The 105,993-nt window shown below is 40.0% G+C and overlaps 1 protein-coding gene across 13 annotated transcripts; it reads right to left on the reverse strand.

The window, feature by feature from the left end:
- Positions 1–4,080: 4,080 nt before the first annotated feature.
- FBXO34 (F-box protein 34) lies at positions 4,081–84,638 on the reverse strand. Of its 13 annotated transcripts, XR_010942827.1 has the most exons (5): positions 84,484–84,623; positions 69,674–69,778; positions 66,430–66,520; positions 19,884–20,054; positions 16,672–18,660 (listed from the first exon to the last, which is right to left on the reverse strand). XR_010942827.1 is itself a non-coding variant. In XM_067734945.1 (4 exons), the coding sequence occupies exon 4, from the start codon at positions 7,995–7,997 to the stop codon at positions 5,859–5,861; it is 2,139 nt and encodes a 712-aa protein (XP_067591046.1). In that variant the 5' UTR covers positions 7,998–8,007; positions 38,787–38,874; positions 69,674–69,778; positions 84,484–84,623; the 3' UTR covers positions 4,758–5,858. The 13 variants fall into 13 exon arrangements, 10 of the variants coding, with proteins under 10 accessions (XP_067591046.1, XP_067591025.1, XP_067591015.1 ...); XR_010942829.1 differs by lacking the exons at positions 16,672–18,660; positions 19,884–20,054 and adding an exon at positions 4,081–4,111; XM_067734945.1 differs by lacking the exons at positions 16,672–18,660; positions 19,884–20,054; positions 66,430–66,520 and adding exons at positions 4,758–8,007; positions 38,787–38,874.
- Between the last annotated feature and the right edge of the window lie 21,355 nt (positions 84,639–105,993).

Genomic DNA, 105,993 nt, shown 5'->3' on the forward strand with positions numbered 1-105,993 from the left:
TCTGCTTGCCATGTCTTAAAAAAAAAATAAAAGCATTGACCTATATCAGAGCTGTCCAATGTAATATTTAGCCCACACATCTGATTTTAAACTTTCTGGTAGTCTCATTAAAAAGGTAAAAAGAAATAGGTAAAATGTATTTTTATAATAGAATTTAACTCAAGATATACAAAAACATTATTTCATCTAATAAGCATGAAAAATATTAAGAGGGCAGAGGGGCTGCAGGAGGGTTCATTTGTATTCTTGCCCTGGGCCACAAAAATTGGGAAAGGCTTGCCCCTGTATCTACACACTTGTAATAAACCCTCGTTGAATTCACTCTTTTTGGGTGTGTCAGCAGTTTCCTGTTGAGAAGGTCCACAATAAAGAGCCTCTGCAGAGCACACACTGGAAGCCTGAAAGCGAGACTCCTGGCCTTGGAAAAGGATAAGATCATGCAGGAGGTCCCAGCTTAGATGCCAGGGCAGCCAAAGCACCATCTCTGCTTAGAAGAAGAATCAATCAGGGCTGGGGTGGAAGGAGGTTTGTGGCAGTCCACGCACCCTGTAGCAGAATCATGCTTGGCTGCCCATACAGGAGGCTTGGTGAGGTAGAGCAGAGAAGGCCAACAGCTCAGTCCCAGAATACGGAAGCCGGGGGTGCCCAGGCTTGGCTCCATCCCTATCCTCCCACTGGACTGCAAACAGTTATACAAACGGGCCATTTCCCCTTCTAATGGACAGGGGACCAACACAAATACAACTTTGCTCTACATTTTACTGATTGGCAACTAATTGATTTTGAATCTGTATCAACCTCTTCATACTACTTAATAGACATCTGAAAACAGTTGGTAAAGCAGCTGTTTGATTTTCTGATGGGGGGCAGAGGGTGGACATAAGGGAGGGAAATAATTTAAACAGCACAAGTGATTCTGCCCCAATTAACTAGATGATGCGATCTGCTATTCCCCGAGTCTTGGTGTCTGTACACTGCTCATCATTCAGCAAGAACAAGTCCTTTTTTTTTTTTTTGTGGTACGCGGGACTTTCACTGTTGTGGCCTCTCCCGTTGTGGAGCACAGGCTCAGGACGCGCAGGCTCAGCGGCCATGGCTCACGGGCCCAGCTGCTCGGCGGCATGTGGGATCCTCCCAGACCGGGGCACGAACCCGCGTCCCCTGCATCGGCAGGCGGACTCTCAACCGCTGCGCCACCAGGGAAGCCCCAAGAACAAGTCCTCTTACAGGACTTACGCATTTCCCACCACTGTACCTGGTGTATATCATTCTCTGCTGGGTGGGTGACGGACACACAGGACTTCCAAGAGTAATTTCAGCTTTGTGCCATTCTCCCCCTAAATGCTAACTTTAGAACCTAATCCCTGCTGGGTTTTATCATTCCAAAGAGAAAAACAAAACATTTAAGTAGAGCTTTCTAATTTTAAACTTTTATAGCCCCAAAAGAATCTTAATCCAAAAAGAATTTGAAACAACGGTTCCCAAAGTTAATTTGTTCTGAGGCCTGTTCTTTGCAAACTGAAGAGGGAGGGGATGGGGGCCTTTGAGAGGCGAAGGTTTCATTTTGCTTTTTAAACAGCGGAGCACCACGTCTCCCCAGAGGTGTGGTGTAAGAGATGGCCATCTCCCTGCTCCCAGTCCCCTCCCAGCTATCAACTTCAGTGGTCCTGCGCCTCTAACATAACACCCAGGTCAAACAAACCACCTAGAAGAGGGTTGCTACCTAACTGTGGGTTTTGCTTAAACCAGTTAGGTGTAAATACACTTGTAAGTCCCCAGAGCGTTCATAACCACAGTGATGTTTGCTGTTCCCGTGAGGTTATGCAAACACCAGCTATGGCCACACACTTAGGTGCATGTCAAGGTACTGCACATTTCCCACAAAGATACTCTCACCCGTCTTGGAGATTGCAACTCTAGCTTGTTTGAACCCAAAGGAAAACCCGGGATAGAAACTGTCAGATTCCCTGAGTGCCAGTCGCTGTGCACAGCAGAGAACGCCTTTACATAAATGCAGCGTGGTACCTGACAGTAAGAGCTAGATAACATCAGCTCCGGTTATTGGCGCAGTCTACAGTGTATGGCGGCGTTTTAGCGCAGACTGGCTTTGTGCTGTTTTTGAGGTAGGCTGTGGGATGCAGGAGAGGAGTAGCAGCCAGTCTGCTGAGTAAAGAAGGAATAGAGGCTATTGAAGCCACGGAAAAATGCCCAGGAAGACCCACATAATAGGAATAGTGTCTGAGGCCAGTCTGTAAAGGTTGGCAGGGAGGCTCTGACAAGTCCAAGTTAGAAGGGTGGTTGGACAGAGTCCAGGAAGGGGGCTCCTAGATCAAGCTTAACCATCAGTTCACAGCCTTCTGCAGTCAGAAAGCCCAAAGCAACTGCTGCCGGGGAAGCCATGACAAAGCCCAGATCATATCAAATGCACAACTGACAGTTACCCAGCAAAACTCCTAGGGCTGCTGTGGAAGTGACCCCAACCAAGAAAGCTCCCATGGGACCAGCTGTGGCCAGAGGAAAGGATCCTCCCAGATCCCCTCATCCCCCTTCAGGTTCCTCATACTAGAAGGAGTTACAGTAGAGCCCAGAGCAATCAGAACCTGCCAGCACCCCTCACATCAAGATGACGACTGGAAAGGAATATAAACATTTTATGGAGGGTGTGTACTGGGTGTGAGGCACTGAGGGGTGGCATTGACCAAGCTGCTCTGCATGAGCCCCAAGTGGAAGGGGCTCCATACACCAAAGAGGCGGTGGCGGTAGAGAGGTACCTAGAGGCACCGTGCAGCCAACCAAGGTGAACAGGACGGGGCAGGGGACGCAAAGGACACGCCTCCTGCACACAGGCTGTCAGTGTGTTCGTCAGGGCAGGGAACGTGGCCAGTTGTGAATGAGCCTTTCACATGACCATTTTAATTCCAGAGTCGTTTTGACAAGGCCTGAAGAAAAAGTTACAATCTTGGCCCTTTTTCCCTTTCCAGTTCATCCCTGCCTGGTATCTGGTCTCATTCACTGAGCAGGGAACAAAGCCAAACTGCCCCAGGGATTGGGGGCAGGGAGCTGCTGACTCTCCCACATTTTCTCTGGTTCTGCATTTTCTTTCAAATGGTAAAGTGAGGGGTGGGAGAGAATCTAGGCCAGGTGTATCAGACCCTCTGAGCAAAAGCTGAAGGGGTAAGAATCCTTTACTTGGGTCCCCATGGGCGTGGAGTTGGGCTGAGCCTAGGCTCTTCGAGCCCACATTCTTACTTCCTTTCTTGTGAGTCTGGGATTCTCCAGCCACGCAGGAAGGCAGGTAGCACTGCACTGTTGCAGAAGTAAAACGTGAGCTGGTTTCCCCAGCTTGGCACTAGGGGGCTCTGAAGCACAGCATCTTTCTCCTAAGGGGAACAGCTACACTTGCCTAGAAATGAAGACCAGGGTGCCCTTGGGCCCCACCTGCCAAAATCCTCTCGTTATTCACACAGACACCCCTGGGAAGTGGGTCTCGCATCACGGTTCAAAAGGGATCATCAGTGATTTCTGAGAACCCCGAGAACTGCATGCCAAGATGGGGTTAGGGCATAATTCTTCCTGTCCTCTGCTCTTGGTCAGTTCAGGCCGTCGCAGACTCACAGCTTGTGTCCCACGTGAAAACCACATCTAGAACGGCTGACTTGAGAAAACCACCTGGGCACATGTAGAAGAACCAAGAGCCAATAACAATGAAAGCTGACATTCCACACACCAAGCTGTGCACCAAGCTGTGCAAGTCCTGCATGTGCACGTCTCCTTTAATCCTAAATTAGGAGTCAAAACAAACCTATTAGGAAGGTACACACAGAGATTGCCAGTTTGGAGCAAACCACAGCGGAGGACGACAAGCACTGGAAACTTCAGCCCAGGGGATGGAAAGCATTCTCACGTACCTTGGCTGGGGTGAGTCATGAGGAAGGACACCGACACCCTGAAGGGGAAGTCAGCCTTCGCAGCCTCTCCTGTTCCTGTGTCACAGACAGGCTCCAGCCGAGCACGTAGGAGGTAGCATGGTGATGTGCCTGCAGGGCAGACTTGTTCAGCATCCAGACACTTTTCAGTTTGTCCCCCCTCTTCAGGCAGGAGCAGCTACTGCCTAAGGATAAGGTAAGAAAGAAGCTGCTCTGTGGCCACATACCACCTCAGCCACAGGTGAACCTGGCTCCCGGACTCCAGCCCTGCCCCACTCTGCTTGGCAGCCCTGGCCAAAGCCTACTCCACCTTTCCATCTTTCTCCTGTGGGACCACCAGAGCCTTCACTCATCACTTTCAAGACAGCCCCACCCCTGGCACACTTACCATTGCTTCTCCACAGCCCAGAGCTGATGCAGCTCCAAGGCTTTTTTGGTGGGTATCAATTTCAAGCCAACCTAGCTTCTAGGTCCTCCATTGCAGCTTTCTGGGGCCAGATAGCTTCCAGCCCTGCCAAGCGTTACATGACCATAGGTCTGAATATATTCTCGATGACTTCTAAACAATTAACTCATTACGCATAGATAATAATACCTCATCCAACAGGAAATACAGAGGGTGCTGGGCAGACAACAAATTCAAACTAAGTGTTAAAGGGTTGCAAAAATGGAAGCTCATGTTAAGTGAAGATGGTCTCTTTCCAGTGGTAGAAAAGAATTCTCTCTCCCCTTCTAACAACTCAATTTTTTTTTTTTAATTCTTAGGATTCAGTTCACAATATCCCTCATCAATATTACCTCAAAAAAGAAAACACATCTGCAAAACTCAGGTCCCATTTAAGATGCATGTTTTTATTGAAGTTAAAAAAAATTTGTAACCAGACAGAAAGAATAAAATAGACAAGAATGTTATAATCTGACTATATAATATTCTCTCATTCTTGGTGAATCACTAAAATATAACAAAGGATTGTTCTCTATGCTAATTTTTTAAGGTTGTCCAGTTAAACCATTATTTGGTATCCTTTCAACAGGTTAACCTCTTAACTATTTAGAGTTTCTTCTCAGAAACATTCATATATTATACAGAAAACATTCATAGTTTATTTGGGAAACATTCATATTTTATACAAATTTGAGACGAGACCAAAAAAACAAAAAACCAAAAAAAATCCACACAGTTGTAGCTGCAACACTATCCTAGCTGCATTGTGGTGATTATGTTCAGTCAGCTGTCCGCTATTTACACCTGGATTTTAATAGTGTTATTTACAGAGGGGCCAAAAGCACTCATCTAAAGTAAAGGCGCTCGGGTTTAATGTGCACTTTCATAGCCCTATGAAAACACAACCATTATATACACTGTAAACACCACAGGGCATGAAATCCATCTCCAACCACAAACATCAGTCTCACAGATCAAGCATACAAGGTCTAAGGTAAGGTGCCTAACTTTTCTTTGTAAGCATACTTTTCACCCAAGAGTACTGCTATTCTCTTCATAGGACACTATTCACTTATTTCAGATATGGTGCCAGTGCTCAAAACATGCCCAGAACCCCTTTTTGGGGATTGCCTGCATAGTCTGCGATGAACTCTGCTGAACATTCTTGATGGTGGCAAGTCTTCTTTGAACAATCCTTTGAAGAAGGATTCGATTTGGGAAAACAGGCATAGTTATTCACAGCCAAGTGGATCAAACTGTGGGATACAGCCCTGGATCAAGCATGAGGCACCACTAGAAAACGATGAGACCGATTTTCTTCTACAGCTCGTAAATTCAGAGATTTAAGATGCCTGAGCAATGGCAGTCCTGATGGAGTAGCAGAGGTTCTCCTGGAACGAAGACTGAGAGGCAACACTCACTGGAACGGCGTATCTAGGTGGTGGTTTGCAGTTTTAAAAATCAATCCGTTGCCTCGCACATAAACTTTAGTACTCCTCTTCAGTTTCAGTCCCTTTTGCTTTCTTATGGATTGCCCGATTAAAGCTATGGCAAGCAGGGACCCAGTGATTGTCATGAAGCCCCAGCTTACAGCCAGGGAAGCCCTTCTGAGACCGGTGGCAGCACATCCAGTATCCCGGGCCATAGGGCAATGCCTGGCAATAGGGCTTGGGGTGCCACCGGCACAGGGACACATCCCCTTTCACATATTTTTTCTTGCACTGCTTGCACGGATCCTCTCTATAGCGTGGATCCCGAACCCAGCGAGAATCTGCTGGCCTGATATTGTAATATTCAATGATAAACTTGAAATAGCAGCAGGTACATTTAAGAGCCACTAAACTCTTAGTGGGAAGTAACCTGAAGATTTTCACCATAATGTGGTGGGGCAGAAAAGCCATGTACTGCTGAGGCTCCAAAAGCTGCTGGATTTTAAACCTGGTCTCCAGAAAGTCATGCGACACCTGCTTCTTCCAACTGGATGCCTCAAGCACTGGTAATGTACTTTCCACAGAAGCCAGCGGGACAAATGAATCAGCCGAGACACTTTTTTCCTCAGATGCACTGTCACCCTCAGCAGCATCTTCAAGCTGACTGGCCTCGGAAGACTCTTCTGTTGTGCCTTCATTCAGCTGGGAACAGCCCGACTGGTGCTGACCAGATGGCAAAAAAAACAACATCCCTGGAAGTGGGTCTTCGCAGGACTTTGAACTGGAAGGCTGGTCTTTCTCTACCTTGGACACAGTGATACTAATGCACAAAGATTCTTTTCTTCTCTGATCAGGATTTTGGCTAGCAAGAGGCACAAGCTCTTCACTCATACCATCAATAGCATCTGGGGGCAATTCAATGGCTTGGGGACAGGTGCGAGGAGGAAAAGGTGACCCAACAAGTTCCTCTGTCATTTCCACATCATGTGTATTGCTGTTTTTCATGGCAGTCTGCTGATCTGGCTCTAATTCTGCACTGTCCGTGTGCAAACTCACGCCTGCTGGCAATGAGGGACAGCCCCGAGGAGCGCCGTCCCAGGCCTGGTCCCCCTTGGGAGAACAATGGTCAGCTCTTAAGGGGCCACAGTCCACAGATACAGACCCCACAGTTTTCACCTGAGTGTCAGGTACCTCCAAGGCGCCTTTGTTTGTTTTGCTTTCCTCAGCCTGGGTGCCATTCACAAGCAACACGCGGCCCACATTGCGACGGAAGCTGTTATTCCTCGAGAGGCTCCCAGGCTCACGCTGGCTCTGCCGCTTCAGGCACTCGGACTCCAGCCTGGCTACCATGTCAAGGACACGGACTGGCTCACTCTGTGGTTCACCAACCTCAGGATTTCTCCTTTCCATGGGTTCTTCACATGCTCCTGGGGCAGACAAGGGCTCGGGGGCTGGGGGCACACCTCTGGATTGCCCGGAAAACCGCACCACAGCAGGTGAGTTAGTGCAGTTTTTCGCACAACTGGCTAGCAGAGCACTGGCTCTTTGCTCGAGGAAGGCAACCATTTGTATGACCGACAGAGGCCTCCCGGCATAGACTCCGTCCCCGTTGTCACTCACGTAATGCACAGAACAATGCTCAATGCCACACGCAAAAGGCTCAGGTTGGTAGCATCTGCTGTTGACTTCCTTCATCCTTTCTAACTGTATCTTGGCTTTTTTAAGATCCCCTGATTTTTTCCTTCTTTTAGTAGCTCTCCCATCAATATCCCAGGAGCTTTTTATTTTCATAGATCCTATTCTATTACTACACTGGTGCGCTGCAAAGAATGCAATCTTTTCCTTGGTATTTCCCGGTTTCACGACAGCCCAGATATCAAGTGGCCCTTCCCCTTCCTCACCCTGGTGGATTGTTGCAGACGATGCATTCTTCTTGGTTTTAACATTCACGCTGCTCTCTTCAGGACTGTTCCCACTCATACTGCACAGGACATTTGGAGAAAGGATTCCAAAAGGCTTTCGAGATGATGCTTTACCAAGAGAGGCTGAAGGAAAGACACTTGGTTTCATACAGCTAGCTTTGCATTTTTCATCATTTATAGCTTGTTGGTGGCTCATAGGAGTTCTCAGAGTTTCCTTGCTGATTTCCAAAGGTCGCACTTTCTTCTGGAGTTTCCAGTATGGCTTTAGGTGCATAACAGAGGCTCTACAAGGAGGAAATACACATTTGATTAAGATACTGATTTCATTTTTAGAAAAGTTTTTTTTTTTTTAACTTACACTCAGATGGTTCTAGCAAGTAATAGAAACATTTTCTATCAGTTCACTAAATCTTTACCAACTCTCATTTCAGCTAGTTTTTAACGTACAAATCAAGAACAACAAAAGCAAAAATAGCTACTTTCCATGGTATACAGACCAGAAAATAAATGGGTGAATTTCAGACTGACTAGACTACGTGAATTTCAGACTGACATTAGTTAACATTCTATACATAAAATTAGTGCTTTAAATGTAAAGAAATTTGAACTTACTAAAAACACTCAAGGGTCAGTACAAGGCACAGTAAAGAAGAAACGAAAGTATAAAAGGAACCCATCCAGAATCTCTAGTATAGTAACACTATTTCTTTCTAAGTCATCACAACTAGCATTTTATTGATTGCAAAACAGTCTATCAAAATTGTTACATTGCTTTCTAAGCTATTCCCATACTGTTGAATATTTTAGATATCTGTATTTTCACTTGTTTGCTTATGTTGCTTTGCCCATCTATTAGTGTTGATTTTCTAAACAATGTACTTGTGTAAGCTCTTAACTGTTAAATTTTCTGCAAATTAAATACAAAGCCCACAATCTTTATTAATTCACTAGTTCAGAAAAACAGTGCCTGTTTTGTCCCCTGGCTAGGGGTGGAGATGGTAACCATTTTAGAAATTATAAAGATGACTGATTACATGCAGAGACATGTGTTCTAGTCCTTGTCATATCACTAATTAGCTAGACAGGGTGATTTTACCTTGGGTAAGTCACTTCCTCTCTGGGTCTGAGTTGAAATGTTAACTGAGGGGTTGGAATACTAGATTATTTAATGATTTTGTCAATTTGTATGTCAAAATATCCCACTGCTACACAGAACACCTGGATTGAGGAAAAAGTGTCTCGTAGGGATGCCTGGTCTCCTACAAAGTAAACCTACAGACCAAAATAAACATCTGCAGTCACAGTTGTGGAGCAACAGCAAGAGCTTTCACAGGTCTAAGCACATGGGCTCTCACCCACTCTCGCCCCTGGGGACAAAGTCTAAGACACACACATTGGGCAATCCAGCATATCACTTTCTCATTCGCTCCGTAACATTTACCCAGTGCCTGCAATGCGGCAGCCTCCATGGGAACTGCTTTCAGGTATCAGTTTTATTCATCAAGAACGAAAGTGATCAGCCAGAATAAATTTACCTTTCACTTCAAATTTAATTCCTAGAGTCCAGTCTCAGCTAAAAGAAGAAATATGGATATAAATATCTTCTAGCTAGGTAAACAGAAATCTTACTTTTAAGGCACACAAAGTACCTTTTAAAAGATACCCCTGAAATAGATCAGATTGATTTGTTTCTGATCTTTAGCAATTATATCCTACATCTGTTGAGATCTCTCCCCTTTGTGCACTACAGCATTTTTAATAGCTTTATATTTTATAGAATTACAGAAACATTATATTCTATATCTATAATTTAGTCTTATAAAAAGAGCCACCCAGAATTCTTCAAGAACAAGATAAAGATATATGAATAAAATAAATGAATAAAAGAGGCACATCTAGTGCCATCTCTCTGTCAACAATTTTCTGGTTTTTCATATCCCTTCAATCCCTGTCTAAGTGAAATCTAAGAAATGGAGGTTGTTGAAAAATCCAATTAATTCTCACATAATGATCTCATTACAGAATATCTGTGAATAAATTTAAACTTCAGCAATGTGTGTGCCATTCTGCATCACACAATATGTTCTCTTCGCATTCCTCCCCCACAAATTATTTTAGGTGCCATTATTGATAGACAGCAACATTTGGAAGAAACTAATGTGATTGCAGATGGCTTTTGTTTGCGTATATTAACCTGTAAAGTCAGCTCAACTGATACATTACTAATAGACAAGGTTTCAGCGGGATTAAAACAGGAGATGATCCCATGGAACAAAAGTGAAGACAGGTACAACAGCGAATGAAAAAAGCCAGTAAGGTCATTCGATGCAACCAGGGTGACTGCTGGAGGGTGAGTGGTGATTCTGTGGGACCCCCAAAGGAAGCAGAACCTTTAGGCACAGGCTCACGTCCTCCACTGGCTGAAGGATGGCTGGAGTATTAACCTCTCCCCGTTCCTGTGCTGGGCTTGAAGGCCCTGAGACAGAAAAGTGCTGGCAAGACTCAAAGAAATGGCAAAAATCTGAGTCTGGGTTGAAATCAGTGGTGGACCATGAGGATATGATGCAGAGCATCAAGGGCATCTACTGCAAAAATTCATAAAATAAAAACTTTACATCTCTAACAGATTACATCAGATGGTGGTGCTTTCCCCACCCCTCCAACTCACCCCCTCAAATACAGACAGGCACCGCAGAAAGCTCCAGCCAGGTTTCCATGGTTGCCAATCTCTTTGCACAGGAGTATTTTAAAAGTTCGCCACGATAAAGTCCTGCTTTAATGCAGGGTTATAGCACCTACCCACACCTGAGTGTTCATTAGACACTCAGAAATGTCCTTGTAAAAAGTTAAGATCCCTGGGCCCGTTGAATCAGAATTTCTGGGACTGGGCCAACAATCTGTTTTTTGTTTGTTTTTTTGAATATTTATTTATTTATTTTGGCTGCGCCAGGTCTTAGTTGCATGGCACGTGGGATCTTTAGCTGCGGCATGTGGGATCTAGTTCCTAAACCAGGGATCGAACCTGGGACCCCTGCATTGGGAGCCCGCTGTCTTACCCACTGGACCACCAGGGAAGTCCCTGTTTTTAACCTTAGATTTAATTCGGAAGGGAACTTAAAGGTCACGTGTTAGGGCTTCCCTGGTGGCGCAGTGGTTGAGAGTCCGCCTGCCGATGCAGGGGACACGGGTTCGTGCCCCGGTCCGGGAAGATCCCACATGCCGTGTGCCCCGGTCCGGGAAGATCCCACATGCTGCAGAGCGGCTGGGCCCGTGAGCCATGGCCGCTGAGCCTGCGCGTCCGGAGCCTGTGCTCCGCAATGGGAGAGGCCACAACAGTGAGAGGCCCGCGTACCGCAAAAAAAAGAGAAAAAAAAAGGTCATGTGTTAGATCTAAGCATGTCAGGGGGGTTCTGGATGTGGGCTGGGGGGCTGGGCTACTGACAGGGGTGAGGTGGAACTGCCCAACAAAAAGCCGGTGGGACAGTCCATACTGAAGCGTCTACTCTAAAAGATGCGTAAAGACAGACCCATCTTCTTACCTGTTATTCTCTTCAAAACACCAAAAAAGTCAATGGCCATGTTATTGCCAAATTTCCTCTCCAACTCCAACTCCTCAGTTTCTTTGACACTGCTTTCCCAGCTCTCTTCTTCTCCAGCCTTTAAGCACTGATGTATTCCTCAGAGTTCTTTCTTTTTCTAGACCATTATTACTCTTAAGCTATATATCTAAGTGACCTCATAGTTTTAATGACCACAGATTCATGACTCCCCAGTGGTATGCTCTCCCAAACGTCATATCCTATGACATGCCTAACAGACATACTCACCTGGATGTCAAAAAGAATCTCAAAAATCAAAATGACTATTTAATGACAGCACCAAGTACCTGGTCAACCAAGCCAGAAAGTTGAGTCACTTCGATTCCTCCTCCCATCCAATCACCAAGTCACCCTCCCTTCTTGTTCATCCCTAGCGCAACTGCCCTAGTTTTAGCTGTCATATCTTACCTTTGCTATACTGTCATTAGCTACAGGAAAGCCTAACCTCCTCATCCATGAAATGCAAGGTCATGGAGCCCACCCCAGCCAACCTATCACAGCTTCACTCCTGCCCTACCATAATTCACACTTTGGAAGCTTGTTCACAGACCATTACCACAGGACCAAGTAGATGAAGGCCAATCATATCACCTAATACACAAATTTTAAGGCAGGCAGAGCCATAAAACTAACAGAACAGCTTCCAACTTTTTTCATACTAACTGCCACCCATTTCTTTCTATCCATTCATTATCTGAAATTTACTAAACACTCTGGGTTGGATATTAGTGTTGCAATTATGAATAAGACATAGTTACTGCCCTTAAGGAGACAGAAAATCAAATAGGCAATTACGACAGCATGTGATATGTGTTATAAGGATAGTACAGGTGCCGGGAGTCCACGAGGGGAGGAAGGGGGAAGGAGAGGACAGAGAAGGAAGGAGTGTATGAAAGGAAGAGAGGAGACCACCAGCACCAAGCTTAGTCTTGAGGGTACAGAAACAGGTCAGAAAAGCCCTGAAGGAAGACAAACAAAGTCCTAAAAATTCAAAAGGTAGGTGAGGTAGGTGAGAAATAATCAAAGTCCCAGCTAAGGTGGACAGACAGAAGTAAATGGGTTAGAAAGGAAGAACAGGCAGGATTTTAGCTACTGATTATAAATGGAGGTTGAGGGAGTGGAGTCAAGGATGAGTCCTCAAGGCTACAGCAACTGGACGAAGAGTGCTACCTTTTAGTGAGATGGTGACAAAGGCAGCTGAGCAGATTTGGAGCAGGGGAAACGGTAAGTTCGGTTTTTAAAAAATGCTGCATGCAAGCTAGAGATACCTAGTAGGCAGACTGACACAAGTCTGGCCAAGAGAAATATGAGGAAAGGAACAAGACAGTTGTGACAGAAATTCAATGAGGAAAAAGTTTTCTGGACAGAGATTACGTATGTCTTTTTCCAAAATTTTCACAATGAACATATATTGCATATATTACCGTTATAATAAGAAAAAATGTACATAAAAATAAAGAGTAATCACACACCCTAGCAAGGTCATATAAAGAATCCTGTCTGGGGGAATCCCCTGGCAGTCCAGTGGTTAGGACTCCATACTGTCACTGCCGAGGGCCCAAGTTCAATCCCTGGTTGGGGAACTAAGATCCCACCAGTCACGCGGCGTGGCAAAAAAAAAGGGAAGAAAAAAAGAGTTCTGTCCAGTTAGTGATGGAGACCCCTGCTGACTCTGCTGTGAGGAACTGCAGTGGGTGAGTAGGGCAGAGCCAAAAACTCATGGTGAAGGAGTGAATGGAAGGTGAAACAGTGAACGTTAGCAACTTTTTCACAAAGTTTGGCTATAAAGGAGAAAGTCTTTGTACATACCTGTCACCTTAAATCCTTTCCAGGAATAAATTGAGATATAATAATGAATCAATTAAAACTTGAACAACTCTCCTCCAGTAAAGACCAAAATCTTGCTTTCAAATAATTCCAGTATTCTTTATTGACTCTTAATTTCTGATTTCAGCTCAAAAAAGCTGGAAAAACTCTAACCTAAACATATTGTACAATCCAAAAATTAAGCCATGGGAGAGAATTTAACTTTGCAAAAAGGCCTAGATAAATGCTAAAGTCTAAAGAATCACACTAACTCTAGTCTATAGAGGACTGAACTTGATCAATGAGGAATCAAATGGTAATATGCGATCAGAATAAGGGAAAGGACGAGATTTCTCTTAGTGCTAACAGACTTCGTGCTAATAGGAGCCTAACATCGAAGGCCTGTTTCCTAACTTGTCACTCCTAGTCCACAGCCTTGCCCATCTAAACAGGCTAGAAGATAAGGTGTTTCCTTTTTCTTTCTGCTTTATTAAAGCTTCAGGAATGCTAATTCCAAAGAGGAGTCATTTATTAGTATAACTGGAGCTACTCTTTATTTACAAAAGGTTAGAGGAATGAACATAGAATAGTCCCTGAAAGATCCCTCCCATGGTACCTTGAGAGGGGAAAAAAAGTGTACAGTAAATAAATCACTGTTTCTTTAAAAACATAAAAGCTTCCAGAGAACAGCTTATGACCGCCTTCTTCACTGGACCATTATAGAAACGATAAGCAACTTCAACGAAGTACTCCACGTATATAAACAAAATCCTTGTTTTTTGCAAATGAGGTGACAGAGCTAATATGACTTTTGAAGCCCCAAAGGTAGATAGTAGAAGAATTAAGATTAGAATCAGATAAGTCTCCCAGATCTATATTTTCCTTGCTTACAAAAATAAATAAATAAAAATTAAAATCCTAGGTTCAATCATGACACAAATAGAATTAAATAATTCTGACAGCATCTATTCAAAGAGCTTCTATCTTTCAAACTGGGGTCAGTTTTTCTTAAGTGCCACATAAAAGCTCTACACAGAACTGTGATGATGTAAAGCAGACATATCATATAACGTAAGAAGCCACACCAATTTAAAAGTATGTAGAAACTGCTCCTATGGCTATTAAAGCAGAAAAAATGCCAACACCGGGAGGGTGTGAATACAGGCGGAGACATAAGAAAAGATTCTCATTAACCTCTAAGCACTGACAGAATGCACCCAACTCTCAGAGTACCTTAACAATAAAACAGAACAAACTCTAAGCCAGAAAAGACGGTATTTCTCAAACTGAGTTCCAAAATATTGGGGACTGGCTTTTTTCCGAGAGGGAGTTCACTCCTTTTTTTAAAGTAATATTACCTAAAACCATTTCATGGGAATTTTGAACTTCGCCTCAGGAGGATTAGATGGTTAGTAGTGCACAATTTAATGGAAAAATCCTTTACTGTCTGTTAATAGATACTGAATACAGAAAATAGCCTTTGGAAACACACATGCATGGTTTTCAAGAACTCACCACTCACAGCTTTCATCAATCTGAGAATTCACCATGGTATTTAAATATAAGACACACCTGCTTCATAGTTATCTGTAACATAGATGCTATAGGATTTAAAACTTCCAGAAAATCAAGGTTTATGATGAACTTGATGGGACAACGAAGTATCTAAAACATCCTGAAAAGGTTACAAATTAAGAAGGGTAGCCACTACTTTGCTCTTCTACTATGACTGCAACAGAAGCAACACCTAACACATTTTAACTGTATTGCAAAATACTGATTTAGTGATATTATCCAAGTTTACATGGGACCCCTCCCCCCTTTTCTTAAAGTAAGGAAGAAAGGGAAGGGCCTGGAGGACAAAACACTCACTACAGCTGTTATCAATTATTAAATAATAATTGGGAATAGAGACAAATCGAAGTATTAGGTTTTGTTAAATTTACCACGTTGTGAACAGTAGTTCACAAAATTATTTCCTATTGCTCCTGTGACATAATGCCAAATACAAAACTCTGGCATATCACAATTTACTGCTATCTAAGCTGATGAGACATCTACTGCTAGAATGAACATCAAAATGAAACCTAATAAAAAGTTTAGCTCCCCCAAAATCATTAACGTATTTTGAAAAGTACACTGAGGATTACCAAGAAAATTTTGCTTCCACAAATTTTCAGATATTCAGCATTTCTGTTAAAACCCTACTGCTTATGTCAACTTAAAAAAAAATGCACCATGTAAAAGTTGTGAATTAAGTTTTATTAGGGGACCTCACTGAGAACTACAGCCCAGGAGACAGCCTCTCAGATAGCTCTGAGGAACTGCTCCAGAAAGGTAAGGGAGGAACCAAGATGCGTATATGTGGTTTATCAGCATGGGGGGGGGGGGGGGTGGAGGAGCCATGCAGTTAAGCAAAAGATTACTGCTAATCACAAAGAACAGACATCTCAAGGGAATGCTTTCAGTGCTTTTCTATGTATGGGAAGATATAAGAAGCTGGGTTCACTGAAATTATTCCTTAGCTACACATCTTAACTATCTAGGTCCATGTGTCCAAAGCACAAAATGCCTCCTGTTTTTCTCCAACCTGAATTCCCCTCAGGCTAATGGCTTGATCCTCGTAGAAGGGGAACTGGAGCAGCATTCTTTGTTTACACTTATTTTTCCTATTCTAATATTTCTTACAGAAAACAAAGGAAAAAAAACCTCTACTCTTTCACATAGAAAGCTGTTACTTCCTTGAGTGTGCTGATGCTTTTTTTAAACTTTGAAACCATCATTCTTCCATATATTTTTTAAAATATTTGGTTGCGCAGGGTCTTAGTTGCAGCACATGGGCTCCTTAGTTGCCGCAGATGGGCTCCTTAGTTGCGGCAGATGGGCTCCTTAGTTGTGGCATACAAACTCTTAGTTGCAGCATGAATGTGGGATCTAGTTCACTGACCAGGGACTGAACCCAGGTCCCCTGCACTGGGAGCATGGAGTCTTATCCATTGTGCCACCAGGGAATTCCCTCCATATATATTTTTATAGAATATATATATATATATATATATATATATATATTTTTTTTTTTTTTTTTTTTTTTTTGCGGTACACAGGCCTCTCACTGTTGTGGCCTCTCCCGCTGCGGAGCACAGGCTCCGGACGCGCAGGCTCAGCGGCCATGGCTCACGGGCCCAGCCGCTCCGCGGCATGTGGGATCCTCCCGGACCGGGGCACGAACCCGTGTCCCCTGCATCGGCAGGCGGACTCCCAACCACTGTGCCACCAGGGAAGCCCAGAATTTATATACTTTTAAGGCAACAATTTTTGATATCATTTGCACATGCAGTACTTTCAAAGAACTAATCAGAGCTTTAACATATGCCCTATTTGATCAAAATGTAACTCAGACATAAGGATGTCATCCCCTTTAGGGAATAAATGTTAAAGATTCTAAGGCCAACCGTGAATGCAGTTCAAAAATCCATTAAGGTGCCAAATAACATTTCATATGAAAAAATCAGAGAATAGCAACTAATTCTCGAGTATAAATAAATGCAGCACCACACTGTGCTTGACTGCCAATGTACTCACACCACTCAGTCTCGGGCCTCGATCTTGAGCCAAGCACCTACCATAGCCCACTGGGCACAAGCTGGCCCATTAACACTGTTACAGACAACTAAATTTTATTTTATTTTTAATTTTTATTGGAGTATAGTTGATTTACAATGTTACATTACTTTCTGCTGTACAGCAAAGTGTATTGGTTATACATATACATATACCCACTCTTTTTTAGATTCTTTTCCCATATAGGTCATTACAGAGTATTAAGAGTTCCCTGTACTATACAGTAGGTCCTTATTAGTTATCTATTTTATGTATTAGACATCTGAATTTTAAAATGGCTTATCCCCTCAGGAAGGGAAAAGGTAAAAAAAGTAAAACTTCAGGGTAACAAACGTTAAGGCATCAAGCAAAAGCGTTTGCTTGCATTATCAATGCAGACAAATGAGCTGGCAAGTTAAGATTTCTGCCAGCAATCCTGGGTGGCAGTGGAAGGGGTGGGGGATTACTTCAGAAATAGGACCCACAGTGTTCATCAAAGAAATAAGCCTAAATCACAGTCCTGACTGTGCCCAGCTCTTTAGTAATTACTCTTCCTTCTACCACATCCCTCTAGAATCTGTTGAACCAAGACTGTAGTAGCAGTCTGCTACTTGTTAATTCTTGTTAAGAATTACCACTTGTAGAGAAAAGAAGTTTATGGTCAATAGAAAACTGAAAAAGTTGTTGCTTTGAGGCTGTTATTAGAGCTTACTAAAGCCAGTTTAAGTACTGAAGTTAAAAATGAGTATTTTTCCAGGGGTAAAAGTGAGAAATCTACACTACAGAAAACCAACCAACCATTAGGCACCAAGGAGCCCAAACTGTCACGTTATTGGACAAAAACTACATATTGGGTTTTATGTACTTGTATAAGACATCTCATATAAAACAATTCCTTGAGTACACAGAGGGTCTGTTCATCTTTGCAACCCCACAGCCAATCCCATTCTGCAGAATGTAACTAAATCTGGAGCTCCCAAACCAAATAGGAAGAAAGGTAATGGTTTATAACAAGATATAAAGAACTCAATTTCAGGGTTAACTCTGGGCCTTTAGAACCAGCTTTATATAAATCCAGAATCTGAAAAGAAGTCAGGGGGTTAAAAGAGCCCTTATAAGCCCTATCCTCTGGAAATTCCTGGATGTATGTATTTATTTAACATGGTTGTAATCATATTGTACATACAATGTTTTACTTTTCACCACAAATATCTTCCATGTTATTACACGGTCTTCAGACCCATCAACTGTAAATGTGTAAGTGCCAGAATATATTAAACCGTTCCCTCCAGCCCTGGATATTATAACGTAACATCTTCATGGATACAATCTCTTAAGCATTTAAGGGTATGTCCTTAGAAGATTCTCAGAAGTAGAATTCATGAATCAGAGTGTCACTATTTTTATGACCGGATATATCTTGCCCAACCATTTCCAAACAGGTTAACGCTAATTTACATTGCTACCACCACGAAAACCATGCCAGTTTTTTTTTAAATAAATTTTATTTATTTGTTTGTTTTTATTTTGGGCTGTGTTAGGTCATCATTGCTATACACAGGCTTTCTCTAGTTGCAGTGGGCAGGGGCTACTCTTCATTGCAGTGTGCAGGCTTCTCATTGTCATGGCTTCTCTTGTTGCAGAGCACAGGCTCTAGGCACACAGGCTTCAGTAGTTGTGGCACATGGGCTCAGTAGTTGTGGCTTGCGGACTCTTGAGCACAAGCTCAGTAGTTGTGGCTCATGGGCTTAGCTACTCCGCTGCATGTGGGATCTTCCCAGACCAGGGATCGAACCCATGTCCCCTGCATTGGCAGACGGATTCTTAACCACTGCGCCACCAGGAAAGTCCCAACCATGCCAGTTTGATGACAAAGATTTGGTTATTTGAAGTGAATTGGTTTTGTGCCTAGAGAAAGAAATCAACGTAGAACTAGAGATAAAAGATACAAATATGTGAGAATAATCGATGTTTCTACTCTAGGATAATACTAGCTCTAACAGCTTTAAAATGTTTACTATGTGCCAGGCATTGTTCTAAACTCATAATTTCCAAAAAAACTTGGAAATTGTATACTCTTATTATCTCCAATTACTGATGAAGAACCCAAAGTAGAGGTGTGGAGGTTAAGAACTTGCCAAGATCACATAAGCACATCGAGGAGCATGGATGTGCACTGAGTCAGGAGCCAAAGGCCAGGCTCTTACCTACCACACTATGCAATGAGGAAGAGAGCAGGTGAGGAACACGCGGATGGAGTAGGTACTCCTTAACAAGCTTATTCTCAGTGTCATGAATAAAGACTGAGAAGTCTGTGAAACAGCAGAATCTGGGCTATGGGTTCAATTTTGGATACTTGGGTTTGATCCCTTACTTAAAATTAATCTACTCATTTATCAAATATTTAATTTTCCTTGAAACAAGGTGTTGTGCTAGACCATGGGGCTTCAGTCTAAACAAAACTGATAGAACTCCTGCCCTCATGGCAAATTTGAGAAACACATCGTTCCCTTAGCCTTTCATTCACTTCCAAATCTAAAAGTTTCCAAGGTATCGAATCAAGTTAGCAGTAGAAGCAGACATCATTAGAAATATTTAAATTTATTTCTGACAAAGAGAAACTTCAAAAATTGAATGTAAGTGTGGTGGCCTGGAACAGAGGCCTAAGGACAGGTGACATTACTGAATAAGGCTGGGCTGGAATGACTGTACACAACACACACAGAAGAATACAAAGATACTGTTCTGGTGTTGATTTAAAATAGACCTACTTATAAAAATTAGTTCCATAAAGTGAGAAATGCTAGAGAATAAAAGAGACTGACATTAAGATATAACCATGGGCAAACGGGAAACTGTAAAAGGATAAAACAAATCAATAAAGAATAAGACCAATAAGAATAGAAATTAATATGTTCTATTGAGATTTCATAGGTCGTACCATCTCTTTCAGGCACTAGATTATGTGAAGCTATACACAACACTTCATCATTTGTCCCAAAATGCACTGGGACAAAGAGAAATAGTTGCCTTGCTACACTTTTTATTGTCACTCAACTGCTACTTCATCATAAGTGTATTAGTCTGCTAGGGCTACCATACAGAATACCGCAGACGAGGTGGCTTAAACAACAGAACAGTTAGTTACTCCTCACAGTTCTGGAGGCTAGGAGTCCAAGATCAAGGTACGGGCAGGTTTGGCTTTGTTCTGAGGGCTTTCTTCTTGGCTTGCCAATGGCCGGCTTCTCACTGTAGCCTCACACGGACTTTCCTCTGTGCACACGGGTCCCTGGTGTCTCTCTTCTGTGTTCCAATTTCCTCTTCTTCTAAGGGCACCAGTTAGATTACATTAGGGACCACCCTATCTACCTCATTTTACCTTAATTACCTCTTTAAAAGGCCCCTCTCAATTCAGTCACATTATGAAGTACTGGAGGGGGGAGGGGTGTTAGGCTTCAAAATATGCAGGTGGGAGGAGTGCACAATTCAGCCCGTAACAATGGGGTAAGTGTAAGGACTCACAGGTTAAAGTGTGATGTTTTAAGAACACATAAAAGAAAAATAACAAGAAATAAAAATAACAAGAAAGCTATTTCAATTTGATCTCTGTATAACCTAAGATGGCGCTAAAGAACATTTCAAATGATTCAAGAGCTCATTGCTCCAACAGTAAACAGCTGGACAGTCTTCTAACTTTCTGCAAAATATGTCTGGAAGGGAAAAATGTCATCATTCCTATTAATTAAAATCTTTTTTATACAGAATACAGTGGTTATTAGCCATTTTGCAGTCCCCATAAGCACTTTGAAATTCTGATGAAAATAAAGAGGCCTCTCCTGAGTAAAGGGCACTTGTCTACAAAGTTTGGCATCATTGTTTCAGGAGATTTACAAACCACACCTCCCTGAAGTTCATCAGGGTCCATGGATTCAGGTTAAAGAGGACTGTCCTAAAGGACCCCTTACTGTCTAAATTAAAAACCAAATTTGTCCAAAAATGGAACAAAATAGTTGAAATTGAGATTATCTTGAAAAATACAGGATATGTGATAATCATTTACATTTAGCTACTTCCCAAAGGCCTGGAAGTAGCTAATGATCAACCAAATAATATCAGAATAAATTTTAATCTTACCAGCCAACACTAAAGGTGGGCAGAGGGGGAAAGAGAGAAGAAATATTATTTCAGAAAATCTAAACTAAGAAAACCTATTGCAATTCAGCTCTGCAACAAGCCACCGCAATGTAATGAAGAGTAGCCCCCGCTCGCCACAACTAGAGAAAGCCCATGCACAGCAACGAAGACCAATGCAGCCAAAAAATAAATAAATAATAAATAAATAAAAACAAAACAAACAAAAAAACACTCAAATGTAAAACGTGGCAGTTATGAAATAGGACTAAAAAACTCAACAAAATCAGATCATCTTCCAAGTCTCCCTTCTACAGTTTTACAAAAAAACTGCACAATTTTGAAACCAAGGTCTTCAGTAAGTAATACCAAAGTTAACTATACTAAGCAGACATATTTTAAGCACTCTAAGGTAATTTCCTAACTAGGTGAACTACATGGGTCTGAAGTCATTCTGAAGTTATCAGCTACCCAATATAACATATCGCACATCTCAACACCAAATCATGCACTATATTTTAACCACTGCTACAAAGTCAGAGAGAGAATACTAATTCAAATAAATATTTATTCAAAATAAAATACACTTAAAGCCATTAAATGCCTTAAATTTTATTTCCCGACAGATTTTGATTCAAAATAAATAGCAGGAATGATAGAAATAGACATCACCATTTTCCAAACTTTATTGAATTAATGGATCTAGGCAATGATCATCAGTAGCTGCTAACATCACAAAACTGAAACACAACCCAACATTACATGCTCCTGATGCGGAGGGGGGGGGGGCGGGAAAGACACTTAAAAAAAAAAATCTATTCTAATCTGGTTAACCCTTTAGAGCCAGTCTCAGAGGAAATGTAGAAGACAGCAATATGCTAAAAACTTGAGGAATACAAAATAGCAAAATCTAGATTGAGGGGAAACTATAGAACAAAATAAGACTGGTTTCTTCAAGCAAATTCCAAGATGGGAGGGGGGCTGGGGAGAGAAAGAAAGAAGAGGGGAGCCTATACATTAAGATATTTAACCAACCAATCAACCAAATATGTGGATCCTCAAACAGACATACCATAAAAATTAACATATATGTATGTATGTATGTATTTTTAAGTCCTCATCCCTTAGATATACATCCTAAAATCTTTTTAGCTTAAATGATATGATGTCTTCAAAACAAGATGGGGGAGAAGAGGAGATTCAGAGTAGAAATCAAGCAAGATTGCATGAGGTGATAAACTGTTGAAGCTGGGCAATGGCAAAGTGGGGTTTTATCATTCTAGCTCTGTATTTTTGTTACACAACTAAATTTTCTCATAATCAAGAGGAGAAATAAATAAATGGAAGCATTTGGAAACAATGGATGAATGAGCCCAGAAATGTTAATTATGCACACACAGTTGGAGCTGCATACCATCTGATCTGGAGTGAGAAACTGTGGAATTCACAGGTTCCCTGGGTAGGGCAGCTCTGCAGGGATCATTGTTAAGTCCATCCCCACTAAGCCCCAGGCTGTCTGATGCAGCACTCCTTCCTGGTTCAGACCCAGGGCACCAACCAACATAAGTTCTTCTTGCCCTACTCCACACCCTTTACTGAAAACTGAACAGGAAATAAACCAGAAGGCACAAAAAAGATAAGAAAAGGGAGACAAACACACAGGCAGTCAAATAAAAAAGAACTGAAAGACAACAGTGGTCAAGGCCAATCAACCCATTAATTAAACAAATATGGCTTTCAATCCCTCATGCTGTAACCTAAATGAGCAGCCTAATTAATACCTGACTCTGCCTTGTATAAGTGCACTTAACTTCCACAACTTTAAAGATAAACATAAATTAAATATTTAAATAAATACATAGGGAATTTTACTATTTAAAGACATCTTACTGCAAATTCTTTTACAACAATAGTCGCCCCACATTCACTCATGGGGCAGGGGAAATGATAGTATTAATATTAAAATGTTATTATTAATAATGTAGCCGTTGATATTTATTGAGTATTTAAGCTGTATACTATGCTAAAGAACTTGATTATGTATGTATATGTATTAGTTTCATCTTCAGGACAATTCTATGAGATACATAAAATTATCATTATTATTTATTATTCCCATTTCACAAATGTGGAAGCTGACCAACTAAGTGTAATGAATACTACGTGCTGGGTCTTTTGTGGCCATGACATGCAGCATGTGGGATCTTAGTTCCCCAACCAGGAATCGAACCCGTGCCCCCTGCAGTGGAAGCATGGAGCCCTAACCACTGGATGGCCAGGGAATTCCCACTAGGTCATTTTTAAAATGTGCTTCATAGTATTTTAAACGAGGCCATGTGTGTGTATACAAACACATACTATATAACAATTAATAGAAGAGTCAAATGATTTGTCCAGAAGTCACTAAATCAGCTGTACAGAGGTTCCTAATTATAAGTACAGTATATTTATAACTGTCACAGACCAAAGTCACTTCAAGTTCATGTTAATAGAAATGTTTCTCTTTGCCCAGGAAATGGTCAAAGACCTGAAGATAACTGAACACAGATCCAAGCTGAACAAAAAGCCAAAGGAAAAGCATTACAATACCATCAACTCCTTAAGGGCAATTCCCTGTCTGACATTTTATAAATACCCCATTGGATCAAGCACGGAACGCTTTACACACAGGAAGAGCTTCATGAAAAGTAAATGCCAGAACTATTCTACAGTAGCATCCTCGTCTCCCACATCTTCATCAATCTGAACTCCAAATAAAGGGGGAAATAATGTTAAGGAGCTCCTGAAAACACCTGCCCTTCAGGGTCATACAGGGTTATTAATGGACCCACCTAACTTGCTAGTTTGACAAGGCAACCTGCCCCCCTAGGGGGACCATTTCAAAAGCTCAGTTCCCCCAAATCCCACCCCACCTCCCACAAGGAAAACTGTTCCACATGACCTCCTTGTTTCTCTACAAAGCCTCAACATCCTCTCAGTCATCTAAGGTTGATAACTCAGCCCAGTGGTTCTCAATCTTCTTGGACCCTAGATCCTTTTCAGAATCTGAGAAAACGTCTGAGTTCTCTGGCCCAGAAAAATGCCAGAGTACGCACATGAACAATTTTGGACAGAATTTTGGGGAAAACTCAGTGCTTATGATTAATAGCTCCTGCCTCCTCCTACTTTTTCCTTCACCTTCACAGTAGCCATTTGACCTTTCTTCCCTACCTATCAACATCTTCCACCAGGGAAGCCTAAGAGTGACAAAGATGTTAACATCTTTGTCACTCTTTACCTACAGGAACTACTGAAACCCAACTGGGCCCTTCCCTGCCCAGGTCTCATCCACAGCCCCACCCACACCCATCAATGGTTACTATAAGCCTTGCTTGAATTTCCAGAACTACTCTCTTGGGACACTTACCATGGTCTATCTTGTCTTCATCTCCCCTACTATACTGTATGCTCCTGAAAGGTAAGAATACTCTTACTCCTTTCTGTATCTCTCATAGAGCATGCAGCAAAGTGCCTTGCACATGGCAAGGGTTTTCGTAAGCATGAATGTCAAACCTAAGGATTTAGAAGAAACCAGCCAATCAGCAAGAACCTCTTAAACGGAACATTATGAGTGTCTGACTAATCAATGCTTGGGCAGCCCAGGAAGTTGATGCGATTAAGCAACTCCACCCACCATTTCCTGATCTAGCACCCTGCTCTCTCAGAGACGGGAGGTTCATAAGGTGGAGACACAGAGACTCTCGGCGCCACTTTTCTGCAAAGCAAAAAGTAGTTTGGCTTGAGCAGCAGCTTTTCTCCAGCACTCTAGTTACCTAAAACATTCCTATGCAACATCAGATTTTAAAGAAAATCCTACTCTCAGCCATGCGCAAACACACAGAGCCACAGTACTTAATACTGTCACTTTAACTAGAATAAAAACAACTTTCATTTTTTTCACACCAGACTAATGGAAAGAAATTAAAAAAAAAAAAAATTTCATGTTACTAATAACCTCCAGGACAGAACAATCTAGATATGCAGGCATTCAGCTATGAGTTAGGCAACCTCCTTCTCATTTTCAAAGCCCCAAACCACATCCTTTAAATACTAAAATACATAGACACTAAGTCCCAACAAGAAACACTGCAAAGTCTCCCCATGACTCTTTACTATATTAAACACAGCTGTCTAAGGTCATGTTTACATATAGATTAAGAAAAAAAAAAGCCAAACCAACATCAGCATTAACAAAATGTATAATAAACAGCATTAACAAAATGTATAATGTATAATAAATGTATAATAAATTTCCAAACTAGAAAAGAAGAAGACACCAAGAAATTTTTAAAACTTCCATCTGTAAAGTATATAAAAACATAAATAATGTCCTATTATCATGTTTTGGTAATTTCTGTGTAAGTTTTTATATATATAAAGTTTACGTGTGTGTGTGTATTATGTATGTGTGTGTGTGTGTGTGTGTGTGTATATATATATATATATATATATATATATATATATATATATCACAATGCTTTAATTACTTCAATAGAAAACCCTAACTTCCCTGGTTCTAAATTAGTTATAAAGCATGCAGAGTTCACACCCAGAACCTTTAGGTACTTCAACTGTTAACAAACCAAACCACAAAGGAAAAACTGACACCCAAGATCAGATTTATAATAGATGCAAAACTACACACAGCAAGCAAAGCCAAACATGGTAAGAGTTAGAAATGATACAAAACTCCCTCCCCAAAAATTTCTAGTAATAAGCTTATTCCTCTTTCCTACTGCCCAATCTTATATAAAAGATTATTAGCACAAATAAAGTAATAGAAATCCTAATTCACGAACTGCTTGAATTTGTGACACATGGGTCCAACTCTTGCTTTCCATCCTCAAAGCAGGATCCTACTCCCTAGGCAAGATGGCCCTGTAGCTAACAAACATAGCCCACTGGAAAAAGAAAACAAACATCTTCCCTAAACATAACAGCACCTGAGCTGTAAGGAATGTTTTGTATCTACAAAGCACTTTTACAAACATCTCACTTGGTCCTCTTTCTGTTCCTCAGCGCATCTGCATCTTGGGGTCTTTGTACCAGCTGCTCCTTCTTTCTCCCCAATCCCTGCATGCCCACCTATCACCTTGTGGCCCTCACATCACCACAAACTTCATATTCCTCAGTGTTTTTGTAGTTCACAGCCTGCAACCACTGTGCTGAAAAAGGAGATAAAAGCCCAGAAACTGAAACTTGCTCAAGACCACAGTAGTGATGTAGTCATTACTTCAGAGGTCAACATTTTCTGACACACTAAAAATTTTAAACGCACATTTTAAGTTATAAAAGATTTAAATAAAGAGGTTCACCAAGTCCTCCTTATGAAAACATTCTACAATATGTTTTATTTCAGGAACTGACATTCAGTCTCATCTTGTATTAAACACTTCCCTCCCAGTTTTAAAAAGCATAGTAAAAGACAATCTGAGAAAGAGCTTTGTATCTGAAAAATCTTCTACAGTGATTAGCAAAGAACTAAAAATTACCCAGGGGCAAACCAGAAGCTAACCTGCATTACCTGGGAACTTATGGAGAGGTGATAGTGCTAGACCCAGATAAATAGACCCTTTAAATCAGTCTATTCAGTGTTGCACATAACAATGCCCTCATGGAGAGTAACACTCACTGTAATTCTTACTTCTACTGAGTGGAATGTTTAGGTGAGAAAAATATTAAACACCAAAGCATAATCATATAGGATATTCTTCAGTTCCTGAATTCGCTTAGAAAATAATTATTTAATACCTACAGATATGCTCCCATGTGCTTGAAACCCTAATTTAATGAGGGCAAAATGAAAGCCAAACAATGTGAACAAAGGTTTCAGCAGCAGTTCAAATGGAGAAAAAGTTGAGAGTGAGTTATCACAGTCACATATCTTTAAAACACGACAAACACATAAGAAACTGCAGATTGAATGTCAGCATTTATATTGCATGTATCAATTTAGTTTTTCAAACTTTACTCTAACTGACATCAAAATAATATTGAAGTATTGTATATATTATGTACCTATTTGCTCTTTATAGTTGCCTAAGATCTAGAAGCATACAAGGTTTACTAGTTTTGTTCATTATATATTTAACTACATTATAATGTAATGTAAAAAAAAATTATTTTTTTCTTTTTGGCTGCGCCATGCAGCTTGCGGGATCTTAGTTCCCTGACCAGGGATTGAACCCGGGCCCTCAGCAGTGGAAACGTGGAGTTCTAACCACTGGACCACCAGGGAATTCCCTACAAAACTTTCAATTCTACTCATACTGAAGGACCTCAACAAATTTCTTCCTTAGGATGGGATTCACATGTTCCTCAAATTTACAAAACACTGCTCCAAGACCAGAAGTTATTCAGTAAAAGAGAGGATGAGAGCCGCATAGGAAAAACTATTAATATATAAGTATATACTACAGTGATTTGATTAAAACTACAAAAAAGGTAGGCCCATCCTCATCCAGATCGGCAACACTGGTAGTTGCACTCAAACTGCTACCATCTGGAGGGACGTAAAGAGATCGGGCCCCTTACCTTTGGGAATTTTCACCAATCCTAAACCTTGGTGAATTTTCTCCCATTTCACATCACAAGTATAAAACAATTTCTAGTCTCTAATTTGAATGTTCAAGCAATTATTTCTCCTTTTATTCAAATCTCACAGTTTGACAGCTAAATTATTGAACAGATCTTTCATTCATTCACTTAGTATTATTGAGCATCTATAGTAGATAGTACCAGGAACTTTTCCAGAAATTGGGGATACAGCAGTGGGCAAGTACAAAAATTCCCATTCTCATCAAACCTGTGTTCTAAGTGGGAGACAGATGAATAAAGCATATGATACATAAAGTTATCTATGGAGGGAAAGGGAAGCAAGAAGTATATGCATCATGTGCTAATGATATGTATAGGCATAAGATTTCAGAAAGCTATGTTTAGTCACTGTATCATGAAACAAAAATGTAATAAATAAAACCCATTAGAAAGAATATGAGTGCCCATTTACATGACAAATCCAGAAATGAGATGAGACTATCAGGATAACACACAGAAGCAAAATGGCACAAAAAGCAAGGTCTTTTTGGACACTGACTCTGATCCTGGTATGTGCTCAACCCATTCCTGAAATACTCTAAATAGATGTGAAACAAATTTTAGAAGAATATTTATGGAGACACACACAAAAATTAAGGAGAGATTGAGATAATACAGGGAAAGGAAGAATACCCAGGAATTAAGTTAAAAATAGGTAGATTATTCTGTAGGTCACTCACTGTTAGCCTAAGTGCACAGTACTTCCTCTGATTTCAATACTAAAAACTAATTTGGATAGAAAGAGAAAAGTGACATCATGGCTATCTGACGCCACTCAGCTCTAAATTTCTTTAATGGTTACAGAAAACACACAAATCAAAACTATAGATAAATGCCTTCCACAGGCTCTTATTTGGGAAGATGGGGAAGGGAAGGGAGGGTCATCAGTAGTTAGAGGAACAAAGAATAGGCTAATCAAGAGAAAATCCCCTTAAAATAGGCAAATTTTATTAGAAAAATCAAATTATTGTGAAATTTTCTTTTTCAAATCCCAAATGCCTTTTAAAAAAAGTTACACAGGTATTTTAATTCTATCCCACCGTCACATGTCTACTCACATCCCACAAAGCCCAGAAACAAAGAAAATTCAGTGACTCTCCAAAACAATACTGAATAGAAAGAAACAGAGTGTTTCAAAAATTTCAAGAAACACAAAACTTGGTTAAATATCCTTTAAGATCATGCAATTCTTTTATTTCATGCTCAAAACAAAAAACTGTGTGATATTTATTTGGTTTCCTGAATAGTACCTCCTTAGTGCTAGAATTATAAATCCTGAGAATCACAAAGGAATCATGAGATGACCACCTAGCCATAACTTCACACACTGATGGAGGACCAGAAACCCACCTTTATCACTGTGCTCTGAGCTGACAAGGCTCCCAAGGCTAGCTCATACTATACATCAGTGTGTCAATTTATTAAGTCGTAATGGGGATCAAAATTCCAATTTCAGAAATTGGAATACCTGAGTCCTCCATTCATACTGTCCCCTCTTTCTGATATTAAACCAGGAGGTTTGGGTTATACATGAAAAAAATAAAGAAAGAAGAATCTAAGGAAGAATTCAACCAAGCTATAATCAGTTTCTATACACCACCCCGCCCCGGCAAAGAGCTCACTCAACACTGAAAGATTCAGCCTCTTCCCCCACCCCTCTCTCTCCTAAAGGCTGGACAAACATGGCTTAAATTTTTGTTTTTAAGCTCCTCCTTAAGGCCTAATCAACTTCCATTTATTACATACTTTCTTCAGCTGATTAACTAAATGGATTTTAGCTTCCTAGGTGTTCCTACCCTTCTGAGTTTGAACTAGTTCCTTGACGGTTCTAAATCTCTCTAACTGCTCATTTGCTAGATTATGTTCCTTCTAAAGATGTCTGATTGCATCCAATACTACTCAACTCTCCCTAATTTTATGAGAGTCATCTTATCTCAAAGTTGAATAGCATACTAACTTGAAAGAGAAGAACCTACTTAACCATTCATTCTTGCCACAAATGTTACTCCATGGCATTAATTTGAACCATTTTTAAGGTTTAAGAATGGGATAATACATTAGAGAAAGAATGCAAAATATGCAAGAATTTTTGAAATAAACTGCTTTTTAAAGACATTTTGCACAAATACCCATCAGTCCTTTCCTGGCCCTCCAGGCAGTGGTTCTCTACCTTTCAGGACAGATTCTCTATCCCACCCTCCAAGAACTTCTAAATAAGTAAAATCAGCTCTGCTATACAGGATTGACTGATATACTGGGGAACAATTTGAGTAAAATATGAATTTCGTGTTTGCTTACGTAGGATTTCTTCTGTCAGAAACACTAGGTGCACATACAAAACTGCACTCAGTTGATCCCAGCAGCACAGGACACACACATGCACACAACTCAAACATCTTTTTTAAAACTTTAAAAAAAACACACGTCAAGCACATGCACCATCTGTAATGTTTTCCTGGAAATCTGAAAATAACCTGCAGCAACCCAAGTTGGCTATGATGCCTCAGGGCGCCTCAAACAGTTTGGAAACTGGCACCTTAAGTGCCCCACCCCCAGTCTAACATTTCTAAAAATAACCTACACAGTGCACAAAGTGGCCAGCTCCCAACCTCTCTCCAGGGCTCCGGGTTTGTAAACTGACTTTTCTAAATCTCCACTTGGATATCTAATAAGCATCTGAAACTCAAAACGTCCAAGACAAAATCCTGATTCCCTGTGCACGTTCCACAAACCACCCTTCCAAAATCTTACCCATTTTAGTAAACATCAATCCTATTTGCAATTGCTAAAGCCAAAAATCCTTGAATCATCCTTGACCCCCTTTTTCCTCTCACAACCACATCAGCAAATCCCATTGGCTCTACCTTCAAAATATAATCAAAATGCAACTACCGTTCACCACCTCCACTGCTACTACCCTGCTAAACCACTAGCATTTTTCACCTGCATGAGTCTCCTATTGGTCTCTCTCAATTCTACTCTTACTCCCCATATGGTCTACTCTCAAACTCAGCAGCCAGAGTGATCCTATAAGGAAAAAGGGAAATTCAACAATATCATCTTCAATGCCAAACCGTTCAATGGTTTCCCCTACGATGATACCCAACCATCTCTCATTCCTTACTTGTCTCTCCCCACTTTGCTTACTCTGTTCCAATGCGACTGGCCTTCTTGCTCTTTGTCAAACACACAAAGCACAACCCCACCTCAGAGCCTTTACACTTGCTGTTGTTCCCTCTGCTTCTTCCCCCAGATATTTACCTGTGTCACTCTGACTTCTTCCACATTTTTGCTCAAATGTCATCTTCTCAAGAGACACTCCGTGACCATCCACATAAAGGAGTATTACTCCCCTGCATTCCCTATTCCCTTTACCCCTTCTTTACATTCTCTGCAGCACTTTCTCCTTCCCTCCTGACATGTCTATGCTGGTGCATCTTTCCTCTGATAGAACATCAGCTCTAGGAAAAGACTTAATTTTGTTCACTGTTATATCTACCAGGCCCCAAACCATATGTTACAGACACTCAATACTGTTGAATAAAAATTATACCAATTGCTTTAGGATGTTTTACTTAATATCAAAATACTCCCCAGAGTTTGTATTATTGGGAGTTTTTCTATCCTGCATCTCAAACTCTCCTGTTTTCCTGATAATAATTAAACTTAGGCTTTTTTTGGTCATCATTATCCATACAGAAAATTATTTGGCTAGTCCACAATGAATTATACTTTGATTTTCCTAAGCTCTTAAATTCTAATCATAAGCTAAAAGATTAGATAAAATCAGGGGAGATGTTTCGGGTGGCAAGGCACTTCAAAATCTAACCACAGGACTTCCCTGGTGGCGCAGTGGTTAAGATTCTGCCTGCCAACGTAGGAGACACTGGTTTAAGCACTGGTCCGGGAAGATCCCACATGCCGCAGAGCAACTAAGCCCATGTGCCACAATTACTGAGCCTGCAATCTAGAGCCAGTGAACCACAACTACTGAAGACCGTGCGCCTAGAGCCCGTGCTCTGCAACAACAGAAGCCACCACAATGAGAAGCCCGCCCACCTCAATGAAGAGTAGCCCCTGCTCACCGCAACTAGAGAAAAGCCTGTGTGCAGCAACTAAGACCCAACGCAGCCAAAAATAAAAATCTAACCACAACATGTTTAAACCAAAGATTACCTGTGGGCCCCACCTACACAATTTGGCCCAAAAATAAAAATCACTTTTTGGGGACTTCCCTGGTGGTCCAGTGGTTAAGACTCTGAGCTTCCACTGCAGGGGGTGTGGGTTCAATCACTGGTCAGGGAACTAAGATCCCGCATGCCACACGGTATGGCCAAAAACTAGATAAATATCACTTTTAACCTTTGCCTCATTTGATTCTCTAGTCCCAGACCTCTACCAGTTATTTTCAATGTGGATTGGGGGTGGAGTGGGGTGGTCATATTAATGAGCCTTAATAGGAAGCTACTTGATCATCACCAGGTAGAAAGTAAAGCCCATCAGGATTTGTCTGGAGTCTTCGTAATGTGATGGAACCTCAACTCAGGGGATTTTAGATTTGACTTCCTCTCCTCTACAAACTGTCTCAGTTGTATTTTGTGTATGCTGAGGGTATTTAGACACCCCCTTGAGCAGGCCTGCGGTCTCATCTATGAAAAGGTATTTGGATTGTCTTAGGTCCTTTTGAAAAGCAATGGAGTTGCCTCCTTGTTACTATGGTAATGAGGGCCCTAGGAACAGATGTAATTTCAAAGCATTCGGTAGCTTTGTTTTTTATCAGGAATAAGGTAGGAGGAGCAGCAGAAGCAATTATGGAGTGCATTTATAAACATGTAAAGAAGTGTGTTTCTTAACTCTGAATAACAAGATTTTAAATTGTTTAGTTTACAAGAAAAAAATGAAGGGAATAAGAGAACTGAAGAAAATAAACATGCTGCAGCGTATTCTAACACGTATAGCTCTACACCATCACTGAACCTGGCACTACAGATTTTCCAGAACAGAGGTTCTCAGATTGGTTTTCAGATTGGTCTGGATGGGAAGAAAAATCCATTGAAGTAACCAGGAAATCAACCAAAGCAAATAGTGGTACCAAGCCCAATGCTCCCAAAACATTAACAGTTTAAAGGAGAGATGCCACAACTCAATAAATTCTTAAAAGAAAATTCTTAAAAGAAAATAATATTCAGCATCTATTCCTGATTTTAAAAAGTTCTTAGCAAACTAGGGATAGAGTAAAACTTTACCTTAATGAAAGCACTCTCCCAGAAATTTATAGGAAATAGCATACACAACAGCAAAATATTAAAAATATTTCCTCTTAGAACCAAGAATAAAGATGCCAGCCATCATATTATAAAAAAAAGATTAAAACATTGAGGGAAAAGACAAAAATCTGTCATTATTTGCAAACTATATGTTATGGGGCTTTCAAGTTAAACAATCAAATTAAAAACTATTTGGTTTAATAGTACAAAAACTTATCAAAGATCAAAATTAAAAACAAAACAAATCTTAAAAAGAATTACCACATGACCCAGCAATTCTACTAAGTATGTACCTAAAACAGGTACTTAAACAAATACTTGTATGGAAAAGTTTATAGCAGAGCTACTTAGAATAGCCAAAGGGGAAAACAACCCAGATTTCCACCAGTGGATGAATAGATAAATTGTGGCATATACATACAATGGATTATTATCTAGCCATAAAAAGGAATGAAGTACTGATATGTACTACAACATGGATGAACCTTGAACATATTAATGCTAAGTGAAAGACTCATAGGTCAGATAACAAGGTCACACATTACATGGTTTCATCTGTAGGAAATGTCCAGAATAGGCAAACCTATAGAGACAGAAAGTAGATTAGTGGTTGCCTAGGGTTGGTTGGCAGTGGGAGGGGAGAGAGCACAGAGAGATAGGAAATGACTGCTAATGGGCATAGAATTTCTTTTTGGAGTGATAAAATATCCCAGAGGAGCTTCCCTGGCAATCCAGTGGTTAGGAGTCAGCACTTTCGCTGCTGTGGCCCCAGGTTCAATCCCTAGTCAGGTAACTAAGATCCCATAAGCCACACAGAGCAGCCAAAAAAAAAGAAAGAAAGAAAGAAAGAAAATGTCCTAGAATTAGAGGTGATGGTTGCACAAATCTGTAACTACACTAAACACCAGTGAACCATACAGCTTAAAAAGGTGACTTTCCCTGGTGTCCAGTGGTTAGACTCCATGCTTCCACTGCAGGGGGTGAGGGTTTGATCCTTGGTTGGGGAACTAAGATCCTGCATGCCATGTGTCGCAGCCAAAAAAAAAAAAAAAAAATTAAAAGACAAAAAAGGTGAATCTTACAGTATGTGATTTACATCTAAATTTAAAAAGTGAATGGAAGAGAACAGTCAATAAGATTTGAGGTGGGAAAAACATAAAAACTCCAAAACATATGCTAAAACTATAGTAACCAAAACAGTATGGCAGTAGAGCAGAAACAGGTAAGGAGTTCAAGATAACAGCATCCTCAATATTGGAGATGCATAGTTAGTGGGAAAAGCAGAATGTTTGAATAAATTGAGAAAACCAAATATCTGAATGAAAAGGTAGATGCCTACTATACCATAAAAACTTAAAAGTGCCATATTGAGTAAACTGTAAAATTCAATACTGTCAATTATGAGAATATGATTTTAAAATCTTAGTGGGAAGTAAATCCTTTCCTAAGCAAAAGACACAAAATATTGACATATCTGACTAAATACAAATTTTAAACATCTATTTGGGGAAAAGACACCATAAAGTTAAAAGACAAGCAAAAGACTGGGAGAATATTTGCAATATACACAAAGATTAATTTCCATGACATTAAACAGTTCACCCTAGCCAATGGGGAAGGAGCTGAGTGTCAATATTTTAGCATAATTCTACTGGTCTTTTCAAATATAATTCTTTTCAGTCTTTTCAAAACTGAAAAGACTATATACAGTTTGCCAAATACATAGAAAGATATATAATGCCCAGCAAACTGGATATTTTGGAAGGTGAGTTAGGGACATGTTTTTTTTTCACATCTATTTTCAAACACTCTTTGAATTTCTGACTTTACAATATCAAAAATAATTTTAGAAGGAAAAAAGACTGAGAAGCAAAACTTCAAGGAGATGAGGGCCACTGAAGGATTTTTCAAAGAGAAGTAGGCTGGTTGGATTAGTTTTCTTGACAGATCCCTGGAGCAGCTTTACAAAGAAGGGCTATGAAAAGCACCAGTTTGGAAACAGGTATTGATTCATTTCTGTAGTCAACAAATGCTGAACACCTACTGGGGCTCGGCACTGAGTTAAGCACTGGGACCAATTAGAAATGTTGCAAGTTGTCTCAGCAAAAGGTCAAGTATACTAGGTATACAATACTTTGGGGACTGGTACAAGGGACATAAGGCATCATTTTTAAGGCCTCTGTGGATAATATCCTTCTGATACTCCTTACCTTACAAGAGGACCAGATACTGCTAATAAGTATAATCCATTTTTTGACAACTTGAATAGAAAAAGCAAAAAGTCCATATCAGCCTGTTCCTGCAAGTCCTGTTTTCAAGATTCTTTGACTGTGTAAACCCCATGTCCTAAAAATCTTTGAACGAAGAAATTTCAAAGCCACCCTTGGTCATTTTCTCTGTATCCATTTTTTTTTTTCATTCCTTGGTTTTGACAAAAGATGACCAAAAACAGGACACAATATTAATAGTTAACCCAAAGGAAAAACATTTTAGTGAATCATATTATAGATATTTTTAATTGTGATTTAATCTGCACTGGTTTCTTTTTACAGTTGACATGTTCCCATTTTTATCACACCCATCTGCTATTTCAACAGCAACCCAGTTTTAGCAAAAGTTAAAGACCATGACTATACATAAAAATTTTTTAAACTTTCTCATCTTAAAACTCATTTTTTAAAAGTGTCCACTAAGTGAAGGGAGGCAGGAAAAATAAAAAAAAACCTGCTGGTAACTTTGGCAAACAATTCACCCTACCACTTAGCTTAGGGGCATTTCAAAGATGTGAGAAGTGTGGCAGCAGCTCCACGTTATACCACTACGTTAGGGCTAACTGCTTTATCATCTAGGGCTGAGAAAAGGAGCTCCTCTGACGCTGCTGGTTAAGCAGGCAATCACTATCACCTAGACAAAGTCCACCGCCTGAATGAGCTTTTATTAAAGTTACCATAATGCTACCACAATTCTCCCCAAACCATACCAACAAGGTCCCTCATTTTTAGATTTCCTATTTCAAATGCATGCTGTGGGCAATGCCAAGGAAAATGGAGGTCAGTTTCTGAGGAAGAGATTATGGCAAGCATGACAGTTAGGACCTGCACACCCCAAAACAGCCCCAATTTCATAGTATTTTATTGTTTTCACATAAGATGCCTTGTTAATTAAATATGTTATTCAAAATGATTTAACAGTCGTACTCATGAAATATTTTTTAATAAGAATAAAGTTCAGAGCTTCCCTGGTGGCGCAGTGGTTAAGAATCTGCCTGCCAATGCAGGGGACATGGGTTCGAGCCCTGGTCTGGGAAGATCCCACATGCCGTGGAGCAGCTAAGCCCGTGCACCAACTACTGAGCCTGTGCTCTAGAGCCTGTGAGCCACAACTACTGAAGCCCACGCGTCTAGAGCCCGTGCTCTGCGTCAAGAGAAGCCACCGCAATGAGAAGCCTGCGCACCGCAACTAAGAGTAAGTAGCTCCCGCTCGCCGCAACTAGAGAAAGCCCTAGCGCAGCAACAAAGACCCACCTCAGACAAAAAAACAGATAAATAAATGAATAAATAAATAAATTTATTTTTTAAAAAAAGAATAAAGTTCAAAGCCCAGAAAAAAAAGTCTTTTCAGACTCTCTGTAGAGAGCATATAATCATATGGAAAAAACCTGGCCTAATCCCCCTGAGCCATTTGAGAAAAAGAAGCATTTCTTCCCAGGCAGGAGATCACCAGAAATTACAACAGATTTAAAAAACAAAAACAAACAAATAACAACCAAAAAAAAACCGCCCCAGCCATTAGCACATACAAAGTGCCTGACCTGTATCTCATAAACAGAGGGGGAAAAACTCTCTAATTAAAACACAAAAGATGGTGAGGGAAGGAGAAAAAACTGAAGACTGAAAAAAGGGGCAATAAGCAGCAGTTACCAGAAGCCATTTTAGTAGCAATATTTAACAAGTGGATATGGCTATACCCTCGGTCTTTAGAAATTATTACCATCTTCACAGCTTTGAACAAGAAGGTTCACCTGGACATCTAATATAATTTCACATGCACAGTGTCAAATATTTATTCCTTTTATATCCTGTCAGATATTTGTTCCTTTTAGCCACAACTGTCCTGAGCCTTAAAAATATATGTAAATAGATGCATTTCTCGACAGAGGAATCCAGGAGAAGTACCTGAGAGTCCCACATCCCCCTCCTGAGAGATTACAAGCAATTTCTTCCACTTCAGTTGCCACACTGGTATCCTAACACTTTTCTATTCTAGACTTAACCAAAAGGTAACCATCAATAGATAGACAAAGGGGACTTCCCTGGTGGCGCAGTGGTTAAGAATCCACCTGCCAGTGCAGGGGGCACGAGTTCGATCCCTGGTCTGGGAAGATCCCACATGCCGCGGAGCAACTAAGCCCGTGCGCCACAACTACTGAGCCTGCACTCTAGAGCCCGCGAGCCACAACTACTGAAGCCCACGCACCTAGAGCCCGTGCTCCGCAACAAGAGTAGCCACCAAAATGAGAGAAAGCCCCTGGGTAGCAATGAAGACCTAAGGCAACCATCCATCCATCCATCCATCCATCAATCAATCGACAAAGGAGAACTTAATGGACTATGAGGTGGCCTGGTGTGAAATTAAGGGTAATGAGAGTCTAATCAACCCAAACACATCAAATCTAACGGGGAAAGCAGGACACTGAATTTGAGCAAAATAAGTTAAGAATGGAGACAAGTCACAAGATTGGAAGACTCACTAAATGAGTGAGCAATAAATGTCTGCTGCAGAGTGGATGAGGTGACCAGGTTGCCAGATCCAGCCACCTGGGCAACTGGAATGGCTACAGAATCTGAGACAACTAGGTACTGTGGTTCCCATTCTCTGTAATACCAAAGTATGTGACCTGAAACTGCTCTGTATTTCCTTATGTCCCCACACATCCATACCAAAAACTAACAGCAGGTCATCTGGTTCAACATCTACTTACAGATGGTAACTTCTTCCTTTATGAAAATGAAAAGTATTCTAGAATCAGTAGAATTTTTTCCTGACTGCATTTATATATGATTTGCAAACCAACAGGAGACTGGCTAAGCCTACTGAGAACTCCCTTAAATTGTTGAATCTATTTACCTATTTTTTTTCAAGAATTAGATCTGAGACTTCTGGGTAAGGATGGTGGACTAAACACATAGCTATTCACTGATCCTTCCCCAAACACCAAGGGATAATTTTTTTTTAAGATATAAACCCACAGAGATGAAGAGAACTGAAGATTACAGCCACAAATTTTTGAAAGCTGGAAAATAAATGATTAAAAGGTAAAGGACCCAAAGACCCAAGAAAACGAATCCTAAGGTAAGCTTCCGGGAATACTTCTCCAAAAGGCTCAGCAGGGATAAATGGGAAGAATTAACAGAAAATCTTTCTGAAATGCAATTCTCAGATTCCTTTTCACTCTCTCAGGCAGGCAGACAAATGCCCTTCCCTCACCCTTGCAAGACTGAAGGTAATCTAAGGAGGTTTATAAATAAACAGAGATTTATATGGACTAGGAATCACTAGGTAAAGCGAAGGCAGTTTAAGTTAACATATGTACTAGATTCCAGTCCATAGTGTGTTGGTAAATAAACGTTTAACAACTGGCTGGGGTTTGCGGGGGCGGGAGGACAAGTGTAGTTATTTGCAATGTTTGCTGTTTACTAGTATAGCTGCTTCAAGCTACCAAATGATGTCACTGAATGCAGAGTTCAGAAGCGATGTCTATTACTACATGGTATTCCCACCATACAGACAGACGTACGTACTCTCAAGAACATCCACAATAAAAGAAAAAGTAATACGATACATAGAAAGTGGTGGGGTTTTAGTACTTATTAATTTTTAATATAACATTTAATTATAAATCCGCATAACCTTTAATAATTGTAGTATGTAGCAACTCACTCGCAAAGTTCCTGAAAATTTAACAATTGTCTCTGATGTGCTAGTACTAGTCACTGACCCCAGCTCCCTCCCCTCTATCAATACCTTTCCCAAAAGGCTGACAGCCAGGCCTTCACTTCCAGGCAGTGGAGATTAGAAGAGATGTCTCTGGGGAATTTGACCAGTGATTAGTCTACAAGGAAAAATATAAAGATACTGAAAAGTTCCCAAACTAAATTTGACCAGACAGATCATCCTACCTCAAAGCACACAATTGATAAGTCCTACTTGCATGTTCAGAGCTCACAGTCAGCTTCTTAGGATCCCACTCTTAAATATTAGCAAACAGCCAAGAGTTGTTAGACATCTCTAGTATGAAAAATAGAAACGGAAACAGAAAAAGAAAGCTGAGAGAGAGACTAGGGTCAGCTTCACAGGCACGTGACCTGGGCAGTCACATAGCACCCTGTACTTGGAAGAGCTCCATGTTAGGTTTGACGCTATGCTCTTGCTGTCTTGGAATGCTTTAATACTGTTAAACAAGGAGTCCCACATTTTCACTCCGTACTCAGCCCTACAAATTACATAGCTAGTCCTGATAGAGATTATGTAGGCAGAAGAAAATTCTGGGGAGAAAAACACCATTAATATTTTCAGAAACATAAGATAAAATATTACAAACATGAAGCCAGAAGAGTATGCTAAAAAAAAAAATGACAAAAAAGAGAAAGTGATCACAAGCATGCTTTCTTGGTAATTAAAAATGTAACAGCTGAAATGAAAAACTCAACAGAATAGCATAGAATTCTGGAAGATTAGTCCAGGAGGTCCAATATCTGAAAAGTAAGAGTTCAAGAGGGGATAAAAAGGAAAAAAGGGAGAAAGTCATCAACAAAACAGTTCCCAGATTGAAAGGGTTCATCAAGTGCTCAGCACAATGGAGGGAACCAAACTCACACTAAGGTATATTATTGTGCAATTTTAAACACTCAGAAATGAAAGAACTGATCATATAAATAATCACAAACTTAATGGCTTTCAGCTTCAAAAGCAATGCAGTAAACATGGAAGAAATCAGAAAACAATGAAGTCATGCCTTGAAGATCTGCAAGCTAGAATTCTATAGCCAGCCAAACAAACAATTAAGAGTAAGGACCAAGTAAGACATATTCAGTCATTCAAGGTCTCAGAGGTGATTAAAAATCAAACTCCCGTTTATCTTTCTCAGGCAGCTACTGGAGAATACATTCTGACAAAGTAAGACACAGGAAGATATGAGATCTGGAAAACAAGAAATCCAACACACAGAGGCAAAGAGTAACCCCAAGATGCTGGTGAAGGGAAGTCCCAGGATAAGAAGTATGCATAAAAACAGTGGGCAACCAGTCCAGATGTGATCACACCTTCAGGAAGATGGGAAGTTAATGGAACACCTGAAGTGTCAGAATCCTGAAAGGAAAGTTGAGCAAGTTGCAATTTGAACTATAAAAGGAGTTAATATAAAAGTAGGCAACAAAGAAAAATATAAATTTCAGAGAAAAACAAACGTTGTACAGAAAAGTAAAAGTGTTCACAGATTACTACATGGCTTAACTGTGAATAGCACATTCACTCTTTTTTTTTTAAAGGTGTGTGTGTGTGTGTGTATATATATACTTTTTTTTTTTGGCTGTGTCAGGTCTTAGTTGTGGCACACGGGGTCTTCGTTGCCACATGCGGGATCTTTAGTTGCGACATGCAGGATCTAGTTCCCTGATCAGGGATCGAACCCGAGCCCCCTGTATTGGGAACGCAGTCTTAACCACTGGACCACCAAGTGCAGAGTCTTAACCACTGGACCACCAAGCACAGAGTCTTAACCACTGGACCACTGGACCACCTCCAGTATTCAGTGTAAACACTGAATACTGATCTAAGCAGTTATGAACATCTATACCAAGACAGGAAAACAAAAAAGGTACCTGGGGATGTGGAAAAAGAACTAAATCCTCATCTGCCATAATGGGAAATCAAGAGATAATACTTGAAGGTGAGAAATCAAGAAATCAGAATACAAGAATGCTATTAAGAATGACAAGGTTCAGAACTTGCTACCCCAAAATAACGGTGCCTTGGCATAGTGAATATTTTAAGCTGAAGAAATCTGAGAAAGGACAGGTGCAGGAAGGACTCTCTGACCTTCTCTTCTACCCTGAAGCAGATCCTAAGACCCTCATGTGAGAGATGTCCTCCCTATACCTGGAGGAAGGGAGGATCCTCATTTCTGAAGCTGGAAGGACAAGGAGAGAAATTCAAAGTAACTGGCCTTGTTTCCCCAGTTTACTAACTTTAGCTCATGTTATTTTGTCCTATCACGTTCTTCCAAGACTTTCTACTCTTTCAAACCCAATATAAAAATGCTCAAGCTAAACCACTTCTTCACGTCTGCATTTCCTCATGAAGACTCCCATGTTACATAAAACATATATTAAATAAATGTGTATGCTTTTCCTTTGTTAGTACGTCTCTTGTCAGTCCATTTACAGGGTGCTAGCTAGAGAACCTAGGGGTAGAGTAGGAAGAATTTTTACTGCCCTGCAAGAACAAAGAGGTAAGAATCAGCTATAAGAAATTAAAGTGTTTGCCTCTAGAGAGGGAGAAGTGAGGGATGAAGTGGGAGAACTGTTGCTTTTCAAAACAAGTCTTACAGAGCTACTGACTCTTTAAACTATGCATATTTAACACTTTGATAGAAAAAAATACAAAATAAAAACATGAGAAAAGCTAGCAGAAGTTCAGTTTGATTTAGTTCATGATTCCTTTTTCAGATTACAAGATTTCCCAACAAGAAATTTTTCTCCTTTCATTTGTGGTATTTCCAATTTTTCTACAACATTTACTACTTGCCCAGTAAAAAGTTAATAATCATCTTACAGATACTCCAACTATTATTTAGGGATATTCCTGTATCATATGATACCCAACCTGGTGCAGCTTGGGAAATGGTGGTAGCTTACCTCCCAGGAGTTACCACAGCAGTCCACACCAAATGATTCCCTATCTCACAATGGGTTTCCCTCTGCAAGCCTACATTCTTTCAAAACACTATAAAAAAGACTTTCCATTTAACCCTGTGAGAAATTCAAATAATAAACACAACAAACTCTAGAGTGTGCCTTTAAGGGCAACAAATTCAATTTCTTTCACATCTTTATTATTCCAGACACTAAATTAAAAGCTTTCAGTACATATAAATTTCAAGATACCTTATTTAAACACAACTGGATAGCATTTAGTATTTGTTTTTATTCTTTCCTTATATAGCTGTCAGGTTGACTCTTATCTAGCTAGTAAAGTTATTATAGTCAGTTTACAAAACACAGTTCAGATAAGTAAATGCTGTCACATCCTCTGTGCACCTCCAGATTGAACGATGATGGTGGTCATGGTCAGCATAGGATATTCAAGGAGGAATTTGCTTAGCACAGAGGACTAAGCCTATCTGTAGACAGATGTAGTCCAGCTCAAGCAGCTACACATGTTTTCACTTATTCCTTTAAAAGTGATTGGATTTGTTTGGATTTGCTATAGAATCATTTCTGGATTTAAGGAAAACTAAACAAGGTTTTACAGCTTGTTATGTTGGCAGGCAGGTAGCCATGAAGAAATCCTAATCTAAAAAAGATCCCTTTTGCACTTAAAATTGAGGTGGGTCAGACATACCTGAAGGCATGGTCTACATTTCTCATCTTCATTCTGCCTAATTATGGCAAAGACTGTTTTGTCTCCATTATTAATTAGTGAACCCCAGCCTAGGTCATGTGGCCTGTAGGATCATGAACACTCCTTACCTATGTACACCTAATGCCAATAAAATATGCCTCTGACATAAAAAAAAAAAAAAGCCTTAAATTTTTCTCAAACTTGCAACAAAAACAAGCTGCTACCAGAAGAATTTCTTTTTTTGTCAAAGTGAAATTAAACCCTGCCAATATACACAAAGAACATACTTCCAGATTAGTGGCTGTTAACCAGCTTAATCTCAGGACACTCAAAACTTCATGTTCACACTAGAGTGCTTTAGGTAAATAATATTCATCTCTTCCAGCTTCTAGATAGCTCTCGGCCTTCATCTGGTTTCTTGCCACCTCCATCCATCCCCATCTAACCCTCCCCCCAAAAGCAGCTTTTTTTGTCACATTTTGTTTTTTGAAACGATTGCTTTTTCCATTCTAAGTTTTCCCAAACTATTTCAGGGTTCTGACAATTCTGCCAGTGACTAAGTCTCCTCCTGGGAATAGCCTCATTATCACCATTGAAAACAATCTCTCCTAATACTGACTGATAAGAATCTGGAAACTCTTTGTAACTTCGGGAATGCAAATCCCACCCTACCCAATCTAAAGATAAACTTATTACAAATGGAATAATGGACTCACCACAGGACAGAACTCTAGCAGTCTTTGTGTTCCAATTAAGCTATTGAGTTTTGTGTGTAATCCTAATTCTTACTAATATGAAGAATTTACTATTTCCTTCCTCATAACCAATTAATACATAAATTACTAAGAGTCAAGCAAGCACAAAAGAAAAATGGAAAAAAAAAAAAATCACCACACACACTCAACACAAAAAGGTGAAACTCAGCAGCAAATGCCCGAATGTTTTTAAGGTGATACAGCCTTCCAACTGATCATCTGTTTCAGAAATATTTTGTGCAGTACATGTGTTGTGCGGGTAACTTGTTTTTGGCAAGCTAGTCCTCCTGGCTTGGACAATCAACAGCAGATAACCTAAAATAAAAGGTCTTTTCCTGTATCCCTCAAATGGAACAACTATTTAGAAACTTAATTCTTGCAAAAAAAGATATCCAAAACAGAGAAGATCATGTATTTCTATCATCACCATTTTGCGTCTATTTAGCTTGCTCAATATTCATGGAAAGTTACATAATCATAGTCCATTCATTCTGGAAACGTGAGAGAGCAATGCAGAGATGATTCCCCCGTTCACACACAGCCCCCTGAAGAAGCAATGTCCAAAAGTTATTTCACATCGACCAGAATCAACATGGGCCATTTTGTAGTCACAGCGGAGAACATGTAGCTCAGGGGTATATAACCTTTTTTGTGCTACAAACTTCTTTGGCAGTATGCAAACATTATAGACTCTGGAATTATTTTTTAAAGCAAAAATACATACACTGAGAAAACCGATTATACGGTTATCAAAATATTTAAAACTCATATAGTATTCAATACACTTCTTGTTTAATATATAAAATAGTGAGCTCTAATGACAAGTCTATTAACTACCATAATTTCCAAATTATGACCAACATAAATAATATTTTCAAGGTATCTATAACAACTACAATGTAATATAAAAATATCTAACTGTCAATTGATGACAAAGTCACAGGGACTGCTGACTTGCTGTGGTTTGAAGCAAATGGTACATTTCAGTTAGAGATTAGTGAAAACAAGAATCTAACATTTTTCTCATTCAAGCTCATGGATCGCTGAGGCTTTTAAAGTATGCTCATCCTGGAGCATTTAAAGAGGCATTTAGGGACTTCCCTGGCGGTTAAGACTCTGCCCTTCCAATGCAGGGAGTGCAGGTTGGATCCCTGGTCAGGGAACTAAGATCCCACGTGTCGTGCAAGAGGCATTTAGAGATCACTTGGTTCAACCTCTTCATTTAAAAGATAAGGGAACTAAGGAGGAATTGATGACACTGCTTGCCTGAAGTATCTTCGTTCCAAATCACCGAGTTCTATTTAAAGTAAACCACTGTTTTCTTCTGAAAACCTGAATCTCACATCTAGACATACTTAGCACTTACTTCAAACTTGCATCTCAGTTTCATCATCTGTAAAATAAAGATAATAATCCAACTTTGGAAGAATCTTAATGTGAAAACCAAATTTAAAAATCCATGTTAAAATACTATAGCAGTACCTTTAAAGGTAAGGCTAATAATTATCAATTAATTCCATGAGAAATCAAAGGCAAGTTATTCTTGTTCCTTAGTACACCTTAAATATCATCAAATTGTGATTTATTTACAACATTAAATATTTTATGCTATCAAGTGGATTTGCCAAAAGACAAACTGACCCTAGAAATAAGCCACTTTGAAACCGTGCACCTCAGATTGGGACTCAAACCCAGCCAAAACCCAGACTGGGACTTGAACCCATGCAGCCGGGACTCAAACCCAGCCAAAACCCCCAGTCTTCCAACTGAGATCACACACCTGGTTTCAGGGCTTGGTGAAGCTCAGGTTCTTGATGTCTCATCACAGAAATAATTCAGTGAGAGACAAAGTTATAGGTAAGAAGTGGATTTAGTTAGAGAGAAACACACTCCACAGACAGAGTGTGGGCCATCTCAGAAGGCAAGAGTGGCCTTGGGAGAAACACACTCCATCTCAGGTGAGAAAGGCACCAGGGTACGGGTTTGTAAGTTTTTATAGGGATAGGTAATTTCATAGGTTAATGAGTGGGAGGAGTATTCTAGCTATTTCGGGAAAGGGCGGGGATTTCCAGGAATTCAGCCACTGCCCACTTTTTGATCCTTAAGCTTGGCCTTGGAACTGTCTTGGCGCCTGTGGGTGTGTCATTTAGCTTGCTGACATGTTACAGTGAGCATATACTGAGGCTCAAGGTCTAGTGTAAGTCGACTTGTCCGCCATCTTGGACCCATTTGGTTCTAATCAGTTTATGTCATGTCCTCGGGCTATGTCATTCTTTCAAAGGCCCTGCTCCCTTCCCACCTGTTTCAACTTCAAGTAGAAAATATGTTTAGAACTAAAAGTATTGGCTTTGGAGTCAGACTCTTACAAGCTATGTGCCTGTAATTCTATGCAAACTGCTTGTTTTATCTGATCCTCCGTTTTTCAATCAGTAAAATAGGAGTAAATGCTAACAACCATATGAGACTGCCATAATTAAACGTCAATCCCTTTCTCTTAAAAGGGTCAGTGAGGAATATAGGATTCAGATAACCTCATAAAGCAGTAAGGAAGCTTTTCTGATTTACGCATTATGGATATTTACTTTTTCCCCCATATTGTTCCTAGTGAATTTGAGGTTCTTGCTTCATCGCAAAAGAATTTGGAAAAGAAATGATAGGTAAGAAGTGGAATTATTTAGAGAGAAACACAGTCTACAGACAGAGTGTGGGCCATCTTGAAAGTCAAGAGGCAAGAAGCTTTCACATATGGTGTGGTTAGTTTTTATGGGCTGGATAATTTCATAGGCTAATGAGTGGGAGGATTATTCCAATTATTTTGGCGATGGGGCAGAGATTTCCAGGAATTGGGCCACCGCCCACTTTTCGGCCTTTTATGGTTAGCCTCAGAACTGTCATGGTGCTGGTGGGTGTGTCATTTAGCATGCTAATGTATTACAATGAGTGTATAATGAGGCTCAAGGTCTACTGGAAGTCGAACCTTCTGCCATCTTGGACCTAGTCGGTTCTCACAAGTTTTTGCCAAGTACTACGGCTGTGTCATTCTTTTAAAGGTTGTGCCCTGCCCCCTTCCCTCCTGTTTCAATGTCACTTGATAAAATTATTTAAAATAGAATAAAGTATGACACAAATAATATCCTCAATTCATGGTCAGTGCAGAATCTCTCAGCAATCTAAAAGAAAGCCAATCAAATAGCCAGCAATTTTTTTCCATGTTTAAAAAGAAATTACACAGTAAAGATAGTGTTACTGTGCTTTGAAAAAGGAAGGGAATTAAAACCAAAGGCCATTCCCAAATTTCTAAACCAGACAAAAGCAAACAAACATTTGGAAGACAACAGTCACACAAAATAATTTAAGTACATATTTAAGTATGCAAGTGGGGGAATAAAATGCCAATAGAGGCAAGGCTACTCAACTTCTTCCCACACATTTTGTTTTGCTTGCCTCCACAAAAAGAATTCAAAGTGGTCGACTGTAGACATGTCAAAGTTATATGCAAACATTTTAGTTGACTAGGAACAATATACAGAAAATACAGTAGGTAGTCCTGGAAACACAAAAGGCTCACAGTCCAAAGCAGATTTGTTAAACACTAGGGGCGGAAAAAAGAACCATTATCTGTCATGCCCTCCTGTCACACCCTTTTATTTGTAGTCATAGCTGCAAGCTGTTTTAAAGACAATGGTAATGTTATTAAGGGTACCTTCATGCTGTGCCAAAGCACATATACAGAGCAATTCAGAACAATCAGTCTTACTTTCATAAGAGCAAAGGTTGCAGCCAAATGAAATGGGTGGATACCATATTGAACAATCTTGGAATTAGCTAATAGGATATGGGAAAAAATGATCATAATGCCGATGCTTAAGTTCCCTTCCTCCTTTACACAATAAAAATTTTTACTATTTGAAAAGCACTAGTCGAGAAAGGTTCCATTTACTAAGATGTAAATATGGCCTTTTTTTAAGCACAAAGATGCTTATTATTTCCTTGTATAATCTGTAAACTTAAAATATATGCACGGGATACTAGATTTGACATCATATAAAAAGGATACTATGTAGAAACAACTATAGTAGAAAGCTTTAAACATAGGCACTGCAACTAGAGAAAACCAGGTGTTTCACAAACATTTAATGAAAATGGAAACTGAATGAAGGCAACAAGTAACATAAAACCTAATGCTTGGTTTGTTGTGGTTATTCTACTGCTCTATTCCTCAGGAAACAAATTATTCTCCCACTGGTTTTCCTGACTCCGTTTTCCTAACCATAATGAAGTTCAAAACATTAAGCAATTGTTTTTGAAAATCTGGTAATCACATAACTTCATGGCTTACTTTCAAGCACAGTATAAGCTAATTGTTTTTTAAATGATTGGGAAGAGGACTATGTATTATATACATGCACATATATTTAAGTAGGCCTTTCAGCTAGAATGTAGAATTTATCTGATAAAACAGTGAGCTACTCTGTACGACTAGACTACACAGGTTTAAAATGCAGCACTTTATCTGTCATTGTGGCATGTCAATATTTTAAGCAATGTATTCAATCTAAATTAATTACAATAGTTGATGCTCTGTTAACTGGCTTCAAGGCAAAAATCAGAAAAGGGACAAAAAAGAGCTTAAACAATGACATGACCATAATTACATCAACATAGCCTTATATACAAACATAGTACTATTAGTAGTAAAATGGAAAAAATATGAGGGATAAAATTCAGTGAAAACTTTTATACAACAATTTTAATAGGTTGCTTTTAAGACCTATATTTATGAAATATTACGTTCAGGTTGCTTTTAAGACCCATATTTATGAAATATTACGTTCAGATACAATTCTAATGCATTAATTAGAACTTCTATTTTAGGTTAATAGCTAGTACGAGAGAGCTACTGCTCAAACTAAACTGAAAGGGGAGTATCTTCTCAGACACACTGTTATTTTTTTTGTTTGTTTTTTGTTTTTTTTGCAGTATGCGGGCCTCTCACTGTCGAGACCTCTCCCGTTGCAGAGCACAGGCTCCAGACGCGCAGGCTCAGAGTCCATGGCTCACGGGCCCAGCCACTCCGCGGCATGTGGGATCTTCCTGGACCGGGGCACGAACCCGTGTCCCCTGCATCAGCAGGCGGACTCTCAACCACTGCGCCACCAGGGAAGCCCAGACACTGTTTTTAAAAGACCCCCACAGAGTTTAAGCTCTCTCTTCTTGGGCAGCTCCTCAGTAGGTTCAATATCTACTGCCCTATTTTGCTCTAAGAATAGGAACCATTTATGAAAATCTCTGCCAAAAATCACAAGGTAGATAAAACCCATATTTTTAACAAATCTTTTTAAAATGTGTATTTTGAAAACCAGCCTCACACAGAGCTCCAAACCTAGAAAAAAGATTACAATAAAAATAGGTTGGGATGGTACTTCCCTGGTGGTCCAGTGGTTAAGACTCCACGCTCCCAACGCAGGGGGCCCAGGTTCGATCCCTGGTCACGGAACTAGATCCCGCATGCCGCAAGTAAATGATCCCACATGCCGCAACAAAGATCCCGTGTGCTTCAACTAAGACCTGGCACAGCTAAATAAATAAATACTTTTTAAAAAATAGGTTGGGGACTTCCCTGGTGGTCCAGTGGTTAAGACTCTGCTTCCACTGCAAGGGGCATGGGTTCGATCCCTAGTCGGGAAACTATATCCTGCATGCTGCCCGACACGGCCAAAAAAGAAAATAAATAAAAATTTTAGAAAAAGAAAAAAAAAGGTTGGCCACTGGGACTTCCATGGCAGTGCAGTGGATAAGACTCTGCACTCCCAATTCAGGGGGCCTGGGTTCAATCCTTGGTCAGGGAACTAGATCCCACATGCATGCCACAACTACGAGTTCACATGCCACAACTAAGGAGCTGGCGAGCCACAACTAAAGGAGCCCTGGAGCTGCAACTAAGGAGCCCACATGCTGCAGCTAAGGAGGCCACCTGCCGCAACTAAGGAGCCTGCCTGCCACAAATAAGACCTGGTGCAACCAAATAAATAAATAAAGGTTGGCTACCTAAATTATTTGTTATTTACAGTGACTTTAGGCACAATCATTTGTCGTTAAGACTGAGGCCATACTTTTAAACTTATCCTGTAAATTCGGTGAGAACGATGCAAGAAGTTTAGCACTTACCCAAAGCACTGCAAAAAGCAAAAGAGAGGTACATCTCATGTCTCCAAATGGCATTCCAAAAAACTGCCCAAAGCAAGTATAATGCTGTAAATCTTTTGAGAATTATTTATTATAAATAATAAATTATTTTTAAAACAAAATTAGAAAATATAAATGAATTTACTCTGTTTTATGTATTTGGAACCTACTTAAAGGTCAAAAGAAAAAACAGCTTAATTGAACAGAACATAGAAAACTAATCATTCATTTCAATCAAACCCTCAGCTCACCCTCACTACTTTGAAGTACAGGAACTCTGCTAATCGCTTGACATTTGTGGAAGCTTCAGTTTGGGGTATTTTGCTTTGTGCTTTTGTTTTCCAATAAAACTGACTGCTATGGATCAAAGAAAAATCATATGAAAACATAAAATTATTCAAGTTCACAGTAAAATAAAGTGGTGGGAGAGTATAAGGAAATTGAAATACAGGAGAATTCATTGAAAGATTCCAGCTCCACCTCCCAAAATGACTTGAAATTATGTCTAATTAATACCCAAACTTATATATTCTGAAAGATTTTTTCATGGATGAGAATGACAGTGATGGTATTAAGACAACTCAGGGCTGGTGTTTCAAGAATTAGAGATGATCTGCGATTCCCAATATAAAAAGTACAGCACTCAATTCTGGAAAGTCTTTTTAAATTTTTAACTGGTAGAACAGAGGTTACCATAGTAAAAACTAAAGTCACAAGCATAAACATAAACCTATAGCCAATTTTATTAGAATTGAGACATACTAACTCATTAAACAATTTCATCACTTTACCAGCAGACATGTCACTGTAACTAAGCAATAAATCCAAATACTATTCTTTCCTTTGTGCAACCTTAGAAGGTATCAAATAGCTTGATTTATTTTCTGATGTAAAATCCTAAATTTGTTTAATGCAGACAAACACATACACATTTTTTAAAAACACCCACTACCGAGACCTTCTTAAACCCACATTAAAAAAAAAAAAAAGGTAGATGAGACGGTATTTCCATCCATGATTTAGCTTAATCCTAAGAATATTCCTCCAGGATTCTGTCCAATGTCTAGCAATATACCTACATCTGGTTAATGCACCAGTTCAAGATACTTTTCATTTTAAAGTTACTTTATAACACCAATACACTAAAAAACAGAAACTAAAAACGGATTTTATAGTCTAAGGTATAAAATCACTCATTATCAAAGTGTCAGTTCTCCCTCCTCAAAAGATTAAGTATGCAGGGGCTTCCCTGGTGGTGCAGTGGTTAAGAATCCGCCTGCCGATGCAGGGGACACAGGTTCAAGCCCTGGTCCAGGAAGATGCTCCACATGCCACGGAGCAACTAAGCCCGTGCACCACAACTACTGAGCCTGTGCTCTAAGGCCAGTGTGCCACAACTACTGAGCCCGCGTGCCACAGCTACTCAAGCCCATGTGCCTAGAACCCGTGCTCCGCAACAAGAGAAGCTACCGGCAATGAGAAGCCCGCGCACCGCAACGAAGAGTAGCCCCTGCTCACCGCAACCAGAGAAAGCCTGTGCACAGCAACAAAGACCCAATGCAGCCAAAGTAAATAGATAAATTAAATATATATATAAAAAGATTAAGCATTCAGTTTTATAATGACAAAGTATACATTAACCTCGAAAGAAAGTCACAACAGTTGAATTTAATATATGCCGAAGCCCTCATTTCAGATGCTACCCTAACCCCATATCTAGTATGACAGGAGGGAGTAACAATCTGTGGTAGCAAACCCCTACAAAATTCTCTTTCCTAGTAGAAATAATCAGTAAAGAGAATCTGTCTTTCAACACCTACTGCGGGTGTTTATCAGACTCCTGAAAAGTGGCATGAAAGTTTTGTTTATCACAAGGAAACAGAGAAGTTTAGAAACGTGGGACTTGCTCATTGGTTTATTCTAGAATCACTGATGGAGACCAGAGTAATAAACAAAACTCTCCAAGGCTAAAAGCAAATGCAATTTGCCCAATTTTGTACAGATACAAAGCCCAATTTTGTAACCTAAAGAGAGACAAGTTCTGAGAACTAAGGAAGGCAATCATAATAAACACACTTATTTTAAGTCTCCTAAACCCTCGGCAGTATAAATACAACTCCTGGCAACACCAACAAAATACAATATTTCAGTTCCTAGCTTTCAAAGAAAAAATAGAAAAGTGTTTCAAGTTAGGGTGTTTAAATACATTTTGATAATAGCTCCTTAAAGTCTGCCTTTCCAAAACAACTAACAATCATTATTGAACACTTAGTATTTTCCAAGACTTAAACGAGCTCCAAACAACAAATAAATTAGATAAGCATCATCCAAGCCCTCCTGTGGTGCTGACATTCTAACAGGGAAGACAGAAAAAGAGTTATAAAACAAATAAGAGCTAAAACTATAAAACTTCTAAGTGTTCATGACCTTGGATTAGGCAATGGTTTCTTAGATATGACACCAAAAGTATAAGCAACAGAAGAAAAAATAGACTCTGCCAAAATTTAGAACTTTTAATTTTAACTATCAAGAAAGTAAAAAACAGAACCTCCCAGAATGGGAGAAAATACTTGCAGCAAATAATATGTCTGATAAAGGATTTGTATCTAGAATATAATGAATTCTTGTAACTCAATAAAATACAAAGAAATACAAATAATACAAAGAAATAATAATACAAAGAGATAACTCAATTTAAAATGAGGAAAGGACATTCTCCAAAGAAGATATACTAATGGCAATAAACATATGAAAAGATGCTCAATATCATTAGTCATCCGGGAAATGCAAATCGAAACCACTTCACATCCACTTAAGGATGGCTAGAATCAAAAAGAGATAATAATTGTTGGCAAGAATATGGAGAAGCTGGAACTGTCATACACTCGGGTTGGAAATGTAAAATATACAGCAGCCATGGAGAACAGTTTGGCAGTTCTTCAAAAGTCTAAACAGAGAGAGTTACCACATGATTCAGCAATTCCACCCTTAGTTATGTACTCTAGAGAAATGAAAACATGTTATCTACACAAAACTTGTACATGGATGTTCATAACAGCATTATCCATAATAGCCAAAAAGTAGAAACAACCTAAATGTCCATCAATTGATGAATAAATAGTGTATATTCATGTAGTGAAATACTATTCAGCCATAAAAAGGAATGAAGTACTGATATGTGCTACATGGATGAACCTTGAAAACATTACATTAAGTGAAAGAAGCCAGACACAAAAGACCACATAATGTATGATTCCATTTATACGAAATGTCCAGAATAAGCAAATCTAGAGAGACAGAAAGTAGATTTAGTGGTTGCTAGTAGCTGGAGGGATGGGGGAAATGCGTGTGACTGCTAATGAGTACAGGGATTCTTTTTGGTACCTTCATGATAGCAGGTAGTACTCTCATGACTTGAATCAAATGTTCTAAAATTGATTTTGGTAATGATTACACAACTCTGTGAATAGCACTGAACTGTACACTCTATATGGGTTAATTGTGTGGTATGTGAATTATGTTTCAATAAAGCTGTTACTTTTAAAAAACAGGGTATTAAGGAAACATATAAAAGGAATCCTAACCTAATCTGGAGAATCAGGAGAGTTTAGTGAAGACCTGGATGCATAAGCGTTTTAAAACATAAAAGTGCATGCATGGCACGTCTGAATGGCTGCTAGTAGCTAAGAGAATTTAAGAATGGCTGGAGTACAGTGAATAAGTGGAAGAGATAGTAATAATGTAGCTTGCATTTACTGAACCTTTACCTATGTGCCAGGCACTTCTTACTCCAAACCCTTATTTATTACATTTAATCCTAACAACTCTTTGAGGTATGGACAGTTACTACCCTCATTTTACAGATAAGGAAACTGCAGCATAGTGGAGGAAAGTAACTTGCCCAAGGCCACAGCAAGTGGTGCTATCATGACTTGAACCAAAGCATTCTGGCCCCAAAGCCCCCCACACTCTAACATTTCAAAACCCACCCTTTCCTGGAAATTGCCTATCAATTAATTACAACTGACCTAGTTTTATATATTCAATCCTATACAGTAAGCAGATATATTATAAATTTATACACAAGTTTCTTTGGTTGAGCACTAGGTGAAGTACTCAACTTGGGTTTAGAGACCAGGTTTTATAACACTTTTAACCTTTAAACTCTGGAATCACACTCAGCAAGACAGGTTGATCACTTATTAGCAGCTCTGAGAATTAGGACTTCCTGAAAGACGTGTTTCACACAACTTAGGAGGCATTTATTCATTATATTATTAATATTATCACTATTTCATTTATGTGTATAAACCAGTAAAGTAGAATGTCGTTAGAACTTGTTAGTATTTGTGTAAGAAAGTAGATCAAGCTTAGGTTTCTAGTGTGAACATCTGTGTGGACGATAGTCCCTATGACTATGAGATATCAAAGTCAAAATGAATTAACATGCAGCTGGATCTGTGGACCTGGTCCTCAGAAGAACTGGACCAAGGAGATAAATTTGGAAGTTTGGGCATACAGCATGGTAACTCAAGCCATGATAATAGATTAAATACCTAAGGAGAAAGCACAGACAGAGAAAAGGTCTTAAAACATTGGTTTTCAAGTTTCATAAGCATCACAATCACCTGGTGGACTTGTTAAAACACAGATGGCTGGATCCCATCCCCAGAGCTTCTGACTCAGTAGGTCTGGGTGGGACCTGAGAATTTTCATTTCTAACAAGTTGATGTTGATGTGGCAAGTCTGGGGAACCACAGTTGGGAGAATCAATGACCTACAGCAAAGCCCTACAAAACTCTGATAGTTAGGATAGGAAACTTACAAAAGAGACCAAGAAGAGGCCACAGTAAGGTAGGAGAAATACTACTCCAATTAAATTATTTTGACCAAGGTCACCAGCAGCCTCCTAACTGATAATCCAGTGGAAACTTATGACTCCGTAAAACTAATTCAATTCTACTTGCAACAAAAATGTATGGAGCACCTACCATGTGCTACGCAAGTCTGTCCCCTATAGCTTGATCCTATCTTCTCCCGTGGCTTCCAAAATATCACTCACTCCCTTGTTGCTACTTCTTTTTTGAACACTTGTTCTCTGGTTCCTCTCCTTCCGCCCACTCAAAACATCTCAAGGTTCCCCAGAATTCTGGGTCTTCTCTTCTACATGCAAGCTCTCCCAAGGCAGTTTCACCTAATCCCCTAACTTTGAGTACCATCTAGCTGCCAATAATTCTCCCACACCTCATCTTTAGAACTGACTTTGCCTCTGGGCTTCAGATCCTATTTCCAACTGCCAACCCAACCACATATTTACAAACTAAGCCTCTTTCTTTCCATATTATCTCTTCAAAAAGCACAACTATCCACCCAGAGGCCCAAGCCAGAAATCTGTGAATCTTCCTAGAGCAATCATTCTCACCTTAGCAGCATATTAGAACTTCCCAAAGAGCTTAAAAAAAAAACCTCACTCGTGGGTCTAGTAATAAGATGACAACAATAATCGTGTTCTATGTCCTTAACACACATGCATGTAAAGTGCCTAGCAAAAAATACTTGTGAGCACTCAGGAAAAGGGAGCTATCTTTGTAAACACTTTAAATTTCAGCTCTTCTGAAGTCTCTTCTTAAGTTTCTGATCAGAATCAACATTTGTTTAAGCTGTTTCATTAACAAAAAATCAAACAAATGAAAAAATTTGTTTATAAGCCCCTCTAAGGTAAACTTTAAAAACTTGGGTTCAAATTCATATTCCTACTTTTTTCAAATATCCTTTGGTATATAGATCCTTACGGTTGATTTATAAAGGGAAGAGTAAAAGTTGTTAATTATATCACTTGAATCATAGATTTCTAGTTAAAATTTGGCCCATGGATAAGAGGCAACACAAAACAGTGAGAGAAGTCTATTGTTCATAGAGCCATTCACACAGACACTTATTTTCCCCATAAACGGGGAAAAAAAGAGACACCAATATATTCAAACAAGCTAATAGGAGAAGCCCATTATATACAATACAAGGTTACTTAAAAGTGTTTGCAAATGAGACATTCAACTCCACAGTGATATCAAAGCTCCTCTTTGGTGTTACTTTGTATTTTGAGTATTTTCAAAAGAGAATGACGAAGATTTAACACAGCCGCTATCTTCCAAAGTATAATGTTTTGTTTGTGCCCCTTGTCCAATGATGTTAGCAAATCTACTTTTTCTTGAAAAGATGTGCAGGAATGGGCAAATGGTAAGTCAGTAAGTTCATTTAAGGCTGCAAAATTCTGCCACTTTCACCCAAGAGAGCCAGTTTCTTATAACTTTAGCAATAACAGGAGAGCTCACAAATAGCCTGGAATATGACAGAAAACCAAAGAATAAAAGCTACCAAAAATTTCGACTGGAATAAAGGATAAGGGCTGTTTTTCTTTGACTGTTGTTTGCTTTAGCTGAACAAATCAGTAGTACATCTGTGTTACAAATGAATTAGAATTAAGCTATATATTTTAAAAATAAAATGTGTATGCAAATACCACCGGAGTATATAAACACACTAAAAAACCATCCTTTTCAAAAACAATTCACTGCCTGGTAAGTGGAAAGGGACTTAAAGTTGTTAACTGAAATGGAATCAATGGAAATAAGCTTTATTTACATTTGGATGGTGGAAGCAGAGGAGGTTTGAACCCCCTTTTTTAATAAAAACTCTATATACGAAGTAACCATATTTCCAAATAGGAGGGAAACACAGGTATTGATTAGAATCATGAAAACCTAACATGGGTGAGGAATGAGAAAAGAAGAAATTTAAAGGCTTTTCCCCAGTTTTATTTTTCTAGATTTGGGAAAATCTTTAATTTTTCCTTTTTTTTTTGCGGTACGCAGGCCTCTCACTGTTGTGGCCTCTCTGTTGCGGAGCACAGGCTCCAGACGCGCAGGCTCGGGGGCCATGGCTCACAGGCCCAGCCGCTCCGCGGCATGTGGGATCCTCCCGGACCGGGGCACGAACCCGTGTCCCCTGCATCGGCAGGCAGACTCTCAACTACTGTGCCACCAGGGAAGCCCTAATTTTTACATTTTATAAATGAACAAAATGTGTATATAATCTAAAGGTTACCTATTTTCAATATGATATATATATACATATATATATGTATATATATATTTTTTTCTTTTTTTTTTTCCCCTTTGAGATTTTAATGTCAGCCTCATTCTTAAGAACTTTTGGGGGCTTCCCTGGTGGTGCAGTGAGAAAGCCCGCGCACAGCAACGAAGAGAAAGCCCACGCACAGCAACGAAGACCCAACACAGCCATAAATAAATAAACAAATAAATGATTTATTTAAAAAGAACTGTTGGGTTCAATCAGTGGGGAAAACATTAGTCCCTTTTATTATTTGTTTTAATTTACTTTTTGCACAGTCAGCTTTAATATTAGGATGTGATCATTTGGGGTGCCTTTTTAAAACACAGCCTTTCATACAGCTTTAGTGTTTTTTTTAATTGAGGTATAGTTGACGTACAATTATTATGTAAGTTTCAGCTGTACCAATATATTTTTATAACCCATCCCCTAAGAGATCACACAGCCTGAACCTCTCCAGTGGTAGGGAAGTCATTCCATGAGCAAAGATTGTTCAACTTCAGAGAGCTTTGCCAAAGGACTAACAGCATGCTTTTCAAACTTAAAGTTTGAAAAACCTAAATGCAAAATGAGGAAGTTTATTTATTTAATACCATCGTAGTATTAGACCCTGGTACATTCATAGTCCCAAGTTCATAGGGGTATATGAGATACATCTCAAATGTTTTTCAGCAGATCACCAATGCCAGGTGGAACACTTATGCCAGGTGACATAATCAAGTACTTTTCTCCAGAGTCCACCTGGGTGAGCTGTTTGCCCTGTGTCCTGGGCGGGAGACAGTGTGATACGGAGAGAGCAGAGGTGAGGGTCCAGCCACTGAGTTCTCTGTGTTCAATTTCTGAGATGTGCCTGCTCACATCCTCTTCCCAACACCCCGTTGTCCTCTGTTTACAAAAGAATTCATGATGCACCTCTTCCCTTCCCAAGCCCCATTTCACCCACCCACACCAAAAAGGAGCAAGACCTCCTGTTTGAAGACAAGACTGAGGATCCCCTCCCAGCCTCAAGGCTTGCTTTTTGTGTCCCAATGGAATCACTTATTCAATTAACAAAGTCTGTCGACTCAGCACCTACTACGTACTGCTATGGGTTCTCAGGACTGTTAGTTGTTCCGAATAGTGGGCATCACCCAGCAGCCTCCCAAAGGGAACAAGTTTTGTCTGAGGAAGCATCTGGAAGTGAGCTTCCAATTCCACTCTGCCACACCCAGTGTGGACCTGAGGAATTCCTCTCCCTCTCTAAAAATGTCCACCTGGATTCCCAGTAGGGAAAGGAACCATTAGAGTTGCAACAGCAACCAAGCAAAAACTTGTTGATTCAACTCACCTATAAATTGATTTACTATTATAAATGGATCTCAAAACAAACTGCTAAAATTTAAAGAACTGAGAATTGTTTCATTTTTGTTGTTCTCTTCTGTCTATTCTATTGTATCAGAACAACCCAGGCCACTGTGGGTACCTTCTACTCCAGTCAATGAATGTACAATGTGCTTGACTATTACTTAAGACTCCACACTCAGCTCCTATGTGCTCAACAGACCACTCACTATAGTTCAGAAAGAAAATACCTCTGATCCACTTGGACACAGAACAACGAGCGCCTTCCCTCAGTCTAGTGAGACAACTCCTCTTTACGTTAGCCCTATAGGATCCACATGAATGACAGTCTTCAAGAGGAACTGAAATTGTCTCCCTCTTTACTACCCTTGTACCCAGGCTTTCTCTTCTCTAAGGACACATTTCTTCTCAGGCAGTAACTTGGTCCTAGCAAACATGGCTTCCTGCCCTTCACACTTACAACACTTGTCTGAACCTGCTGGATTCACAATACCCTTAGCCCTCTTTCACAAATATGTTTATTTTTATTGGGGAGTGGGAGTGGAAAGATGAGGGAGAAGGAAATTAAGGGGATAAGGAAAAACAAAACATGTTCCCATGGCTCCAAAAGTTCCAGAAACTTTACAACTACAGAAATAGAAAGGGGATTCAAATTCTTCCCTTCCCAACAGCTCCCCACAGGCTAATGCCTATGAAACTAGAGACTCCCACCCTAGTTTATCTCCATGTTGGGGGGCACAGGGGGGTGTTGTTCCAGCTATCAAATTCTAATTTGTAAAACCTGGTAAAAGTTAGTAAATTATGATATCATAGCCTTAGATACAGTAAATTACTTAAAAATTTCACCTCACTTCTAGTAAAGCCTGGATTCTACTCTAAGAATAACCATTTCTTAGTTCTATGGCCTTGGCAAGGCACTACTTCCGATATTTCAGAGTTGTGGTGAGGATTAGATCACTCAGCACAATACTCAGTTGATACTATAATCATGCAGATAGGTGTTGTCTACTTTGTTCAAAGCAAACCAAAACAAGTGCTCACTCTAGTATAATTATTTTTCAACAGCTGGAGCAATTCCTGTAATGATGACAGCACATAAATTTTATCTAAAAGAATGAACAGCTTGTGCTTAAAAGAGGGGGAGGGTCTTAAAGAACTCTAGAAATTAATACGTATTAAAATATTTTTTATCTGTTTTAACTAGGTTGTTCTATTGTATGAGAGTAATGTAGGCCATGTGGGTACCTTCTACTCCAGTCAATGAATGCACAATGTCCTTGACTATTTCTTACACTCCACTCTGATCCAATATATTGTTTTCAGAGTTGTTCTAGAACAGGAACATAAAACTACCTGCTTAAATTAAGGAACACTAGGAGCAAACAGTGGTGGCAAGATTTACTTGCCTCAGAATCCCTCCACAAGCTGACAACTATTAGCCCCTTTACTATTCCATTATTCACCAGAAAAAGGAAACAGATTTAGTTCAAATCACAGGCAAGTCCCTTATACTTGGACATATTTGCCCAAAGACTATTAGATTGGATTTAGAAAGAACCTTGCCAAAGGAGGGAAAACAACTTCTTATCCTTTAATCAATTCTTCTCTAAACCCAGGAAACACCATACAATTTGTTTCCCATATCTAGTAAGTAACCACTTAGCCCTACTTTCTTTTTTAAAATATTTATTTATTTATTTTTGGCTGCGTTGGGTGTTCGTTGCTGCGCGCAGGCTTTCTCTCTAGTTGCGGCGAGCGGGGGCTACTCTTCATTGTGGTGCACGGGCTTCTCATTGCAGTGGCTTCTCTTGTTGCGGAGCACGGGCTCTAGAGCACAGGCTCAGTAGTTGTGGCACACGGGCTTAGTTGCTCTGCGGCATGTGGGATCTTCCTGAATCAGGGCTCAAACCCATGTCCCCTGCATTGGCAGGCGGATTCTTAACCACTGCGCCACCAGGGAAGTCCTAGCACTACTTTCTAATTATAAAGCCTACTATAGTCACAGAGTATTCAGACCCACGTCTAGCTATGAGAAAAATAACTAAAGGGAGTTTCCTTGAGAACACTCCGCTATCTCTATACTTTCTCCCAAACAAAATACTACAGAATCACTTGATGTGAGCAAAGGCATTTACATTTCTATCCTATTAACTAGCCTAACATCATACAAATTTCCTACATGATCAAGCAGAGGCAAATTAACAGATGGTCATTATCCCAGGCCCAAATGTCTGATCTAGCTGGTAAACAGAAATAAAATCCAAAAGTCATCTCCAGCTGATGTCCCACAATTCAAACCTAGAAGCTTAGTTGGAATACTCTTACCAGTAAATTGTTTTTAGGTTGGTCTCATGAAAGAAACTATCATTTAAGGAGCCAGAAAGTGTTCCCCTACTTTTGTTCTCATTAGACTTTCTGCATATAACTTTGTAACCAGCTTGCTCTTGTGCAGCTAGAGCTACAGCTACATCTTCTGGCCAGTCAGCTTGCTTGGTCCCTGGCTTCCCATGGTCCCCCCGGCTGCTTGCCTTCCCAGTAATCCAATCACTGTTCTTCCTGTATGCCTAAAACTGCTCTAATGCCTATCTTCTGAACTGTACTGTCTATCAGACAGCAAAAACACTGGGGAAGGGGCTGAGGTGGGGGGGAGAGACCACAAGAAATAGTAGTGGACTATGGGTACATGTGGCATAACTCACCTGTTCTAACCAGCAGTTCCACAACCTGTCCTGACCAAGTGACTCAGATTGTACACCCTGGCTCACTCTAGCAGACCTGTTCTTGACCCAACCTAATCCTTTAAACTGGGTATGGTTTCCCTGGCCACCCATCTCATACCCAAAATATTCTACTTAAGCAGAAGACTCTCATGGTTAATTATGGCCATGCTTATAGAAAAGGAAGCTAGCATTCAAGTATCTCTTCCACACTTGGTACTGTGCTAGGAGCTTTCTCACTCAAGACCCACCAAAGCCCATTGATATAAATATTGCCCTCATTTTACATGAAGAAACCACAGAACTCCACTATCTTCATATTTAAGAAAATAAAGCTAACTGTATCAGATATTGAATAATGTTAATAAAGATTCTTTTTAATGTTTCCCTTAACAGGGTTACTTTTCATGTTGTTCACTGTGTGAAGAGTAGTCCACTGCAGTGCCAAGGAATCTAGCTTAAACAATTTCTAATTAGCTACCACCTCACCTTAAAAATTCTGCTTCACCAAAAAGAAAATGCCACATGTTAAACGGCATCATATACTTATACACTATTTAAATTAAATTCTAATGGCCATACTACCCAAAGCAATCTTCAGATTTAATATGATCCCTATCAAATTACCCATGACATTTTTCAAATAACTAGAACAAATAATCCTAAAATTTATATGGAACTACAAAAGACCCAGAATTGCCAAAGCAATCCTGAAGAAAAAGAACAAAGCTGAAGGCATAAAGCTCCCAGACTTCAGACAATACCACAAAGCTACAGTAATCAAAACAGTGTGGTATTGGCATGAAAACAGACATATGGATCAATGGAACAGAATAGAGTCCAGAAATAAATCCACACACCTATAGTCAATTATTTTTGACAAAGGAGGCAAGACTATACAGTGGAGAAAAGACAGTCTCTTCAGCAAGTTGTGTTGGTAAAGCTAGACAGCTGCATGTAAATCAATGAAATTAGAACAATTCCTCACACCATATGCAAACTCACAATGGCTTAAAAACTTAAATATAAGATAGGACACCATAAAACTCCTAGAAGAGATCACAGGCAAAACATTCTCTGACACAAATCACAGCAATATTTTCTTAGCTCACTCTCCCAACACAACAGAAATAAAAGCAAAAATAAACAAATGGGACCTAATCAAACTTACAAGCTTTTGCACATCAAAGGAATCCATAAACAAAACAAAAAGACAACCCACAGATTGGGAGAAAATATTTGCAAGTGATGCGACTGACAAGGGCCTAATTTCCAAAATATACAAACAGCTCATAAAACTCGATAACAAAAAACAAACAACCCAATCAAAAAATTACATTTCTGGGACATCCCTGGCGGTGCAGTGGTTAAGAATCCGCCTGCCAATGCAGGAGACATGGGTTCGAGCCCTGGTCCAGGAAGATCCCACATGCTGCAGAGCAACTAAGCCCACGCATCACAACTACTAAGCCTGTGCTCTAGAGCCCGCGAACCACAACTACTGAGCCTGCAAGCCACAACTACTGAAGCCCACGTGCCTAGAGCCCGTGCTCCACAGCAAGAGAAGCCACTGCAACAAGGAGCACACACAGTGCAACAAAGAGGAGCCCACGCTCGCCGCAACTAGAGAAAGTCCACGCACAGCAACAAAGACCCAATACAGCCAAAAATAAATAAACAAATTTTTAAAAATAAAGTTTATCATGGATTCTTTAAAAAAAAAAAAAGACATTTCTCTGAAGAAGACTTACAGATGGCCAACAGGCACATGAAAAGATGCTCAACATCACTAATTATTAGAGAAATGCAAATCAAGGCATCACCTCACACCAGTCAGAATAGCCATCATTAAAAACTCCACAAACAATAAATGCTGGAGAGGGTGTGGTGAAAAGGGAACCCTCCTACACGGCTGGTGGGAATGTAAATTGGTGCAGCCACTATGGAGAACAGTATGGAGGTTCCTTAAAAAACTAGAGTTACCATATGATTCAGCAATCCTACTCCTGGGCATATATCCGGAGAAAATTATAATTCAAAAACATACATGCGCCTCAATATTCACAGCAGCACTATTAACGATAGCCAAGACATGGAAGCAACTTAAATGTCCATCAACAGATGGATAAAGAAGATGTGGTACACGCACACACACACCCCACACACACAATGGAATACTACTGAGCCATAAAAAAGAATGAAATAATGCCATCTGCAGCAATGTGGATAGACCCAGAGATTATTATACTAAGTGAAGTAAGTCAGACAGAGAAAGACAAATATCATATGATATCACTTATATGTGAGCTCTAAAATAGGATACAAATAAACTTATTTACAAAACAGAAACAGACTCACAGACATAGAAAACAAATTTATGGTTACCAAAGGGGAAAGGGGAGAGGGATAAATTAGGAGTTTGGGATTAGCAGATACAAACCACTATATATAAAATAGAGAAACAACAAGGTCCTACTGTATAGTACAGGAAACTATGTTCAATATCTTGCAATAACCTATAATGGAAAAGAATATAAAAAAGAATATATATGTATAACTGAATCACTTTGTTGTACACCAGAAACTAACACAACATTGTAAATCAACTATACTTCAATAAAATATAAAAAAATTTTAGGGACTTCCCTGGTGGTCCAGTGGTTAAGAATCTGCCTTCCAACGCAGGGGATGCGGGTTCAATCCCTGGTTGGGGAACTAAGATCCCACATGTCACAGGGCAACTAAGCCCGTGCACCGCAACTACTGAGCTCGCACGCTCTGGAGCCCATGCACCACAACAAAAGATCCCGCATGCCGCAACGAAGATCCCACGTGTCGCAACTAAGACCCAATGCAGCCAAATAAAACAAACAACAAGGTAAAAATTAAAAATAAATTTTAAAAGAATCAAATTCTAAAATGTACAAATTAGTAATCTTTATATCTTCAGAATTACTAGGATATCTAGTATGCTTACTGGTGATATAACAGCTTAATAAAAACATATCATTCACTCTACACACAATAATTGCTTCTGGGGAAGACACCTAAAGGTACACTGTGAGAAAATGACTGACTTCAATATATACCCTTTTGTACCATTTTAAACCTTTATCATTTGCATGTATTACATATTCTATAAGGAAGTATGCCTCCAGATTCAATCACCAATTTACAGGAGATACAGAGGACATAAGAACGTGTTAATTAAGCTAAGCCCCAGGGATAGAGTCATTAAAATCCAGACTCTGAGAAACTCTAAAGGACATAAAACCTTATTTCTTTAATAAATAGATTTCAAGGGAGAGAGAAAATGAGAGAGGCAGCAAGGGGACCCTCTAGATTAAAAGTCATTACCAACCAACTGCAGATTAGGGACTTTATATGGGTACTGATTCAAACTATGATATCTGAGACAACCAGACATTTGAACACTGGATAGCTGATGATATTAAGGAATTTAAGGGGGGTGAGATAGATAGATAGATAGATATTTTTTTTAAAGAGTCCTTATCTTTTAAAGATGCACTAGACTCCAAATGAAATGATACCTGGGATTTGCTTAAAAATAATCCAGGAGGAAGAAGAGGGGGAATAAATGAAACAAAATTAGGCATGATTTGATTACTGTCAAAGCTGGGTGATAAGTACATGGGGCTTTACTAATGCATTTCATCTACTTTTATGTGATTAAAATTTTCCATAACAAGTTAGAAAGTCAAATACTTGCAAGATGCAAATATTTTTATGTAAATGAAAACCAAGTCATTTAAAAATGATACCACATATAAGTTGAACATATCTGGGTTTTAGATGACATAAAGGAATCTTATGATACTAAGATGGAGAGTAAAATTCAGAAGCTAGGTGTCTCATTTGCAAATATTTTCTCCCATTCTGAGGGTTGTCTTTGGTCTTCTTTATGGTTTCCTTTGCTGCGCAAAAGCTTTTAAGTTTCATTAGGTCCCATTTGTTTACTTTTGTTTTTATTTCCATTTCTCTAGGAGGTGGGTCAAAAAGGACCTTGCTGTGATTTATGTCAGATCAATCTGTTAATTTTGTTAGGTAGGATAATGGTATTGTGGTTATGGGGGAAAATCATTTTTTAAAGACACATATTGATGTATTTAGGTCTAAAATGACATGATATCTAGAATTTGCTTTAAAAAATTTAATTGGGACAAGAATAAACAACTATGGCAAAATATTGAAACTAACTGGTACATATATAGGGGCTCAGTGACCCTACCTTTGTGTGTGTTCCCGTTTTAAAACGTAAATAATATGATTATAATAACAGTAACAATAATAGATTCTAAGAACTTCCTCCACTATGTGAGAGAAGCAAAAAAACAAGATAAATAACCCAAACTAAAACATCTTAGTTCAGATAAGGGTCAAGTTTGGGGGGAGGAGGGCAAGAACCACTACACAAGAGTTTTACTGGGACTTCCCTGGTAGCGCAGTGGTTAAGAATCCACCTGCGGGCTTCCTTGGTGGCACAGTGGTTAAGAATCTACCTGCCAATGCAATGGACACGGGTTCGGGAACCCGTGGGCCGGGAAGATCCCACATGCCATGGAGCAACTAAGCCCATGCGCCACAACTACTGAGCCTGAGCTCTAGAGCCCACGTGAGCCCACAACTGAGCCCACGTGCCACAACTACTGAAGCCTGCGCGCCTAGAGCCGGTGTTCCGAAACAAGAGAAGCCATCGCGATGAGAAGCCTGTGTACCACAACAAAGAGGAGCCCCCGCTCGCCGCAGCTAGAGAAAGCCCGCACACAGCAACGAAGACCCAACACAGCCAAAAAAAAAAAAAAAGTTTTATTCCTTCAACTCACCTGAATTTTACAAATAGCAGACAGTATGGTAAGGAAAATCTCACAGTGTTCCACCATAATTGGGGCAACACTCGAAGCAAAGAAAAAAAAATTTTTTTTTCAAGAATTATTTCCTCCTGCCAGTCTTGCCCTAGATATCCATTTATAAAGAAACTTTCAGTGTTTCTCAAGTTCAAGAAGTAGGATTGTCAGTGAGTGTTTTGTATGGAAACAAAGCTTCCTAACACCCTGAGCACATATGATTCTGATTGTACACAGAGATTCTGGGTGTGAAAATGGTATTTTTTCATTGCTAGTTTTCTGGCTGTGCTCCAAAACTACTTTTATCAAGTTATCTTGAGTGAGATCCTTTCTTGGAGAGAAGATGAGGACCTTTGAAAGACTTTTATGAAAACATTTGCCCATATACATCTCAGCACTTCAAGTAATGATACCACTTTGAGGTTCTAAAGAGAAAAACACAATCTAAAATTACCTAATCCCGCCAAAATTTCTGCTGTGGGCAATCACCACCATAATTGTTATTACAATTATGTAATAACATAAAGAAAAAGAAATTAACACTTTCTGAGATTTTACTAAATGCCACTATTTAATATGCATTTTTAACTAAGTCCTCTTAACAACCTAATAGGTAGGTACTATTATTGTCCAAAAATTACAAATGAGAAAAGTGGGGCACTGAAAGGTTAAGTAACTTGTTAAGTAGCTTCCTATAACTAAGTAGCAGAACCAGACTTGAACCCAAACAGTCTGGCTCCAATATCTGGGCTACTCTCTGCTATACTACTCTGTACCCTAACTTTTCACCCTGAAGCGCAGGAAAGATGACCACCTGAACATTTCTAGACCCTAGATCATTGACCCTCTTCACATTCCTGGTTACCTTTGAGATTTTACATTATTAAAAAAACAAAATAAACAAAGGAAATGAACAAAACCAAAAAATTCTGGCAGGTCCTTCTTTAATGAAATTAAACAGTCTGGAGAGAATTACTGGCAGCTATTACATTAGAACCACTGACCAAGGCTAATAGGGTCCCCTAACTGCCCACCCTAACGCAAAGCTCACCAGCTGACGAACCCTGTCTAGATACAGAGATCCCAATCAGTTTCATATTGCTTCATTCTTCCATTTGATTGGTTAAATCAGAATCAAACATCTGTAATATGAAAGAGACAAGGAAACAAAAAGTTAAAGAAATGTGACAAAGCAATAAACAATTCATAAAACAGAACAGAACTTGTGAAAAGCTCTCTAACTGAGATCCTCAGAAAGGCAAGATGTTGCATTCATAAAGCAAGACAGGAAGCTGTGAAAAGGGAAAAGAGTACAAGAAAAGACTCTTGAAAAAAAAAATTTAAAAAGGCAGTATAGGGCTTCCCTGGCGGCGCAGTGGTTGAGAATCTGCCTGCTAATGCAGGGGACACAGGTTCGAGCCCTGGTCTGGGAGGATCCCACGTGCCGCGGAGCAACTAGGCCCGTGAGCCACAACTACTGAGCCTGCACGTCTGGAGCCTGTGCTCCACAACGAGAGAGGCCGCGATAGTGAGAGGCCCGTGTACCACAATGAAGAGTGGCCCCCACTTGCCACAACTAGAGAAAGCCCTCGCACAGAAACGAAGACCCAACACAGCAAAAAAAATTAATTAATAAACTCCTACCCCCAATATCTTCTTTAAAAAAAAAAAGGCAGTATAAGGTTTTATATGGTGGAGACAAAACCTAGAAAGTAGAAATAGGAAACAGAGACAAGAAATTAACCAAACGACACACAGCATCAGTCCAGGAGGTCACTATTTAACTAACAAAAATTCCAGGATGAAAAGGAAAAAAAACTTGAAGAGAGTAAATTTTCAGAGAAATATAAATTTTCCACAACTAAAAGATTTAATAAACTAATAGATTTATAGAGTCTTCCAATTAATAGGGGGCACTCAGTGCTCAAATGAATAGAGACCCACACCAAGTTATATCACTGGGAAATTTCAGACAACAAAGACAAAAAAAAAAGCTCATCTGCAAAGGAACAAGAATCAAATTGGCCTTCTCCCATGGCAATAGAAATAAAACCAAAAATAAACAAATGGCACCTAATCAAACTTACAAGTTTTTATACAGCAAAGGAAACCATAAATAAAACAAAAAGACAACCTACGGACTGGAGAAAATACTTGTAAATGATGCAACTGACAAGGGCTTAGTTTCCAAAAATACAAAACAGCTCACACAACTCAATAACAACCAAACAACCCAATCGAAAAATGGGCAGAAGGGCTTCCCTGGTGGTGCAGTGGTTAAGAATCCACCTGCCAAAGCAGGGGACACAGGTTCAAGCCCTGGTCCGGGAAGATCCCACATGCCGCAGAGCAACTAAGCCCGTGTGCCACAACTACTGAGCCTGCTCTCTAGAGCCTATGAGCCACAACTACTGAGCCCGTGAGCCATAACTACTGAAGCCTGCACACCTACAGCCTGTTCTCTGCAACAAGAAGCCACCGCAATGAGAAGCCCGTGCACCACAACGAAGAGTAGCCCGCCCCCTCCGCCACAGCTAGAGAAAGCCCATGCACAGCATCAAAGACCCAACACAGCCAAAAATAAATAAAATAAAATAAAATTAATTAATTTTAAAAAAAAGAAAAATGGACAGAAGACCTAAAGAGACATTTCTCCAAAATGACTTACAGATGGCCAACAAGCACATGAAAAGATGCTCATGATCGCTAATTATTAGAGAAATGCAAATCAAAACTACAATGAGGTTCCACCTCACACCAGTTAGAAAGACCATCACTAAAATGTCTACAAATAACAAACGCTGGAGAGGGTGTGGAGAAAAGGGAACACCCCTTGCACTGTTGGTGAGAATGTAGATTGGTGCAGCCACTATGGAAAACAGTATGGAGGTTCCTCAAAAAACTAAAAATAGAGTTGCCATATGATCCAGCAATTCCACTCCTGGGCATATACCCAGAGAAAACTATAATTGGAAAAGATACATGCACCCCAACGTTAACAGCAGCACTATTTAGAATAGCCAAGACATGGAAACAACCTAAATGTCCATCAACAGAGGAATGGATAAAGAAGATGTAGGATGTGTGTGTGTCTAGACACACACACACACACACACACACTGAAATATTACTCAGCCATTAAAAAGAATGAAATATGAAATAATGCCATTTGCAGCAACGTGGATGGACCTAGGGACTTCCCTGGCAGTCCAGTGGTTAAGACTCTGCACTCCCACTTCTGGGGGCGTGGGTTTGATCCCTGGTCGGGGAACTAAGATCCCGCATGCTGCATGGTGTGGGCAAAAAAGAAGGATGGACCTAGAGATTATCATAATAAGTGAAGTAAGTCAGACAGAGAAAGACAAATACCATATGATATCAGTTTGAGGTGGAATCTAAAAAAAAATGATACAAATGAACTTATTTACATAACAGAAACAGACTCACAGACATAGAAAACAAACCTATGGTTACCAAAGGGGAAAGGTGGGGGGGGGATAAATTAGGAGTTTGGGATGAACATACACACACTACTATATATAAAATAATCAACAAGGACCTACTGTATAGCACAGGGAACTCTACTCAATATTCTGTGATAACCTAGATGGGAAAAGAATCTGAAAAAGAATGGATATATGTATATGTAAAACTGAATCACTTTGCTGTACACCTGAAACTAACACAGCATTGTAAATAAACTATACTCCAATATAAAATAAAAATTAAATTTAAAAAAAGAGAAAGACGAATACCATATATCACTTATATGTGGAATCTAAAATATGACACAAACAAGCTTATCTACAAAACAGAAACCAACTCGCAGACATAGAGAACAGACTTGTGGTTGCCAAGGATGGAGGAGAGGTTGGGAATTTGTGATTAGCAGATGCAAACTATTATATATAGAATGGATAGACAACAAGGTCCTACTGTATAGCACAGGGAACTATATTCAATACCCTTGGATAAACCATAATGGAAAATAATATGAAAAAGAATGTACAGATAGTTATAACTGAATCACTTTGCTGTAGAGCAAAAATTAACACAACACTGTAAATCAACTATATTTCAATAAAATAAATTTTTTAAAAAAGAATCAAACTGAAGTAAGACATCAATATTGAAGAATACTAGTGAATAATGAAGCAATGCCTTTGAAGTTCTGACAGAAAATTATGTTCAACCTAGAATTCTACTCCCAGCCACACTAACGTTCCATTTTAAGAATAAAATAAAAACATTTTCAGACAAGGAATTACTCAATATTTACCTCCCACACATCTTACCTTAGTATGTACCCCAGCAAAACAAGGCAATAAACCAAGGAAGACGACTCTATGCGAAATGAGCATAATGAAGGCAAGTCACAGGATGTTCACTGAGCAGCAGTTCTAAATAAAACAGATTAGAGCAGAAGATACAGGACATCAAGAGAGGGGTAACTAATGAAAAAGGGAGATACCAGAAATTTCATTCTATCTTATAGAAAACGAAAAACTTAAGGTCAGTTATAAAAGCTAACAATACCCCCCTCCAAAAAAATACAACAGAGAACTCTGATGTGGAGAAGTCGTGGCACCCTGTTTTATCTTTGTAGAACTACCTTCTCCCCACCCCAACACATGTGCTTCAAATGGGGCGGACTCCACACCCATCTCCATCTGGGCATGTGACCAGGCTCTGACTATTCTAATCTATTCTCTCCACCTTGCCATAGCAACTGGTTCAGAAATATGCACAGAGCCGAGAATCAGTACTGGTGGGGGAGAGAGGTGAAGTAGGATGTTACTGAAAATAAAGGCAAAGGAGGAAAGCACACAGATACAGTGAGAGACCAATTCTTCAAAGTAACATCTGAGCACATGGATCCAATCCTACTCTATCCCTCTGGACTCTCAGTTCTGGAAACCAATTTCCTTTCTCACTTAAGTTCTAACTGAACTGGTTTCCTAACACTTATAAGGATCCCTAACCACAACACTCCTCTTTCAAAGCCAGAAGTCAAAAGATACCACCTATTGTTAATGAAATAAAAATAAACATATAGTATTTACTAAGGTGACCAGAGCTAAAAATGATGATATATAACTATCTCAAAAAGAAGGTAGGGAATGGGGTAGTGGTGTTGGGATATAATTCTTCATGGGTCTCTACATCTTGCAAGCAAGGTGTTGTCTGCTCTTTGTTCTGGAATATAATCTCAAGGATGTTCACATATCAAACCACCTTAGAAGACAGAAACTCTTCCTCCAGAGCAAAGAGCCAGCATACTACTCTCTCCCTCTGGAGCAAAGAGCAGGCATGCTTACTGCCCATTATAAAATATTTGTAATCCCTAAACTCAAGAGTTTTCTCCAGTAACAAAACTCATTATGTGAACAGGTGTTATCTGGCCCTCCCCTCAGTGCCCTGTGGGAACTGTGGCTCAGGACACTGGCACAAAATGAATGTTGAAACCTTAGCTACTGCTATTGCTGTAAGTAATAAACTCTACTTCATCTCTGACTCTGCCTCCTACCAGAATAGGAGTCTTTACCTTCCACCAGCATCCATGAAACTGTGGCAGGCTAATTTGTTAGCTTCAAGTAGAGTAAACTCTCAGATCCTTTCTAATTCCTTTTTTTGTTTTGGCTGCGTTTGGTCTTTGTTGCTGCGTGCAGGCTTTCTCTAGTTGTGGCGAGTAGGGACTACTCTTCACTGCGGTGCACAGGCTTCGCAACACAGTGGCTTCTCTTTTTGCGAAGCACGGGCCCCAGGTGCAGGCTTCAGTAGTTGCAGCACACGGGCTCAGTAGCTGTGCCCTAGAGCACAGGCTCAGTAGTTGTGGCGCATGAGCTCAGTAGTTGTGGTGTAGGGCTTAGATGTTCTGCAGCATGTGGGATCTTCCTGGACCAGGAATCGAACCCATGGCCCCTGCACTGGCGGGCGGATTCTTTTTTTTAATTATTTTATTTTATTTATTTATTTAATTTTTTTGGTCTGTGCTGGGTCTTCGTTGCTGCACGCAAGCCTTTCCCTGGTTGCGGCAACTGGGGGCTACTCTTCGTTGTGGTGCACCAGGGAAGTTCCCTTTGTAATTCTTGACAGGTGGTAAATGGGAGCTAAATCTTGACTATCACTCCAGAAAGTCAATAGATAATGCTTAAAATTGACACATCAAGAAATGGAAGTAGGGCTTCCATGGTGGCGCAGTGGTTAAGAATCCGCCTGCCAATGCAGGGGACACGGGTTCGAGCCCTGGGCCAGGAAGATCCCACATGCCGCAGAGCAACTAAGCCCGTGTGCCACAACTACTGAAGCCCGCATGTCACAACTACTGAAGTCCACGCACCTAGAGCCCGTGCTCCACAACAAGAGAAGCCACCACAATAAGAAGCCTGCACGCCACAATGAAGAGTAGCCCCTGCTCACCACAACTAGAGAAAGCCCATGAACAGCAGCAAAGACCCAATGCAGCCAAAATTAATCAATTAATTAATTTTTAAAAAGAAATGGAAATAAAAGCACATTAATATGGGGGATTATCACTAAAAGAATCAAACAGAGAAACAATTGAAGTAGTTCCCTCAGGAAAGGAACTGGGGAGGCATAGGACAAGAGGATTACTGTTTTCACCATAAACTCTTCTGAACCATTACATTTCCCCCCCACCATCATGCATTTGAGAAAGAAGCCTTTCCCGGCTCCTTTAAAGGGGAGAAAAAGAAGTGTACAAGAAAAAAATCTTTTCAGTACTTTCATCCCACTAAAATTGAATAGTAGCATCAAGAAAAGTACCTAATTAAGTATGATGCTCTCATCACAGTTCTGGAAACCTAAAAGGGAAACTCTCTCACCAATGATCATCTCAAGCCAGAAAACAGTCTTAATGTATCACAAAAGAAGTATGTCACGTCTTGCTTTGGAGAAGTTTTGTTCAATAAAATGATTCTACTAGCTATGTACACAATAGTGTCCTACAACTTCTATGGAAAGCACATTACTGGCTTCAGCATATAAATATGTATCCTTAAGCATAATTTCCTGCAATTATAGATTCTAGGTTACCCCTAAATCACTAGTTTTAAAAGTGAAATTAAAATTAATTTATGGGAACAAAGAAGAAATATTCTTATGGCAAAGGGAATAAAATATGCCATCTTACAAGAAAAAAAAGATAGTTAATTAAGGTTCAAAAAGTAATTCACATTAAAGAATCAGAATTTTCTAATCAAAATTTGAAATTACAAATTATTTTGTATGGTAGGTAGGGGATGACTATTTCCATTTAGTATAATTTTATACAAATTACAGGGAAGTTTTTTCTTAAAAATCCAGAACATCAAAGCCTACCCACTGTCTACCCCTCTACTCCTCCACTAAATTATACTTCCTATACAGCCACATTGTAACTTTTGCCCTCCTGCTGAATCTAATTTTTAGGGAAAATAAAGGAAGAGCATACAAATTCTGCCCCAGAAATAAGCTAAAGTGTTCCTGAGCTAAACTATAAGTCTAAGTAAAATAGGATCTGGTTAGGAGCTAGCTCTGGTTTTACTTAAAATACACTTTATTTAAATCAGCATTAGTTAACTTTAACCTAACATTACTAATTCAATCACAGTGGTCTCAGTCAATCTACTTAACTCTTGAGAAGCTGGAGCAAATAAAAGATCTCTGTGAAGTTAGAGTTTCACTAAGGTGTTGCTAATTTCTTTTTCACTTCTAGGTGCTCTTCACTAAGAAGGCTTTTTGTGTAGTGAAGTTCCTCAATAGTCGGACTGCGTGGGTTTGAAATCCAGCTCCAACACACTGCCTAGGCAAGCTGCTTAACCTCTAAGACTCAGTTTTCTTTTTTTTTCTTTTGAATTTTATTTTATTTATTTTTTTATATAGCAGGTTAAGACTCAGTTTTCTGCAAGAAAAAAGGGACTAAATACTTTCCTCATACAGTTGTTATCAAGATTTTTTTAAAAAATACACATAAAATGTTTGGCATAAGACCTAGTCAAAAGAAATAAAGAGGGCTTCCCTGGTAGCACAGTGGTTAAGAATCCACCTGCCAATGCAGGGGACACAGGTTCGATCCCCGGTCCAGGAAGATCCCACATGCTGTGGAGCAACTAGGCCCGTGAGCCACAACTACTGAGCCTGCGCTCTAGAGCCCGCGAGCCACAACTACTGAAGCCCGGGCGCCTACAGCCCGTGCTCCACAAGAGAAGCCACCGCAATGAGAAGCCCATGCACCGCAACGAAGAGCAGCCCCTGCTCGCTGCAACTAGAGAAAGTCTGTGCGCAGCAACAAACACGCAACGCAGCCAAAAATAAGTAATAAATAAATAAATTTATGTAAAAAAAAAGTTACTGAAAATCTACTACTCTTAAATAGACCATTTAATTTTGTCAGTTGCCCAAGGCTTGGCCTATACATTCATGTATTTTTGTGTATGATTAGTATATATATTTTATATACCATTTTCACATACTTATTTCTATGTAATGATAATTAAGTTGAATGAAATAAAAAATATTCACTTTATAAATCCATAAAATTTGGGATTTTTATTTTTAAAAGGTAACTTAGTAAGGGGTTTCCCTGGTGGCGCAGTGGTTGAGAGTCCGCCTGCCAATGCAGGGGACACGGGTTCGTGCCCTGATCTGGGAAGATCCCACGTGCCGCGGAGCGGCTAGGCCCGTGAGTCATGGCCGCTGAATCTGCGTGTCCGGAGCCTGTGCTCCACAACGGGAGAGGCCACAACAGTGAGAGGCCCACGTACCACAAAAAAAAAAAAGGTAACTCAGTAAGAAAGCCCTATCTCTTGCTCTAATTCCAGAAGATGACTATTCAGATCCTAAGTCAGAGGCCACCAACCATTTACTGATGATCCCAACTACCAACAACCTCTTAAGTGACAAATACATACAAATAAACCCAGAAAAAGGAGGCATCATTTACATGCTCTTGCTGATAACAGTAAAAATATTAAATTGTTTCTAACAGGGTTGGATGGTCACAAACAAAATCTCTAACCCTTTAGAAATTCCTAGTAGCTACTATGGAAATTTCCTGGGGCCTCTGGCACGCAAGTAGGCATAGACAATATCATTAAGCCCTTCAAAGTAAATCCTTCTGAAGGCAAAGACTATATTTTCCAATACAGTACTGTGTATTATCCTATAAAGATTTCAGCAACAAAGACTAAATGAACATTCAAATGTAGAAGGCTCAAAGTAGGCATAGAATTAACATTTGGTGAACTGAACACTAACAGTTTAGAAACAAAGACAATGCACATGGAAATGAAATTAAGCTTTACTTCTCTGAATAAGATGTCTACACTACAAGCATACAAATGACAAATTTCTTAAAAACTGAGTAATTATACTGAGGTTCATTAATGAAGGCTTGACTTTTTCCAAAGGGCGAAAAAACAGATCTGCTGTCTGCCAAGAACACTAAATTGAAATCTTCAAAAGTGGTACTGCTATTACCTTAGTAAACCAGTAACACTAATATCCTTTGCAAGTAGAAAGGTGAGAAGTTATGCTCATTGTTTTTGAAAAAATTGGAAAGGGAAAAGGTAAAGATTAATTTCCTCCTAACTTCTCCTGAACTATCAATTTGGAGGAAAGAAAAATGGACCAATCATATTAATTTCATATAATATTCTCAAAGAATACGAAATAAACAGCATAAACACAAGGATAGGGGTTACTCAGATTCAATTCTGACAAATAATTACTTGATTCTATAGGAAACAAAGATCAGTAATTGTCAGACCAGTCCTTAAGGGACTTACTCAAAAAGCCAAAATCTTAAGAATTCTATTGGACTATAAACTGTGGTCAAGAGGTAACATGTATCTAAATCAGAACCATTTAACAAGAGAAGACTCAACAGGTGTTTGGTAAAAGAAATGCCTGGAAACACTGGGAACACATGAAAAGAACTTTAATAAAATGAAACCATAATATTTATGTAACCCAACAAATGAGTTGGCAAGCAAATTTTAATCTCCAAAATTACTCATATCTTTTAAAGAGGCATAGTCCCCTTCTTTCCATGTCCCCTAAAAAGGGAAAATCCATGACATTTTAATAAAGGAACAATTCTTTAAAAAGGCTTTACAACTCCTCATTCTCTACTAAAATAGAACAATTAAAATTCAAGCAGAATAGGGAATTCCCTGGCCGTCCAGTGATTAGAACTCCGCATTTCCACTGCAGGAGGCATGGGTTCCATCCCTGGTGGGGGAACTAAGATCCTTCAAGCTGCATGGCACAGCAAAAAAAAAAAAAAAAAAAAAAATTCAAGCAGTATAGACAAGATAGTCAAAGTTGGTTCACAAAATAAAACAAGGTAACAACTACAGTAAGAATCAAGTAACTTTTTGGTAATATACACAAAAATATTAGGTAACTGATAACATTTGTAGTACAGAGGCTAAGCCCCTAGATCAAATAAAGGAGAGGAAATAATTCATTTGTTAGATTCAGAAACAAAACAATAGCTAACATGGCTAAAGTTTTCACTTAAATTCCAAGGCCATGAAATTTTTAAACATCAGTAGTTCTAAAATGTGTTACACTGTCATTTTTAAGTGCAAAAATGTTATACTATATAGTCTTAAAATATATGCAACTAGAGTGTAAAATTATGTTTTAATATACAACCTCCTACTAATACAAACAAAAATGTGGATTTTCCAGAAAAGTTAGTATTTATCTGGATTTTAATAATCAATTCTATTAATGATACGGCAGGGGAACCCACAAGGTGTTAAGATAAACAATAAAAAGACAAAAGAATAAATTCTTAAATTTAAGACTGGTACTTGCCAAAGAATACACAGATCTGTAAATAGTGCTAAGAGAAAAAGTGACAAAAGTTAACTAATGCACTGAGCATAATGCCTGGAGTATAAAACATGCTACCCTTTTTTTCAGTAAATGAATAAATAAAAGGCCTTGAAATTCCACGAGTTAAAAATGGTGGTATATAACCATTTTATCAAGCTAACCACATAGCATGTTGAATAAAACATAGGCAAAGAAAATGTCAAATGAAAAATAGGATTCCTAAAGCATAAAGCTATAGACCTTCTACGGACTTCTCAGGATCCATTTTCATAGTCCTTGTAGTATCCCAAATAAGCTTGACTATTGTGATGATGGTATAGCTCTTCAACTAGAATACAGCCTGAACCAGAGAAACCTAACCCCAAGGGCTGAAGTGGTGTGTAGAAAGTACCTAGAACCTCCAGAGAACAATCCTGATGACTGAACTTGAAATCAAATCTCTTGCCCTACTTTGGAAAAGCTTGCCTCTCCTGGTTCCTGGACAATAGACCAAACGTGTCCTTTGAGACTTCCTTACCAAACTCAAATTTCATCTTCAGAAACTCCAGCTTAATCAATAATTCCCTACAGTAGTTCCAAGAGTGATTTCAGAGCTTTAGATAGACTATTTTTATATTATTATTACAATACATTATTTTTAAAATTTTTAATTTTCAAGAAGCAAATGAACACTTTAGTACACAAAGTCCTATAACTGAATCTGCTAGAAGGTGTCTCAGTTAAACAGAAAAATGGAAAAAAAAAATTTTTTTTAAAGGTACAAATTTAAATAGCCCAGGTATGTCCTTAAAGATAAGGGGAAAAAGCTAAGCCTTCAATTATGTGTCTACAATTTGGGGATATAAGATATGAAAGCTTAGAATTTAGTAGAGGAGAGAAGACTAATACACATGAAACAAAGAGTAATAAATAACGGTATAAAGTGCTAAGTGGCTAACTACTCAATTTGGGATGTTTATAAACTCAGATGATGGGGGAAATTATCTTTACTTTCAGTAACCTCCAACTGAAATTTAGCATTTCCTTCTATTGGGAAGTCAGTCAGACCACAATAATATTAACAATATCTGCCACTGTCAGTAGTAGAAATCATAGATATTTCCCTATCACACAATCGTAAGTTGCAGACACCTCCAAACAGTGACAATGTTCATCATTACTTGGAAATTATTAGACCCACACTAAATCTTATTATTTAACACAGAAGCACATGTTACTATCTCATAATTTAAAAAAATATTTTGATAACTGTATTTTGATGTAACTGGTTTTCTTTGTAATCCTATGTAATTTAAAAATACTACTCAGAAAACGGGTCCAATAGGCTTCAGACTGCCAAAGGTGCCTATGGAGCAAAAACTGCCAAGAGCCTTGCCCTACAGCTTCTATAGAAGCACTCTCCTTCCCCACCTCTGGATTTGATGACAGAAGGACGTAGAGCTTGAGGTGCTGACAAACACACTGTAACCGCAAAGGGACAACACCATGGAAGCAGAGCTTATTAAATAAAGGAAATAAGAAGAAGATGAGATTCTGACCACCTAAGTACAAGTGGATCAAGCTTCATCTTTGGTCTTTTTAGTACTACAAGCCAGTAAATTTGATTTGGTTTCCTGTTATACTCACTACACTCAACATCTAAATGGTACAGCTGATTGCAATAGTTTCTATCTCAGGAAACCAGAGCAATATCCATTTCTTGGCATAGCAACAGCAAAATTACAAAAGGATTCACTTTACCACCATTAGGGAATCTGGGGAAAATGAGTTTAGTTTTTCACAAATCAAGTGTGCTGAAGACTCACTCAATACGCACTCCAATCCACTCTCACGTGGACTTCCTATTTTACAGAGGCTGTAGAGCTAAAAACTACATTTTCCAGATGCCTTTGAAGCTAAGGTTTCACATAAGACCTAAGTGTGGCCAAGCAGCCCACTTAAGATATAGAGAGCAGAAAGTAACATGTAATGATGTTCCTGCCCAAGGAAGTTAAAATTTCTGCCACATGTGGTGGCCCGTAATGGCAGTAGCTCCCTTATCAGGCAAGTTCTACAGTGTTCTCTGTGGTGTTTATTCTAGAAGTTCAGTCTAATCTGTTCATTCAGCCTACTCAACATTTACCTATCTCTTTCTTAATAAATCCCATTTGCTACAACTACTTAGAGCAAATGCTCTTGCTACAGATTCTTGAAAAATAAATACAACGTAAACATGGATGTAAAAAAAAGCAGCATCTGTGTGATGAATCTGGAGATTGGGATTGACATATATACACTAATATGTATAAAATGGATAACTAATTAAGAACCTGCTGTATAATAAATAAATAAAATTGAAAAATTCAAAAGAAAAAAAAAACAACAGTATCCTATTGCCAGTTAGAAACCTAACAAGAGTTAACAGCTTATGGATACAGATATAGGCTTGACCTGGAAAGCATTATGACTGAGAAGCCTTAAGAGCTAAGGGCCAGATTACAAGGAGCACAACAAGAGTCAAGAACAGAGCTTTAGACAGACTCAAGATATAGAGAACAAACTAGTGGTTACCAATTGGGGGTGGGGGAGTAAGAGGTATAAACTATTAGGTATAAAATGAGCTACAAGGATATATTGCACAACATGGGGAATATAGCCAATATTTTATAATAACTATAAATGGACTATAACCTTTAAAAATTGTGAATTACTATATTGTACACCTGTTAACATATAATATTGTACAGCAACTATACTTCAATTAAAAAAAAAAAGAAGAGAACAGAGCTTTAGATAGTTTGGATCTGGAAGAGAAAGAATTGCCAGCCAAGCTGATAAATCAGAAGAAATCAGAGATAGGCAAAGAACCAAAAGGAGAGAATTCAAAAAATGAAGATGTCTTCTGTACAACTAAATACCAAAGATGACAAATGGGCTAGGAATTTAACTAAAGGATCCGTTTTTCACATTACTTCCTTTCTCAAAGATTGTCCTGAGTAAAAAATAATGCTCAAACTCCCTCCATAATTGGGTCCCTCGTCTGCTACTGCAGCTTCATACCATAACTTTTTCTTTTTGTTTTTTTAATACCATACTTTTACTCAGTCTTTTTAAAATAAATAAGTAAATAAACCCTCTTCTCCAGATCCCAAAATAAATGCCCAATCCAAGGCCCACACCTAGGAAGCTTTGTCTGGCAGTCCCAGTTGCCTCCTCTGAATTCATGTAACATTTATCAGACACCTAATTAAAATCCAAACTAAATTATAAGCTTAAAGAGAGCAGAGGCTATGTTCATTTCTTTATATTCTGAACACCCAGCATAATGCCACTCAAATGCACTGCTAACAGTTAGGCCCTTTCAACAGTTAGTTTCAGAAGAGTGGAAGTAAGACTGCAGGAAATTAAAAATTTAATTAAATTGACTTGGAAGGTGAACAAAGAAAGCTTCCGTAGAAATGGTAATGTTCTATATCTTGACAGGGTTATGGGTTAAATAGATGTATGAACTTGTCCAAACTAAGGGACAAGTTAAACTATTTGTTTACTTATTTAATAAGTAAACAAATAGTTCATGATAGGCATGCAGAAGTATTTACTGGTAAAGTATACTTACTTTGAAATACAACCAAAATATAAGATGGATTGATAAATACATAGAGGGTAGAATGGATGGATAAATAGATAAGCAAATACAGCAAAATAAGAATTACAGAATCTACATTGTGGATATTTAGATATTCATATTCAATGTATAAACACTTCTTGCAACTCTTCTGTGATTGGCATTTTCATGATAAAATGTTAGGGGAAAAAAGCAGAGTGGAAATAATGTGAGGCTTACATTATTTCAGAAGTTTGTCAATTAAAGGATTGACCTTAGAGAAGAAAAGGAAGGTATATATACATGCCTCTGAGAGAGGGATGTCTGGATTGTTCCTCTCCTCTCTACCTCAAGTCTTAGACTGCCTATACAGACTAGTTCTGGCCTTGAGTGCTTGCTCTTGCCTGAAAGAAAATGCTCTCACTAAGCTCCCTTCATTCTAGCACAATCCAAACCTGTGGAGCCTGACCCCTTTGTCTGTCTTGGGCTATGATAATCTGTTCCCTATTCTTTTTACCTGAGCTTCTAATACCTCCTTAACTGACCTTTAGACGAAACCTCTGGCCAATCTGCATAACATAAATGGTTCATCCTCTTGGTCCAATTCTTGCCCTTCAGACCCATGGCCCCCAAGGCAAGGGAATGTTAAAACAAAGGTCACACAGTCCCTGGCTGAGAACCTGGCAGAGAGGTACTCAAAACATGTTTGTTAGATGAATAAAACCCATGCCTGATAATAATATAATACACACATAAATAGAGCTTAGTTTCACATTTAAATCTACATTGTGCTGAGGGTTGAAAATGTGTGTGCTAAGCTTCTGGAGTTGAACATTTAAAAAGGGGAGATCTGGAGCCTCTTCTGTGAAGAGCAAACCAGAAGACAGAGCTGGAAACAGAAGGTTGACAAACTCTTTCAACTGACATTAAGAAACACCTACATTTAAATTATTAATGCTTTTCCCAGATAATACAGTACATTCATCAGCTTCAAAGTGCCATAAACATGAACTACAGGGGGAAAGATAAATTATGCAACAGTAAGAATTGATAGGAATTCAACTTCCAATGACCTAAATGCACTTGGGAGTTAATTTGCTTTTTGTTACTGTAGCTTCCAAAGGACTGCAGATTATGCACTTGCTGAATTTTGCCTTTGTCACACATGACCTAACAAGGAAGGCATTCATTCTACCATAGTAGCTTCTCTCAAGTATCTGGTTCTAAACAGCTGCAAATTTTGGAAGATAACACTGAATGATGTTTCTAACCATTAGTAGTTCTCTCCCCAACAAATATGAAAACAAGATTAAGGTTTACTAGAGTATCAAAACTGTGCAAATTAAACTGGCTGAGCATAAAGTTATTAGAAAATAAAGTAGAGGACACGGGTTCGTGCCCAGGTCCAGGAAGATCCCACATGCCACGGAGTGGCTGGGCCCGCGAGCCATGGCCACTGAGCCTGCGCGTCCGGAGCCTGTGCTCCGCAATGGGAGAGGCCACAACAGTGAGAGACCCGCGTACCTCAAAAAAAAAAAAAAAGAAAAGAAAGTAGAAAATTTGTACAAGAATTTAAATTCTAGATGTTATGTTAATAGAATTGATCCAATAAACATATCCTAAAGAATTTCTAAAATACAACACTTTCATTGTTCACATTTGCTTTTACCTGTCAGAAAGATGCTATATCACTAATGCCTGGCTGATATAGTCCCTTAAATGCTGTAACTGGATAAAGTGACAAAATATTTCAAAATAATACCGATCTCAAATAAATTTCCATTTATAAGAAGTGGAAGCTGCTTCCTAGACCCAAAACTGCTAGGCCTGGGTGAAAAATAACCTGCCAAAAGTAGAAACAAACTGTAAAAATGTTTCAGAGTGTTATGTGTTATGGCTGGTGAAACGGTTATACAACTATACAAAGAAGCTGGTTTTTTTACACCTGTCATTGTTCCTAGGTCATATCAGAATACATGAAGACATTTATTGTCCACCTATCAACTCATTTTTTAAAAATAAATTTATTTATTTTTTGGCTGTGTTGGGTCTTCATTGCTGCACACGGGCTTTCTCTAGTTGTGGCAAGCGGGAGCTACTCTTCGTTGCAGTGCAAGGGCTTCTCACTGTGGTGGCTTCTCTCTTCTCTCATTGTGGAGCACGGGTTCTAGGCGTGCGGGCTTCAGTAGTTGTGGCACACGGGCTCAAAGGTTGTGGTGCACGGGCTTAGTGGCTCCAGGGCATGTGGGATCTTCCCAGACCAGAGATCAAACCCGTGTCCCCCGCATTGGCAGGTGGATTCTCAACCACTGCGCCACTAGGGAAGCCCCTATCAACTCATTTTTCATAAAAAAATCATAACTGCTAAACACCATTGAGGAGGAAAAAACGTACTGCCAAGGAGAAGCTATTTTATTATCAGCACTTATATGTCTTTCAACTGACATGTAGTTTGACTTTCACCATATACCCTAGTACATTTAATTTACACAGATCCACGTAGTCTCCCCCAGAAAGGCTCCCTGGAAAAGACACATGCAAGTGTCCTTTCTGTACCTCCTTCAACTTCATTACATAATATCTTGTCATGATCTTTTCATTTTAAAGAGTAGGTTGATTAACACCCTCAAAATCAGCAATTTCATGTTAATTTGGTACTTATCAGTCTTGAAGATCCAAAAACCCAAATTTTGTCTTTAGAGCCTTAACACTGTCACCACACGATTCCTAATTTCTTAAAATAAATATAAATATAAAGTACTGCACAAAATGCTATAGAATTTCCAAATACAGTAAGCATTAAAATGAGATTTACAGGAACACCTTGTTTTGTAAACTTCCAGTCAAATCTAATGGTAATTAACAAGGGTAAATTTTTGCTTTCATTTTCTACAAAAACGTGGTAACAGAGCATGACCTCCACCATCATGTTGATGCAGAATCTAGACAGACAATACCTTATCAATCACTTTTAAAGAGCAAATAAGAGAAGGAAGTATTAACAACAAAAAAACCCTAACATTACAAGTCAAGGTCAGTGGGGACGGGCTGAGGACTCCTATCCAAGCTTCCTGCTGAAGACACTAAATTGTAATTATGCTTCAATTTTAAGCCATCTACCTCTCAAACTAGATCCTATTTAAATGATTTTATAGAGAGGAAGAAATGAGCAAAAGTACTGAGATGCTGCAATACCTGAAGAGAGTCATTAATGGCAGGTGACTAGCTTCTCTTCTGGCCTGATCTCTTTTGGAAGAAAAGCAATATTCATAGGCAGGGCATTTTTTTTTTAATTCTGTAGTTTCATATTTGAAAGCATTACAGATGTAATATTAGTTACTTGTCCAGGCAAGCAGTCCTGGTATATGTTATTATACTGTTACAGCCCAGTCTCAGTAAGAAAACAAGGAAAATCCTTGTTGTTGAGCTATAAGCATAGGAAACCCTCAACTATACATGGACAGGGACAACCTGGATAAATTAAATCCCCAGGTAATTATTATTTAAGAAGAATGTTGGATTAATTCAGAACTCCTCCTCCCTTCTTTACAAAACAAAAAGTTGACTTAAAATCTCCTCTCTCTCTTCCAGACCACTAACAAAGAAAGCAAATAGGTAGATAAATGATTTCAAAATTGTCTAGCAAAAAAGAGTAAGGCAAATAATTATCAGCACTCGAATTGGTTCTATTTTTTTCCAGCAATTCCGATCACAAGCCATCAAACTATGAGTTTAGCTTTCTCAAATGCATTTACATTAAACACCCACCCATCCATCCCCCACAAAAAAAAAACCTCCTGATTGAGATTTTCCTAAATCATATGGGTCTTATTGAACTGTATTAACAATATTCGAAATGGAAGTTAAAGAACTTAACAACTATTACATTAAAATTGTAAAATGCTGATATCGAACAACTTTCGATTCAAAATCTCTGCGATGCTAGGCGTTGACAGAAGCTTTACCTTCCTTTTTCTCCCCTCCCGGTCCTCCTGGCCCTTCTGCGTGTCAAGCTCCCCGCCGGGGTCTGCATGACATCACAGCTCATCTCTTGGAAACCCCTGACGTCACAGACACGCTAAACCACAGCACTATGACTTCATCGGGACTGGGGCGGAACCGCAGTCGACTTGCGCCAGCCCGGAGGCTAGAGAAGCTTCCGAGCCTCGGTCCTGCCAGGTCCCCGAAGAAGGTTAAGGACAGGCGCCAGCTCACCTGCGCTGGGACGGGGAAGGACGGAGCGGTAGAGCCCCGGCGGGCGCGACAGGGCGAGGCTACCCCCACCCAGGGCCCGATTTCCTCACCGGCCGCCGGTCCCGGGGGTGGGAGAGCCGACCTGGAGCCTCCCAACGGCCTATCCCAGATCTCCTCCGCTTCAGCCCTGACCCGGGACCCCACTCCCGCCCGCCGGCCTGCCCGACCCTCCGTGCTCCGTGGGGGCACTCAGCGCCCGGCCCGTGTGCGGGCAGAGGACGCCCCCGGACGAGGTGCGGGCCGCCGGATCCCTGCCCCAGACCGAGCCCCGGACCCGCGGGCGGCGCCCCCGCCCCCACCCGCCCGGCGCCCCGAGAGCGCAGGCGGCCGGCGGGAGGGGGCGGGGAGCGGCCACGGTGGCCGCCGCCAGACCCCGACCGCGCCGCTCTCACGCCACGCCCCACCCCGGCCCAGACCCACCTGCGCTCCTGCCCCGGCCGGGGCCTGGCCCGGGGCTGCACACCGTGATACAGCGGCGGCGGCAGTTGGCCTGGCTCGCTCCCCACCGCTGAGGCGGACCGAGCGCCCAGCGCGGCGCGGCGGAGCCCAACGCTCGCCCCGAAACCCATTTGTTTGGCTAGAACGGCGTGACGTCACGCGCCGGCCCAATCGACGGTTGTCCAGGGGAGGGGCCGCGGAGCCAGGGAGTCGCAGCGCCCCTGCCGGGATTCTGCGACACTTCGGACGCTGGGGGTGCGAAGAGTGGGGGACTTAAAAAAGGGAGAACCGGGTGAGGCATCTTCGGGCCCCCAAGTGGTGAAGAGTGAAAGCTCGAGTAAGACCTGAAGAGAAAGGAATCAACCCCTCAGGCTAGCCAGAATGGTAGTAACGCCAGTGTTCAACAGCCAATAGACATGACAAATCTACTAATAATACTCATGGGTGGATGTGGAGCTATAAATGGTGTTAGATTACTGTTAGATAACCTAGTAGACTTGGGTTCAAATTTTGCTTCTGCTACTGTCGGGAGGCTGGGCTTCAGAGTTCTCATTTGTAAAATGAAGGGGTTGAAGAGTCCTTTATGTTATTCTTTTCTATGCAAATCATGGCAGGAATATCTACCAGCAAGCTGATAAACTTTGAGGTTGACAGTCTCAAAATATGATCTTTAGAAGTTTAAGAGATTGTAAATGATGACTATAAGAAGTTTTTAGTATTTTACTTAATACTTTCAAATCAGAGTGCCAGTGAGGACCCTTTTACACTCAGCCTTTAAAATGCTAATTGCTTTCACTGTAAAAATAATTTTAACCACATCATAAAACATGAGGACAATAAAGAAAAAAAAATCCTTCACTCTAACACAGCCACTCAGCATTCAGCTTATTTTCTTTTAGACCTTTTGTCTCATGCATATTTATTTTACAGTGTTGTGATCATAGTGTACACAAAATTTTGGATCCTGGTGGGTTTTGGGTTTTTGGGGGTTGAGGGGGTTCCTTTCATAACTATTTCTGCTATTTCTACATAAGCTTCATAAACACTTTAACAGCTGCATAAAATTATATTAGGCGGACATACAAATTTTACCAAATTCTTTGTTCTTGGACTTACTTATTTCCTTCCCTTTATGCCGTTATAAAGAAACCATAGGACATTCTCATGAATGTAAATTTTTAAAGATAAATACCCAGAAATGAAATTTCTAGTTGAAAGAGTATCACCACTTTTATAGTTACTAATACAAACTGCCAAAATGCATTTTAAAAGGTTGTACCAAAAAGCAGGAATAAAGACGCAGACCTCTTAGAGAACGGACTTGAGGTTATGGGGAGGGGGAAGGGTGAGCTGTGACAGGGCGAGAGAGAGTCATGGGCATATACACACTAACAAACGCAGTAAGGTAGATAGCTAGTGGGAAGCAGCCGCATGGCACAGGGATATTGGCTCGGTGCTTTGTGACAGCCTGGAGGGGTGGGATGGGGAGGGTGGGAGGGAGGAGACGCAACAGGGAAGACATATGGGAACATATGTTTATGTATGACTGATTCACTTTGTTATAAAGCAGAAACTAACACACCATTGTAAAGCAATTATACCCCAATAAAGATGTTAAAAAAAAAAAAAAAAAAAGGTTGTACCAAGTTTCATTTAAATCTGCAGCTTTGATTTTAGCCAGCCCTTTTAAAAAGTAGTTTTTTGTCCAGTTATAAAACCACTCTTTTTTTTTTTTAATTTACTTATTTATTTATTTTTTGGCTGCATTGGGTCTTCATTGCTGTGCGCGGGCCTTCTCTAGATGCGGCGAGCGGGAGCTACTCTTCGTTGTGTGCACGGGCTTCTCATGGTGGTGGCTTCTCTTGTTGGAGAGCACTGGCTCTAGGTGCGTGGGCTTCAGTAGTTGTGGCTCACGGGCTGTAGAGCACAGGCTCAGTAGTTGTGGTGCACGGGCTTAGTTGCTCCGTGGCATATGGGATCTTCCCGGACCAGGGCTCAAACCCGTGTCCCCTGCATTGGCGGGTGGATTCGTAACCACTGCACCACCAGGGAAGCCCTATAACTACTCTTAAAATATATATTATAAAACCTTAAATATCAAAAAATTAAATAAAATAAGTATTTCCTATGATCTCACCACCAAGAAATAACCACATAACACCTCCATCTAGACTTTTATCCGTATAGATAATTTTAATCAAAGTTGGAGAGGGTCATATTGTACATACTGGAATTAAGCCATGTCTTATTTAATATCTGATCAATATTAGCTCAATGTATCATGATCACTTGAACCTTCTTTATGTCAATTTTTTTTTTTTTTTTTTTTTTTTTGCTTTACACGGGTCTCTCACTGTTGTGGCCTCTGCCGTTGTGGAGCACAGGCTCTGGGTGCACAGGCTCAGCGGCCATGGCTCACGGGCCCAGCTCTCAACCACTGCACCACCAGGGAAGCCCTATGTCAATATTTGACTCAAAGTTCAATCCATCCTCTCAGGTTCATCTCAAACACTGTCCTCAAAACCTCTTGATTATTTCAATGAATCAATAATTGATTCCTCTTCCCTTATGGCCCTTATTTTACTCCATGCACATCTTGCATATGTGTATTTAATACACCCTACTAGATTCTAGGGCTTACCTGGTGGCGCAGTGGTTAAGAGTCTGCCTGCTGATGCAGGGGACACGGGTTCGTGCCCCGGTCTGGGAGGATCCCACATGCCGCGGAGCCGCTGGGCCTGTGAGCCATGGCCGCTGAGCCTGTGCGTCCAGAGCCTGTGCTCCACAATGGGAGAGGCCACAGCAGTGAGAGGCCCGCGAACCGCAAAAAAAAAAAAAAAAAAAAAAAAGATTCTAAACTGCTGGAAAATAAGAATTATACCCTAGTATCCACCAAAGGATCTTGCAGTTGATATTGCTTAAACATTTAATAATTAAATCCATGTTAATCATCTGCACTTTTCTCATGACAATAGATGAATATGATCTCCATTTTCAGTGTTTTCTGAAGTTGGTTAATAGCCACCATTTATTGCATTTACAAGGTATAATCCAGACTCTATGTTAACTGTTTTGTATACATTATCTCATTTAATCAGAAAACACCTCTATGAGATAAGTACAGTTGGTCCTTCATATCCATACCATTTTATATAAGGTACTTGAGCATCCGCAGATTTTGATATCCACCAGGGATCCTAGGACCAATCACCCTCAGAATCCATGGGACAACTATATAATGTTTCAATATTCAGTGTTCATCAAAGTGTGTTTTAGAAATTATATTGTTTCTCAACTGAAGTGGGGATATTCTGTACATTAACCAATGCAGAATAAAAAATGTACTGTGCCTTGCCTCTTGTTTCAAATGTATAACCTTAAAGCTAAGTATACCTACTGAGAGCTTATGAATATTCTGCAGTTTAAGCAAAATATAATATTAAATTTTCCATATAAAATTCCACACAGTATGAATGTATGGAATATATATATGTGTATGGAATATAAAATATGTATATATGTATGGAATATAAAATTTTCATACAGATGAGGAAACCCAGGCTTGAAAAGTTAAACCATTTGACCAAGATTAAACAGGTATTATTAGAGCCAAAGTTAGCAAAGACCCCAGAATTCTTACCATATCACTCACTGTATTGTTACTGGGAATTTCGGAGGGGTGAAAGACACTGAAACTACAAAACACAACACAAATATCATCAAAATGAAATGACAATGGTTTCCATGTGGCCAGCACATCTTCATCATAAGAGTTCCATTAGAGTCGGTGTGGTCTATGGGGCTTCCCTGGGGCACAGTGGTTAAGAATCTGCTTGCCAATGCAAGGGTTCGAGACCCAGTCTGGGAAGATCCCACATGCCCCAGAGCAAATATGCACGTGCTCCACAACTACTGGGCCTGTGCTCTAGAGCCCACGAGCCACAACTACCGAGCCCTCATGCTGCAACTACTGAAGCCTGCGCGCCTAGAGCCCATGCTCCGCAACAAGAGAAGCCACCGCAATGAGAAGCCCACACACCACAGCTAGAGAAAACCCATGTGCAGCAGCGTAGACCCAACGCAGCCAAAAATAAATAAAAAATAAATTTAAAAAAAGAGTCTGTGTGGTCTAATGCAGTGTTTCTCAAACTGTCTCTGGTTAAGGACCAGTTGTGGGTTTTTTAAAAAATATTTAATACATTGAGAACTGATTATTTTGTAAAATATAGTAAAACTGAAACTACTAGAAATATGAAATTGTTTGAAAAAAATTAAAAGCTCAAATTCTCGATTCTTAAACTCAGCACACAGAAAGTTAGTCAAATTGCTAGTAAGGTTTCTGAAACTCTTCCTCTCATTTCTGCTCTTATCACAGGCTTGCTCTAAAGCTGGCCAGTGGGCCACACTTCGAATAGCACTGGTCTAGGAGAAGGATCAGACTAGGAGGCAGTGAAACCACTTGAGGCAAGTCCTTCCTTTGATTCTATTTCTCCATTTGTACAATGGGAATAATCCTTGAAACAAGCCAGTAGAGCCAGTGCAGTGCCTCAGGCCTGAGAGGGAGCTCTTGGGTGGGGTTGGGCATCAGTGTGGCGTGGTGAGGTCATGGGACTGATAAGGTGCTGACAGAAGAACAGATTAAGGTGGCCTGAGATGGCACAGCCACAGAGAAGTTCTAAATATACGTAGTATATAACTTTGGTTATTTCATCAATGATTGGAACTTAGTCATCTCAAATCAGCAAACATCACATTAAATTAAAACCCAGTGCAATGGGCTTATTTGTATAGACCGGGACTCTCAGCTCAGAAAAAAACTAAGAAGTTACCACTTGCTCCTCAATAGCTCACTCCTACCTCCAAAGGAAAAACACCATCTCATCTTCCTCCCCACCTCCAAACTCTTCATCCTTAACCCAACCTACTCCCTCCACTGCCAGACAGAGGAAACCAAGAGGCAGGCTCCACTGGACTTTGCCTCTAGGTCTCTTTACTACAGAACTACAACCCTGAGTGTGATTGTGCCTTTCCCTACCTACTAACTGTATTACCATGAAGCTCAAATAAATGAGAAAAGTGAACGTGCTTTCCAAAATTTAAAGTTTACAAAGGCACGCACTTAACTTCGCCTGGAATGAAGTCATTGGAGCATGTGTGAAGCGCTGAGCTTATGCCCGGCCTGTGCATGGATGAAACGTGGTGGTGGTGAATGGAGATGGTAGAGGCTACGCAGCCGCAAGAAAGAGCTTCATTCACAGTAAATAAAAGAGCAACTAAAGAGAAACAGAAGAACCAGGGCAGCAAACTGCCAAGAGAGAAGAGTATATCTCATAACTGAGATGTGGATTGTGAGGGATAGAAAGTTGAATAAGTATTGAAACCAGAAAAAGACCAGAAAATCATAGTTCTTATCTTTCTTTTTGGATCTTGTGCCCCTGTGAAAATCTGATAAAAGTTAACAACCAGGAGTCTTCTCAGGAGAAAACAAAAACAAAAACTGATACATGCAGAAATCATTTTGAAAATAATTTTAATTTATTCAAAAACTAAGTCCCTTAGGGGACTTCCCTGGTGGCACAGTGGTTAAGAATCTGCCTGCCAATGTAGGGGACATGGGTTCAAGCCCTGGTCCGGGAAGATCCCACATGCCGCGGAGAAACTGAGCCCTGTGCCACAACTACTGAAGCCCTTGCCTAGAGCCTGGGCTCCGTGACAAGAGAAGCCACTGCAATGAGATGCCCACGAACCACAATGAAGAGTAGTCCCCGCTCACCACAACTAGAGAGAAAGCCTGCACGCATCAACAAAGACCCAACACAGCCAAAAATGAATTAATAAATTTTTTTAAAAAGTCCCTTAGATCAACTTGCTTTATGGTGACCTGCACACTTATAAAGGGAAGTAAAAGACAGCAGCCTCCTCCAGGGAAATGCCAAGGCAAAACCAAATCAAGGTCTCAGGACTTCCTCTCTCCAAGGTATTGCCCTTAAAAGATCCCATTGTTGGGCTTCCCTGGTGGCTCAGTGGTTAAGAATCCACCTGCCAATACAGGGGACACAGGTTCAACCCCTGGTCCAGGAAGATCCCACATGCCGCAGAACAACTAAGTCTGTGTGCCACAAGTACTGAGCCTGTGCTCTAGAGCCCACAAGTCACAACTACTGAGCCCACATGCCACAACTACTGAAGCCCGTGCGCCTAGAGCCCATGATCCGCAACAAGAGAAGCCACTACAATGAGAAGCCTACGCACTGCAACAAAGAGTAGCCCCTGCTCACCACAACTAGAGAGAGCCTGCACAGCAACGAAGACCCAAAGCAGCCAAAAATAAATTAATTAAATAAATTAATTTTTTAAAAAAATCCCATTGTTGTCAGTGCCCTTTGACCTTTCAGCAACATTCAGATGATGGCTTCTACAACACCAACACAAAGATCCACAGCAATTTCCATATGTATCCCACCTCTTGATAACATTAAAAAAATGGGAATCCTTCCAGAAATCTTCACATTATTATCATCATAATTAACACTTGGGTAGATTTGATACCCTGCCCAATGGTCTCCCTCCCTAATGTCTGACTTTTTACCAGAAATAAAGGCATAAGCAACAATCTGCATTCCTGATGTTCCTATATTCTAAATCTCTGTATTGTCAATGAAATCTAAGAGTAGTTCAGCAAGAAACATTTTGTTAGCTCCTTTATCAAATCAGGCAATCTCTGTTCCACCTCAAGGCCTTTGGGCCTACACATCCCTCAGCCTGGAGGGCCCCTTTTCCCCCTCTCAGCACCTGGTTATCTCCGACACTACTTTACATGTTGGCTTAAAAGCTCTTCAGAGCATTGGAAGTGCCTTAATATATTTAAGAGGGACCTTGGAGGGAGAGGAAGGTGAGCTGGCAAACTTGGCTTAAAGTACCGTTGCCTAGCAAATCCGGTTTTTACTTAGATTTTATATATTTTTAAAATTTTATGGATGTATAGTTGATTTACAATGTTGTGCTGTACAACACTTTCTGCTGTACATCAAAGTGATTCAGTTATACATGTATATATTCTTTTCCATTATGGTTTATCAGAGGATATTGAATCTAGTTCCCTGTGCTATACAGTAGGACCTTGTTGTTTATCCATCCTATACATAGTAGTTCGCATCTGCTAATCCCAATCTCCCAGTCCTTCCCTCCCCTAGGTTTTATTTTCATCTGGGGGTCACATGGGGAGGTAGCTAAAGCCTCCTCAAGCCATGACTTCCCTAGCCATACTATCTATTCTCTCTGAAGGAGAGCAGTACCCTGTGGGGCCCTCCCAGGTACAAATCCTTTCTGTGTCTCCCCCCATCCCCCCACCCTCTTTCTTGTTTGTAGGAAATAGGCTTCATTCAGCCTCCTTGACCTACCCTGAGTTCCAAAGTGCAGGTTCAAACAGTCGCTTATCAGAGAAGAGAAGGAATGCAGAAACAAGGAGGAGCAGTCAAGAAACAATAGTGCAGGACTTCCCTGGCGGTCCAGTGGTTAAGACTCCATGCTTCCACTGCAGGGGGCACAGGTTAGATCCCTGGGAACTAAGATCCCATGACCAAAAAAAAAAAAAAGAAACAATAGGGCAGCCATGGGGCAGGGTCCTGGTTCCTCTTCAAGGAATGTACAGAATAATACCTTTGAGTTCTTCTGTGGGAGCTAAGGCCCCACCCAGGTGGAGGATGGTAACTTCAGGCTGAAGCACAAGATTCTTGGAGCACGGCCCTATTACCTCACCACCAACCAATCAGAAGGAAGTCTGCACACAATGGAAGATAAGGAAAATAACAAAGACACTTACCCCCTCCCCAAGTGGTTCTCCCTTTTTTTTTTTTTTTGGTTCTCCCTTTAAAAACTTTCACAGTTGAGCAGAATCTTCAGAGTTGGTTTTGGGGCATGAGTCTACCTTCTCCACTTTGCCGGCCTCCTGAATAAAATAACCTCTCTCTTCCTACTAGCACTTGTCTCTCAAATATTGGCTTTCGACTGGTGAGGAACTGAACTTGAGTTCAGTAACATCTCCCAAATTACCCTCTTTCACAAAATTGTTTCACGAAACTTCATAATACTAATCACACTACTTTTTTATTTATTATAACTCCCTGTAGAGGGACTGAGTTTTATTCATTGCCCTATCTCAATGCCAAGTCCAGTGTCTGAGACTTAGATGGTACTCAGTGAGTAATGTTTGAGTGACTTCTTTTTAAATGCTAGAAAGATTTTTCTGCAAGGACAGCAGTGATCTATATTCAGAATGGCTTAACTCCTGCAGTTATGAGAGGTAGAAATTTTTGAAGGGAGGTAGAAAAAATAGAAGGATCTTCCTGCTCCTAGAAGAATCTTCTTAGTGGGATTTTCCCCAGGAGATATTCTCTCCACAGCTAGTGGAATAAGATCAAAAGTGATGATCCAGATAAGACCATAGACTCAGTAGCCTGTAGCCACTGATGTGAGAACACCAAGTCTGAAGCTAGATGGTGGGGCTTCTTACAGAACCAGGAGGACAGCTGTGCTTAAGAGACTAGAAGCCTGGACTTCCCTGGTGGCCCCATGGTTAAGACTCTGTGCTTCCAGTGCAATGGGCATGGGTTCGATCCCTAGTCGGGGAAGTTCTGCATGCCACATCGTGGGTGGGGGGTGGGGAAGAGACTAGAAACCAAGCAGCAATGCTGTCTAAAGAAACAGAAGGAAAAGAAAATCATGAAAGGAGAATACAGGGACTTCCCTGGTGGTCAAGTGGGTAAGACTCCGCTCTCCCAATGCAGGGGGCCCGGGTTTGATCCCTGGTCAGGGAACTAGATCCCACATGCATGCTGCAACTAAGCATTCATATGCCACAACTAAGAAGCCCAAATGCTGCAAATAAAGATCCCACGTGACACAACTAAGACCCAGCACAGCCAAAAATGAATAGATTTTTTTTTAAAAAAAGGAGAAAGCAGTTTTGCATATCCTGCTAATTATTATAACACAAAGGAAATTAAACCCACTCAAGAATCATGCTGCATTCTATGTACAAACATACAACAGGCAAAAGGAAAGCAGCTCATCACACACACACCATCCCCAAGCCCATCAATCCTTCTTCCTGCTCTTAGCATAAAATTGGAACTCTTTACTACAGCACATTATAATTAGACATGTCCCCTTCCTCAATCTCTCTCCATTCTGCCCCTTGTCTTGGCTGAAATGTTACCTCCCCAGAGAGCTTTCTTTAACTCTCCTATGGAGTATTTCAGCCTTGTCACTTTCCTTCACAGTATCTATGCCTGACACAAAATGGGCGCCCAATAAATATCTGTTGAATTATTTAAAATGTTCATACTTTTTCACACCAAACAACTTAATCCAGGATGCATATGTTCATCACCAATGGATGACTAATAAAAGCAACAAGAGTGGAAGGTCTTGTACATTAGAAATAGAACCTGAATAAAGTCGGAATCTAAGGTATCGGTACAAGAAAATGACCAAAAGTAGGAACATCTGAACCCTGCAGAACCCAACCAACCAGTCATGATTTTAGTGCTTCAACACAAATTACGCTTGATCAAATTTTCTGGTTCACCAATTGATTGTAAGTATATTTATACTATCTACTTGGCATTTAGACGGGAACTAGTGTTCGTGGGGTAATACCAGGTAACTCATTCTTATATCTTTCATATTTTTAAAAAGGCTCTGATCTGTTTGTTGAAAAATGACAAGAAAGAAAATGGTGGGGGCAGAGAGGAGTCCATTGGCTGTCTATAAAATAGCAATTTCCTTTTTCTTCCTTGCTAACAGAATCCTGGTTTGGGGCACCTTCTGTGTGCTTCAGGGGAACTGGGCCCAGATCCATGGGATGAATAATGATTGACCTAAGCCAGTGGTTCTCAGTGGGGTGATTGAGTTTGTCCTCCAAGGGACATTCAGCAATGCCTGGAGATATTTCTGATTGTCACAACTTGGGGGGAAGTACTATTGGCATCTAGTAGGAGAGGCCAGGGATGCTGCTCAACAGCCTACAGTGTACAGTTCAGCACTGCCACCACAAAGAATTATCCCTCCCCAAAGGCCAAAGGTGCTAAGCTTGGGAAACACTGCACTAGAGTAATCGGTGTGGTCCTGAACTCTTCGTCAGGGTTTGGTTCAGGCACAGGTGTGTGATGCAAATCTAGCTAATGAAATGCAATGGGTAGTTTACTGAGATACTTTTGGAAATGTTTTTTCTTACCCTTAAATAAAAAAACGTTCATTTTTGGTTGAAATGCATTACTTTCCTAAATAAAATTATATTTAGGGACAATAAGACAGAGAGAGAAACACACAAGTAGAAAAAGTCCCTCATCTGCTGCTAGATGTCATTGTGTCTGCATGTGGTGCCTGGTACTATGACTGCCATCTTGGGACCATGAGAGTTGTTAGCTGCAGAGAACATGAGAGAATGGCAAAGCAGAAAGATGGAAGTAACTTGCATCCTTGATGACATCGTTGAACTTCTGATTAAAACAGTCCTTGAGACTTCTTTTTATATGAAATAATAAATTATATTACTTTTAAGGCATTTATAGGACTTCCTGAAAAATTTGAAAGTAGCTGAAAATATCCTGATACATATAATATATATTTGTGGGTGGGAGTTTGTCATATAGAAAATAAATCAGAGGGGAGAGACACTAACCTATTTCTTTGGGTGCAAGTGCTACCATAACCTAATAATAAAATAATTTTGTTGGGCTTCCCTGGTGGCACAGTGGTTGAGAGTCCACCTGCCGATGCAGGGGACACAGGTTCATGCCCCGGTCTGGGAAGATCCCACATGCCACGGAGTGGCTGGGCCCGTGAGCCATGGCCGCTGAGTCTGCGCGTCCGGAGCCTGTGCTCCGCAACGGGAGAGGACAGAACGGTGAGAGGCCCGCGTACCGAAAAAAAAAATTTTTGTTTTGCTATGCTTCTGGAATAATCTTAAACTAATGATACTAGAAGTTGATAAAACCAGTGGGAAAAGAATCTCTGTCAATGCATGTTTGTGTTCTTTATTTTTTTAATTAATTAAGTTTATTTGTTTATCTTTGGTTGCATTGGGTCTTCGTTGCTGAGCGCGGGCTTTCTCTAGTTGTGGAGAGCAGGGGTAACTCTTCGTTGCAGTCCGTGGGCTTCTCATTGCAGTGGCTTGTCTTCTTGAGGAGCACGGGCTCTAGGCACGCGGGCTTCACTAGTTGTGTCACGTGGGCTCAGTAGCTGTGGCGCACCGGCTTAGTTGCTCCAACGGCATGTAGAATCTTCCCAGACCAGGAATAGAGCCTTTGTCCCCTGCACTGGCAGGTGGATTCTTAACCACTGCGCCACCAGGGAAGCCCTGTTTGTGTCTTTAAATAAATGAGTAGGAACTCGTGACACTTTGAAATCTTTAAGAAAATGATATTTTCGAATCATGGAAATGTAATCTGGGGGAGCCTGTGGCATTAGCACAAGACTAGCCAGCCTCTCCTTATTCTTCCTCAGCTCCAGCACACCTAATTCACAGGCACCTGCCATAGCAAAGGAAAGGCTGCCTGGTTAAAGGAACGTAGTTACATCAGCTTGCTAAAATGGTCCAGGGCATAGATTTTGCTCAAACGTGAGTTCTTTAAAAAAAAGCCACCAACATATTCTGCAATTATAGAATTTGCTGACATTTTCTACCAGGCATAACTATGCTCTTAGTGCCAAGTCTTACTTTGAAATACCAAAGATACTTTGCAAAAAGTACAGAGCTCAGTTCCCAGCATTTCCTTGCTAAATCATTTGTTTTATCAATGAGTACTGTACTAATATTAAATTAATCAACTAGATATTTTCCTTGGAAAAGTATACAGGGGTTGGCTTCTTTTGAATGCACCACCACACGGACCCCATCACCCTACTGTATTAGAGTTGACCGTTACTCTAAGAGAATCCCACCAATTTTTCACACCTCACTCCTTGCCCCTTCTTAAGACTGCTGGGTTATATGTAATGTTTTGGTGGGCCTTCAGCAAGACGCATGCGATCAACAATACATACGTGTATTGTTAAAGCAAATTGAGCCTGTTTTGTCCTTTCTTTCAGTGCCCCTCCTCTCAACAAAGACAAAGCATGCCTCCAAAGTGGCATAATGACCTTACGAAAGAGTGGGAGCATCTGATTGCTCCCTCTCATTCAGAGCCACTCTGGCTTTCTTATCTCGGAGCCCCCATTTTCACATTCAGATTATATGCTCCTTAAGGCCCCATTCGTTGCTCCCGTGGCTTTGCCATCTGTTCCTTTGACTACTGCTGCACTTCTCCAGCTCCCTGTATGTTGTCCTTCTCTCTTCTGCCTCTGACCTCACTATACCTCTCATATTTCCTGACTTTCTTACCAAAATGACTTGACTTTTATAAACATTGCTAGTCGAGAAGAAGACTCCTGTTGGTCCGTACATGATACCATGCGAGTCTCTACATGTTGAGGGTAGGTTTGAATCCTCTCTCTTTCTCAGTGACTTCCTTCATTCCCTGCTACTCAGGGGCTACTTTTGCATGGCTGCATGCATTATTTTTTTCACATTTCCAGTATTGGCAAAGCTCTAGAGCTCCACTCTCTGAATAAAATCAATGTGTGGTTAATATGTGTGGTAAGAATCTCATTCTTAAGTTCATTAAATACTTCTCTGGAATGTCCTAAATATATTTCCACATATGAGTTATTCTCTATGTTGACACATCTGATTCTTAATTTCCTGCTTTGTGGAGGAAGTTGTACTCTGATGATAAAAGCCTTGCTAGAACATCACAGGAAAAAAAAATTGTTTTTCAAGCTCCAAAATTATTGGTTAAGCCACTCTTAGACTAAGAGGCATAAAATGAATAAAACTGGTGTTCTTCATTTTTACCTTTTTCGCCATTGCCCTTACATTAGGGTGGCTATCCAGCTGCCCAGAGAAGACACAAGTGCTGTGGTTCATACAAACATGTTATTTACCTACTAAAATATCACGACTCCGGTGACTCATTCCCTGAATCCCTAAGCAAAATTTGTCATCCTCCCAATCTATGTTTCATGGTAACTTGTTCCACTTTTGCTATTTAACTTAAACCATTTCAATGTACTTTATTATGTATAGAGCTTGCCTTCTCCTCTGTGAGCTCTTTAAAGACATAAAGTGATTTGTGGAATCAGTGAATGAATGAGCTATGAGAACAATTTTATTGACTATATCAAAATATTCAGAGGTAAAAATATCTTTTCATTAAGTGCAATGCTATTTCAATTGCCAAACTTGTCAATTTTACCTAAATGAAACCAAATTAAAGAGCATGACCCTCTCCAACGGTCATAGCTCTGTTATCCTTCCCTGAGTGGTTAACTTGTCTTCATGCCCGGAGCGCTGCCTGTTGGCCTTTCAAAGGCTCACATTTTTCCTCGGTGCCTTCTCAAAGGTAAAATGACTTATATATTCTCTCCAGAGACACTGATGCTATAAATTAACACTGGGTTTTATCCTGTGTTGGACTATAATTTGTGCATTGTTGTCAAAGATGAATTATTTGAATCTTTTTTAAAAATATTAAATTACAATTTAATGAACTTGTGGCAAGTGTTGTTTTCTTATTTGTTTTAAAAGCACAATTTAATATTCATTTAGGCAGTAATTGAGCCTTCCAACTTTAAATTTTATTCCAGATGGGCTCCCCCTTCTCTTTTACCCTTGTCTTGTTTTTTTTTTTTTTTTTTTTACAGTACGTGGGCCTCTCACTCTTGTGGCCTCTCCCGTTGTGGAGCACAGGCTCTGGACGTGCAGGCTCAGCAGCCATGGCTCACGGGCCCAGCCGCTCCGCGGCATGTGGGATCTTCCCGGACCGGGGCACGAACCCATGTCCCCTGCATCGGCAGGCGGACTCTCAACCACTGCGCCACCAGGGAAGCCCACCCTTGCCATTTTTATAAAACTGTCAGTCAAGTTTAAATCCAGAGCAGGAATGACTAGCACCTAATGAAAAAGGAAGAGGAGGAGGAAGAAGAAGACGAGGACGAAGAAGAAGAAAGCTGTTTTCAAATACTTAAGGAAAAGTAAATTATTTTCATGTATATATAATTTGCCCTTATTTATAGGTGTAAAAAAAGAAGAAAAGGAGATCTGGACAAATAGGGGATAGATGACTATGTAGGAATATATTCATACAATGGAATAAGAAACAGTATTAGAATTATCATTTAGATCTATATGTATCAACATGGTAATTCTCAGAAAACATTTCGTTCAGTGATAAAAGCAAGTCGCAGATGGATACACACTATACGTTACCATTTACACAAATCTTAAAAACATGCAAATAAAACACACACACAACAATGCTAACTATTGTTTATGGACAGCTACAATCGCAATAAAAGTATAAAGACATGGGTGAGAAGGGTCCAAAACAACTTCAGAATAATAGTTACTTCTGAGAAGAAAGGGAGAAGAAACTATTAGAAAGAGGCACAAAGAGGGACTTTGATCATATCAGAACATTTTATTTATTTAAGAAAGAAAATATCTGAACCAAATATGAGTGGTTCACTGTTAATATTTGCAAAAATCAAAATGGTGAATACATAGATATTTGTAAAATTATTCTGAATTTTTCTTTTGCATCTTAGATGTATTTCATAAATGTAACAAGTAAATGAAAAATTTTCACTTGAAAATTTTAGAATACGTTGTGATGTGAAGAATACCCTTGGGAAGAAAACCAATTAACTTACTTATTGCCTATAGGTAATATTGATGCAAAGCAAAAAACCTTCAGTTCATTCCTCTTTTTTCCCCTCTTCCCCTAAAGTATTTATGACACTATTAGTGAAACATGTAAAAGTCTTACTATACAAAAATGATACTTCTTTGTTAAGTGGAGGAAGTGAAGTTACGATTTCTGTCTTTCAGGAATAAAGACACAGACCTACTAGAGCATGGACTTGAGGATATGGAGAGGGGGAAGGGTAAGCTGTGACAAAGTGAGAGAGTGGCATGGACATATACACTACCAAACGTAAAATAGATAGCTAGCGGGAAGCAGCTGCACAGCACAGGGAGATCAGCTAAGTGGTTTGTGACCACCTAGAGGGGTGGGATAGGGAGGGTGGGAGGGAGGGAGATGCAAGAGGGAAGAGATATGGGAACATATGTATATGTATAACTGATTCACTTTGTTATAAAGCAGAAACTAACACACCACTGTAAAGCAATTATACTCCAATAAAGACGTTAAAAAAAAAAAAAGATTTCTGTCTTTACTTACCCTGGCATTACTGCTCCATTTTTCCAGCAAGAAGGCAATAACAAATCTCAGGCATTTATAAGCCACCTGGAATGTGAACTCTAGGGGCAAATGCTTCCATAAAGAGGTTTAAAAGCACACACAGAATTGGCAGTGAGACAGAGTATCAAAGTTCTCTTCTCATCCCTAAATCATCCTCCGATCAGCTTCTTTTTTTTTTAATTTTTAAGAATAAATTTATTTATTTTTGGCTGCATTGGGTCTTTGTTGCTGCACGCGGGCTTTCTCTAGTTGCGGCAAAGAGGGGCTACACTTCGTTGCTGTGTGTGGACTTCTCATTGCAGTGGCTTCCCTTTGTGTGGAGCACAGGCTCTAGGCGCACGGGCTTCAGTAGTTGCAGCACACGGGCTCAGTTTTTGTGGCTCACGGGCTCTAGAGCGCAGGCTCAGTAGTTGTGGTGCACGGGCTTTGTTGCTCTACGGCATGTGGGATCTTCCCAGACCAAGGCTCGAACCCGTGTCCCCTGCATTGGCAGGCGGATTCTTAACCACTGCGCCACCGGGGAAGTCCCTATCAACTTCTTTTCTGGTTAGTTCCATGTCCTCTAGAGCTGTACACAAACAAAGCACAGAAATATATGTCTCACCTATGACAAAGCATCATTCAATGACTAAGCACTCTGGAGGGCACAGGAACTAAGACGCATGTAAGGAGACACCCACACGATTCCATCATGTGTCTTTACGGAGCTGTGGCAAAGACACTGTCTATGGTCACCCCACCAAGTGCCCAAACCCTTGACCCCTATGCTTCATGCAAAATAAATTTCAAACATATTGTTAGGGCTAATGAAGTCTCAGTAAGCTCTAAACAAAAAGCTGATTAATCATTAAAACCTTTTACTTTTGCCTGAAAGATTTAAAATTCTTATAAAAAAAAAAAAGAAAAGGCTCTACTTATTTAAATGAGTTAGTGCCAGGGACTTACGTCAAAAGCAGCAGTGCAGCATAAAGAAACCATGCAGTGATAATGTTAGAGAGCTGATGGGAGAGAGAACTGATAATACCAAAGCATCCTCAGGAGGGACTTCCAGCTGAGAAAAGCCTGTGGCTCTGTGCAAGGCATTGTACAATCTTCTCACTACTGTGTTTACTTGCCTCAGGAAAGAGAGGTCCCAGGAAATGAGAACTCAGACTTGATAGGGTAGATTTATTTTTCCATAAAGAAGTGTTAAGGAAACATCCAAAGGTCTCTTGCACAATAAACAGATCAAAGGCTGGTTGAAAGTATTTATAGGCAGTGGTTCTGAACCTTGGCTATCGTTAGAATCACCCAGGGAGTTTTTGAAGAGCAGGATGCCAAGTCGCCACCCGACCAACTGAATCAGAATCTCTGGGAGGAGGAGCCCAGGCATTTGTGATTCTGGTGCACAATAAGATTAAGAATTGCTGCTATAGGGCCAGGGATCTGCTGGTAAAGTGTTTCTTGGGGGTGGGGGAGGGTTATTCCGGGGATTCTGATTCATACAGCATGTGCCTGTTTCTTCGTGTAAATACTCCCACCCTGGCCAATTTCAAGCTACTAATGTGAAGAGACAACGTGGAATTGGAAAGAGACGTGCATAATCGGCCCCCACAAGCTCCTGAGTGCCAGCTCCAGCAACCACCCTTAGGAGCTTTTGATGATGAAGTTACAGTCAGGGGTGAGAAAGCAATAAATTACGTCCTGGGGCTTTTTTACATACCATAGAGCCTTAAGTCAAAGATCATTTCCTCATGAGAATATGAGGAAAAGCCAACATTATATTAAACCATGACTTATCTACAATTTCATCAGTTTTTGCTTGTTCTGAAACAGGAGGGAAGGGGGTAGGGCACAACCTTTGAAAGAATGACATAGCCCGAGGACATGACATAAACTGATTAGAACCAAATGGGTCCAAGATGGCGGACAAGTCAACTTCCACTAGACCTTGAGCCTCAGTATATGCTCACTGTAACACATCAGCAAGCTAAATGACACACCCACAGGCACCGTGACAGTTCCAAGGCCGACCAAAAGGATCAAAAAGTGGGCAGTGGCCCAATTCCTGGAAATCCCCACCCCTTCCCAAAATAGCTGGAATACTCCTCCCACTCATTAGCCTATGAAATTACCCACCCCTATAACCCCATACCCTGGTGCATTTCTCACCTTGTGAGATGGCCCACACTCTGTCTGTGGAGAGTGCTTCTCTCTAAATAAATCCACTTCTTACCTATCACTTTGTCTCTCACTGAATTCTTTCTGCAGTGAGACATCAAGAACCTGAGCTTCATTAAGTCCTGAAACCAGGTGTGTGATCTCAGTTGGAAGACTGTGGGTTTTGGCTGGGTTTGAGTCCTGCCACGTGGGTTCAAGTCCCAATCTGAGGTGCACGGTTTCAGTTCCACTCTATTCTTTATTTTTTTTTCTATTTTTTTTGTTTTTAAAAATTTTTTTAAATTATTATTTATTTTTTGTTGTTGTTTTTCCACTCTATTCTTTAAACCAAAATTTATTTTTTAACTATCACTCTTATAAATAGAATAATATCTTTTTCCACTTTACTAATAATTAATATTTGAAATTAGGTCATTTTTGCAATAATAATTTATTTAGACTTATCAGTCTCATAACTAGAGTAAATTTAGTCTTTGGTGTAGAGTAATAAACTATGAGTTTCAAATGCCTCTGGTTGTGAGACATCTCATATAAAATTGTTACAACAACTCATGTATGGAAGACTTGTTAAACAGAAACAACAGAAATGTTGTCCTTATACCATCCAGAAATAGAAGAAAAGGAAACCATTCACTTGTGAAAGTCATTTTTAAATAATACATTTATAAAACACTGCCTGTGAATTATAATCCTATCAAGCTTATCTCTGAGCAAGTGTATAACTACCTAACTATAGCAAAGAAACTAAATGAGAAAATTCAAAATCACCCTGTAAGAGAGACCAAAAAAAAAAAAATGTTTTTTCTGGATCAATAGAAGAGACTTGTTAAACAACAACACAAAAGTACCATACACTAGCTAGAAATCAAATAAGATGGAAACAATTTATTAATAAGATTCACATTTATGTAGTGTACAAAGAATTATAGTCCTATTAAGTTTCTATCTGAGCTATTGTATAATCAGTTAAACAAAATAAAAAATCAAATATTATTTTAGAAGCAAAAACTCATGTGTTTTGAATTATCTTAATGAATCTATTAACAAAGATGAAAATATTGTAATTATTCTATCTACAAATGTTGTAAAATGAAAGCAATTGATTTTTTAAAAAATTTATTTGGCTGTGCCAGGTCTTAGTTGAGACACGCAGGATCTTTGTTGCAGCCTGCGAGCTCTTCATTGTGGCATGCGGCCTTCTCTAATTGTGGCACTCAGGCTCAGTAGCTGCAGCATGCAGGCCTAGTTGCCCCATGGCATGTGGGATCTTAGTTCCCAGACCAGGGATGGAACCCATGTCCCATGCATTGGAAGGCGGATTCTTAACAACTGGACCACCAGGGAAGTCCAGCAATTGATTCACATTTTAAAAAGATTCACATTTTAAAGATCTACCATTGTAAAACATTATCCTAATAATTTATAATCCTATCGAGCCTCCATTTGAGCCACTGTGTAATCACTTAGTAGCAATAAAACTAAAAGAAAAAAATGTAATTTACTTTAGAAGAGAGAAAAAAAGTAACCTGCTGTTGTCTTGGATTTTCAAAAGTAGACTCATTGAGGGCAGATCAACTTGGAAGGTGATACACTTTGTTTTCAGGCTGTGTGGATAGAGATTGAGCCTTGGTGTACAGACCTTTCTTGCTGCCAGTGGAGGATGTGCTGGGTCAGGAATTTGCCCAGGGGAGGGTGGGAAGAATTCCTGGGGAGCTTTGTCCTTACTTTCCAGAATAAGGGAAGAATAGGGGGACCTACTTCTTAGAAATTGCCAAGTGTCCCCCCTGCAAAATCCTGAAAGGAGGATGAGAGAGGAACTGCCTGGCTCAGAGGCTCCCAGTTCAGTGGGAAGTTGAACCAAAAAAAAAAAAAAAAGATCCTAAGCATCTGTCAATGTAAGGAGCACCGGGAAAACTCTGTCTTGCTCCTGGTAGAGGATTCATATCAAGATGAAGTTGGCCTGGGAATTCCCTGGCTGTCTAGTGGTTAGGACTCCATGCTCTCACTGCCGAGGGCCCAGGTTCAATCCCTGGTCTGGGAACTAAAGTAAAATCCCACAAGCTGAGCAGCGTGGCCCCAAAAAAAAGATGAAGTTGGCCTTATGGGTGGATCCTTTTTCTGGGATCCAGACCCTGGAACGGAGCAGAACCCTGTGGGGCCCTTCCGGGTACAAATCTTTTCTCTGTCCACCCCTCCCCTCCCACCCGTTTCTTGTTTGTAGGAAATAGGATTCATTCAGCCTCTTGGACTTTCCCTGAGTTCCAAAGGGCAGATTCAAACAGTTGCTAATCAGGGAAGGGAGGGAAGGGAGGGAATGCAGAAACAAGGGAGGAGCAGTCAGGAAACAATAATACAGTCTTGGGGCAGAGTCCTGGTTCCTTCTCAAGGAATATACATAATAATATCTTTGAGTTCTTCTGCGGGAGCTAAGGCCCCCACCCAGGAGGAGGCTGGTAACTTCTGGCTGAGAACAGAATTCCTGGAACACAGCCCTGTTACCTCACCACCAACCAATCAGCAGAAGGTCATACACCCTGCAGCCCTCACCCTAAATTTTACCTATAGAAGCTCCCCCAAAACCACTGAGGAGTTCAGGGGGGAGTTTTGAGCATGAGCCACCCACTCTCCTTGCTTGGCCCTGCAATAAACCTTTCTCTGCTCCAAACTCCCATGTTTCGGATTGTTTGGCCTCACTGTGCATCGGGCACAGGAACTTGCACGTGGTAACAACCCCTTGGGGGTGGCATTTGGTCCATATAGGACCCTGGCCCTCATGGATCTCTGCCAAATACCCTATTTGGAAGACCAGGAACATCAGGATCTTTTTCCAAACGTCTTAAAGCATGCTTTTCTCTTCTTAAATTATCAACGTTTCTCTCAGCCAACAGCTCTCAACCCATTACATGAGCCTTTCTCTCATGGAAAATAAACTACCGTTGATAATAGCCAGCAGTTCTTTTGAATTTTTCTGAAAGAACTTTGGTTTCTATTTCGTAGGACTTCAGCTCTTCACATGCATAGCTGATCTTCACATCTGCTTTGAAAAGGTTTTCCTCTATCTACCGAGGGTAAAATGGTTATTTGGTAAAAATTCATTTCGTTTTCTTGATGCAGTTCAGAAAGAACTTGGAGCTTCAGCCAGACTGTGAGCCCCTCCCTTGTCCTGTTTCGTTTTTTTTTTCTCACTTAAAGGCACTTACATTTACAGACTTTTAATGTGATCTTCTTAAGTGCATCAAGTAACTTACCTTTTTCCACTAATTCAGTGTACATTTGGTTTCTCTTTTCTTTAAAAAGTTTTAAATAAATATTTCACTCAGATGTATCAATCCACTTCTTCAAAATCCCTTTTATTCATCTTCTAGGAGGTGAACATTTTCTAAAGCATTTGTTATATCCAATTCCAAGTGCCCACCATGTATGTAGTCTTAAGGATGGCAGCCTGATGGCTCATTGTTAGCACACGCTCACCAGAGCCTTGCTCTGACTTTATCATCCAGAACTTGTTCCATGGGCATTTTAGCATATTCTAACTTTTTTTTTTTCTGTTGGATTGGTTTGGTCATCCTTCCTTTCTATTCTTCCGAGTACAGATTTACGTTTCCCTGAAAATCAGAATTTTCATTCAAAGCATCATTTAGTGCTTCTGAAATTGTTTCTCACTCTTGTCATGTATATTGAAGGCTGTTTTGGTTGCAGTTACTTGAAATTTTGTGGGGGTTTTTTGATGCCTCTTCTTGTAACAGGGAAGAGCCAATTTTGACTCCATGTTGGGTCTGTTTCTTTGAATTTAACTTTGCTTTTTGTTGCTTCTGTTATTATAATCATATATAATGGCCTGCCTCAGGGAACCCTGCCCCTCTGCCTGAATTTTAAGATTTTTTTTTTTTTTTTTTTTTTTTTTTTTTTGCGGTACACGGGCCTCTCACTGTTGTGGCCTCTCCCATTGCGGAGCACAGGCTCCAGACGCGCAGGTTCAGCGGCCATGGCTCACAGGCCCAGCCGCTCCGCAACATGTGGGATC

This window comes from Pseudorca crassidens, chromosome 1, assembly GCF_039906515.1.
Source record: "Pseudorca crassidens isolate mPseCra1 chromosome 1, mPseCra1.hap1, whole genome shotgun sequence".
NCBI classification, from domain to species: Eukaryota; Metazoa; Chordata; class Mammalia; order Artiodactyla; family Delphinidae; genus Pseudorca; species Pseudorca crassidens.

Coding starts and splice junctions, on each gene's coding strand:
- FBXO34 (XM_067734903.1), bottom strand. CDS start 84,632: ATGGGTTTCGGGGCGAGCGTTGGGCTCCGCCGCGCCGCGCTGGGCGCT. Junction 8,008..84,483: donor CGGCCGGGGCAGGAGCGCAG/GTGGGTCTGGGC, acceptor TCCTCCTTGTAG/AGCCTCTGTTATGCACCTAA.